Here is a 144,179-nt window from a genome sequence, read left to right on the forward strand (position 1 = left end):
ACATCTGTCCATGATATTTCTCATTAGAGGAGAATGGCACCAATGTGCCAGAATAAAGATACAACTTTGATGTAGAATGAATCCGTGATGAAATTATGAAAGGGCATCAAATCCCTAAGTAGTGAAATCCAAGGATGCTACAGCAATGTTGAAGGACTATATCATAGAAGAGCCAAAAATAAAAAGTCAGGACTCAAAGATATCCAAGCATGCTGGCAAAACATTTCAGTTGCAAAATAAAACATACCGGTAGAAATTTTGATGATTTCTTCATCACTGCTAATGTGCTCCCAAGGCAACCCGACCGCTGCATGAATAAACTCAGCAATCAAGTAGAGCAATAATTTGAAAAAGGACTCAAGATGGCACCAAAAATATTAGTCCTTATCAAACAGAATGAAAGAAGCACAAGTTGTGTTTTGAGTAAATAATAACATATCCTTGTCACTGCACAAGATATGACATTATTGATGATGTTAATGATACTGTAAGGATGTGCTTTATGACACTGAAGTATCTTGTCTACATGCCTGAGCCAAAACCCATCCAACAAGCCAATTGTGGTGAAGATAGTTCAGCCACTTGATACTTGCACCACTGCATGGCTCTATTTCCCCAAAAAAACAGGTATAAACGAAAAATGTTGAAACTGTAGTCTAGATTCAAAACTTGAGTCCATAATCAAAGTACTCCCAGCTCCAGGAATTGACAAATGACATAGAGTTTCATTCACTTCAAAATTGTCCTGATACGTTTGATTTATTATTCCATGTTTATGAGCTCTAGTAGGTGTAATCTCCATTCATTTAATTTACTATTCTAAGTTCGTGAGCACCTTTAATGTAGGTATAATCAGTGTCACTAGAAAGAAGCTCTTTGAAAATGCTTATCCACCGATGAAGCAACCCAACAGTTTCATGAAAATGTTCCAAAGAACCACTTTCGTAGCTAGAAAGATTAATTTGAATTCTACCGGTGACATTTTAAACATTCACAGACCTTTTTCAAAAGGAATTATACATAATAGAAAACTTAAAATTTCATAGCAATCAGCATACTATAAATCAAAATAAAGAGCATAAACAGAAAATATATTTCGTTAAAGAAAAATAAATAAAAGACGATGTATAGGAGCTGATGAACACCTTAACGCCTGCCCACCAATCAATAAGCCATACAAGCTCCACCCACAACAACTATATATATATATGATATTACCAAAAAAATAAACAAAACAATAAAAAAAACGATACTAATCAGCATATAGATAAACAAAAACTAAAGTACAGTAGAAAGAGTACAGTGAACTTGACATTTGTTAGGATTGATCACTAAATACAGAAACTAATAAAACTAAAACTATGCTATGACATTGACACATTTGACCGTAGTAGCACCAAATGAGATGCCGTCTCTTGCCGAGACTGATGATGAGATCAGTCAGTAGCGTCCTCGCCGAGATTGACCATGGCGAAACAAGGGTTTCCGTCCTTGTCTCTAAAAACCCACACTTGAACAATGTCGCCCACTTTGAGTCCATTTTTCTCAACGACACCGAACCAGTTTTTGTTAAACACATAGGAAAAGACAGACACATTCTTCGTCTTCTTATAGCACCACTTTCTCAGTATTAGTCTGTTTTCTTCCATGCTCGGCTCAATGAATCGAACATTCATTCCCTCTTGGTCGACCTTCTTTTTCTCAGCCTCACTCAAAAAACCATCAGAACTGATCTGATTCAAAGGCATCGAAATGCGATTCTGTTGCGCCTGAATATCAGCATGAAAGAGTTTCTTCTGGATAACCAGAAGTGGAAGGTGATGGTGATGGTGACCAGTACTACGAATGACATCGCTCATTGCTTGAGGAATAGGCGGTGGTGGATACGGTCCCCCAACTACACCGCCATTTGACCTCCTTCTCTTCATTTGGAATTCTTTCGATTCATCAGTGGTAACAATGGGAGTCCGAAGACGACCTCGTTTTCGTGTGTGCAATTTCAGGTTGCTCTTCCTCTCACCAAAATCCTGAACCACAATTGATACCATATGACCATAGTCCTTCATAAGAGCTTTGTAACACACCTGAGCAAGTGCTCTGATTCTTCTATGGCTATGATCCTCCTCATGCTTGCATGTAGTGGTCTTCTTCGATTGCAACTCCATTCTTGCTACGTAATGAAAAAAGAAAGTATTTCTTGGTACGTAAGGAAAAAAGAAAGTAACCTTTCAATGATCAAATTGATTGAACTGAAGCCTAGTTTCTTTAATTATATACAGCCAAGTTTCCTTATTTCTATTTTAACGTTAAATTTCCTAATCGTATTTCCTTGTTTCTGTTTTTTTAGATATTTTTTTATTGACTTTTAAAAATTAAACTCAAATACTTTATATTGAAATTTAAATATATGCTATCTTTGTTTATTATTTTTTAAAATTACATTCAAATAGAATATATTTAAATTTAAATATAGCTTATCGTATTATATAATCAAATAAAAATATCTAACAGAAATGTATTTAAATCATTTTCTAAATAACCGTAAAAAAAATCTAAATAAATTATTAAATTTAGAAAATTAAATCGAATATAGATGTACATTCCCAAATCACACCCATTGCTTCAGATTATTTGTTGGATTATTAATTTTAATTTAATAATTTGTTCTGCCACGTCGGTTATTAATGCGAAATCATTTATAGAATGTTCACTTTCCTTTAATTATGTCACGTTGGTGAGCAGCTATATTCCATCATGTTTCTTAATTAAAAGTGTGTAGAAACAATTTTGTTTTTAAATGTTATTTAATCTTAACATTAATAAAATATTCTTATATTTAATTGAATATTATTATATTTAACTAATTTATAAACATTACTTAAACTTAAATAAAATAAAATAAAATATAATATTTTAAAAATATTTTACAATGATAATTATTTAAAATTAATAAATAATTAAACAAATTAAAATAAGATATTTTAGAGATATTTTACAATAATAATTATTTAAAAATAATAAATAATTAAACAAATTAAAATATAATATTTTTTAGATATTTTACAATTATAATTATTTAAAAATAATAAAATCATATGTTTTATAACTTAAATAAAATTTAATTAAACTCAAACTCATTTATTATAATAATATCGTATTAAACATATAGTATAATCTACTGTCAATTAGTAACAAAATGTTTTTCTAAAAAAACTAGAAAAAAACTTAAAATTAAAATCTTCCTATAATATTTAATATTACATTAAACATATAATATATAATCTCTTGTTGTCACTCCCAAATTCAAAAACTAGAACAAACATAAACTTAAACGAAAATAAATAAATTATTTAATTAAAATAAGATATTTATTTGAAATTTATATGACATTAATATAAATTTAATAAAAATAATTAATAAATTCTATAAATAAAACTAAGAAAACGTGCACTACACGTTACTTGTATCTAGTATATATATGCATATATTAATATACCTTTAAATTGTATGTGTAAATAAATAAATGAAGTTATAAGTTCAAAGAACAAGGGTCGGGTTTGGCTAAGCAAAATCGAAGACTTTTAACTTCGGTTCTTAGCTAATAACCGAAATTAAAAGTAGCTTTTAACTTCGGTTATTAGCTTTAACTTCGATTATTAGCTATAAACCGAAGTTAAAAGTCCTCAATTTCGCTTAACCAAACGCAGCCCTTGACTACTTTTAACTTTGGTTTTAGCTAATAACCAAAGTTAAAAGTCTTTAATATAACCCTAACCCTTGACGCTTCAGGTCTCTTATCCACAATCACAACAGAGGCAAAATCGCAGAACCTCCAATTTCATAGTACGAGAGATGAGGGTTTTGCCATTTTCCACCATTTTTTCTTCTCTTTCATCATTTTCATCCATTTTTCTTATTAAAAAAACTGAAATAGATCATAGGAACTAGTTTATTTTTATTTTTGAGAGAAAAAAATGGAGTTTGGCCATGTGTTTGAAAGAGGGTCGCTCATGGGCGATTTTTCCATATTTGACTGGATTTTGAGCATTCAAAGGTGTTATTGAACTTCATAATAGGTATGGATCACTAAATTTTTGTTTTTTTTTTTATAATATTCCAAATTTATTTGTAATTTCTTTAATATATAATGAGTTTATTAACTATAGAATTTATGAGTTTCTAATCATGATTTTGAGTATTAAAAGAAGTTTGAATATTTTTATTTTATATATTATTATGAATTTATTTATAACTTGTTAATAATTTTCTCATTTATTTTATTCATTATAATAGTTTACAATATGTTATTATTTATAATAAGCTTTATCTTAAATCATGTGTGTTTGCCACTGTTACAAGTCAATTTTGTTGGTTAATTAAATTATATAAGTAAACATTGGTAAACTTTACTATAGAAATTTTGTTATGTATACTAAAAATTATATGTAATTATAATTTATAATATTTATATATGTAACTAAGTTTGATTGTTTTTTTAAATTTCGAGGAGGGTTGCTATTTTGGTGGTATTTTGCTTTTCAATTGGTGGTGAAGATCATAATTGGAGGTGAGTGAATTTGTTAATTTTATTTATTAATATTGCAACATTCACTTATAGAATTTGAGTTAAAATCGTTTAGTGTAAATTAGTTTTGAAGATTAGTGAAGTGAAAAATTACGTTATGCGGTGATGTAAGGATGAAATATTATGCATATTTGATTCTTGTGTTTGTATTGAATTTGTAGGTTATTTTGAAATTGGGATATTATGTTGTATATATATATAGAGAGAGACTGAGAGGAAACTCTGCTTAATTTTTTTTAGGGTTTATTAATTATGTTTTTTTATATATATAATATTGTTTTTTTGTTGATGGAGCCCTCAAAGATAAAGTAGGTTTATTTTTTTTATAGCTTATTTTGGTTTAAGATAAACTATAAAGTAATTATATTTATTATTAGACCTATTTTATTTATATGTAAATTTAGTTTTATAGCTACTTTATTTAGTTGAATGTATATATAAAAACTTTAGACTAGGAAACGTGCATGAATATATAAAATATTTAATTTTATAAGATTCGTAAACTTTATATATGTTTGATATATATTAAATGAAAATTAAACTTTATAAAATAAAATTATATATATTAAAAATGAGAAATTTGGATAAATAATAGGAAAATTTGGATTTTACAAGGGGACTTTTAACTTAGGTTATTTGGAAAAAATCGAAGTTAAATGTCCCCTTTTAACTTCAGTTATTTGGAAAAAAACTGAAGTTAAAAAAAGACATTTAACTTTTCTTCAAAAAAAAAAAAAAGACATTTAACTTCAGTTTTTTCCAAATAACTGAAGTTAAATGTCCCATTTCAACTTCGGTTTTTTCCAAATAACCGAAGTTAAAGGTCTTCTTTCAACTTCGGATTTTTGTGACTTTTAACTTTGCATGGATAGACTTCGGTTTTGATTTGTGTAAAAACCGAAGTCTATCAAACCTAAAAACCGAAGTTAAAGCCTCCGCCCCTAGTAGTGTCACTTTCACTCTCTTTCTTTCTATTGTAAACATATGGGCCAGTGACGGGGGCTTGGCATGGGTCGACAATGGGGGCTGGTATGGGCTGTCAGTAAGCTCCCTTTTTTCTTTTCTTGGTTCGCAACATTAAGGAAAATCCAAACTAGTACGATCTGGTTTGGAGTTTGGGGGACCAGGACAGGTTGATATAAATGCGGTTTAGGGGTTGGGGTTGGCTGATTTGGTATTAGATTTATTGAATTTTTTATATGATTTGGTATTTTTTTTGTTTAGTTAGATGCATTGAGATTTCTTATGAGAATTGGAGTTTTTAAATTAGGTATTGTATAATTTTTTAGATTTGCTCTATAATTTTGCATTTCTAAGTGGTGGTGGTGGTAGCGGGGTTGGGAGGCTCGGTTGGGGTTGGGGTCGTATTGCCAATTATTTTTTAAGAAATTGAGACTTATGCCATAATTTTGTGCCCATATCTGTTTTATTGCGTATACGCGTGGCACAATAACTCTGTTTGCGCCACGTAAAATGTGGCATAAAAAATATAGTTTTGTAGTAGTGGAAGAAGAGGGTGCCCTAAAACTTCATTGGCTTTGTTGATCATTCATACAAGTCTTGCTTGTATGGTTAATTGCTTTGAGTAGAATATTTTTGAAGGGTTTAATGGAAAGGTTGATGTAATGACCCAACTATTTCTAAGACCTCGGATCATTAGATCTACTAGACATAGCTACTATTTTGGGAAAGATACATAAGAAATAATATAACTTTATTTAATCTCGAAATATTGTATCAAATACATAATAATATAAAATATGGCATGAGTACCCATTGTTTAAAACATAAAACATAATTTTAAACTAAAGAAAATTGTTTACAAAACTAAATGCGGAAAAACATGATTTAAAAGACTAAAAATAAATAACTTCATCCTCGATCGGCACGCAGTCCACACATTCCATCCATCCTCAACACACAAGCCAAGCTACCAAGAATCATTCCGCCTTCCATATTCATTTTCCTGCATCACACTAAAAATAAAGGAATAAGCCTAATGCCCAGCAAGGAAAAACTACTAACACCATAAACATACACATAAAATCGTATCATAACATATGAAAAACACACATATAATAAACATATACTATAAGCATACCATAAACATATTTCATATAAGACTATACTAATAATGGCCATTATGACATGTGAGAAACCATCTACGTCCCCTGTCTAATATTTGAGGTAGGTTAGATCACATGTGGTGAGTGATAACCCATCTACGTCCCATGTCTAATATTTGAGGTAGGGTAAATCATAACATATTAAAACATAAACTTATCATAACATATTATACATAACATAACATATCATACAAACATACAAGGTCTAGCCTATTTTCCTTACCAACACCGGGATATTTGATAACAAAGACGGGATTTGGAACACTCCTAAAACCAGCAATACAAATGGTGAGTATTTCTAAAGAATAAAGAATGAAAAGACTAGAACTAAACCACCAAGAGAAAACTTACCGAAAAGACACCTTAAGTTCAAAGAACTTAAAAACCTAACGACAAAATCATAACAAAAATTAGAATCTGAATGAAAACTAAAGAAACTAAGGAATCAAACAGGATTGAACTTAAGAATAAGGGTACCTTTGTTGACCTTATAGATTGGTCTAACTCCAATACCGAAATACTCTAATCCTTACTTCCCAAGTGTTTGATAAAGCTTAAGAATGATAATTTTTTTCCTTTCCCACCCAAGTGTATCGCTCTTATGTTCTCCCTAACACCTTGGAGTATGATCACAGCTGAAGAGTAAGTGAAAGGGTTGGGTTCTAAGTCCTATTTATAGAATTCTAGGAATAAAGATATTTTTTTTGGCATTGAATAAAAAGAATGAATTTAATTGAAAATATTTGAATATTCTTCAGTCAAAGGCTTAGGACTTGGTCAAATTGTTCAGAGAGAGGTTTAAGAAGTCAAAGCTTGATTTTTAAAATTAAAAACAAAAATAATAAAAACAAATAGAATCCTAACTTCTAACTCCCTAAATCTCGTAACTCTAAACTCACCTGCAGTAAAATCAATATAATTGGAGCTGTAGAACTCTGATTTAGACCATCTTTATACTGTTAGAAAGCTAATTCAATTATCTACAACTTTCTGGAAATACTATTTTTCGAAATTCATAATATAACTAGGTCAAAAATAGATCGAAAGTTACAGTACCCTAAAGTTACGGAAAATCTATTTAATTATCTAAATAACAACCTAATCCACAAATAAATAAAATTGTGACAAATGTCATGCTCCTAACAGATTCTGGTGAATACTAAGTCTTATATTTCTCTTATTTTATCATTAAAATAATAATTCCTTAATAATCATGCATATGACAAGTGTCATAATCCTATTGGCTCTATCTAAACCTTAGGAATAACCATGCTCATGACAAGTGTCATATTCTTATTGGCTCTATATAAACCTTAGGTTATAATAATTATCATATTAATAACCAACAATATTAATCAAACCTTATGTTATAATTAATATTCTTAAACTATAGGTTAAACTTATAAAATCCATAACTATTGCTAGGAGTTTCCAACTAAGTCCCGACTTGAACCAAAATCTAAGGAATCTAACATACTACAAATTAATACTAGATATTGCTACTACTACTACTACTACTGCTGCTGCTGCTGCTGCTGCTGCTGCTGCTGCTGCTACTACTGCTACTACTACTACTACTACTATCTAACTAGCTAAGTCAAATTCTGGGACTCTACAATTCTCCCCTACTTAAAAGAATTTCGTCCCCAAAATTTATTTATCAAACAATTCCGGATATCGATCTAACATGTCTTCCTCCAACTCCCACATTGCCTCCTGTTCAGAACTATTTCTCCATAGGACTCTGACTATCGGAAAACTCTTAGACCGTAATTCTTTCATGCCTCTATCTAGGTTGCTAACCGGTCCTTCCTCGTAACTCAAGTCTTTCTAGAGTGCTATCGTATCGTACTTGAGGACGTGAGATGGGTCTGACACATATCTATGCAACATTGATATGTGAAATACATTATGACTATCTGCTAAAGCTGGCGGTAGGACTAATCTATAGGCAGCTGCTCCCACATTGTCCAATATCTCAAAAGGACCTATAAACCTGAGACTAAGTTTACCTTTCTTCCCGAACCGCTTCACACCTTTCATAGGAGATATTCTTAAGAAAACTTGATCTCCGACTTTGAATTCCACATCACGCCGCTTGGCATCCACATAACTTTTTTAACGGCTTTGAGTAGCGAGCATATGCTTTCTAATCAGCGCTACTACATCCTGAGCTCCTCTAACAGCTTCAGGTCCAAGTAGTTGCCTTTCTCCTACCTCGTCCTAATGCAACGGCGATCGACCCTTCTTCCATAAAGTAGCTTGTAGGGTGTCATCCCGATTGTTGACTGGTAGCTATTGTTGTAGGAGAATTCTATCAGCGGCAAATAATTACTCCAAGATCTCGATGTAAACACCGATCCTCTATCAAATACTATTGTCTTAGTGATTCTATGCAGTCGTACTATTCCTTGGACTTAAACGTTTGCGTATTGATCTGTTGGGTACGAAGTCTTAACATACAGGAAATGAACTGACTTTGTTAATCTATCTATTACTATCCAAGCCGAATCATGCTGCTTACTTGTTCGTGGAAAATCCGTCATGAAATCTATGACTATATCATCCCATTTCCATTTTGGAATGCTAAGTGGTTGCAATAAGCCTGCAGGCCACTGATGTTTTGCTTTCACTTGCTGGCATACCAAGTGTGGACGCCAAAAATCCACTAAAGAAAAACTCTCTAGTCCCTGGTCGGAACACAGGGATAAAGGTCGCTTAATCATGCTATCGGGCTTAAGCCTGTAGGACTTTCGAAAACGGGAGGTTGTCTTAGGGGAAGCAACACGTTATGAGTCATGGGGTTTGGCCCTGCTAAGCTAAGAGGCCAAAATAAACATTGCAAAAGGATAGGTGCATAAGGCCCTCACATATAATGAGGTCCGGGGTGTCAAGCGAGGTTGACATGCTCATAGGTCAAGATGTACTCACATACGCGAGAGTTGACAAAGGCACCTAAGGCTTGCGCCTACCAATGTGCAAGGGGCGCCAGAGTCATATCTGTTGAGGGCACTCGAGTCATACGCCTCGTGACACCACCAAGGACTCGCGTGCGCATGACCACGCGACACCACCTGGGCCCCGCACGCATGGCCTTGCGACACCACCAGGGACCCGCGCGCATGGCCTCGCGACACCACCTGGGGTCCGCGTGCATGGCCCTGCGACACCACCAGGGACCCGCGCGCATGGCCTCACGATACTATCTGTGATGATAGGACTACTTCACCCGAAGGCAACTATGTCACAAACCTAGTCCTACAAGGTTTGTCTAATTTCTCTATCATTCCTAACGAGATATACGAATATCTTGCTCCCAAATCAAGCGATACTAGAACATATACTATCGAGGATAGGAATCTGACCTGTAATTGCTTTGTTACTAGCATCAGCTTCTCCTTGGGTTAAGGCAAATACTCTGGCAGGAACCATCGTATTGTCCATTTTCTCCTCTTGCTTGAGCTGGGGACACTGCCTCCTTCGGTGACCTTCCTGACCACAGTTGAAGCATCCCTTGATGATTGCATGACATTCCCCAAGATGTTTCTTTTGGCACTTAGAGCATTGCAGGTGTTCTATATAACCCGACTTATTGCCTTCGTTGTTTATCCGTGCTCTTTTATCACCATTGGCCTGCTTATCATCTGGATGCCTTCTCTTCTGACCATTACTATACTATTGCTATGCTGACGGCTGTTGTTGGGGTTGTTCCGACCATTCTGAGGTTGACCCTGTTGTTTAGGCTCAGGCCTACTAGCCTTCTCCTTACTAACATTCGCCTAAAGCCTTTCTACTTCTATTGACGTTTCTAGAGCATTGGCATATGTAGTATTTCCCGAGTTTGCTAGCTTAACTCCTAGCTCAATCTTTGGTCTAAGTCCTCTAACGAACTTGGTCACCCTCATAAAGTCAGTTGTAACCAACTCTGGTGCAAACTTGGCTAATATGTTGAACTGCCGAGCATATTCTACTACCGTTAAGTTGCCCTGCTTCAAACAAGCGAACTCCTCGACCCTTGTAGCAATGACTGTCGAGTTGTAATACTTCTTGTGGAACAGCTCCACAAATCTTGTCCATATCGTGGTGGCGACATTGTTAGTCTGTTGAACTAAGTCCCACCATATTCTAGCATCCTTCTTAAGCAGAGACGAAACGCAGGATATGCGGTCCGCGTTGCCGAGATTCATATGCACTAGGATCGGCTCTACATTTCTGAGCTATTCTTCTGCCTCAAAGGGGTCTGTTGTCCCTTCAAAGTTTGGAGCGTGTTGCTTACAAAACCGCTCGTAGATTGGCTCCATGTGCTGAGCTGGGTATGGCGCATAGTTCGCCATTGGCCATGCCCCATAAGGACCTACTTGATGGGGTACTTAAGCCATCTACTGAGGTTGTGGTTGCGGCTGAGGTGGGAATAAGGAGAGAAAAAAATGAAGTGGGAATAAGGAGAGAGAAAGTGAGGTATAATTTATTTATACTTTTTTAACTAAATTTTTTTTGTTAATAATTACAATAAAAATTTAAATTGCATATTTGACTTATAATTGTTTTAAAAAACATGGAAGAGGAAAAAAAAAAGAGTGTGCATACCTTTAGAAAGTCTTATGTCTATGTTGAGTTTTGTAAATCATAAATATGATAGCTTTATAAAATTTTGAGACATATATAATATTTCTTTAAAAAAAAAATCTACTACATGATTTTTTAAAAAATATTACAAAAAATTATTTTAAAAAAATATTGCCAAAACAACATCCCATAACAAATGGTGAAAACCCCTTACAAATTAGGTGAAGACAGTTGTCTTTTGAAAACACCAAATGTTTTTTTTAAACAATAACATCTAGTGTTTATTAAGGAAAATAATTTGATTTTTATACATTTTTCATTCACTTTGTTTTGAAGGATGATATTTGCACTCTAACAACATACATAGGCACTTTAAAAATAAAGTATATTAAATTATTTTTTTTAACTTATTCTTAACATTTTTTTCTCAAATTTGTTGACATCTTTAATTTCTTTTTCAGTGTTAAATCATAATTTTTTTATCATTTCTTCTTATTTTTTATAAAAACTAGTAAAAGAGGCACGTGCAATGCAGATTGCACGTGTTAGTATATTTAAGGATTATTCATATATTAATATTGTATACCTAAAAATATTTTATAATCAAAATTTACTTTAATGAGTTTTTTTTTAATGAAACTTGGTATATTTTAAGATATCAAATCAATAGTCTCATATTTACTTTGTTATTGGAAAATAAAAATATAGAAAAAAAAATTTAAACAACTATAGGAAAAAAAATTCTTCGTAATACACCTGAGCAAGTGCTCTGATTCTTCTATGGCTATCATCCTCCTCATACTTGCATGTAATTGTCATCTTCGATTGCAACTCCATTCTTGCTAGGCAAGGAAAAAAGAAAGTAAATGTTTCAACGATCAAATTGATTCTTGCTACATAAGAAAGAAAGTCACATTCAATTAACGTTGAAGCCTTGTTTCTTTTTTCTATTTTGACGTTAAATCTCCTTATAAGTATTCTTATTTTTTTTATAGATATTGTTATCTACAGATATTTTTTTATTTACTTTAAAAAATTAAACTCAAATACTTTATACTGAAATTTGATTTTTATACATTTTTCATTCACTTTGTTTTGAAGGATGATATTTGCACTCTCACTACTACAAATATAGGCTTTCTCTGCGGGTTTTTTTCAACAATAAATAAAAAGCGCAGAGAAAATGTTTGAAAGAGTCAAAAAAATTATATTTAATGTCTGCGCCCTATTTTATTGCAGTTTTTAAAAAAAACGCAGTGAAAGGTTTGAATGACTCACTTTTCTCCGCAGTTTTGAGTTTAAAACCGCAGAGAAAAGTGTAGAACTTTTCACCACTTTTCTCCGCGGTTATATACCCAAAACCGCAGAGAAAAGTCCACTTTTCTCTGCGGTTTTGGGTATAGAACCGCGGAGAAAAGTGGTCTCCACCTACTTTAACACAATACCCTATTTTTCCCTCTCATTTGCACATGTTCTTCCCCTTCACAGAGGCACGGCCGAAGCTCTCCCACCACTGTCCCCAGCCACAGGTAAGCCCCACATTGTCCATTTTTTTTTTGTTTTTTTGCCATTTCCTTGCATATTAAAGCTTGAAATCATGTATATATACTTAATCTTGAGTTATTTTGAAGTTTTAGGGTAAAAATGAAGAAATAATTTGTGGGTTTAATGGTGGTTTCTATGTATGTTTATATGGTTATTTTTTTAAAAAAATTTGAAATTTTATATAGGATTGGAAGACATTTTCATTGTTTAAAACGTGTATTGATCACTAAAACTTAATTTCTTTAATGTATATTTCGGTTTTAGGGTATTTTTGCATTATTTTATTTATAATAATGTTGTTTACATAATTTTTTATATTAAAAATTAGTGCTTGCATAATTTTGTATATTATTTAGGTAATGATTTTTTTAAAGTATATTTTTGTTAATTATATTATTTTAGGATCAATTCAATTACTATATATTTACTAATGTTTAACTTTTTATTGTAGGAAATATTTGTTTGAGTGTGAGGTTGAAATTGTTGAATATTAATTTTGAAGGTAAGTAGTAATTACTACTTAATTTTTTATTTTTATTTTTATTTTTTATATTTACAAACTATTGTTAGAGGAGTTTGAATATATTAGATATTCATCCATAGTGAAGTAGGTTCTGAGATAAAATTGTGTGCTACGGAGATAACAAAAGGTTGAGAACATGTGTGTCTTAGTGAAGTAGGATCTGTGAATTTTCTGTGTGCTGGGGTGACTTATGGTTGAGAACATGCATGTTGTTTGTTATATGTTTTATTTGATGTGAATTTATTGGTAGATAACTTGGGATATGCTATAAATACAGAGGAAACTCTGCCCAATTTTTTTTTGATGATATTAGCTGAACATGTTTTATTAGTTCAATACGGGGGTAGCGAGCAGCGAAGAAGAGACAAGGATTTGCGAGACGTACTCAACGATCGCCACGAGCGACATGGCGAGAACATCCCCTAGCAACAGAGGCTACAGCGATTCCTGCCGCTGTACAGGCCCAGATAGATGCCCTCAACCAGGCAGTGCAACAGCTGGTCGGGGGAAGGACATCTTATATCGACCACGATAGGAGGAAAGGCACTCCTTTCGTACAGAGGATAGCTAATGCAGAAACTCCAAGAAAATTCAAAATGCCTACACTTCCAAACTTTGACGGGTACGGAGACCCAGTATCCCATGTCAATAAGTTTGAAATACAAATGGACATTCAGAAAGTGTCCGAAGACGCTCGGTGCACGATCTTCCCTGCAACACTTTCTGAAGCCGCGCAGGAGTAGTTTTTTAAGTTCCCTCCCGCAAGCATAGTTTTCTGGGAGATGTTCGTAAGGGAGTTCTATGGACAGTTCTATGCAGGTCGTGTGCATCCGACCGAAGCAAACCAGCTGGTTGAAATTCGCCAGCAGGATGGAGAATCAGTGGAGGACTACATCCAGCGCTTTATGCAAGCAGCAGCTGGAGCAAAAACGGTGGGGGACGAAGGCAAAATCATGGCCATAACCGCAGGGGTTAGGCGTCGCTCCCCCCTCTGGAAAAGCCTCCGAAAGGAAGGAGTGAGAACTACCCAGGAATTCTTGGATCGGGCTGATCGTTACATCAAGCTCGAAGACGCCATTGCCGACGATGGAAATCCTTCTAGCAAGGATAAGAAGGCTGTCGAGCTCGCCAAAGCCGCCAATGGGTCTAAACCTAATGGAAACGGCAAAGGCAACGGGAACGGCAACGGCAATGGCAAGAATGGTGGAAAACGGCCGCATAATGAGCCTCCCACCTCCGACAATAAATGAGCGAAGGGTAACCGTTATGAACCTCAGTTCACTAACTACACAGCCCTCATCAAGTCTCGGGGAGAGGTTTATCAGGCCACAAGTTCTAGTGTGCCATATAAGAAACCTGGCCCCATTCGAAAGGATATTTCGAAGAGAGACACTACCAAGTTCTGCCGTTACCATAAAGACTACGGACATGACACCAACGAATGCAACCAGCTAAAGGACGAAATCGAGTTCCTTATTACACAAGGACACTTGAGAAGATACGTACGGGCCTCAGGAAATTCCCAACGAGAAGCTCCGGGTAGCAACGAGCAGGCGCCCTCGCGCCAACGCTCGCCGCCCTTACAGCCTGCCCCCGTGACTAGCACATTATTGACCATTTTTGGAGGCCCGCACGTCGCAGGAAATAGCGGAAAGGCCAGGGAACGATATGCTCGGACCCTGCGCCACGACCAGGACATCGAGATGATGACTATTGAGGACCGTGCACCAAAAAAAGGCTCGGTCAGACGAAGGCGAAATAACCTTCTCTAATGGCGATGCCCAGCACGTCCGGTTCCCACATTCTGATCCACTGGTCGTGGATATCCAAATGGCCAACATGATGGTGAAAATAGTGCTGGTCGATACAAGAAGTTCGGTGAATATCCTGTATAAGTCTTCGCTGGAACGCATGAAGCTATCCGTTAAGGACCTGGAGCCCTGCAACCAAACGATATACGGCTTCTCTGGAGAAGGACTCGCCCCCGCCGGATTGATCAGGCTACCAGTGACGACAGGTACAGCGCCTGCTACAAGGACATTACTCGCCACTTTTGTAGTGGTCGATTGTCCTTCGGCGTACAATGTCGTCATTGGAAGGCCTATACTAGTTGATCTACGGGTCGTCATCTCTATGTGGCACTTAGCCATGAAGTTCCCAACGGACGCAGGAGTAGGACGCGCGTTGGGAAACCAGAGGGAAGCCAGAGAGTGCTATAACGCCTCAGTAACGAAGGCGAAAAAAGGAACGCCAAAGAGCCCTACCTCTGATAGGTTGCATATGGCAGTAGATACACAAGCCCAATCCAGTGATGAAGTCACCAAATAGGGTGTTGCCCAAAGTGAGGATAGAGACTTAGATCCTCGCTTTGGGGATTTTGAAGAAAATGTTGGACCCGTCGAGGACCTAGAAGAGGTCCAACTCGACGAAAAAGACCCGACCAGAGTTGTAAAGGTCGGGAAAAACCTGGAGCCCACCACGAAGCACGCACTGGTGGAATTTTTGCGGAAGAACCAGGAAATTTTTTCCTGGTCACACAAAGACATGGGCAGGATAGATCCTGTAGTTATAAGCCATGTCCTAAATATAGACAAGAATTTTCCACCCGTGCAACAAAAGAGAAGACTGCTCGATAAGGATAGATCGAGAGCCTTAAAGGAAGAAGTTGAAAGATTAAAGGAGAATGGGTTCATCATGGTGGCATTTTATCCATCGTGGGTCTCCAATCTAGTGCTAGTTCCCAAGCCTAACGGAAAATGGTGAACCTGCGTGGATTTTACAGACCTCAATAAAGCCTGCCCGAAGGATTGCTTCCCACTCCCAAGAATCGACCAGCTGTTCGATGCTACTGCAGGACATGAGATCCTCTCGTTCATGGATGCATATTCGGGCTACAACCAGATTAACATGCATCCCCCTGATGAGGATCACACCAGCTTTCGGACCGATACAGGCTTATACTGTTATAAAGTAATGCCCTTCGAACTGAAAAACGCAGGTGCGACTTACCAACGGCTAGTCAACCACATGTTTAAGGAGCTTATCGGAGTAAACATGGAGGTATACGTAGATGACATGCTTGTAAAGTCTAAGAAAGCAGAAGGACATGTGAAGGATTTACAAGAGTGCTTCGATGTATTGAATAAATACCAGATGAAGTTAAATCCCCTCAAATGTTCCTTCGGAGTCGGATCGGGGAAATTCTTGGGGTTCATTGTAAATTCAAGAGGAATCGAGGCCAACCCCAACAAGATAAAAGCCCTGATCGACATGAAGTCGCCAGAAAGGATCAAAGATGTACAAAGTTTAACCAGGAGGATCGCAGCCCTAAGTAGATTTATTTCGAAGTCAACAGACAAGTGCGTCCCTTTTTTCAATCTACTTAGGGGAAATAAGAAGTTTGAATGAGCAGGAGACTGCGAGCAAGCATTCCAGGCCTTGAAATCTCATATGGCACAGCCTCCCATCTTATCAAAGCCAATAGAAGGAGAAACTTTGTTTATTTACCTGGCAATTACAGAAGTTGTTTCAAGCGCGGTGCTAGTACGAGAAGAAGAAGGCGTACAGAAAGCGGTCTACTATGTAAGCAAAAGGCTGATCGGAGCAGAACTGAGATATCCACCAATCGAGAGGTTAGCATATTGCTTAATCCTGGCCTCTAAGAAGCTGCGCCCTTACTTCCAAGCCCATCCTATCACGGTTTTAACTGACCAGCCCCTGCGGCAAGTCCTCCAAAAACCAGAGGCGGCTGGGCGATTATTAAAATGGGCAGTCGAACTAGGGCAGTTCGATATGACTTATTCACCGCGAGCGACAGTAAAGGGACAAGTATTGGCTGATCTTATTGCAGAGTTCACAGAACTTCCAGACAACGAGCAATGTGAATCGCCTAGTGCGCCTGAGCCTCAAGAGAAAGCTCCTTCGTGGAAGTTATTCACGAATGGGTCATCCAACGAATCCCACGCAGGAGTGGGAGTGATATTGATAACGCCTGAAGGGCATCGATTTCACTGCACCATCAGGTTCGACTTCACCGCGTCAAATAATGAAGTCGAATACGAAGCGCTCCTCGCTGGATTGAGAATGGCGAAAGATATGAGCATAAAAGCGCTTGATATTTACAGTGACTCACAGCTGGTCGTGAACCAGGTTCTAGGAGAATATCAAGCGCGAGGCTTAAAAATGGTGGCTTACTTGAATAAAACAAAGGACCTACTAGCCCAGTTCACAGAGTACACCCTCCAACAAATACCGCGGGATCAGAATTCAAACGCAGACGCCTTAGCCAAACTGGCGAGCCCAAAAGATGCTGACACTTTGAACATTGTGCTAGTGGAAAGACTGAGTAAACCAAGCATACAAACGGCTGAGACCAATATGGAGATTCGAATGGAGGATACATGGATGGCACCTTACTTGGAATATCTGACGAACGGTATGCTACCGGCAGATAGAAACAAAGCCAGAACTCTACAAAGGCGAGCCGCTAGGTACATACTGGTCAATGGTGTTATGTACCGAAGAGGATATTCAATGCCACTACTCAGATGCGTTACACCAGAAAAAGCTAAGGAACTCATGAAAGAGGTGCATGAAGGCTTCTGCGGGGATCACGCTGGGGGGCAGAGTTTGGCAAAGAATATTCTAAGGCAAGGCTACTTCTGGCCAACTATGAACGAGGATTCGATGGAGTTTGTACGAAGATGCGATAAGTGTCAAAGGTTCTCCAAAATTCCACGAGCAGCTCCAAACGAGTTGAAACAAATGCAGAGTCCGTGGCCTTTTGCTGTTTGGGGCATAGATTTAATTGGATCTCTGCCAACGGGAAAAGGTGGAGTAAAGTACACAGTCATGGCAGTTGATTACTTCACTAAATGGGCCGAAGCTGAACCCCTCGCCACCATAACGACCAAGAAAGTTCTTGACTTTGTCATCAAGAACATTGTTTGCCACTATGGCTTGCCCAGGAAGATCGTTTCAGACAACGGAACCCAATTTGACAGCGACTTATTCACCGACTTCTGCGAAAGGCATGGAGTTATTAAAAGCTTTTCTTCAGTTGCGCATCCCCAAGCAAACGGACAGGTCGAAGCCGTGAATAAAACTCTTAAAGATACCCTGAAGAAGAGCTTGAAGATGCTAAAGGAGCATGGCTGGAGCAGCTGCCTGAAGTCCTCTGGTCGTATAGAACATCTCACCGAACAGCGACCGAACATACCCCATTTTCCCTAGCTTACAGATATGAGGCCATGTTACCTATCGAGTTAGATCCCCCCTCACATCGACGTATAATGTACGACCAGGACCAGAACAGCCAACTAATGATGGAGTCCCTAGACTCAATTGACGAGATACAGGAGAAGGCCCAGTTCCGAGTTGCTGCGTACCAGCAAAAAGTCGCCCGATACTTTAACTCCAAAGTTAAAGAAAGAAAATTCAACGTCGGTGACTTGGTGTTACGACGAGTTTTCTTAAATACTCGCGACCCCACTGCTGGAGTACTCGGACCTAATTGGGAAGGACCTTACCAGATTGAAGAATTCCTTCATCCGGGCACCTATAAACTTGCACGCCTGAACGGAGATCTCGTTCCACGATATTGGAATGGGGAACACATGCGCAAGTATTATCAGTGAACAATCCTTCTTAAAGGACTAGCTTGTATTAAAATTTACTTTTTACAAGTTTTGCAAAGAGAATTAGTCACGTTGTATGGCTAATCGCTCGTATATGTAAGATTCTATTTTAGAATCACTCGTAAAGACATGTTTAGTCCATTTTTAATACGAGATTATAAGGGACTGTGCGCAGCCAGTCATTCTTGCCAACCTTTGTGAATTTATATTTACAAGTATTTGTTCATTACGTGTGTTGTTTTGCTGTATTACAAGTATTACTTTTTCACCCGAGCAGAAATGCTCGAACAGGTCATGGTCAAGGCAAGTGACCAAGGACCTAAAGCTCCTCGATCACTTGGGGGGCATATAAGGCACATCGATAGCAAAGCGTACCATGAGGTATGTAAACACATGAACAAAATGAGTGAAAGCATGCTATGGTACTTAAAGTATTTTTCAAAATATATATTTTGTTAAATCAAGCCAAAGTACTATGCTAAGTTCGGTCATACGGACAAATGTTATAATAAATGAAAATGTTATAGCATCATGAAGCAATCTTTTACACCCCAAGCATCACTGCTTGGATGTAACTGTTCAAATAAAAGGAAAAGTTTGCTGCCCATGCAGCAAATTCAAAAAAAAAGATATTGTCTTTACATCACGACCCGTGGGTCGTGTAATCAAAAGAAAGAAAAAATAATAAAAAGAAAAAGCTCAAGAGGCATTAGGAGCAGGAGGGTCTTTATCAGCGTTCTGGTTGGCAGCATCCTCGGCAACTCCTTCCTCTGCACCGGCAATGCTTGGAGAAGCAGGGATCCTTGCTCTTGCCTCCTCTTCAGCCAATTGAGCAGTGCAGCGAGCCAGCTCAGCAGTCCTAACATCTTCTGAAAGATAGCCAAAGTTGGCGCCCTGATTGTTTTTCCAGAAGTTGTAAAAACACCGGAGCGTCGCGTTCTTATACCTTTCCAGATTCTTGGAGTTGTCAAGCTTCAGCTGCTCCACTTGGCTCTCAAGGGTGGCGATGGCCTCATCCTTGGACTTGAGCTCCTCTCCTAGTCTCTTGCATTCTCGAAATTGGACTCGGCTAGACTCTTGATACTCCTCCCTCTGCTTCCTTATAGCTGCCTTCGAAGCTTCAGCCTCCGATAGCTTCGTCACCACGGCATCCCTCTGCTGAACGATCGCCTCCAACTCCTTTGCGTGCCTGGCCTCTGCAGCCAAAATTTCTTCTGCTGCTTTCACCTGGTACCTCTCAATAGCCTTTGCCCGAGCCTGTTCGATGGTGGCTTGGGTACGGGTACGAGCAGCAGTTGCAGACAGCAAAGCCTGAGGACAGAAGATAAAGTTAGAACCTGTTGCAAAGAATAAAAAAATCTAAGGCCAAAGAGATAAGAAACACTTACGCTGGCTATTTCATTTAGGGTCTTGTTCAGAATCTGGTCGACCCCCATACTCTCTGCCTCAACCATTTCATCCTTGACACGGTCGTTCCTTACGATGTGCGCTAGGCGGTCTTTGGCTGCTCGTAAGGCGCAGCTCGAGAGTTTGGCCCCAAGAGTTTCTTCCCGCTTGTTTTGCTCCCTACTGGGTGCAGCCGGAGGGTTTTTCGGAGCAGGAGGAGTCGGGGCAGAAGGAGTCTCCTTCTCAGCAGGAGCTGGAGGATGAGCAGAAGTTTTCCCAGTTGGCACGTCCTTGGAAGCTTCTGTTCGACTCTTTTTGGCAGGTCCCTGGCTTGTTTCGTCGTTGTGTCTCCTTGACGACTTTTGCCGGAGCTGAGGAACTTCCTCTTCCTCCTCAGCCTGGTATAGGTCGAATACATTGGGAGTGGCCATATCTGCATACAAGTAAACACATGCAAAGGGTAAGATAAAGGCAGATGAAAACTCCTTATCAAACGGAAAAGAAGGTCACAAAGTTAATACCCGAGCTGCAACTACTGGTCACTATACTATTGACTCTATTAGTCATACACTCATTATCTGGCATGAAGAAGTCTGGCCCTAGATTTGGAGTATATGTAAAGTTTCCTTCCCCGTCAAACAAGTGACAGGGAATTGGTAAGCTATTTAAAAGCAAATTTACTATACCATTTTCATCGGAGGATTCCCCCAAGTCCACAATCGGCTCTTTGGCCTTTTGTTTCCCCTTTCCTTGGGGAGCAGAAGGCCCTTCTGCAGAAGGATTGCCCATGGGTTCCCTAATTGTAACCCCCGTCGGCCTCCTTCGTGGAGGAGATGCAGGGGGTTGCTGCTCGGGAACCCCCTCCGCAGTGGCATCGGCTACCACGGGTCCTCTTGTTTCATGGCGAGGAGCCAGGAGGCCAGCTAGCCTCAGATTATCATCAGTGACCAAGGACTTGATGCTTTTTTCTGCGTCCGACATCCTGGCCAGTGCATTGGACCTCAACACCATGTCTGGTGTTGGGGTCGAACGTAACCATGGGCCTGAAAGACAAAACACACCTTAAGAAAAATGAAGGGAAATTCGCTGATAAAAAGTACCGACCAGTAAAAGCAGCATTTACCTCCTCGAGCGAAGGCCAAGTTGTTGTTGGTTATGTCCGGAGTAAGGAAGTACTCCTTGTTGTACTGCCCCACGTTGGATATGTGCATGGTGGCACTCAGGAACGTCCAGTTTGTCTCCTGGTGACAAAGATGGAAGAAGCCCGTCCCATACTGTTGAGGGTTGGACTTGAGATCAAATAGATAATTGATCTCATGGGGGGTAGGTTCTGACCATTTTTTAAGTTTGTACAGGATATAGAGTGCGGCCAGCATTCTATATCCATTTGGAGTAATCTGGAAGGGGGCGACATCGGAATAATTAGCCACCCCCTGATAAAAAGGATGTAGCGGGAGCACAGCCCCCGCCTCTATGTGGTACCGAGACCAAGCACTGTATACACCTCCGGGGAGGTTAGCCCTTTGGTCTGCGGCAGGAATTTTGAGAGTGACCCCTGTGAGAGGATACTTCCTAAGGTAGTTGGCAAGCATCCTAGGAGTTACAAGGCTGGTCGGGGAGAAATACCACTCGACATCAGGCAGATTCTGATGGCGAGGGCGGGCTCTAGTTTGGATGTTAGGGTCAGGAGCAGGATTGTTTCGGCCACTAGTCGAAGGAACCCCAACCTGTGAATCAGGCTGGGCAGGAGGGTTTGGATTATCGTCGGATTCGGGTCTTTTCTTGCCTAAAGATTTGGAACGAGCCATTTGAGGAGGAGAAGGACGAGGTCTGGAGGAAGATCGTGAGAAGGGAATCTCGTAAATTCGGTCGGCCGGTTATTCTTCACCTTCGAGCAGTTGGGCGAGAAGATCGTCGTCGATGGGATGTTCACCTCCCCACAAATCTGGCATCAAAGTCTGCAAACAGAAGAATGGGGAGGTGAGGATAGAGAATTTTTAAAGGCTTTTTAGAATAGCGCTGGTCGAGTATAAAAGTCAAGCTTTTATACAACAACATTCTAACAAAAAGCTAAATCTTTCTACACGAACAGTTTGAGAAACGGATCAAAGGGTGAAAGTAAAAAAAAATTCAAAAAAGCTTTTTCAACTCCCCTTAGGGCGGGAAAAACCTATTTTCCAACTAGCCTAAAGATCGAATTTTTACTTCGATTTTACGTCCTAAAAGCATGATCCCAACTATTAAACTAACTCGTAACTCTTTTTACCCACAAGACATTCTACTCACAAGCATCTCAAACCAGAAGCAGATGAACTCAAACAGTCAACATACAGGAGCATGCATTATGAAAATTTGAAGCATAAGGATTCAAAAACTTACCAGAAAGATGGTCGTGGAGATTGGTAAAGAGTCTTCAGAAATCAAGGATCTCTCGGGCTGAGTCTTGAAAATGCAGAAGAACGGCCTCCGGGAGAAGATTGAAGCTCTGGTTTTTAGGGTTTCTTGAGAAGGCAATGGCGTGCGTAAAAAGAAAAAGGGAAGTTTGGAGATGTTATATAAGTTTGTCTGTGGCATAAAAAAGGTGTAATCATCAGTTTCCCTTTTTCGAAGTATGGGGAAGCGGAATAGTCGTCGAATTATTACTGGGGAACCGAAAAGTCATGATTAGACAGGAGTAGGTTGCTTTTTCCAAGAACAAACGAAGGGTTCTGACACGTATGGTGGGGTTACCGAAGAGTCGTTCGCTCCAAAGTTTATTTATTGCTCGTAATAAATAAACTTGGGGGGCAAATTTTATCCAAGAAATTGGCATTGATGACGTGGCAAGTGATCACAGGACACGTGGCTGACATCTGGAGGAACTCTGCTATTGTATCGACCAGAAGGTACATTATAAGCAGGAGGCGGCCCAGTCTCACCTACGACCAGTCTGGTCGATAGTTCCGCATGAAACGTAATATTACTATAAAGATCTTTGTAAATCTCGAATTTAACTCACACAATCTCCTGAGTATCTGATTATTCAGGAGAGAATATCTGTAACAATCTTGTGTAATCCCCCTTGAGCCTATAAATAGAGAAAGATAGCTCAAGGAAGGGACTTTTGGCTTTCGAGTTATTGGATGGTAGTGTAATTCTACTTGAAATATTGTATTGCTCTTCAGAGGTTAGTGAAACTCATTGAACCCTAGTTCTTTGATCACTCCTTTGATTCTCATATCAATAATAATCTAAGTGGACGTAGGTCATTACCAGATCTTGGGGCCGAACCACTATAAAATATCGTGTTCTTATTACCTTTGTCATTCTATTTTTTTCAACACATTCATTCACATCAAGCATATTCTGACTCCGTGTCAGTTGGCCAAAATCTGGGTCAACAATAATAATAATGTTTTTGTTTTTGTTGAAATTTTAAATACATATGAATTTTGGATATGTTATAGAAATAAATGAAACTCTGCCCATTTCATTTTATAATTTAATAATTGAACATAATTTTTTCAATTACTATACTAATTTTCTTTTCATTAAACACAACAATTTCAAGACGGATTCAACCAAATTTTAGAATTTTGCCAAATAAATTGTAGTGATCCGGAAAGAATTCATTGTCCATGTATAGATTGTGGTAATGGAACAAAAGGAAATATTACCATGATAAAAAAACATGTATTTTGTCGGGGATTTGATACAAGTTATCGTACATGGTATTGGCATGGGGAATCATTGAAAAATAATAATCCATATCCATTCGGGAGGCGAGGGGTTGATGATTTGGGTTATAGTGATTTTGACGATCATCCTATGGAATTGCTCGATGAAGCACAAGAAGAGTTTGTTGATGATCCTTCAAAATTTGATAAATTGGTTAGAGATGCAGATAAACCATTATTCAATGGTTGTCTGAAACAAAGATTACCAACGATGGTAAAATTTTACAACATAAAAGCAGAAAATGGAGTTAGTGATAAATGTTTTAGTCAATTTTTAGCTGCTTTTAAAGAGATTTTGCCGTCAGATAATTGCTTCCCCGAGTCTACGTATGAAGTGAAGAAAACTTTAAATTGCATAGGCTTGAAGTATGAGAAGATAAATTGCATAGGCTTGTAGGTTCACTGCGACCGTTTCCAAAATGTTTGGAAAAAAACATAAAACAATGACTGCAATAGAGGAGATTGCTCGACTAAAAGCTGAGATTGAAGAGCTAAAAAGACATAAATTTAGGACAGAAGAGGAATTAGCTCAAAATGAAGAATATAATGAGGAAAACGATGAGTGTGGATACTACGATGAAGGGCAATTTGATGAGGGACAAAATTATGAGAATACAAGTGATGAAGTCTATCGACCTGCCCCCAACGCAGATGATCATTTTCATCAAACCGAAGACTATCCTTTTGATGAAGATGATGGATCATCAATTTATGAGTCTCCGCCACCACCGAGCTATGAAGTCTATTTGTGTTCTGGTAATATTGACAATGTGGTGGCTAAGGGTGTAATCATTGTACCAAACATGGGTAGCCAAATTACCGTCCATGGAAATGTACTTGATGATTCAGTTGCGAGGGTTTGGCTTATAGATGTCTTACAAGAAGAAGATGAGATCCCTATTCCCTTTGGTAACGTACGATATGTTGGGGACGCACGAGACACATTCCTGCCTTGGCCAAAAAATTTAATTGTAACTTGTCAGGTATAAAATTATTTGCTTAAATATTTAAATTTTATTTTTAAATGAGTACACTATATTGATATGTTTAATGCTATTATGTAGGGTCCATCTTCATCTAAACACAAATCCCTATCACCAAGCCCACATTTATCATCAGTTGGATCTCACGTAGTCATCCCCGCTGAAATAACTCAACCAGAACCTTCAAATTGGTTAACAGATAACCAATGGGACAAAATTGATCTGAGTCTAAAATTTATAGTGAAGGAGTATTATTCCAATAAAGGAATAGATGGGGTTGTACAAGTTCCCGTTGACCCGGAGTTTATAGGAGAACGCGAGGCTCTCTTTATCACTTCGGAAGACGTTTATCAAGCAGCCTCCATGGATAATATTGGATCCTCAGCTATGCTGTTTGGTATGAGGTATGTATCAATCCGTTATTTCATTACAAACTATTAGAGGAGTTTGAATATATTAGATATTCATCCGTAGTGAAGTAAGTTCTGAGATGAAATTGTGTGCTGCGGAGATAACAGAAGGTTGAGAACATGTGTGTCTTAGTGAAGTAGGTTCTGCGAATTTTGTGTGCTGCGGTGGCTTATGGTTGAGAACATGCATGTTGTTTGTTGTATGTTTTGTCTGAATTGAATTTATAGGTTCTAATAATTTTGGATATGCTATAGAAACAGAGGAAACTCTGCCCAATTTTTTTTTTGACGATATTAATTTATTAATTGAAAATGTAATATGAATGATTGATTTTCTACAGATGCATTTGGGAAAGCATGCACCCAAATTCACGAGAATTATATAAATTTTTTGACACCGAACATCTTTCTATTGGCAATGATGAAAGTAAAAACTATACGGTGGATCTTATAGCCAAATGGATGATGACTATGGATAGACGAGGCTAAATATATTTCATTCCTTGGATTGTTGAGTAAGAAAGAACTACTTAAACATTATCACTACTATGGTTGAATTTTAATTTTATAATAATCATATTTTATTATTATTTTAGTCGACATTGGATGTTGGTGCTCGTGGTGATGCGGGGGATGACCATAATTTTGGACCCTTTAAAAAATCATAAATCTTCACCAATAATTACGGAGGTTATGAGAAAGTAAGTTCTTCAATTGTAATGTATGCATTATTAATTTTTAAAAGTTGAGAGCATAATATGTATTTAATTAATTTTAATTTTTGTAGAGCATACGCACAATGTTTGGAAAATGAATACATCGGCACATTTACAAAATTGCTGAGAGGTTCTTGTCCAAAACAACCTGAAAGTCATGAATGTGGTTATTATGTACTAAGATACATTTATGATCTTGTAAATGCACCGAATTCGGCAGAAGTTATCAAGAAGAAAGTATGTTATATTTTAAACTCTTTTTTGCTTAAGAAAAACTAGATATAGTATTTAATTATCTAATCTATATTAACTTTTCAATTTTGCAGTGGTTTGACAAAAAGCAATTCAATGTCAAAGAGGATCTACTACCACTACAAAGTGATTGGTTAGCTAGATTAATGCCATTTGTTTATGAAATCTAAATTTTTGTATGTATGTAAGATTAAAGTGCTAACTTATATTGGTTAGAATGATTAAAGTCTTTGATTCATTACTAGCCAATTATTTTGTATTAGATATGAAATGTATATATAACAATTTAATAAATTACGTTATACTATTGAAAATAATTATGTATAATTAAAATTGAAAATTAATTTTTTTTATTAAAAATGCTGGGTTATAATTCGAAATTGAATTTTTTTTTTTTTAATGAGAAGCTATTGGCTTACTACAGAGAAATGTCTCTTTTCTCCGCGGTTGGCTTACTACAACCACAGAGAAAAGTGTAGCTTTTCTCCGCGGTTTGCATAACACTTTTCTCTGCGGTCGAATACACTGCGCTTTTCAATACTCTCGAAAACCGCAGTGTATTGAGTAAAAAAACCGCAGAGAAAAGCCTTTTTTGTAGTAGTGTCTAACAACATACATAGGCACTTTAAAAATAAAGTATATTAAATTATTTTTTTTAACTTATTCTTAACACTTTTTTCTCAAATTTGTTGACATCTTTAATTTCTTTTTCAGTGTTAAATCATATATATTTTTTATCTTATCTTCTTAATTTTTATAAAAACTAGTAAAAGAGGCAAGTGCAATGCAGATTGCACATGTTAGTATATTTAAGGATTATTCATATATTAATATTGTATACCTAAAAATATTTTATAATCAAAATTTACTTTAATGAGTTTTTTTTAAATGAAACTTGGTATATTTTAAGATATCAAATCAATAGTCTCATATTTACTTTGTTATTGGAAAAAAAATTTAAACAACTATAGAAATCATACACTAAAAATATAAAATAATGAAAATAAATGTCACTTGAATTTATTATGAATTGACCAAATAGTTTTAAATGCATATTTTAATTTTTTTTAAGAGAGATACATTTTTTTAATTAGGCTATTAAATTTGTATAAAGTAGTAATTAGTTTACAAGTTGTTATTTTCATATTTAAATTATTTTATGGTATTTAATTTATTAATTTTCTAATTAGATTTTATATAATTAATAATGCTTTTGTGTCTTTCTTTCAGTTTTTCAATTTAATTTTTAATTTTTTTAATTAAATTAAGTAACTAATTTGTTTAATTGGGTTAAATGGTAAGAATATTGTTAAGGGGCATTTTATGGTCTCCAATATTATTTAATATGATATATTATTATTGGTGTAATTTAATATCAAATCTTACATATTTTAATTTAAATTAAAGTATATATGACTCTGTATTAATCTATACTAAATCATAACAATGTTGGGTACCACATGATTCCAAACAACAATGCTTTAATTTTAAAGACAAAAATATTAAAAATACAAAATTCATTTTATTCAGTATCTATTTAATTGCTTAATTGTATAATAAATATACTATTATGAATAAATAAATGAAAATGTAAAAAACGATTTTAGTATTTATAACACAGATCAATAATTCAATATATATAGAGCCATATATAAAAGGAAAGTATAGTAAAGAAAAAGGAAAAAAAGCGTACTACATGAAAACAAATTTAAAAAAAGTTAAAATTGAATCATAGAAACCCAATATAAATCTATCATTGTTTGAAGGGCACAAATGTGGCAATAGATCTAAATAGAAAAACAGTCCAAAAAAAAGATAGAATAATCCAAAAGGAAACTGCATAACATCATAAAAAGTAATATTATTAGAGAAATTTCAAGATATATGCTTAATAATATACTCTATTTCATCTATATGACAAATTTAATAGACATATATGTTTAATGCCCAAAATGTGACTACCACTAAGCGATAATTGTAGTAAAATTGGACAGTCGATCCACAAGGAGGTAACCTAAAACCAAAATATTAGTGGAAAATAACACAAAAATTTAGTAACATGAAATAAATGAAAATAGATTTGAGATTTTGGTATTGTTTTTTTTATGAAATGATAAAAATGAGATGAGTGAAATAAAAATAAGGTGTAATCAAGAGTTTGAGAAATAGAAAGGTTTTAAGAATCATTCATATGTTTGTTTGGTTCCTTAGTTACTTGATTTACAAAAATACACAAGTAAATAGTTCACATCCCAATATTTACTTGGAAAATCTAACATTAAAGTCCATATTCTTTTCTAACAAAAGTTCATTTGAGTTATAAAGTTCTTTGCTTTAAGAGCACAATGCTAATCTTATGAAAAATCTAAAAATGACAAAATATCCAAGGGCAATAATGCAATAGAAGATTTGACATAAAATCATGTTTTAATATTACTTTTACTAATTAGAAGCACATAGAAAGAGCATGACTAATCCTATATACTATTAGTGAAAGTAAATAAAGATAACAAAATAGAGATGATGATGAAAGCACATAAATAACTCAATTGCATTATATTAAGAACATAGTAAATCAAAGTAGCAAAATAACATCACTAGCATATGGAATCATCCCTAACCTTCCTAGGAAGATTATGCCATTATGCTCATGATTCTCACAAAATTCTAAGAAGAAAATATGAGAAGAAAGTGAGTAGAAATTTTGCTATAGTTTCTTTACTCTAAAAATTACATATCAAATGTGAAAGAAGAATCTCTATTTATAGAAGGAGAAAATGACAAAAAAGAAATTAAATTACAAAGGGGGTCTACAAAATAAATTTGAAATATTAATAATAAAATATGATTTTGAAAAATCAAATCTTATTATTAATATTAACCTAGCTATTTTAGTGAATAGTCATTTTGCCATTTTTTTAACACAACAAAATAAGAGCTTAAGAGCTCAAAATGAAAAGGTACAAGACTCAAAATCCACAAAAATTGGGTTGAAAGGTGGCTGAAAGTGTTGACCAAGTGTAACCAATAGATGCGTGCCACGTGTCCAAGTGGTGGCAAGCTTGGGCTTGAGCTTGTTTTGGCTCATTTTGGGCCTAATTTTCTTCAAAAATGCCACTTTTTCAACTCTTTTTTTCAGTTTTGATTCTTTCTTTTTCTTTATGCCAAAATGCAACTTTAATTCCTACAAAATAACAAAATTAAATCATATTCAAATATTTTTAATTATAAAATAATCATATTAATTCCATAAAAATATTAATTAAAACTTAATTTATTTTGACTATTAAAATCAATAAATGTGTATTTGTCACCACTAAGCAATCCCAAATATATGTCATTTTGTATAATTTTGACTATAATACCTCTTTCATTAAACCTCCCACTCTCTCTCACATTAATGTGCACCCATGATTAATTTGTGTGTTCTACATAAAAAATTTAAGGATTTAAATATGCTAAACATGTAAATCTTGAAAAAATACCCAGATTAAAAAAATTCAATTAAAACGAACATTTAAGCAAAAAGTTATGGCTCACCAAAATTTTTGTCAAATTTTAGCGCAAAGCATCGATGTACCATCGATTTTGCATTATTTTGGCCAAAAATCAAGTTTTCATGATTACATCGCAAGAGCATCGAAACACCATCGATTTTACATCGAAAAAACATCGTTTTGGCAAAAATAAACCAAGTTTTCAAGATTGTATCGATTTTGCATCAAATTTGCACAATTTCAGCCAAAAAATCTATTTTTGTGGATGCATCGCAATTGCATCGAAATATCATCGTTTTCATTATTATTATTTTGTACAAAAACGATGTTATTTCAATGTTTCTTCGATGCAATTGCGATGCATCCACAAAAATTGATTTTTTGGCCAAAACTGTGCAAATTCAATGCAAAATCGACGGAAAATTGATGCAATCTTGAAAACTTGTTTTTTTTCTTTCCAAAATGATGCTTTTTCGATGCTCTTGCGATGCAATCATGAAAACTTGATTTTTGGCCAAAATAATGCAAAATCGATAGTACATCGTTGCTATATCGATGCTCTGCGCTGAAATTTGACGAAAATTTTGGTGAGTCATAACTTTTTGCTTAAATGTTTGTTTTAGTTGATTTTTTTTAATCTAAGTATTTTTTTTTCGAGATCTATATGTTTATCATATTTAAAGCCTTAAATTTTGATGTGGAACGCAAAAATTAATCATGGGTGCACATTAATGGAATGAGCGTTTATGAAAGGGTATGGAAGGAGTGTTTAAGTTGGCATATTAAAAAAATTTCCTTTATGATGCATAAAACCTAAAATTTCCCTATTATTATTACTCATTAATCCTTCTAATATTGAGAATTCAATTTTGTATTGACACATTAATAGATTAAAAAATAAACAAAATAAGGATAAATATGGAAATGAAAATTGGTTGAGGAGCAGCTTTATTCATGCTGATTATCAGTATAGATAATGTACATATATATTCATTAACTTTTACTTAAACAAGTTTCATATGTATTTTTTTTTTTTTATGTCTAAATATTTAAAATATATTTTATTTAAACGTATTGTTTTAGAATATGAAAAAAATAGAGAAAAGATAGAAAAAGGTGAGCACAAGTTAAAGAAAAATATATTTTATGTTAATTTTTTTTTTAAATAAATAGGGTGTCTTAATAAAATTTTAGAATGTCAATACTCAATATGATGCGACTTTGTTTTTTCAGTTTTGTTTTAACCAGCTCTTAATTTTTAGGAATTATATATTTAGCTAGTTTTAGTGCTAAGGGTTGTAGATGAAAATAATAATAATAATAATAATAATAATAATAATAATAATAATAATAATAATAATAATAATGTGAGAGTACTATCTTAGTACAAAAAACTACACTAATATGAGTTTGTGATTGGACCTGATAAAAAACGCAAGATTAATTTGGAGAGTTTTTTTTTCTGTGAATGTGATGTAATACTAACACTAACGAGTATAAAAATTACATGCTCACGAAGAGAAAGTTTAAAAACATGAGGTAATAAGAGAAAAGACCTAACCAAATCTAGCAGTAAAAAAATATCAAAACATGCGTGGATTCTCTGGAAAGCCCTTGTAGATCGGCATGTACTTTTATTTGTTGAAGTACTTATTGATCAAAAGGAAGAACCATAAAATGTTTCTCTAACCAAATGGCTGCACAAGAATCAATATCCAAGGTAGCTTGGATCCCCAATATACTCCGCAACTCGTTCTAGGTGGACATTATGCAAAGCATGAGTGTCAGATCTCGAACAACACCAGTTTCTCGGTCCAAGTCCTGCTCCACAAGACTCCCATAAACTCCTTTATGTTTCCCAAACAATATGGGAAGTGCAGTCTCAAGAAGATCTCATTGCTCTCATCCATGGATATGTCACAGGTATTTGGAGTTACCACATCAACCACCTTTCCCTTCTTCAAATACAGCTGCCCTTCTTTCAAGTCTCTGCTAATGATCCTAACCTGGATATGGCTAGTAAGCCATGAGATTTGCCCCATGCTACTCGAATTTCTTCTTTGACTACTGAGGCTTTTACTATCTCTTCTTCCCTCCTTCAATGGCTTACTTGCCTTTATTTCCGACCTGTCTTGAGTCCTTGACTCTTCTGATCTCTTCAAGCCGCTTTTCTTTAATCTTCAATCCTTCAATCTCCTCAAGCATATTTCTTCTTCCTTAGAACCCAGCTCCGCAACATCCCCAACTTGCAGTTTCACCAACTCTTCGCTCATCGAAAGCCTCACAGCCAGTCTATCATGACCAAGTTTTTCAACTATCATGACCAAGTTTTTCAACAATCCTTCCTTTCAGACCTACATCCCTTCCCCCAACTATCCTCACGTCCTACTCTACAAAAGTTCTACCTTCCCTATCCCTCTGTTATGCCATTTTCTTTCTCTTTCTCTTTCTCCTTAACCTTCTATTTTTCTTTGTTGTTTGATTTTAGTGTAGAATTCCCATCACGAATGGGAACATCATTATTCAAAGACCCTAAACCCTTCTTGTCAGTCCTCTTGTGGTATTATACTACCTTGACATAGCCTCTACCTTTGATGGGTCTACTGCAACTCCATCCTTGGATATAATGTGCACGAGGAACGCCACTTGCGAAAGCCAAAACTCGCATTTCTTGAACTTGGCGTAGGGTTGGTGCTCCTTCAGTGTAGCAAGAATAACCTTAAATGTTTCTCATGCTCGACTTTATCCTTTGAGTACACCAAGATATGGTCAATGAATACTACGACGAATTTATCCAAATAATCCATAATGACCATATTCATTAAATCCATAAATGCGGCTGGAGCGTTGGTAAGACCAAAAGACATAACTAGAAACTCGTAATGTCCATATCGAGTTCTAAAAGACGTCTTGGGAATATCTTCTTCCCGTACCTTGAGCTGGTGATTCCCGGACCGTAGATCAATCTAAAAAAATGGTTGCCCCTCGGAGTTGATCAAACAAGTCGTTAATTTGGGGTAGCGGGTACTTATTCTTATTTGTCACCTTATTCAGCTTGCAATAATCTATACATATCTGCATGCTTCCATCCTTCTTCTTCACAAATAGTACCAGTGCTCCCCATAGCGAATGGCTCGGTGCCCGATACTAGTTCGATTGTGAAGTCTTTCTCCCGTGTCGGCGGCAATCCTGGCAAGTCATTAGGAAATACCTCTGGAAATTCCCTTACAATATGTACATCTCTGAACTTTAGTGGTGTTCCTTTTACCATAGGCGTAACGCTAGCTAAGAATGTGTGGCATCCTTTTTCTATCATCCTCTGAGCTTTGAGAGATGAAATAAGCAGCGTATGTAGTCCTAAAACTTTTCCCATATAGCATCGTTTCTGACCGTCAGGAGTCTCGAACATCACTTGCTTACGTCTGCTATCGATGGTTACGCCATGCCTAGCTAGCCCGTCCATGCCTAATATCATGTCGAAGTCTTTAATCTCCAGTTCTATCAGGTCTCCTTCTAGTTCTACGTCCTCAATTTTGATTGGTACGCCTCGTACTATTCGTGATGATAAGACTACTTCACCCGAGGGCAACTATGTCACAAACCTAGTTCTACAAGGTTTGTCTAATTTCTCTATCATTCCTAACGAGATATACGAATATATTGCTCCCAAATCAAGTGATACTAGAACATGTACTATCGAGGATGTAACGCCCTGGATAGCCAAGACCGCTACACTGTGTGTTTATAAAGTGCCAGACTCGCTAATCAAGTCATTAAAGTAAAAACGTGTTACTCAGATAGTAGAGGTACTAGGGTTAAAAGCATTTTTGACTCAAAAGACACATTTTCAATACTAAACATTGTTTATGTACATGGGATCCCAAAAATGACAGTTTAAAAGCCTTTTACAAAAGTTACAAAGTTTAAATACATTAACAGCCATGCTAAGGCAAAATGAGCGGTTAGGTGATCTCTGTCCTGACACACTCCTCGATCATGGTGATCGAACGGCTGGTTATGTACATTTCACCTCGGAGCTCTCCACCTCAGGCTTGGTCCAACTTGCCCTTGCCTTTACCTGCACCACGTAGCACCCGCGAGCCAAGGCCCAGCAAGAACATACATCAATAATAGAGCATGCACATTTAGCTGTCGGGTCAATCTCACATATGACATCTCATAAACTTCAAGCATAGCAACAGTCAAGTATTTCATATACAAAGCATATCATCTCATATAACACAATGCACAGATGATAACCAGGGCTAGCGCTCACAAGCTGCTCCCTCTGTTATCCTTTCATTTCTGGCTCCCAGTGGCCAAATCGCGTCCCATGCGCTAAATTCATGAACGGTACTCTTAGACCGCTTATACGTGTCCCTTGGCATAATACCAACGATGACACAAAACAATTCTCGGGAGCACTTAGTCCCATCACAATCATACATTCGGGTGCAGTGTTCTTACCTTTCAATTCACTAGTTTTCGATGTCACGACACCTTGAGCACGATCCCACTCGAGCCCTAGCGCTTACCTAAACACAATCATGGTCAAAGTCAACATCAATCCTCAAGTTCAAAACCTAGCCCCGGGGCTAATCCCGAGCCCCCGGGATGTCCTAGTTCCACCAAACAAGGTGGTGGAACCAAACCCCAAACCTTAGGTCAAAAACCCTTGCAAAATACCCCAAAATCCCCTTCAGAAGGCAGGGTAGCGCTACAGCGCTCTTGGAAGGGCGCTATAGCGCTACAGACAGAACCAAAACCCTTCCAGCATATGGGCCTAGCGCTACAGCGCCCAAAGGCTAGCGCTGTAGCGCTAGTCACAGGCAGCCCAACACCAGAATTTCCTTTGTGCGATTTCTCTCGAGCCAACCTCAACCAAACCTCTTCCAACTCTTACCCAAACCTAAAAACAACCTCATGACCACACTCCACTCATCCCAAGCACCCTAAACCTCCAAACTCCAAGCACATGCAATCACAAACTCAAAATTCACCATAGCCACCTCCAAACTTCAGAACCTAACATAAACCAGCTGAACATCAGAACTAGAGTTTAGAATTCATACCTTTGATAGAATTTCGCCCACAAGCTAACCCTAGGCTCCCTTGGCTTGCTGCTCCTCAGCCCTAAGCTTGAATTCCCTAAAGTTCCATTCAATTCAACTCAAGTACCACAGCTTTAAACAAACCAGAAACAGAGAATGGATGAACTCTAGATTCTTACCTCAAGTATTGGTGAAACCCTGTTAAACCTCTGTCAACTCCTTAGTCTTAGATCAAGGTTCTTGATGTTTGGTTATCCCAGCTCTCCTCTAGGCTTTACTCCAGAAATTCTCCAGAAATAGGTGAAGGAAAGTGTAAACCGACTCAAGAAACTCTCTCTGTTTTCCCTCCTTCTTTTCCCTTCTTTTTCAGACCCTTTTGATATTTTATAAATCCCACTATCTTAAAACCTCAGTAATACCCTTCCTTAAAAGTCAAATGACCTTTATGCCCTCACAGCTAACTCTAATCCTTTAGTCCTCTTAAGGGTATTTTAGTCATTTTGCCTAATTTCCGCTACTTCCTCGAATGTCTCTATTATTTCCCGCTTAGTTCCCAATACCTTACTAATCACCAATAGCCTTCCTCAATGTTACAATAATCTCCAGCTTATCCACTAAATTCCCATTTACACCCCTGAGCTCACCCCGAGCCGGGTATAAATCCCCGCTATGACTTTCACGCTACTTTGCTCACTAGGATCGTCTCGAGTCATAGATTACAGATATATCCACATAATAATGTGGTCTCAACAATTATCACATATATCAAAGCAGTTATGCCCATAATGGCTAAAATTACGATTATGCCCTTCTAACCTAATCTGGGCCTATATGCACACTAACACGCATAGTCATGCATCTCAAGTACTCAAGTAATCATATAACATGCTTAAGTCATAATAATCACACATAATTCCCATCATGCCCTCCTGGCACACTAATCAAGGCCCTTAAGCCTTATTAGTGAATTTGGGTCGTTATAGAGGATAGGAATCTAACATGTAACTGCTTGTTACTAGCATGGGCTCCTCCCTGGGTCAAGGCAAAGACTTTGGTCTGGAACCATCGTTTAATCTCTCTTCTCCTTCTGCTTGAGCTATGGACATTCCTTCTTTCGATGACTTTCCTAACCACAGTTGAAACATCCCTTGATGTTTCTTTTGGCCCTTAGAGCATTGCGGGTATTCTACATAACCCAACTTATTGCCTCCATCGTTTGTCCGTGCTTTTTTATCACCATTGGCCTACTTATCATCAAGATGCATTCTCTTCTGACCATTACTATTACTATTGCTATGCTGACGGCTGTTGTTGTGGTTGTTTCGACCATTCTGAGGTTGACCCTGCTGTTTAGGCTCAGGCTTACTAGCCTTCTCCTTACTAACATTCGCCTGAAGCCTTTCTACTTCTATTGTCGTTTCTAGAACATCGGCATAGGTAGTATTTCCCGGGTTTGCTAGCTTAACTCCTAATTCAATCTTTGGTCTAAGTCCTCTAACGAACTTGGTCACCCTCATAAAGTCAGTTGGAACCAACTCTGGTGCAAACTTGGCTAATCTGTCGAACTGCCGAGCATATTCTACTACCGTTAAGTTGCCCTGCTTCAAACTAGCGAACTCCTCGACCCTTGTAGCGATGACTGCCGAGTTGTAAAACTTCTTGTGGAACAGCTCCACAAATCTTGTCCATATCATGGTGGCGACATCGATAGTCTGTTGAACTAAGTCCCACCATATTCTAGCATCCTTCTTAAGCAGAGACGAAACGTAGGATATACGGTCCGCGTTGCCGAGATTCATATGCGCTAGGATCAGCTCTACATTTCTGAGCCATTCTTCTGCTTCAAAGGGGTCTGTTCTCCCTTCAAAGTTTGGAGCGTGTTGCTTACGAAACTGCTCGTAGATTATCTCCATGTGATAAGCTGGGTATGGCGCATAGTTTGCCATTGGCCATGCCCCATAAGGACCTACTTGATGGGGTACTTGAGCCATCTGCTGAGGCTGTGGTTGCGGCTGAGGTGGAGGCTGAGTCTGAGTCTGCTGTCGCTGTTGCTGTAGTAATTCCTCCACTTGCTGTCGTAGTCTTGCAATTTCTGCAGTGTTGTCAACCGACGGCGGCGGCGCTCTCTCTTTATAGCAGCATTGGTTGCATGCCTTCCCCTTCTGCAAACTGGAGGGGCTTCATAAGTTTCAGGAGCAACGCTTGAGGCATTGGCGTTGTTGCGAGCAGATCTTCTTAATGATATCTTCCGCAAAAGTTCTAACAGTCGAGAACATGTTAGAACTTACCCTATTAGGCTCTAAGGCAAAACTTAATCGAAGCAAACATAACTCAGACCTATTAATTATGACTTCTTATGAAAAAAAATGTGTGAGCCTTCTTTAAAATTAGGGTGTGTTTCTAAACTTTAAAAAAAAAAAAAAGCCATCTTTATTATTTTCTAAGTGTGTTTCTAATTATCCTATATGACTTAATTCTCAGGCTCGAAACTCGTCGTTGTTCCAAAGTTAACCATACTGAGGGAGGGTTGGGATCAGTAAAATCGTTCCCACTACTATGGCCCCCTAACTCTCAATATAGAAACTTGATTCATTGATTTGTATCCACCCTCACCGAACTTAGTCATTATTTATTTTATTTATTATTTATTATGATTGCAAAAGAAAAATCAAACTCATACATGATAACAAATAACCATGATATTAATTTGAAAAAAAAAATTCACTATGTACAATCATAAATGCAAAGATAATAAATAAAATAAATAACGAAAAAAATAAACTAATTTACCAATATTCTTAACTGAAAACATAAGGGCTATAAAACGTTAACTAAGCACATAATCATAACAACTACAACATAAACAACTTACATTGGCGGTTAGATTCGGAGCTTGAGCGTGTGTATCAAGGAGAACTTCATGCTAATGGACCGTTGCTCTGATACCAACTGTAATGACCCAACTATTTCTAAGACCTTGGACCATTAGATCTACTATACATAACTACTATTTTGGAAAAGATACATAAGAAATAATATAACTAACTTTATTAAATCTTGAAATATTGTATCAAATACATAATAATAGAAAATATGGCATGGGTACCCATTGTTTAAAACATAAAACATAATTTTAAACTAAAGAAAATTGTTTACAAAACTAAATGCGGAAAAAAAAACATGATTTAAAAGAGTAAAAATAAATAACTTCATCCTCGATCGACACGCAGTCCACACATTCCATCCATCCTCAACACACAAGCCAAGCTACCAAGAATCCTTCCGCCTTCCATATTCATTTTCCTGCATCACACTAAAAATAAAGGAATGAACCTACTAAAAACATACATCATATATCATAAGCATAAAACTACATCATATACTATAAAACATAATACTATCTAAAACATACATAATAAATCATAAGCATACACTAAAAACATATGAGTATAAAAACGTATATCATATAGGACCACAATATTAATGGTCATTAACTCATTAACATGGCATGTGATAAACCATCTAGGTCCCCTGTCTAATATCTGAGGTAGGTTAGATCACATGGTAGTATATGATAACCCTTCTAGGTCCCCTGTCTAATATCTGAGGTAGGGTAAACCATAACTCTAAACCATGAAAATGATAAAAAAAATCTTGGGGCTTGCTATCTAAGCAAGTCATATGCCCAAGCGACTAAAAACATAATCTTGGGGCTTGTTATCTAAACTAGTCATATGCCCAAGGACTACAAAACATAGCATACATATACTTATTATAGCATAAACATATCATAGCATAACATATCATACAAACATACAAGAGCTATCCTATTTTCCTTACCAAAATACCGGGATGATGAGAACAAAGTCGGGATTTTGGAACACTCCTAAAAACCATTAATAGAGAGGTGAGTTTTCTAAAAGAAAGAGATGAAGAGGAATGAACTAAACCATCGAGAAGATACTTACCAACAAGAAATCTCAATTTCGAAGAACTTAGATGCCTAACCAAGAATAGAGAAGATTAGGTTAGGAATTGAGTAGAGAAAAACTATAAGAACTAACAATACAGAAAAGGAACTAAGAATAGGAATACCTTTGAAATTGTTATGACCGAACTACACCTCGAAACCGAAATACACTCTATGAACCTTACTTCCCAAGTGTCTAATAAGCTTAGAATGACAAAGCTTATAACCCCAACCTAAGTGTTTATTGTTAGAATATTTTATATGGACTGACATAATTATACGTTGCTCACGTAGTGTCGTGATTAGCATGTAAGGATAACTATATAATCGGTATTGCATGTTATTACCATCGGGCCATAATGGGATGGACATAATATACTGACACGCTCGGGGCCCATGGACACACTCTCAATGTCTTTAGGCCAGCCCATTGGGCCAAGACAACTAATCCTCTCATTGGGTATCTAGGCCCAATAAACCCATTATGTTTTATAAAAGGGGTTACACCTTTATTATGTGAGTGTGGACAATGGGTGTTTAGAGGAAAATGAGAGAAAGAGAGTAGTGTTCATCTACACCCCAAGCACGCTTTTGATCTTTGATGTGTAGGTGGGTGAAATGTGATGAGCATAATCATGGAGAATAATGGTTCATAGACTTGATCACAAAGGTATGCAAAACTTCATTTTCTTATTATGTTTGATGCCTTAAATAAGATGATTTCATTGTGAAATGTTGAGCATGACTATGTTTAATCAATTCTTGATTATTGTTTGATGCTCAATTAATTTCAACAATTGGTATCAAGAGCCAGGTCATCTGATTTTAAGGCTTAAATCTATTTAATTTTATTTTTTTTCTATTTTTCTCCAAATTTTTCCATACCCACGGTTTTGTGAGAGACCCATATGCAAAAATTTTAATTTTGAATTTTTTCGGACATTTTTTGGGTCTATTATTCTTGGGTTGTTGAAACAAATTGGGTAAAAGTATTTTGTTGCATTATTACAAGCAAGAATGGGAGAAATCCAATTTTTTCAAGCATGAAAATGGCTTTTATATTTTGATCTGAAATATAATTCATTGGGCTTTTATTGGTTGTTTTGGAGCTTGGGAAACGTTGGTAATAGTTTGGACATGAAAACCCCTCAAACAACATCAAAATCGGAGCTCTAGTGGCTAAAATCCAACAGGGTCAGAATTTGGGTTCGAAACGGGTCGAACAGACCCGTTGTAGGTTGAAGACAACCTCAAAATGACGTGTCGTCGTTCTTCTGATTTAGTGTCATTTTTTGTTTTTTTTGTCATTTTCCGGAGTGATGTCGTTTTTTATGATTTATGTCGTTTTCTGACAAACTACATGTAGTTTTCTGAAAAACTACATGTCGTTTTGGGCATTTTTCAGCAAAAAAATTTTTTTAACTTTTTGGGCGCGTGGGGGCGCGTAATGATTCCATTTTGGACCAAATTTTCACCATTTTGCTCCTTTTAATTTTTCTCATTTGATTGTGTGATTATATTTTTGGGTTCGGTCAATTTAAATTGTTAATTGACGCATAATCACATAATTAATTTGAATTAATTTTTTTTTTCTCTCACAATTTTATTTTTTATTTATTTCATTGGATGAAGACATAATTATATTCATGCCATAAAAATTATTTGATAGATGATTGACATTTTTGATAATATAATTATGTTAGTGAATAATTAATTGAGTGCTTATGTACTCACCTATCGTGAGTCTAAGCATGTCAATTTTGTTATTCATAAAATTGTGAGAATTGTGATAAATTTATCGTTAATTAATTTAATCTCATACAAGGCCATTTTTTATTTGTTTATCATTCCATAATTTTGTTATATATATGCCTTTCGTGATTTTGATAATTTTTTGTGAATTTCATTGTTGTTATTATTATGAATTCTTTCGGGACATATACTATGGAAAATGTGTAATAAGATATTGGTCATGGTTTGTGCATTTATTATAAAAATTATTGTCAATATTTAAATTAATATTTTTGGTAATAAAATTTGCTAGAAATACAAAAATGCGCAATCGGCCTTATTAGATAATTATGAGATTAAATTTTTTCATTGAATGTGTTGTGCTTACCTGTCGTAAGTTTTCACATGTCAATTGTCGAAAATTGTGATTCATGTTAAATACTTTTCTCCCGTATCAATCACAATTAAAAACTAAGATCCATACATGCAATTTAGTCATCCTGTCGATGATTTTACTGTAAAGTATGATGCTTAGATGGTGAAGGAAACACATTAGATGTCATGAACCACACAATCTTTTCTACCCTATCGGTAGTGGATTAGATGAATTTGGTTATGATATTTAAAGTAGTTGTCCTTACCTGCGTAAGAGTCATATGTTTTGTTTGAACGACTCTAACATGACATGATCGTTTCCGTTGATAGATCATTGAGAAAGCTAAGAAAACGAGCAGATTGCATAATCCTTGTTTTCACATAGTGGCACTGCTCTAAGATATTTTTTTTTAGTATTAAGCAATCCTAAAACCTCTACCGCTTAGTTATCGGATAGGACTATAATATGTCTTGTCATATCGATCTCTCATTAGAAAATTGGACTAGGCCTCGAAATTGATAAATCTTGAAATCATTTGAATTCAAAGAAGCCAAGTTACTGCATGCTCAGTGGGAGTATTGCGATGGGTGTCAGTTGGTTTTAGTAAGGTATATATGTGTCGATTGATCCCTATTGACAAATTTTATGAGGGTGGAATCACTTAGGAATTTTTCTTGGGCATCTAAAGTGATATTCCTACGTTTGCTACACAATGATGAGTACAGGAGACTAGTACGTTGGTTTTGTGCCTTGAAATAGTTTCGGTGGAACTAATGAATCAATTATTACAATACTTTTATGCTTAAGGATCAAGATAAGGCATAGATCATAAGTTGACAAGTTTTGGATCAATATTACAATGGATGTATGATTGTCATTGTCTATTCCGAAGAGATGATTGTGTTAATTGTGAATGTCTGTAAATATAGTGAATTCAAGATAATGGGTTAATGCATATGTACTCGATATCATATCGTTGTTGCTAGTAAAATTGAGGATAGCTAAGATATATTTAGGCAACAATTTTGGATTGATTTAAGTCTGAACAAAGTTTTCAGTATAGTGACTTTGATAACTTAGTTACAATTTTGGATGAGAAATGGAAAGAATAGAGGATATAAGTTTTTTGACTTATTCAATCTCAGTACACATATTCATCGCTAATGACTATCATAATTATTGATAATAGTTTTACAACCCAATTGTCCACAATGATTAATCTATAATGCATACAAATTTTGCGAGATATCGAGTATTTATCACTCTTTTGTTAAGATCTCTCATGCATTATTATCTTGAGCACAGTCTTCTCAAAGTTTTGACTCATCAAAGTTTGAAATCTTTTATGTTTTAGAAAGCTTTATAGTGGAAAAAACCTAAGGGATTAAACCATGCATGCATAATGATATGCAGTCACTTTTTTATGTGTATTGTTTCTCGAAGTGACAAGGACACAACAAGACTGGTAGATAGTCTTAATTGTTGTACTCCATGCATCTTGGTTTGATGGTTGTTATTATATTTGAATGTCTCTCAGGCCAAATTATGTGTAGTATACATATCCTATCGATATGATATCATACATAATTTATTTGATTGCCTATTGCATGCTGGAGATTAATATGGTGTTTGTTGATTATATTGGTCCAAGTGGGAGAGATATTTGAATCTTGTATGGACTAATATAATCACAAACAATATTCCATATTCACAACCATGTTAGTTGTTTTTCGAAAGAGACAATGTGAGATAAGTCTTTCGTAGCAACACTCAAGATACTAAGACTCAATGGATCATATCGTTTTATTCTGAATAGCGTCATGAATGTTGTGATTGAATAAGAATTTACATCTAAGGCTATTTCAGAAGTTCTAATATTATGAGGCAATATAGGACATTGCATTTGACAATCTTGGATTTTAATCATATGAGAGAAGATGAGCATTTAAGTGTTTTATTGAGAATATCAAGTTTAATATGTATGACTCTTCTAGCTATTATTTTTTATAAGTATATAAGGTTATCTATGTTGGAGTTTTAAGCTGGCATTAGACAAGGGTTAAAATTTTATTTAGGGAATAATTGGATTTATCCCTTATTTTGTTGCTTCCGCTGTTATTATTGATGACCTACAATTGGCCAGATTATTGTAAGAAACTCCATATGCGGACAAATAAAGATAAAGGATCGAGACAGTTTGATAAACCTGTGATTCCATACACGAGATAAGTTTAATTACACATACCTCTAAATTTCTAATCGATAGTCATTGGTAGTTCTTAATCCTTATTTGCAGAATTGATATGGTTATTTCATGATTTCCAAGCTATGATCAAGCGTGAAAGTTTAGGCTTAATCCCATAATAATTGGGAGATTTTCTTGATGGTGATTCATTTTAAGAATAAGTTGTTTGATGGTTAAAGTAAGGTGAATTAAAGCCTATAGCTAGTCTCCACTATAACAATGAATTTGTTCATTACTATTATTGAGTTGTAAAGTGGTGACTATTTGGAAATCAATATATAAGGATGCAAGAACTAAATTCTTGTTTAAAAGACACCCGAGTTCAATGCATTAAATCCATTTGGAGGCAGGACATCAAGATAGTGATTACTGTAATTCTCAAAATAGTCAATTCGAAACATTATCGTTAGTCAACACTATATGAGAGATCAGTGGGAGCAATGATATGTTTATATTGTCACTTGATATAGTACATTTCTCATATCTTATGATTTTGATCTATTTTGGAGACAAATTAAGCCATTATTTGATAATATCTGTCAGATGAAGAATTCTTGATAAACCTTGTATGGTCTAAAAATTTAGATTCTTCGTGATGAGATCAACGGTAGACTGAATTGTCTCATAGTTTGCATTGACTAACTATTGTAGTGATTAATGTTTCGATTTCATTGAGAATCATTAAATAGTCTAAACTGTGATGTGTTATGAAAGGCCTAAAGTCCACGTGTATTGATAATGATGAGAGATCAATTTTGAGATTGTTCCATACATGCTTGTTGAAGGCAGCCTCGAGTGTTCTCATGTATACGCATTCCCTATTGTGATATTTGTCATGGGCATGCTGGATTGGTACTTGAGTAGTCATCCTTATGGTATCAAGGATGTCTTTGCAATCGACAAATCAACATTGTGACGCTCAATAGTTGGTTTTAGTGATATCGATTGAACAGGCTGCATGGATGTCAAAATCCTTTATAATGGTAGGAGGAGCTATTTTGTGATTAAGTGTCTAATCAAATAAACACCTACAATTTCCTCTCTCATACATGTAGGTATAATGGTAAAAGGAGTTATTTTGTAATTAGGTGTTAGGTGGACACTTACAGCATCCTCATTCATAGATGTAGAGTGAGTGACGTGTTATGAGGACATGGTTTATACAATACAACTGTGATATTTCATTTCAGTGTCAAGAGTAGTTTACTCTATTGTGAATTTACTGAACTTATGTGATAAATGTCGCAGTCATATCTTTCTCTCGGAACTTGCGGATTCTTGTTACTCCATTAATGAAGATGACGTTCCATTTGTAGTGAGAAAGTTGTGGAGTCCTTTATTTGCATCATGACACGCACTTATAGATAACATGTCAATAACTACACTGACAAGGCTTACCTGACCGTGTGTACTGAGAACATACTTCTTATGTGGATTGTTAGGTGCCAAAGATGTATTTAATCAGTGGGAGTTACCGTTTTCATATATGATAGACATGTTAAGGATTTCTATTTATCGTTGAATACATGCATATTGTGGATCACTCTTTGGCATTATGAGTGCACACTCGTTTGGTAATGATATAATGATGCGAGCCAATGGCTTAGTCTAGATATCATGTTTGAGTGGATCCATATTGGGAGTTATCGCCATGCTTTATGAATCTTCAATGTCTCGTTATGTATCATATTTGTATCCTATCGATATGATATGATGCATAATTGGTTTTATAGACATTTGTGGTTCTTGAGATTCTTGTGTATAGACATTATTGTTCAATAAGCACTTGTTGGTTTAATCATGTAGTCCAAGTGGGAGAATGTTAGAATATTTTATATGGACTGACATAATTATACGTTGCTCACGTAGTGTCGTGATTAGCATGTAAGGATAACTATATAATCGGTATTGCATGTTATTACCATCGGGCCATAATGGGATGGACATAATATACTGACACGCTCGGGGCCCATGGACACACTCTCAATGTCTTTATGCCAGCCCATTGGGCCAAGACAACTAATCCTCTCATTGGGTATCTAGGCCCAATAAACCCATTATGTTTTATAAAAGGGGTTACACATTTATTATGTGAGTGTGGACAATGGGTGTTTAGAGGAAAATGAGAGAAAGAGAGTAGTGTTCATCTACACCCCAAGCACACTTTTAATCTTTGATGTGTAGGCGGGTGAAATGTGATGAGCATAATCATGGAGAATGATGGTTCATAGACTTGATCACAAAGGTATGTAAAACTTCTTTTTCTTATTATGTTTGATGCCTTAAATAAGATGATTTCATTGTGCAATGTTGAGCATGACTATGTTTGATCAATTCTTGATTATTGTTTGATGCTCAATTAATTTCAACATTTATCACTCTATAGTCTCACTAGCACCTAGAAGGCTCTGATCAATGCTTGAAGAATGAATAAAAAAGCTTGGTGCTAGGTCCTATTTATAGAGTTCTAGGAATAAAAATCTTCTAATTATAATCCAAATTTAAATTTAAATTTAAAATAGAATCATAACTTCTAACTTTCTAAATCACGTAACTCTAAACTAACCTACAGTAAAATTAACATATCTGGAGCTGTAGGACTTAGATTTAGAATATCTTTATACCTTTAGAAAGATAATTAAATTATCTACAACTTTTTAGAAATACTATTTTTCGAAATTCATAACATAACTAGGTCAAAAATAGGTCGGAAGATACAGTACCCTAAAGTTACGAAAAATCTATGTAATTATCTAAATCACAAATAAATAAAATATCTAAATCACAAATAAATAAAATTGTAATAAATGTCAAGGTCCTAACAAATTCTGGTGAAGACTAAGTCTTATATTTCTCTTATTTTATCATTAAAATAATAATTTTTTAATAATCATACATATGGCAAGTGTCATATTCCTATTGGTTCTATCCAAACCTTAGGAATAACTATGCTCATGACAAGTGTCATATTCTTATTGGCTCTATCCAAACCTTAGGTTATAATAATTATCATATTAATAACCAGCAATATTAATCAAACCTTATGTTATAATTAATATTCTTAAACTATATGTTAAACTTATAAAATTCATAACTATCGCTAGGAGTTTCCAACTAAGTCCCGACTTGAACCAAAATCCACAGTAATGAACATATTATAACTAATACTAGTTATTACTACTACTACTACTACTACTACTATCTAGCTAGCTAAGTAAATTCTAGGACTCTACATGTACATTACCAAATCACACCCGTCGCTTCAAGTTATTTATTGGATTATTAATTTTAATTTAATAATTTGTTCTACCATGTCGGTTATTAATGCAAAATCACTTATAGAATTTTCACTTTCCTTTAATTATGTCACGTTGGTGAGCAGCTATATTCCATCATTTTCCTTAATTAAAAGTGTGTAGATAAAAAAAAAAATTGTTTGTTTTTAATTGTTATTTTATATTTACTAGGATGTTCTTATATTTAACTATAATTTGTAAACATAATTTAAACTTAAATAAAATAATTAAAATATGATATTTTAAAAATATTTTACAATGTAATTATTTAAAATTAATAAATATTAAAAAAATTAAAATAAGATATTTTTGAGATATTTTACAATAATAATTATTTAAAAATAATAAATAATTAAACAAATTAAAATATAATATTTTTTTAGATATTTTACAATTATAATAATTTTAAAATAATAAAATCATATGTTTTATAACTTAAATAAAATTTAATTAAACTCAAACTCATTTATTATAATAATATCAATTTAAACATATAGTATAATCTACTGTCAATTAGTAACAATATGTTTTTCTAAAAAAACTTAAATTTAAAATCTACCTATAATATTTAATATTACATTAAACATATAATATATAATCTCTTGTTGTCACTCCCAAATTCAAAAACTAGAACAAACATAAACTTAAACAAAAATAAATAAATTATTTAATTAAAATAAGATATTTATTTGAAATTTATATGACATTAATATAAATTTAATAAAAATAATTAATAAATTCTATAAATAAAACTAAGAAAACATGCACTGCACGTTACTTGTATCTAGTATATATATGCATATATTAATATACCTTTAAATTGTATGTGTAAATAGAGATGAAAAATTTTCTTATGGGAATGTGGCCCTACGATTACTCATCTAAAGGGTAATGGGGTGGCGACAATGCCATTTTTCTATCATAGAATATTAAATGAGGCGGGGATAGGAATAGCACTCCCTGCCCTAATGGGACCCCGTTTAATTTTTTATTTATTTATTTTACATGTTTCTTTATGTGATTTTCTAGCATATTAGTAGTTTTTTTTAAAGATTTTTAATTTTATTTTGGACAATATTAATACTTTGATATATTAATATAGTGTAACATATAGTAATTTTAGGTATTCTACATCTTTTAGTTTACTTTTTTTATTAAATGGGTACCCATAGGGATTTCCCGCCCAAACGGGGATTCCATGTTGCAAAAACTACATCTTGGCGCAATACTTGTCGGCTCGGCCTTAGTAAAACAAACTGTTTCACTTAAGCCCAAAGAAGTTTTTGGCACCACATTTTCCATGGTATAAAATGTGATTTGTTTTAGTGCCTAAACTTAAAATAGAAAAAAGCTCAAAACATTTTAATCTAACCCTACCCTTCATCACTTTCTCACTCCCTCTCTTTCCCAACCGCACACTACCCCCCTCTCAATCTCAATCTCTCTCTCTCTTTCCCTCACTCACAACAACGCTCTCCCTTTCCACTATCTTCCTCTTCGCCTCTTACTCTCTCCCTTTCTTTCTCTCACTCTGTCGGCGACGTCTTTCTCACACAACTAGAAGATGGGGCTTTAACTTTAGTTCATACACATAATAATCATTTGGAATAACAAAAAACTGAAGTTAAAGCCTTTACATGACTTTTTACTTCGGTTTTGGGTGTCCTCCTTCTAGGTAAATAAGCTACGATTTCAGTTTATATAAATAAATGAAGTCATAAGTTCAAAGAACAAGGGTTGGGTTTGGTTAAGCAAAATCGAAGACTTTTAACTTCGATTCTTAGCTAATAACCGAAATTAAAAGTAGCTTTTAACTTCGGTTATTAGCTTTAACTTCGGTTATTAGCTATAAACTGAAGTTAAAAGTCCTCAATTTTGCTTAACCAAACGCAGCCCTTGACTACTTTTAACTTCGGTTTTTAGCTAATAACCAAAGTTAAAAGTCTTTAATATAACCCTAACCCTTGACGCTTCAGGTCTCTTATCCACAATCACAACAGAGGCAAAATCGCATAACCTCCATTTTCACTGTACGAGAGATGAGGGTTTTGCCATTTTCCACCATTTTTTTTCTTCTCTTTCATAATTTTCATCCATTTTTCTTATTAAAAAAACTGAAATAGATCATAGGAACTAGTTTATTTTTATTTTTGAGAGAAAAAAATGGAGTTTGGCCATGTGTTTGAAAGAGGGTCGCTCATGGGCGATTTTTCCAGATTTGACTGGATTTTGAGCATTCAAAGGTGTTATTGAACTTCATAATAGGTATGGATCACTAAATTTTTGTTTATTTTTTTTTATAATATTCCGAATTTATTTGTAATATCTTTAATATATAATGAGTTTATTAACTATAGATTTTATGAGTTTCTAATCATGATTTTGAGCATTAAAAGAAGTTTGAATATTTTTATTTTATATATTATTATGAATTTATTTATAATTTGTTAATAATTTTCTCATTTATTTTATTCATTATATTAGTTTATCATATGTTATTATTTATAATAAGCTTTATCTTAAATCATGTGTGTTTGCCACTGTTACAAGTCAATTTTGTTGGTTAATTAAATTGTATAAGTAAACATTGGTAAAATTTCTTTTGGTTTAAATTTGATGCTTACTTTACTATAGAAATTTTGTTATGTATACTAAAAATTATATGTAATTATAATTTATAATATTTATATATGTAACTAAGTTTGATTGTTTTTTTGAAATTTCGAGGAGGGTTGCTATTTTGGTGGTATTTTGCTTTTCAATTGGTGGTGAAGATCATAATTGGAGGTGAGTGAATTTTTTAATTTTATTTATTAATATTGCAACATTCACTTATAGAATTTGAGTTAAAATCGTTTAGTGTAAATTAGTTTTGAAGATTAGTGAAGTGAAAAATTACGTTATGCGGTGACGTAAGGATGAAATATTATGCATATTTTATTGTTGTGTTTGTATTGAATTTGTAGGTTATTTTGAAATTGGGATATGTTGTATATATATATATATATAGAGAGAGAGAGAGAGAGAGAGAGAAAGAGAGAGAGGAAACTCTGCTTAATTTTTTTTAGGATTTATTAATTATGTATTTTTTATATATATAATATTGTTTTTTTTATTGATGGAGCCCTCAAAGATAAAGTAGGTTTATTTTTTTATATAGCTTATTTTGGTTTAAGATAAACTATAAAGTAATTATATTTATTATTAGACCTATTTTATTTATATGTAAATTTAGTTTTATAGCTACTTTACTTAGCTGAATATAAATATAAAAACTTTAGACTAGGAAACTTGCATGAATATATAAAATATTTAATTTTATAAGATTCGTAAACTTGATATATGTTTGATATATATTAAATGAAAAATAAACTTTATAAAATAAAATTATATATATTAAAATTGAGAAATTTGGATAACTAATAGGAAAATTTAGATTTTACAAGGGGACTTTTAACTTAGGTTATTTGGAAAAAATCAAAGTTAAATGTCCCCTTTTATCTTCGGTTATTTGGAAAAAAACTGAAGTTAAAAAAAGACATTTAACTTTTCTTCAAAAAAAAAAAGAGACATTTAACTTCAGTTTTTTCCAAATAACTGAAGTTAAATGTCCCATTTCAACTTCGGTTTTTTCCAAATAACCGAAGTTAAAGGTCTTCTTTCAACTTCAGATTTTTGTGACTTTTAACTTTGCATGGATAGACTTCGGTTTTGATTTGTGTAAAAACCGAAGTCTATCAAACCTAAAAACCGAAGTTAAAGGCTCCGCCCCTAGTAGTGTCACTTTCACTCTCTTTCTTTCTATTGTAAACATATGGGCCAGTGACGGGGGCATGGCATGGGTCGACAATGGGGGCTGGTATGGGCTGTCAGTAAGCTCCCTTTTTTCTTTTCTTGGTTCGCAAAATTAAGGAAAATCCCAACTAGGCTGTGATCTAGTTTGGAGTTTGGGGGACCAGGACAGGTTAATATAAATGCGGTTTAGGGGTTGGGGTTGGCTGATTTGGTATTAGATTTATTGGATTTGTTATATGATTTGGTATTTTTTTTTAGTTAGATGCATTGAGATTTCTTATGAGAATTGGAGTTTTTAAATTAGGTATTGTATAATTTTTTAGATTTGCTCTATAATTTTGCATTTCTAAGTGGTGGTGGTGGTAGCGGGGTTGGGAGGCTCGGTTGGGGTTGGGGTCGTATTGCCAATTATTTTTTAAGAAATTGAGACTTATGCCATAATTTTGCGCCCATATCTGTTGTATTGCATATACGCGTGGCACAATAACTCTGTTTGCACCACGTAAAATGTGGCATAAAAAATATATTTTTGTAGTAGTGGAAGAAGAGGGTGCCCTAAAACTTCATTGGCTTTGTTGATCATTCATACAAGTTTTGCTTGTATGGTTAATTGCTTTGAGTAGAATATTTTTGAAGGGTTTAATGGCAAGGTTGATGTAATGACCCAACTATTTCTAAGACCTCGGATCATTAGATCTACTATACATAGCTACTATTTTGGGAAAGATACATAAGAAATAATATAACTTTATTAAATCTCGAAATATTGTATCAAATACATAATAATGTAAAATATGGCATGAGTACCCATCGTTTAAAACATAAAACATAATTTTAAACTAAAGAAAATTGTTTACAAAACTAAATGCGGAAAAACATGATTTAAAAGACTAAAAATAAATAACTTCATCCTCGATCGACACGCAGTCCACACATTCCATCAATCCTCAACACACAAGCCAAGCTACCAAGAATCATTCCACCTTCCATATTCATTTTCCTGCATCACACTAAAAATAAAGGAATGAGCCTAATGCCCAGCAAGGAAAAACCACTAACACCATAAACATACACATAAAATCGTATCATAACATATGAAAAAACACATATCATAAACATATACTATAAGCATACCATAAACATATACTATAAACATATTCCATATAAGACTATACTAATAATGGCCATTATGACATGTGAGAAACCATCTACGTCCCCTGTCTAATATTTGAGGTAGGTTAGATCACATGTGGTGTGTGATAACCCATCTACGTCCCCTGTCTAATATTTGAGGTAGGGTAAATCATAACATATTAAAACATAAATTTATCATAACATATTATACATAACATAACATATCATACAAACATACAAGGTCTAGCCTATTTTCCTTACAAACACTGGGATATTTGATAACAAAGACAGGATTTGGAACACTCCTAAAACCAACAATACAAATGGTGAGTATTTCTAAAGAATAAAGAATGAAAAGACTAGAACTAAACCACCAAGAGAAAACTTACCGAAAAGACACCTTAAGTTCAAAGAACTTAAAAACCTAACGACAAAATCATAACAAAAGTTAGAACCTGAATGAAAACTAAAGAAACTAAGGAATCAAACAAGATTGAACTTAAGAATAAGGGTACCTTTGTTGACCTTATAGATTGGCCTAACTCCAATACCGAAATACTCTAATCCTTACTTCCCAAGTGTTTGATAAAGCATAAGAATGATAAGCTTTTTCCTTTCCCACCCAAGTATATCACTCTTATGTTCTCACTAACACCTTGGAGTATGATCACAGCTGAAGAGTAAGTGAAAGGGTTGGGTTCTAAGTCCTATTTATAGAGTTCTAGGAATAAAGATCTTCTTTTTGGCATTGAATAAAAATAATGAATTTAATTGAAAATATTTGAATATTCTTCAGTCAAAGGCTTAGGACTTGGTCAAATTGTTCAGAAAGAGGTTTAAGGAGTCAAAGCTTGATTTTTAAAATTAAAAACAAAAATAATAAAAAAAAATAGAACCCTAACTTCTAACTCCCTAAATCTCGTAACTCTAAACTCACCTACAGTAAAATCAATATAACAGGAGCTATAAAACTTCGATTTAGACCATCTTTATACTGTTAGAAAGCTAATTCAATTATCTACAATTTTCTAGAAATACTATTTTTCGAAATTAATAACATAACTAGGTCAAAAATAGATCGGAAGTTACAGTACCCTAAAGTTACGGAAAATCTATTTAATTATCTAAATAACAACCTAATCCACAAATAAATAAAATTGTGACAAATGTCATGCTCCTAACAGATTCTGGTGAAGACTAAGTCTTATATTTCTCTTATTTTATCATTAAAATAATAATTCCTTAATAATCATGCATATGACAAGTGTCATAATCCTATTGGCTCTATCTAAACCTTAGGAATAACCATGCTCATGACAAGTGTCATATTCTTATTGGCTCTATCTAAACCTTAGGTTATAATAATTATCATATTAATAACCAACAATATTAATCAAACCTTATGTTATAATTAATATTCTTAAACTATAGGTTAAACTTATAAAATCCATAACTATTGCTAGGAGTTTCCAACTAAGTCCCGACTTGAACCAAAATCTAAGGAATCTAACATACTACAAACTAATACTAGATATTGCTACTACTACTACTACTACTACTACTACTATCTAACTAGCTAAGTAAAATTATGGGACTCTACAATTCTCCCCTACTTGAAAGAATTTCGTCCCCGAAATTTATTTATCAAACAATTCCGATTATCGATCTAACATGTCTTCCTCCAACTCCCACATTGCCTCCTGTTCAGAACAATTTCTCCATAGGACTTTGACTATCGGAAAAATCTTAGATCATAATTCTTTCATCCCTCTATCTAGGTTGCTAACCGGTCGTTCCTCGTAACTCAAGTCTTTCTAGAGTGTTATCGTATCGTACTTGAGGACGTGAGATAGGTCTGACACATATCTATGCAGCATTGAGATGTGAAATACATTATGACTATCTGCTAAAGCTGGAGGTAGGGCTAATCTATATGCAGCTGCTCCCACATTGTCCAATATCTCAAAAGGACCTATAAACCTGAGACTAAGCTTGCCTTTCTTCCCGAACCGCTTCACACCTTTCATAGGAGATATTCTTAAGAAAACTTGATCTCCGACTTTGAATTCCACATCACGCCGCTTGGCATCCGCATAACTTTTCTAACGGCTTTGATCAGCGAGCATATGCTTTCTAATCAGCGCTACTACATCCTGAGTTCCTCTAACAGCTTCAGGTCCAAGTAGTTGCCTTTCTCCTACCTCGTCCTAATGCAACGGCGATCGACCCTTCTTCCATAAAGTAGCTTGTAGGGTGCCATCCTGATTGTTGACTGGTAGCTATTATTATAGGAGAATTCTATCAGCGGCAAATAATTACTCCAAGCTCTCGATGTAAACACCGATCCTCTATCGAATACTATTGTCTTAGTGATTCTATGTAGTCGTACTATTCCTTGGACTTAAACGTTTGCATATTGATCTGCTGCGTACGAAGTCTTAACATACAGGAAATGAACTAACTTGGTTAATCTATCTATTACTATCGAAGCCGAATCATGCTGCTTACTTGTTTGTGGCAAATCCGTCATGAAATCTATGGCTATATCATCCCATTTCCATTTTGGAATGCTAAGTGGTTACAATAAGTCTGCAGGCCACTGATGTTTTGCTTTCACTTGCTGGCATACCAAGAATTTAGACACATACTCCGCTATATCTTTCTTCATTCCTAGCCACCAATATAACACTTTAAGGTCGTGAGTCATCTTGGTCGACTCTGGGTGAACTAAGTATGGTGTATTGTGCGCTTCTTCTAAATCGTCATCTTAATCCCTTGATCGTTTGGCATGCATACCCGATCCTTATATCTTAATAACCCTTGACTTGATATTGAGAAATCTGTGGCCTTCCCTTTTCTAACTACATCCATATGTGTTACTAACGTGTCATCATGCACTTGCCCATTCTGTATATCTTCTAACAGGCTTGACTGGATGGACTAGTTCGTCAGGTTACCAATGACTACTTCTATTCCAGCATTGATCAGCTCCTGTTGTAGCAGCTTTTCTATTCCAGCTAATGATGCTAGAATTCCATAATTCTCCCGCGTTGGCGGCAATCCTGGCAAGTTGTCAGGAAATACCTCTGGAAATTCCCTTACAATATGTACATCTCTGACCTTTAGTGGTGTTCCCTTTACCACATGCGTAACGCTAGCTAAGAATGTGTGACATCCTTTTTCTATCATCCTCTGAGCTTTGAGAGATGAAATAAGTGGCGTATGTAGTCCTAAAACTTTTCCCATATAGCATCGTTTCTGGCCGTCATGAGTTTCGAACATCACTTGCTTACATCTGCTATCGATGGTTACACCATGCCTTGCTAGCCAGTCCATTCCTAATATCATGTCGAAATCTTTAATCTCTAGTTCTATCAGGTCTCCTTCTAGTTCAACGTCCTCAATTTTGATTGGTACGCCTCGTACTATTCGTGATTATAGGACTACTTCACCTAAAGGCAACTATGTCACAAACCTAGTCCTACAAGGTTTGTCTAATTTCTCTATCATTCCTAACGAGATATACGAATATCTTGCTCCCAAATCAAGCGATACTAGAACATATACTATCGAGGATAGGAATCTGACCTGTAATTGCTTTGTTACTAGCGTCAGCTTCTCCTTGGGTTAAGGCAAATACTCTGGCAGGAACCATCGTATTGTCCATTTTCTCCTCTTGCTTGAGTTGGGGACACTGCCTCCTTCGGTGACCTTCCTGACCACAGTTGAAGCATCCCTTGATGATTGCATGACATTCCCCAAGATGTTTCTTTTGGCACTTAGAGCATTGCGGGTGTTCTATATAACCCGACTTATTGCCTTCGTTGTTTATTCGTGCTCTTTTATCACCATTGGCCTGCTAATCATCTAAATGCCTTCTCTTCTTACCATTACTATACTATTGCTATGCTGACGGCTGTTGTTGGGGTTGTTCCGACCATTCTGAGGTTGACCCTGTTGTTTAGGCTCAGGCCTACTAGCCTTCTCCTTACTAACATTCGCCTGAAGCCTTTCTACTTCTATTGACGTTTCTAGAGCATTGGCATATGTAGTATTTCCCGGGTTCGCTAGCTTAACTCCTAGCTCAATCTTTGGTCTAAGTCCTCTAACGTACTTGGTCACCCTCATAAAGTCAGTTGGAACCAACTCTGGTGCAAACTTGGCTAATATGTTGAACTGCCGAGCATATTCTACTACCGTTAAGTTGCCCTGCTTCAAACAAGCGAACTCCTCGACCCTTGTAGCGATGACTGGCGAGTTGTAATACTTCTTGTGGAACAGCTCCACAAATCTTGTCTATATCATGACTGTGTTGAGGGTGTATTTGGTTTGTGATTAATGAAGTCTATCTTTCTTTATCAAAAAAAACATCCCATAACAAATGGTGAAAACCCTTACAAATTAGGTGAAGACAGTTGTCTTTTGAAAACACCAAATGTTTTTTTTAAACAATAACATCAAGTGTTTATTAAGGAAAATAATTTGATTTTTATACATTTTTCATTCACTTTGTTTTGAAGGATGATATTTGCACTCTAACAACATACATAGGCACTTTAAAAATAAAGTATATTAAATTATTTTTTTTAACTTATTCTTAACACTTTTTTCTCAAATTTGTTGACATCTTTAATTTCTTTTTCAGTGTTAAATCATAATTTTTTTATCTTATCTTCTTAATTTTTATAAAAACTAGTAAAAGAGGCACGTGCAATGCAGATTGCACGTGTTAGTATATTTAAGGATTATTCATATATTAATATTGTATACCTAAAAATATTTTATAATCAAAATTTACTTTAATGAGTTTTTTTTTAAATGAAACTTGGTATATTTTAAGATATCAAACCAATAGTCTCATATTTACTTTGTTATTGGAAAATAAAAATATAGGAAAAAAAATTTAAACAACTATAGAAATCATACACTAAAAATATAAAATAATGAAAATAAATGTCTCTTGAATTTATTATGAATTGACCAAATAGTTTTAAATGCATATTTTAATTTTTTTTTAAGAGAGATACATTTTTTTAATTAGGCTATTAAATTTGTATAAAGTTGTAATTTGTTTCCAAGTTGTTATTTTCATATTTAAATTATTTTATGGTATTTAATTTATTAATTTTCTAATTAGATTTTATATAATTAATAATTCTTTTGTGTCTTTCTTTCAGTTTTTCAATTTAATTTTTAATTTTTTTAATTAAATTAAGTAACTAATTTGTTTAATTGGGTTAAATGGTAAGAATATTGTTAAGGGGCATTTTATGGTCTCCAATATTATTTAATATGGTATATTATTATTGGTGTAATTTAATATCCAATCTTACATATTTTAATTTAAATTAAAATATATATGACTCTGTATTAATCTATACTAAATCATAACAGTGTTGGGTACCACGTGATTCCAAACAACAATGCTTTAATTTTAAAGACAAAAATATTAAAAATACAAAATTCATTTTATTCAGTGTCTATTTAATTGCTTAATTGTATAATAAATATACTATTATGAATAAATAAATGAAAATATAAAAAATGATTTTAGTATTTATAACACAGATCAATAATTCAATATGTATAGAGCCATATATAAAAGGAAAGTATAGTAATGAAAAAGGAAAAAAAGTGTACTACATGAAAACAAATTTAAGAAAAGTTAAAATTGAATCATAGAAACCCAATATAAATCTATCATTGTTTGAAGGGCACAAATGTGGCAATAGATCTAAATAGAAAAACAGTCCAAAAAAAAGATAGAATAATCCAAAAGGAAACTGCATAACATCATAAAAAGTAATATTATTAGAGAAATTTCAAAATATATGCTTAATAATATACTCTATTTCATCTATATGACAAATTTAATAGGCATATATGTTTAATGCCCAAAATGTGACTACCACTAAGCGATAATTGTAGTAAAATTGGACAGTCAATCCACAAGGTGGTAACCTAAAACCAAAATATTAGTAGAATATAACACAAAAAGTTAGTAATATGAAATAAATAAAAATAGAAATGAAAATAGATTAGAGATTTTGGTGTTGTTTTTTTGATGAAATGATAAAATGAAATGAGTGAAATAAAAATAAGGCGTAATCAAGAGTTTGAGAAATAGAAAGGTTTTAAGAATCATTCATATGTTTGTTTGGTTACTTAGTTACTTGATTTACAAAAATACACAAGTAAATAGTTCACATCCCAACATTTACTTGGAAAATCTAACATTAAAGTCCATATTCTTTTCTCACAAAAGTTCATTTGAGTTATAAAGTTCTTTGCTTTAAGAGCACAATGCTAATCTTATGAAAAATCTAAAAATGACAAAATACCCAAGGGCAATAATGCAATAGAAGATTTGACATAAAATCATGTTTTAATATTACTTTTACTAATTAGAAGCACATAAAAAGAGCATGACTAATCCTATATACTATAAGTGAAAGTAAATAAAGATAACAAAATAGAGATGATGATGAAAGCACATAAATAACTCAATTGCATTATATTAAGAACATAGTAAATCAAAGTAGCAAAATAACATCACTAGCATATGGAATCATCCCTAACTTTCCTAGGAAGATTATGCCATTATGCTCATGATTCTCACAAAATTCTAAGAAGAAAATATGAGAAGAAAGTGAGTAGAAATTTTGCTATAGTTTCTTTACTCTAAAAATTACATATCAAATGTGAAAGAAGAATCTCTATTTATAGAAGGAGAAAATGACAAAAAAGAAATTAAATTACAAAGGGGTCTACAAAATAAATTTGAAATATTAATAATAAAATATGATTTTGAAAAATCAAATCTTATTATTAATATGGGATATTTGCTGCATAAGTACCCAATGTTTGGGTTTTGTACGCGGCATAGTCCCAATGTTTATTTTTAGTGGCAAAAGTACCCAAAGTCAGTAAAACTGTAATTCCGCCAGCCTCCTCCGTTAGGTTACGTTTCGTGATGACTGGACCAACACGTGTCACTTCGTGATTGGTCCAACTCAATAATATATTAGGGATATTTGCAGCATAAGTACCCAATGTTTGGGTTTTGTACGCGGCATAAGTACCCAATGTTTAAAAATAATTATGATTTGGACCAATAAAAACATGACACGTGTCTGCATAACGGATTCTAACGGAGGAGACTGGCGGAATTACAGTTTTACTAACTTTGGGTACTTTTGCCACTAAAAATAAATATTGGGTCTATGCCGCGTACAAAACCCAAACATTGGGTACTTATGCCACAATTATCCCTATTAATATTAACCTAACTATTTTAGTGAATAGTCATTTTGCCCTTTTTTTAACACAACAAAATATGAGCTTAAGAGCTCAAAATGGAAAGGTACAAGACTCAAAACCCACAAAAATTGGGTTGAAAGGTGGCTGAAAGTGTTGACCAAGTGTAGCCAATAGATGTGCGCCACGTGTCCAAGTGGTGGCAAGCTTGGGCTTGAGCTTGTTTTGGCTCATTTTGGGCCTAATTTTCTTCAAAATGCCACTTTTTCAACTCTTTTTTTCAGTTTTGATTCTTTCTTTCTTCTTTCTTTTTCTTTATGCCAAAATGCAACTTTAATTCCTACAAAATAACAAAATTAAATCATATTCAAATATTTTTATTTATAAAATAATCATATTAATTCCATAAAAATATTAATTAAAACTTAATTTATTTTGACTATTAAAATCAATAAATGTGTATTTGTCACCACTAATCAATCCCAAATATATGTCATTTTGTATAATTTTGACTATAATACCTCTTTCATTAAACTTCCCACTCTCTCTCACATTAATGTGCACCCATGATTAATTTGTGTGTTCTACATAAAAAATTTAAGGATTTAAATATGCTAAACATGTAAATCTTGAAAAAATACCCAGATTAAAAAAATTCAATTAAAACGAACATTTAAGCAAAAAGTTATGGTTTACCGCAAAGCATCGATGTACCATCGAATTTCCATTATTTTGGCCAAAAATCAAGTTTTCATGATTGCATCGCAAGAGCATCGAAACACCATCGATTTTACATCGAAAAAACATCGTTTTGGCAAAAATAAACCAAGTTTTCAAGATTGTATCGATTTTGCATCAAATTTGCACAGTTTCGGCCAAAAAATCTATTTTTGTGGATGCATCGCAATTGCATCGAAATATCATTGTTTTCATTATTTTTTTTGTACAAAAACGATGTTATTTCAATGTTTCTTCGATGCAATTGCGATGCATCCACAAAAATTGATTTTTTGGCCAAAACTGTGCAAATTCAATGCAAAATCAACGGAAAATTGATGCAATCTTGAAAACTTGATTTTGTTTTTCCAAAACGATGCTTTTTCGATGCTCTTGCGATGCAATCATGAAAACTTAATTTTTGGCCAAAATGATGCAAAATCGATGGTACATCGTTGCTATATCGATGCTCTGCGCTGAAATTTGACGAATATTTTGGTGAGTCATAACTTGTTGCTTAAATGTTTGTTTTAGTTTATTTTTTTAATCTAAGTATTTTTTTTCGAGATCTACATGTTTATCATATTTAAAGCCTTAAATTTTTTATGTGGAACGCAAAAATTAATTATGGGTGCACATTAATGGAATGAGCGTTTATGAAAGGGTATGGAAGGAGTGTTTAAGTTGGCATATTAAAAAATTTTCCTTTATGATGCATAGAACCTAAAATTTCCCTATTATTATTACTCATTAATCCCTCTAATATTGAGAATTCAATTTTGTATTGACACATTAATAGATTAAAAAATAAACAAAATAAGGATAAATATGGAAATGAAAATTGGTTGAGGAGCAGCTTTATTCATGCTTATTATCAGTATAGATAATGTACATATATATTCATTAACTTTTACTTAAACAAGTTTCATATGTATTTTTTTTTAATTTTTTATGTCTAAATATTTAAAATATATTTTATTTAAACGTATTGTTTTAGAATATGAATAAAATAGAGAAAAGATAGAAAAAAGTGAGCACAAGTTAAAGAAAAATATATTTTATGTTAATTTTTTTAAAAATTTTAGAATGTCAATACTCAATATGATGCGACTTTGTTTTTTCAGTTTTTTTTTAACCAACTCTTAATTTTTAGGAATTGTATATTTATCTAGTTCTAGTGTTAAGGGTTGTAGATGAAAATAATAATAATAATAATAATAATAATAATAATAATAATAATAATAATAATAATAATAATGTGAGAGTACTATCTTAGTACAAAAAACTACACTAATATGAGTTTGTGATTGGACCTGATAAAAAACGCAAGATTAATTTGGAGAGTTTTTTTTTTTTCTGTGAATGTGATGTAATACTAACACTAACGAGTATAAAAATTACAAGCTCACGAAGAGAAAGTTTAAAAACATGAGGTAACAAGAGAAAAGACCTGACCAAATCTAGCAGTAAAAAAATATCAAAACATGCATGAATTCTCTGGAAAACCCTTGTAGATCGGCATGTACTATTATTTGTTGAAGTACTTATTGATCAAAAGGAAGAACCATAAAATGTTTCTCTAACCAAATGGCTGCACAAGAATCAATATCCAAGGTAGCTTGGATCCCCAATATACTCCGCAACTCGTTCTAGGTGGACATTATGCAAAGCATGAGTGTCAGATCTCGAACAACACCAGTTTCTCGATCCAAGTCCTGCTCCACAAGACTCCCATAAACTCCTTTATGTTTCCCAAACAATATGGGAAGTGCAGTCTCAAGAAGATCTCATTGCTCTCATCCATGGATATGTCACAGGTAATTGGAGTTACCACATCAACCACCTTTCCCTTCTTCAAATACAGTCGCCCTTCTTTCAAGTCGTTGTTAATGATCCTAACCCGGGTATGGCTAGTAAGCCATGAGATTTTCCCCATGCTACTCGAATTTCTACTTTGACTACTGAGGCTTTTACTATCTCTTCTTCCCTCCTTCAATGGCTTACTTGCCTTTATTTTCGACCTGTCTTGAGTCCTTAACTCTTCTGATCTCTTCAAGCCGCTTTTCTTTAATCTCCAATCCTTCAATCTCCTCAAGCATATTTCTTCTTCCTTAGAACCCAGCTTCGCAACATCCCCAACTTGCAATTTCACCAACTCTTCGCTCATCGAAAGCCTCACAGCCAGTCTATCATGACCGAGTTTTTCAACAATCCTTCCTTTCAGACCTGCATCCCTTCCCCCAACTATCCTCGCATCCTACTCTACAAAAGTTCTACCTTCCCTATCCCTCTCTTCTGCCATTTTCTTTCTCTTTCTCTTTCTCTTTCTCTTTCTCTTTCTCCTTAACCTTCTATTTTTCTTTGTTGTTTGACTTTAGTGTAGGATTCCCATCACGAATGGGAACATCATCATTCAAAGACCCTAAACCCTGCTTGTCAGTCCTCTTGTGGTACTCTACTACCTTGACAGTGTAGGATTCCCGTCACGAATGGGAACATCATTATTCAAAAACCCTAAACCCTGCTTTCCAGTCCTCTTGTGGTACTCTACTTCCTTGACATCCTCTTTCGCATTCTTCCCAATGCCTCTCCCTTCATACCATCCATACCCAGCAAGCAAAGCAGCATCAAATCCCTCCACTGGCACATCTGTAAACTCCTTCATACTTTGATCCTCAGGAAACTCTGTGGGTCATACTTTAATTTTTGATGCAAAACATCTTCTGAAGGAGCGAATTATGAGAGTTCCATTCCTGGATATTTAGTTTCTGAACCATTGACTTGATTATGACTATCAGTGTCATCACCCTTAGTAGACTTCCTCAAGTTGAGGCCATATGACATCTTTGAATCATTAGCCTCAGCAACAGCTGACAGTGATTCAACCTCAAAATGAAGACCACTAGAACCATCAGATTGCACGATTGGAAGTTCAAAAAATTTCATCCTTTTACAGGGTTCCCATTCATTTTGTATTGGAGGGATTACTAATTTATCTTGCTTGCCCTTGAAAGTTATAATTTCAGATGCGATAAATTTAGCAACATATTTTTTAGAATCATCGGCATTGCTACTGTTCTTGCTATCATCCCCAAAGTTATTCAATGGCTTTATGGGGCCTGGCTTTGAATTTATCTTAAATGATAGTTTCATGCTTTCTTCGTGCACAGCCTCTTTAAGAAATAATCTGCAGCCACCCTAATACATAAGAAAACAAAAAATAGATAAAAGTGATAAAACTTAATAACTGATAGTTTCAATTTCAAGTAAACAGAATCTTTATATCGCAAAACAACCTCTCACAAAATAGAATTTTCCAGGTTTCTTATGTTTACTATTATCAGCCATGAAAAGGGAAAAAAAACTTCAAATAAACATATTTTTCCATCCATTAACTGTCATATACAGTTGAAACAAATTTAGCTTTGGTATTCTTAGCAATTCATTTTAAACATCTGAGTTCTTCTTGCTAACTATTGTCATTTACAATCCCAACATTAGGTTATAGAAAGAAAAAGAATGGAAAAAAAAAAACCTAAACATAATTTCTCAATGACCCACAAGCGCAATTGATGATAAATAAAAATCTGAATAACTGATTACTCTAAACAAAATAATTGTCTTGACAAAATTATCAAAGTGAAAGCTATAGGGCCAATAAATCACAGAAATCTTATTCCTATATTTATAATGAGATCAATTTTGAAACACAAAGATTCATTCCAGAATACTTGCTCTGGTTTGTGTTTGGAAGAGGATTACCTATTGAAATTGTATGGATGCAATTAATGAGTATTGTTATGCACACAGAAATATGATCCACACAAAGATTTATCATCATATGTATTAAGAAGTAATGTTAGACACAAAATCAATCCTAAATTGATACTGATTTGAGAATATTGATTTGAGAGTGAGAGAAACTAAGCATGGAAGAATAATGTTCCCTAAAACCAATTTTGATACAAAAATGGCAGAAATTTCAGAAACTGTTAAATAAAAGCTAGAGAGAGAAAGGCATAGCCAACCTGATTCGCAATGGGCAGAGCTTAGCGGCGATGGCGATGAAAAATGCGGTTAGAACTCACCAATTCAAGAAACACATATATAATGGCATCCAAAAAAGGAACTACGTACCATACCAGAGAGAGTGATAGGCGACGGCCACACAGAGAGAGAGAAGGGTAGTTTCCGACAGAGTGAGGGTGGTGGAGAGAGAGAGAGAGAGAGAGGCTCGGAGAGTGAGGGTGTAGGAGGGGCAGGCGGGCAAGATTGTGCATACTAATAACATGCCCTCAGATATACCCAAGCTCTGGACTTTGAGGCACAGACTAATGAAGCAGGTAATTTGTTTTGGTGGTGCTCATTCTATAGTTTTTGCATGTGTTTTTGCCCCAGTTATAAACATGTCCGCCCTTAAATTGGAAAGTGGTACCTTATATCAAACAATCTAAACAGTCTTCCATCCTAAGAGCTACTTTTTATTTTTACTGCTTGAAGAATTGTTGTTCAAGGCAAGGAATATATATTGAATACTTCAAATCAAACATAGTGAAATTCTTGATGGTGTCTTTTCTCAGTCTGATCTCTGAGTTTTCTTCTTCTGATATGTCAAGTAGATACTTAAAATTTTCACTTTCCTAATTCTAATAGAACCAAATATGATCAAATATACAAGTTTATCTTTCAGCGAGTTGGCTTGTCTCTTTATTACTAATTATCATCCTTAGAACAGTTTTGGCTCATCGGCTCACTTTTATGTTTATTGATGTAGTGTTGGGTTACAATGAAATTCTCCGTTCTACTTGTGATTGTAAAACTGCTCTAAAACATATTTATGTTGTACTTATTAAAGTTAATAAATAGCACAAACGCACAAATGATATCACGAAATACGCCTCACACTGTAGAAACCCTGTCATGTTAATGTTCTTTATAATACTATATCTGCCATAAATCAGTAAGTACTAAAGTCTTACTTCACTCTTCCATCAAGTCTTTAATGACAAAAATTGAGTCTTATTTTGTGTACATGCACGCACCTTCTCCATATGCATATGTAAATATATGCTTGCACACAATATATAATATATATGTATGTATTTGTGCATTTTGTTTTAGGAAACAAGAACTATTTATAATCATAAATCATTATGAACAATATTCAGGGACAAGATGTCCCCAAATATAGGAAATAAAAATTAAAGGACAGAACTCCACTGTCGCACTGAATCTGAAAGCAGTAGATTTTAAAAACCTGTAGTATCATCAAGCCGTAAAGCCACTCATAATTTAATACTATTCCACCAAGAACCAATGTCTTCTTGTTTATCTACAAATATTCTCTTGTTCTATTATTTTCTATCCCTTGTATTATGTATATATTAATACAATTGATGTTTCATTCAAAAAACAAATATTTTATTGTTCTTTTCCAGTCACAAAGACCCAATAAACATCTAACCATGCTGAATTCCAAAGCTTGTTGCCTCTACCATTGCTGTTGTTACACCCAGATTTCGAGCCTTAAGAATTGTGATCTCGAAAGCTGGATTCTTCAGGTATGGGCTCGCAATATCTAGAAATACGTGTCCGTAACCTAGGCACCGAACCTATAAAGCAGGTGGCAACCTTGAAGATGGTAGCCTCGAAATCCTCACAAGCTCGAAGGACAGACATCGAAGTACGTCTATTCTCGGATGACCTCGGATCAGGGGTTCCGAGCCTGACACAAGTATGAGCTCGAAGCCACATGATCTCGGGGAAAATGCTACAACTCGAAAGTCATTAAGAGACCTGGGTTGGCACGGCACTGAGGATGTAGATTGATAACTTTGAATATCTTAATGAGTCATTTTGGAGAGACGCAGTCTACATTTATTGTTGTAACTTCCCTATAATAAAGGGGTATTTATTATTCAGTTATACGCCCCCTGGTCTTCAGGGGACGTTTCCTTGTATATAGGAGTTACAGGATTTTAAAGCCATTAAATTTATTTACATAAATAGTAACTTCCCAGAGACGTGTGGGAGAGTATTCTAAGACTTACTCTATAAATAGAGAAGTCATGTACCTTTGTAAAGGACCGAAAATTTTGTGATCTTGAGAAAAACTCTGGAGAATTCATTCTTGAAGAATTTCCAGAAATCATCTTAAGTTCTAATAACAAAGACTCGTGGACTAGGCAGAGTTAACAGCTGAACCACGTAAAAAATCCTATTTGTTTTATTGTATTTTTCTGGCCATAACTATTTATTGTTTTCGTGCTCTATATCAACTGTTGACGAAAAACGGCGTCAACACCTGTAAGGCCCATCCCTTTTGAAAGAGATATGCATATACAATTTTGAGGGAACACCTACCGGTCCTTGAATTCATCCAACAGTATGAACTATAGTTTTCTTGCGAAAGATCAATGTAGCATCAAATGCGCTAAAATCTCAATGTTCCTCTTATCTATATGCCCACCTGTATATATTTATATTGTATATGGTCTAATATTAAAGTAAACATGCTCTAAAGTATAGTGACCATTTTCCTCTTTGAAGGCATACAGCATCACTTGCTATGTACGTGCGAAAGGTACTGTTGTCCTTACAACATGAAAATGGAATCAGTGTTTGCAAACTTTATGGAGCTCCAGCATCAAAGGTTGGTTGGAAGAAATTAAATTTGACACACACACACACATATTCTAAAAGAACCTTTGCAAATCTAAAGGAAAATTAGCTATTAAGGTGCCTACCATTTTATAGTTAAATATCTAAAGAAACTTTGTAAATTGAGTAACATGATAGGATGTATACTCATAATTGACTTCTTAATGAGTGGAGTGATGGTAAAGCTATAATTTTTTAAAATATTGAATCTAATTCCTTGGTTATCATTATTATGTAAAAACTTCAGAATATGGATTATTTTCTTGGGCTCGAAAATTCTGGTCATTAATAATATAAAATACTTTGATTTTATTTCAAAAAAAGCATAATTGCTGCCATTATTGAACCTGCAGTAAGAACACTCTGAAGTTACTTGTCAGAATATTGAGTCCAAGTGTCCTAAGGATTTGTTCCACTTAGGATAAGATCTATGAAATTCAGAAGTTTTAAAAAAACTTTCCCTATTTTATGATAGACTTTGGTGACTCTGTGGACCTTGTTGGAACCTTTTGTTATGAATTATTAAAAATTGATACATTTGTGTGTGATATGGGAAAAGTCCCACATGGATTTGGAACACTTTTCATAGAGTGTATATATATTGCAAGTGCAATGACTTGGGGTGTGCCCCAAGGGGTACCCAGTTTTGTGCGAATGGGTGAGGACTCACACACTTGACCACCACGCGCGCGCGCGCCGCCGCCGCCGCCCGTCCGACCGAGCTGAGCTGAGCTGGCGGGTGGGTGGTGTGGTGTCGTATTAACGTTTTATTTTTTTAAACAAAGGTATCTAAACGTTTATATCATCTTATTAATTAAATTGATTTTAAAACGTTCATTTTAATAATACCAAAAAATTGTTTTATTTTTATTAATTGAAGATAAACGTTTTTTTTTAGCCGTTTTAATCCTTAATCCTCCTCTGATTTATTAAAGAAAAAACGTTTATGACCGTTTTGGGAATTTCTCTGTGTATAAATAAGATAGAACCATTTTGGAAAAAAGATAACAAAAACACAGAGTTCTTTCTTGGTTCTACGAAATTTCTTAGAGAGCAATTTTATAAAGGGTGTACAAGAATGATCCTCTCGGTGCAGGGGGGATTCGTACAGAGGCTGTTTTATCCTGGGGACGGCTTGGTTGATAGACTGTCGTGCACACTTGGGGTAGAGCCGCGAAACGTCTTAAAGAGAGCGACTTTGTCCGCGACTCAGCCAGAAAATTTTGTTCGGTAAATTCGTTCCATTTTATTTTTCTATTGTGGAAAATCAATTTTAAGACGATCTGTTCTGCTATGGCTGCGACCGATGAATTTTCTGGTTCTACCTCTGTTGATATTAACAAACCATTTCGCTTTGAGGGTTTGCAATTTAAGCGTTGGAAACAGAAGATGTTTTTTTATCTGACCATGAAGAAGGTGGCGTTTGTGCTCACTGCTCTGAAGCCGGTTGTCCCTGAAGCCTCGACCGACAAGGACAATCAGACTGAACGTGAGAAGCAACAGAAGGACTTGGACTCATGGGTGGAAAACGATTTCCTATGTAAGAATTTTATTCTTAACGGTTTATCTGATGATCTATATGACTATTATAACTCAGACAAGTCAGCAAAGGAGATTTGGGAGGCGCTGCAAAAGAAATACGATACAGAGGAGGCGGGGACTAAAAAATACGCTATTAGTCGCTACCTGAAGTATCAGATGGTTGATGACAAATCTGTGGAGGCCCAATCTCACGAAATTCAGAAAATTGCTCATGAGATTATCTCGGAAGGTATGGCCCTTGATGAACAGTTTCAAGTTGCTGTTTTAATTGACAAATTACCTCCTTCCTGGAAGGACTTTAAAAATGTTCTCAGGCATAAGACTAAGGAATTTTCCTTAGAAAGTTTGATCACCCGCCTTCGTATCGAGGAGGAAGCAAGGAAACAAGACCAGAAAGAAGAGGTGCTTGTTGTCTCTAACAGCATCCCTAAGAAGCCCACACCTGCGGTTCTGAAGCCAAATGGCAAAACTTTTAAGAATCAGAACCGCAACTCGAATTCAAATTCCAACCGCAACGCGAATTCAAATCCCAACCGCAACAACCAGCACAATCCTCGAAACAACAATCAGAATTGGAACCATAACAGGAACCAACATGGAAGGCAGCAGCCTCCACCTAAACAGAATGACTCTGGACAATTCCTTTGTTACGTTTGTAACAAGCCAGGTCATATGGCACGTAAGTGTAGGAACAAGCCAAGCACTGCTCCGCAGGCTAACTTGACTGAAGAAGCTTTTATAGCTATGATTTCTGAGATCAACCTTATTGGTGGATTAGATGGGTGGTGGGTAGACACTGGCGCTTCTCGCCATGTCTGCTATGATCGTGCTATGTTTAAAACATACACTGCTGCTGACGATAAGAAAGTGCTGTTGGGAGATTCCCACACCACTATTGTTGCTGGGATGGGAAATGTGGAGCTTAAGTTTACCTCAGGAAAGACTTTATTACTGAAAGATGTAATGCATACTCCTGAGATGAGAAAGAATCTGGTTTCTGGTTTTCTGCTTAATAAGGCTAGGTTTACTCAAACTATTGGGGCTGATTTGTACACCATCACTAAGAATGGTATTTTTGTTGGGAAGGGTTATGCTACTGATGGTATCTTTAAGTTAAATGTTGAATCCAATAAAGTTTCTCCTTCTGCTTATATGTTGTGTGATTTTAATGGTTGGCATGCTAGACTTTGTCATGTTAATAAGCGCATTATTAAGAACATGAGTAACATAGGACTGATTCCTAAAGTGTCAGAAAATGATTTTGAAAAATGTGATTTTTGTAGTCAAGCAAAAATAACTAAGACTCCTCATAAATCTGTTACTAGAGAATCTGAGCCACTAGATTTAATTCATTCAGATATTTGTGAACTTGACGGAACGTTAACTAGGAATGGTAAACGTTATTTTATCACTTTTATTGATGATTGTTCTGACTTTACTTATGTGTACTTGATGAAAAATAAAAGTGATGCGCTTGACATGTTCAAATTATTTGTGACTGAAATTGAGAATCAATTCAATAAGAAAATTAAAAGGTTTCGTAGTGATAGAGGAACTGAATATGATTCAAACATGTTTATTGAGTTTTATAATTCACATGGCATTGTACACGAAACCACTGCACCATATTCACCTAAAATGAACGGTAAAGCTGAAAGGAAGAATCGAACTTTTACTGAATCTGTTGTGGCTATTTTATTAAATTCTGGTGCTACATCTCATTGGTGGGGTGAAATTCTTTTGACTGTTTGTTATGTGCTGAATAGAGTTCCTAAGTCTAAAAGTAAAGTTTCACCTTATGAGATCTTGAAAAATAGGCAACCTAACCTGTCTTATTTTAGAACTTGGGGTTGTCTGGCTTATGTTCGTATTCCTGATCCTAAGAGAATTAAACTAGCAAGTAGAGCCTATGAATGTGTATTTATCGGATATGCAATTAATAGTAAAGCATATAGGTTCTATGATTTAAATGCGCATGTTATTGTGGAATCAAATGATGCTGATTTTTATGAACATAGATTCCCTTTTAAATTGAGAAATAGTGGGGGCGCATCTACTAGCAACATTCCTGTGATTAGGAATAATGAACATATTGAGGATAGAGAATCAGAACCTAGGAGAAGTAAGAGAACTAGAGTTGCTAAAGATTATGGTTCTGATTTCTGTGTCTATACATTAGAAGAGGATCCTGCTAACCTCCAAGAAGCCTTGTGCTCTCTAGATGCTGACCTCTGGCAAGAAGCAATAAATGATGAGATGGAGTCTCTTGAGTCTAACAAAACGTGGCACTTAGTTGATTTACCTCCTGGTTGTAAGCCTATAGGTAGTAAGTGGATCTTGAAAAAGAAATTGAAACCCGATGGTACTGTTGAAAAATACAAGGCTCGTTTGGTAGCCAAGGGTTTTAGGCAGAGAGAAAACATAGATTTCTTTGACACCTTTTCACCTGTTACGAGAATAACATCCATTAGAGTTTTGATTTCCCTAGCTGCAATTCACAATCTAGTTGTTCACCAAATGGATGTTAAGACTGCTTTTTTGAATGGTGAATTAGAAGAAGAAATCTATATGGATCAACCGGAAGGGTTTGTGATCCATGGCCAGGAACATAAGGTTTGCAAGTTAGATAAATCTCTGTATGGTCTTAAGCAGGCACCTAAGCAATGGCATGAGAAATTTGACAATTTAGTTATCTCACATGGATTTAAAGTAAATGAAAGTGACAAATGCATCTATTACAAATCTGATAATGACATTTGCACTATTGTATGTCTATATGTGGATGACTTGCTCATATTTGGTTCGAATATCCATGCTGTGAATATTGTGAAATCTCTTTTGTGTGCTAACTTTGATATGAAGGACCTCGGAGAAGCGAATGTAATCCTTGGTATTAAGATTACTAGGTCCGAAAAGGGAATTTCTTTGGATCAATCTCACTACATTGAGAAGATTCTAAAGAAATACAATTACTTTGATTGTAAACCTGCTTGCACACCATATGATCTAAGTGTAAAGTTATTTAAGAACACTGGTGACGGTGTAAGACAATCTGACTATGCGAGCATCATTGGCAGTCTTCGATATGCCACTGATTGTACTAGACCCGACATTGCCTATGTCGTGGGATTATTGTGCAGGTTTACTAGCAGACCTAGTATAGAGCATTGGCATGCTATTGAAAGGGTCATGAGATACCTAAAGAGAACCATGAACCTTGGATTACATTATCAGAAGTTTCCAGCTGTTCTCGAAGGTTATAGTGATGCAGACTGGAACTCTCTGTCTGATGACTCCAAAGCAACAAGTGGCTATATCTTTAGTATAGCTGGTGGAGCTGTTTCTTGGAAATCAAAGAAACAGACTATTTTGGCACAGTCCACCATGGAGTCAGAAATGATAGCACTAGCTACAGCTAGTGAAGAAGCAGGTTGGCTGAGAAGCCTGCTAGCTGAGATCCCTTTATGGGAAAAACCGTTACCAGCTGTGTTGATCCACTGCGATAGTACCGCGGCTATTGCAAAAATTCAGAACCGTTATTACAATGGTAAGAGACGACAGATACGTCGTAAGCATAGTACTGTTAGAGAGTTTCTCTCAACAGGAGCTATTAGAGTGGATCATGTACGCACTGATGATAACCTAGCAGATCCTTTGACGAAAGGATTAGCTAGAGAGAAAGTCCATAAAACATCGAAGGGAATGGGACTATTGCCCTTAGAATGATGAATCACTCATGATGGTAACCCAACCTAAAGACTGGAGATCCCAAGAACTAGGTTCAATGGGTAATAACAAGTTGTGAAGTGATATGAGTTGAATCATGCTATTTCCATTAAAGCAAATAGAAGCATGAATTCCTGAAGCGATGAGAGGATGAGTTAATAGAAACTCTTAATGAGATCTATACTCTATGTGGAGTGGAGTACCGAGCTACGTGAATGTGGAAGTGGGGCCGCTTCCTATGGAATTTGGGCAAAATTTCTAGAGCATTCACTATACTGGGATAGACGTGCATGGCCATTAACGCACGGGCTGTTTTGATTACACCCTTGAAAGGTTGGTGCGTGGTACGATGTTAGAAATAGAGTTTAAGACTACGTGTCACTCTAGTATAATCTAAATCGTATTCACTACGCAAATGTTCAAATCGAAAGATACATTTGTTTATGCACAATCTTATAGATTCTGAAATTGCTCAAGAAAATATTTTTTAAAATTCAAGTGGGGGATTGTTGGAACCTTTTGTTATGAATTATTAAAAATTGATACATTTGTGTGTGATATGGGAAAAGTCCCACATGGATTTCGAACACTTTTCATAGAGTGTATATATATTGCAAGTGCAATGACTTGGGGTGTGCCCCAAGGGGTACCCAGTTTTGTGCTAATGGGTGAGGACTAACACACTTGACCACCACACGCGCGCGCGCCGCCGCCGCCGTCCATCCGACCGAGCCGAGCTGAGCTGAGCTGGCGGGTGGGTGGTGTGGTGTCGTATTAACGTTTTATTTTTTTAAACAAAGGTATCTAAACGTTTATATCATCTTATTAATTAAATTGATTTTAAAACGTTCATTTTAATAATACCAAAAAACTGTTTTATTTTTATTAATTGAAGATAAACGTTTTTTTTTAGCCGTTTTAATCCTTAATCCTCCTCTGATTTATTAAAGAAAAAAATGTTTATGACCGTTTTGGGAATTTCTCTGTGTATAAATAAGATAGAACCATTTTGGAAAAAAGATAACAAAAACACAGAGTTCTTTCTTGGTTCTACGAAATTTCTTAGAGAGCAATTTTATAAAGGGTGTACAAGAACGATCCTCTCGGTGCAGGGGGGATTCGTACAGAGGCTGTTTTATCCTGGGGACGGCGTGGTTGATAGACTGCCGTGCACACTTGGGGCAGAGCCGCGAAACGTCTTAAAGAGAGCGACTTTGTCCGCGACTCAGCCAGAAAATTTTGTTCGGTAAATTCGTTCCATTTTATTTTTCTATTGTGGAATATCAGACCTTATGCAACAAAACTGCATTTTGTTTATGAAATCATTTTGTTTGCTAAAGCGAACATGGCAATTTATTATATATATATATTTGGATGTTTCTTCGTGCTCTTGTTTTGTCAGTCTTTCTGGTTTGTAAAGGAAACCAGTCTCACTCAAATATGAACCTTATCCTATTAGGTTTTACGTCATGAACTTGGCCCTATTATCTCATTCAACTTGAAAAGGCCAGACGGTTCTTGGTATGGATACTGTGAAGTTGAAAAACAAGCATCTTTGTCAGGAATTCAGTTACGGGTAAGAGTCGGAAATTCTTGCTTGCTTTCTTCTATAGTTCATCAATTCTTAAATTCATATATAATGTATTTCTTTTTTTTTTCCTTTCCTCTTGCATTTGCATACAAAATTTATTTTCACGGAGTGCTCCATTTAGACCAATGGAAAGGGCCTTTGCAAGTAACAATTTATAGGTGTGTGCACTCTGAGATTGTACAGCTGACATGGCTGCCAAATTATATGAATTATGTTTTGTTACATAATTTCCTTGCGGTAGTTATTACTATTAAAGTGCTTTTGTTGTTTGTCATTGGCTTAAATTTTCAGGGTTGGGTCTTGCTTTCTGGCAACACTACTTTTGTATTGTCATATTGACGATGCAAATGTATCACCCTTTTGTTTTATGCTGTTTTATTCTCACTTTTTCAACAAAAGGTTCTGTATGCAATCACCTTTGTTGCTATAAGAATCAGTAATATGACTGCATTTGTGGAATGATAGTGGTGGTACGCTTATCCGGCTCTTCTAAATAGACAAGATGTTTTTACAACCCTGGTGCATGTGCAAAATATCTTAGATTGTCTCACAATGATCTTCTCTCAAATATTGAGGTAATTCAATGTCTAATTCATCAATAACTTTCATTATTGCTGTATTTTGTGTATGTTTTTAAGGCTTACGTTAGTTCCTAATGGGATACATTGTTAATTAATAATTGTACCATTTTTTAGGCTGGCCATGTTTGTTGGGACGATTATGACATAGTTCATGGGAAGCCTAATGGAGCTGTGAGAGTATCCTTTGGCTACATGTCAACATACAAAGATGCCAAGGTTAACTACTGCATTTCAATTTCATATATTAAACTTTAGTTGTGAATTCCAAGTGAATGTATAAACATATTAGAAACTGTGATTTCAATTTTAGTAGGCTACTAGCTCATTCTGCTCTTGTAGGGTGCAACGAGCTAACAATTTAAAATACATATAATAAAAAGTTCTGAAACATGTTAGCTCTTCTAGTATATATATATATATATATATGATATTACCAAAAGAATAAACAAAAAAACAAAAAAATGATACTAATCAACATATAGATAAACAAAAACTAAAGTATAGTAGAAAGAGCACAATGAACTTGACATTTGTTAGGATTGATCACTAAATATAGAAACTAATAAAACTAAAATTATGTTATGACATTGACACATTTGACCGTAGTAGCACCAAATGAGATGTCGTCTCTTGCCAAGACTGATGATGAGATCAGTCAGTAGCGTCCTCGCCGAGATTGACCATGGCGAAACAAGGGTTTCCGTCCTTGTCTCTAAAAACCCACACTTGAACAATGTCGCCCACTTTGAGTCCATTTTTCTCCACGACACCGAACCAGTTTTTGTTAAACACATAGGAAAAGACAGACATATTCTTCGTCTTCTTATAGCACCATTTTCTCAGTATTAGTCTGTTTTCTTCCATGCTCGGCTCAATGAATCGAACATTCATTCCCTCTTGGTCGACCTTCTTTTTCTCAGCCTCACTCAAAAAACCATCAGAACTGATCTAATTCAAAGGCATCGAAATGAGATTTTGTTGCGCCTGAATATCAGCATGAAAGAGTTTCTTCTGGATAACCAGAAGTGGAAGGTGATGGTGATGGTGACCAGTACTATGAATGACATCGCTCATTGCTTGAGGAATAGGCGGTGGTTGATACGGTCCCCCAACTACACCGCCATTTGACTTCTTCTCTTGATTTGGACTTCTTTCGATTGATCAGTAGTAACAATGCGAGTCGGAAGACGACCTCGTTTTCGTTTGTGCAATTTCAGGTTGCTCTTCCTCTCACGAAAATCCTCAACCACATTTGATACCATATGACCATAGTCATTGATAAGAGCTTCGTAACACACCTGAGCAAGTGCTGTGATTCTTCTATGGCTATGATCCTCCTCATACTTGCATGTAATTGTCTTCTTCGATTGCAATTCCATTCTTGCTCCGTAAGGAAAAAAGAAAGTAACAAGTAAATGTTTCAATGATCAAATTGATTCAATGAAGACTGAAGCCTAGTTTCTTTAATTATATACACTAGCACATTCAATTAATGCCGAAGCCTAGTTTCCTTATTTCTATTTTGACGTTAAATTTCCTTATTAGTAATTGTATTTCCTTGTTTCTGTTTTTTTTTTATAGATATTGTTATCTTCAGATATTTTTTTATTAACTTTTAAAAATTAAACTCAAATAATTTATATTGAAATTTAAATATATGCTATCTTTGTTTATTATTTTTTAAAATTACATTCAAATAGTGTATATTTAAATTTAAATATAGCTTATCGTATTATATAATCAAATAAAAATATCGGACAGAAATGTATTTAAATCATTTTCTAAATAACCGTAAAAAAAATTATAAATAAATTATTAAATTTAGAAAATTAAATCGAATATAGATGTACATTCCCAAATCACACTCGTCGCTTCAGGTTATTTGTTGGATTATTAATTTTAATTTAATAATTTGTTCTGCCACGTCGATTATTAATGCGAAATCACTTATAGAATTTTCACTTTCCTTTAATTATGTCACGTTGGTGAGCAGCTATATTCCATCATTTTCCTTAATTAAAAGTGTGTAGAAACAATTTTTTTTTAACTGTTATTTTATATTTAACAGAATGTTCTTATATTTAACTATAATTTGTAAACATAATTTAAACTTAAATAAAATAAAATAAAATAATTAAAATATGATATTTTAAAAATATTTTACAATGATAATTATTTAAAATTAATAAATATTAAAAAAATAAGATATTTTTGAGATATTTTACAATAATAATTATTTAAAAATAATAAATAATTAAACAAATTAAAATATAATCTTTTTTAGATATTTTACAATTATAATTATTTAAAAATAATAAAATCATATTTTTATAACTTAAATAAAATTTAATTAAACTCAAACTCATTTATTATAATAATATCATATTAAACATATAGTATAATCTACTGTCAATTAGTAACAAAATGTTTTTCTAAAAAAACTAGCAAAAAACTTAAATTTAAAATCTACCTATAATATTTAATATTACATTAAACATATAATATATAATCTCTTGTTGTCACTCCCAAATTCAAAAACTAGAACAAACATAATCTTAAACAAAAATAAATAAATTATTTAATTAAAATAATATATTTATTTGAAATTTATATGACATTAATATAAATTTAATAAAAATAATTAATAAATTCTATAAATAAAACTAAGAAAATGTGCATTGCACGTTACTTGTATCTAGTATATATATATATTAATATACCTTTAAATTGTGTGTGTAAATAGAGATGAAATTTTCCTTATGGGAATGTGGCCCCGCGATTACTCGTCTAAAGGGTAATGGGGTGGCGACGGGGTCATTTTTCGGATGCCATGGGGTCAATTCCTTCTCCACCCCTTTAGGATATAATAATAATAATAATAATAATAATAATAATAATAAAATTCCATTTCAAATAAGAGCACCATATTCATTAGACAAAACTTGATGCAGTTTAAAGTCTCCAAGGACTTGAGTTTTGGCATAGTAAATTCAAGGTTATCTATTGTGAATGCCAAAAATTGACCAGAGCCATAGTCAACAGTTTCCCTCAATTAGCCTCGAGCAACCAAAGCAGCCTAATATCTTGTCCGACACGAGACCCATGTCTCACAGGAGCCCTTAGCGAAAGTGCCCTCGGTCCCATGGCCTCGCCCCCATGCCCTCGGCCCCGTGGCCTCACCCCCATGGTCTCGGCCCCATGGCCTCGCGCCCCATGGTCTCGGCCCCATGGCCTCGCGCCCCATGGTCTCGGCCCCATGGCCTCGCGCCCCATGGCCTCGCCCCCATGGTCTAGGCTCCATGGCCTTGCGCCCATGCCCTCGGCCCCGTGGCCTCGCCCCCATGGTCTCGGCCCCATGGCCTCGCGCCCATGGTCTCGGCCTCATGGCCTCGCGCCCCATGGCCTCGCCCCCATGGTCTAGGCCCCATGGCCTTGTGCCCATGCCCTCGGCCCCATGGCCTCGCCCCCATGGTCTCGGCCCCATGGCCTTGCACCCATGCCCTCGGCCCCGTGGCCTCGCCCCCATGGTCTCAGCCCCATGGCCTTGCGCCCATGCCCTCGGCCCCGTGGCCTCGCCCCCATGGTCTCGGCCCCATGGCCTCGCGCCCCATGGCCTCGCCCCCATGGTCTAGGCCCCATGGCCTTGCGCCCATGCCCTCGGCCCCGTGGCCTCCCCCCCATGGTCTCGGCCCCATGGCCTCGCCCCCATGGTCTAGGCCCCATGGCCTTGTGCCCATGCCCTCGGCCCCATGGCCTCACCCCCATGGCCTCATGCCCCATGGCCTCATGCCCATGGCCTCGTGCCCATGGCCTTGCACCCATGGCCTCGACCCCATGGCCTCGACCCCATGGCCTTGCGCCCATGGCCTCACGCTCCATGGCATCGCGCCCATGGCCTCGGCCCCATGGTCCCGTGCCCATGGCCTTGGAGGTGAGAATACTCACAAGTGGCAAGGTACACGCATGAATATGGAATGTACCTACAAACCTAAAGAAGTCAAAGTACGGATATGGTACCCCTACCAGACATGTAGTGGGAACGCCAGGAGTGGGTATGCAAGGATAGGAGTTATGGCCCGTACGTCTATGGCCAGGAGTCAGAGTCGACACCACTACCACCTGCACCACTACGTCTGCCACCACTCCTCTGGCATGAGTACGGACAAGTAGTGGAGACATCCTCCTGACACCTGCTCCTGTACTGGATGTACGACCACAACCTCTGAAGCCACTCCCCTGACATAGTACTTATGTACCCCTTGGTCTCCTGGACCACCATGTACCAAGGGCCATTAGAGCCTACTATAAAAGGAACTCTAACACCACCTGAAAGGGGGTTGGAAATTTTACTGTAGCAAGGGCTTGAGAGTGAATGAAAGATTGATTTCTCCATTATTGTTCTATCATTGTTCTTGAGTTATTTTTTAAGTTTCTACAGCTTTTCCATTAGTGATCTTGACTTGATAATTTTTTCCAACTCAACTTAGTTGACGAGTTCTCACCGTCAACATCTATAGTGTTGAGTTGAACTGTACGGTTAAGCTTTTGATTTGTTTGTTGATATTATTTTTTAATCTAATAACAATGACCCAAGATGAGTTTGGGTAAAAGGGTAAGGAGGTAATGGGTGGAGGTGGGTGGTGAGGAGGCTGAAGGAAGTGGTTAGTGGAGGTGCAGACAGGGCTGGTCCTGCTTTAAGGCGGGCTAGATCCATGCCTAGGACCCCTTAGCCCAAAGGATCATTTTTTTTAAATTCTTTTAAAAAATACTATAAACGTTTAGAAACTTTATATAAAAAAAATTCTTAATTTTTAATATTTCTTAGGATCCAATCCTATTTTATTTAGGGCTGACCTTGTGTGCAGAAACACTGGTAAGAGAATGAGATATAACAAGAATGGTGGGTGGTATGTCACAATGAAGATGTAATGGTGTATGAGGAGTATGAGATAGAGCTGAAATGCAGTGACTGAGTTTCTATTGTGGAATGAGTTTTTAAGAGTGGTCGAGAAAAAATAGGGTGATTGAGGCAGGCAGGAAGAAAAGCCTGAGAAAGAAGATGATGTGATGATAACGGAAACTGACATGGGACACCAATTGGATAGTGTTACAAGAGAAGGACGATCTTGATCAGTTTGTGTTGTAACAAAATGAAAAATAGATTCAACAAATTTAAAAAGCGTAAATATGAGAGGAAGAAGAGTATAATCATATACACCAAGTAGATGAGTAACCTAAGAAGATACAGAATGGAACAAAGCGCAAGTTTGTGAGAGAACTATAGTGAAAGCTAAGAATAACAAAGGCAACTAAAACTACAAAGTCTGGAATAATTGGACAAGAATCCAAATAGTTTAGAATATAGGGAGACCGTAGACGAGGCTATATTGAAGAAAATAGCTATATTGTCTTTCATGAATCTCTATTCCATTACGAATATGCTTGAATTATAAACATATTTTATTGGTAGAAATTCCTTTCCTTCCTTTATTTATTATAGTCATTGTACTTTATATCAATCAAGAGAGTTGGTCTTTACCACAAAAAGTAAATAAATATATCGACAAATGTCATTAGAAAAATAAATAAAAACATCACTAAGGAATTTCCATTTTTATTCTTGAATAAATGACAGTTAAAGAGAGTAGTATTAACTCAAGTCACAGATATAATTCATGGAGAAGGCATGCTTTCTCTAATTATATAATAAGGTTATCGTTTGTTGATATATTAATCTCTTACACAAAAAACCTTTCGGGAAGGCAACAACAAGCTAATTTTTTTTTTCTTTATAAATAAATAGTTATAAAAAGGCAAGTTAAACTACTTTCCCAAATAAAACTACTGTAATACAAATAACACTACCAAAATGGGGAGTAAAACAAAGGGAAAGAAAAACTGAAACTGATCATAGGAAAGTGATCAATCTGCAAAGAAAAAGTAGAAGTAATCCACTTTTCACCTATTACACCTTTCAACCTAAAATGGAAATACAAAAGGAACTGCACGTGTGGCTTTTCCAGCCCTAAATTGCTAATTCAGTAATAATTCTACAATCCTCTTTAAAGAGTACAACATTTATCCTAATCAACTAGAGCAAAGAAACGAACCAATATGCATACCCACTATGTTGTACAAAAAGGGGATAAAAAAAAGCATAATATTTAAAAATGAGATCACACTAAGGTAAGAAGGCCTTTTAACAAACATACATGAGAAGGTTACATGCTATACCAAGTTTCATATCATGACCTTAGAATTTGAAGCCAATGTTGGGCGATTGAAGCAGTAATTTAGTTCTGTTTATCTTGTCTTGCAGATTGCGCACGCTCTCCGTCGTTCCTGTTCTTTGCCGGAGCCACCTTGGCAGGAGTTGAACGTTCTGACTGAGAGAAGAGAATCAAGAATTGCATAAGGATGGTAACTATCCCCAAAAAGAAGGATGAGAGTGCAATGCCCTTCCATGATGATAAGAGTGAAGACCATCGGAAGAACTTCAAAGCCCCGAATGCAAGGAGACATGCCCAAGATACAACCACCTGTGCAAAGAACAAAGTGTACTTCTAAAACACACCCTAACAAAAGTAAAACGGAGAAGAGAAAAAAATTAATTGAAAAGAATCAAATTGCAGGTTGGCTGGTAAAACCAGAAAAAGTTTCCCACCACAAGAGATTTTTTCGGACGACCCGTGTCTTGCAATTCGTGATCACCAAAGGTGTCCTCAGCTTTATGTTTATCCAATAAAGAATCCTAGCATTCAACAAAGCAACAGGACTGATGATCAATTTTTGTCTCTTGTTGTTTTAAAATACTGTAAAGTACAACATATAAATTAGTACATACAGAAAAATTAAGAGAAGATTGAGACATAGACTAGGAAACGTGTATGTATTCAAAATTCAAATTTTATATAGTGTCTACAGAATGAAAAAACATCCACTTTTTATTGATTTAAAAGTTATCCACCTTGGCAATGAATACGTCTTTGCACCATTGTGCAACAGCATCATCACTTTCAGGCAAATCCTTCATCACATGCCGCTTGATGTGCACATGTACCTGCAGGAGAGTAGTGTAAAGGAATTGGAGAATGTTAATTTATGTATGCAGACTAATATTGACTAACGTGTGGGTGGGTGAAAGGGCGCAAAAATTAGCATGTTTTACTAAGGAGGACAGGATGCCTTCAAGTTTGTCACATAGTATCTCAGAAATCTAATTGTTTTCAACTAACTGGAAGACAGGCTTTGGTGGGAAGGGACCATTTCTTGTAAAGCTCAAAATGACCTCTAATGTCATTTAAAATAAGTAGGCACTCATCCAGACAAGCAACAAGCACACTGGTACAACAACTGAAAATATTTATGTCAACAGTACTATTCTATAGTCCTAAATTTCTTTCAAGTGCCTAATAACATGAACTCCAAGTTCAATGCAATCTACTCGGTATGCATAATATATGTTGACTGCTGATGCATCTTTTTTAAGAAATCTTCAGTAAAGCAGTAGCATACCACAGATGGTTGCCCCTTGAAGAGTCTTAACATTGTAGGTGGAGGAGATGTTTTGGGAATGGCAACTGTTACATCATAAACAGCTGGAACAAATGAACGCATGTGACTTACAGCAGAAACAAAGCCCTGAAAGAAACAAAATATTAAATTTAAAATGAAAGCATCCTATACACTTACTAGTAGGAAAGGAAAGAGGCCATCAGATATATAATAAAAATTTTCCCACCCTTCAGTAGGATGTAAGCTAAAAATAACTCCTCCGTCTCCTGGAATTGTGTGACTAGCACAACATGAACAGAGAAAAAGTCTAATGCAGTATGACAAAGCTTTAGTCCCATAATTAAAATCACAAAACAAATAGATTTTTTGCCATGGTCCTTTCTCAAGCCTAGCTTGATGTCCGTAAGGTCTAACATTGAATAAAAAGCACAAATCATGTGCTCTCCCAAATGCTACAACCCCTCAGTTCTCAGTATGCTATCAACCCCAAGAATCACATTAGAAATACCAATTCCAAGAACAGATAATAATGTTTCTTTCACTCCTCCCATGCATATCTTTACTTTATAGATAAAGAAATAAGCAGATTAAGAAAGTTGGAATGAAAATTTGACCTTGGTACGAGGAATCAGAACATTTCTAGGAACAGGCAGACCTGTCGAGATTGCATATTCCTGGGCCGCTAAAAGTTTTGCCTGTGTGAAGCGTGTCCCCTCAACAAAAAGAGCCAGCCAGAAGGGCAAGGGATAGTCCTTTAGCCGTCGAATTCCTGACTGAAAATACACTCAAAAGGTTCAATGAGATTAATGAGACTAGTCAAAAGTAAACACAAACATGCACTAAGCATCAAAGAGAGAAGACAAAATATATAAACTCAACACGTATATATAAAAGCAATACCTACCTTTAATGTGCCTTCATCCTTTGCCCAGCTTCTTTCCAGAAAAAGGTATTCAGAGAACCACATTGACCAACCTATCACCTGAACATATGAAATAGAATTTACCCTAAAAGAACATGCAGGTAAAACTAAACTTAGAAATAAGGCATAGAAATTTTAAAAGATGATGAAATTCCATAAAATTAACAGATGTTGGTAGGTAGCTAAGTATCATTAAAAATTGATTTGAAATCTAAACATCTACTCTTGTTAGTACTGGGAAGAAAACTTTTCGATATTTTAGCATGTGGAAATCAGCTCAGGGTTATAAGGCAGAGGTTGGACAAAGCTGGCAGACCCCCATTACTGGTACTCTTATGTATCGTTTGGTGGGAAAACTGAAGAGGCTGAAGAGTGTTTTTCGAGCTATTAACAAGGAGGGATTCAATGAGATACACAAGGTGGTTATTCAAGCCAAGCAAGAGATGTTAGATATTCAAGTAGAACTGAATATGGACCCACGAAATACTATTTTAATGGAACAAGAACAAAGGGCCAGAGATAAATACTCTTATTACCAAAGAGCTCATAACTCTTTTTTAGCTCAAAAGGCTAAAATCGATTGGGTTCAAAATAGTGATGAGAATACGGCCATTTTCCATGCTTTTTTGAAGGCTCGGAGAGTTCATAATAGAAATAACTGCATTCAGAATGAGAGGGGTATTTGGATGGATAAACCAGGGGATATTCAACAAGCATTTCTGAGCTATTACCAGAACTTGTTAGGGACTTCAATGAGGAACAGAAGGAAGGTTTTTCATTCAATAGTGGCTGCTGGTCCATTACTTTCAGAGGAGCATATTCAGCTTATTCAGAAATCTTTTTCCATTCAAGAGGTTCGAGCTGCCATTTTTGATATTCCAGGGAGGAAGGCACCTGGGCCGGATGGGTATGGGAGCTCTTTTTATCAAGACAACTGGGATCTGGTGGGTCAAGAGGTAGGTGCTGCTGTGACTAACTTTCTAAACATTGGTTTGCTTCTTAAAGAGATAAATGCAACAACCATTACACTCATTCCTAAAGTCAAATGCCCGAATAGTGTCCAGGATTTTAGGCCTATCTCTTGTTGTAACGTGATATATAAGGCAGCCACAAAGATTATTTGCTCTCGCTTAAGGCAAATTCTTCCTGATATAATAGCTGAAAACCAAGGTGGGTTTGTTCATGGGAGATATATAGCCTATAATATTATAGTTTGTCAAGATATTGTTAGGCATTATGGAAGAAAGAATTGCAAACCAAGTTGTATAATTAAAATTGATTTGAGGAAAGCTTATGACACTATTGAATGGGGTTTTATTGAAGAAATGCTGATTGCTTTCCATTTTCCCCAAAAGTTCATTGATCTCATTATGGTGTGTATCACAACCCCTAAGTTTTCACTTTTACTTAATGGTGAAATGCATGGTTTTTTTGAATCCAAGAGGGGTTTAAGACAAGGAGATCCTTTGTCCCCTCTCCTTTTTTTGCTTGGCATGGAATATTTGTCTAGGATATTGACAGATGTGGGGGCTCGGCCAGGTTTTAAGTATCATGACAGATGTGCCTTGTTAAAGTTGAATCATTTGTGTTTTGCGGATGATTTGCTACTTTTTTGTCATGGAGACTTTCCATCGATCCTTCTGTTATTGCAGGGTCTTAAACTCTTCTCAATGACTTCTGGTTTACTGCCTAATAATGAAAAGTCAGCTGTGTATTGTAGTGGCATGCAGGAGGCAGAGGTGGCCCGAGTGCTTGAGATGTCTGGTTTTAATAGAGCTCATCTCCCTATATCTTGGCATTCCTGTTTGTTCCAAAAAAAATTCAGCAGCTGAGTGTAATGCTATCCTTGAGAAAATGGTTGCTAGAATCAGAGTGTGGAGCACGAGACACTTGTCTTACATGGGAAGAGTCACTCTAATCAATTCTATTTTGATTACTTTGCACTCTTATTGGGCCCAAATAATGGTTCTTCCTAAAAGGTTATTAAAGGGTGTTGAAGCTATCTGCAGGGCGTTTCTCTGGAAAGGTTTGGCTGATAGTACTAGTCCGGGGTTAGTAGCTTGGCATCAAGTTTGTTTGCCTAAGACAGCTGGTGGTTTAGGTTTTAGGAAGGTTTTTTATTGGAATTTGGCTGCAATGGGTAAGTACGTTTGGGCAATAGCCAATAAAAAGGATAATCTGTTTGCGAAGTGGATTAATAGTGTTTATCTGATGGATAGAAACTGGTGGGAGTACCAGGTGCCTGTTGATTGCAGCTGGTACTGGAAGCGGTTGGTTGCTGTCAAAGATGCCTTCAAAGTTAAGATTGAGCTGTCTAAATTTGCAGGGATGAGATATAGTATTAAAGCTGGTCATGAACTGCTGTTTGAGCATCCTGTTGCAGTTAAATGGAGCAAAGTTGTTTGGGATAGGCTGAGCATTCCGAAGCATAGATTTATGCTTTGGCTGGTCATGATGCAGAGGCTTCGTACTAGAGAGCAATTGCACAAGTTTCAGCCGTTAATAGACCAATCTTGTCTGCTTTGTGGAGGTGATATTGAGAGTATTGGACATCTCTTTTTTCACTGTCAATATAGCAGTTCCTGTTTGCAGAAGATCAAGCAAAGTTTGGGTTGGAATTCAGTTTCCTTAAATCTGGAGCAACTTTTCTGTTGGACTCACAAAGCTAAGAGATTGAGTGTTGTTCGGAAGAGCATCCTTTACTCTGTTCTTACAGCTCTCGTGTATCATATATGGAGAGTGAGAAATGATGCTTTTTGGAACAATAAAGTTTGGCATGTAGATAATACTGTACAAAGAGTTGTTAAAAAGATTCAGTTTAGACTTTCCCTTGTAATGCCTAAAAAGGCTAAAGCTATAGATAGGGAATGGGTCACTAAGTTCAGTATGAGCTAGTTTCCTGTTGGTTGGTTTTGTTTGATCTGTATTTGGTTTTGTAGCTGGTTGGTAGGCTTGTAACTAGCTGAATTGTACCCTTTGGCTGTTGAGTAATACACTGAAGCTTATTCACCAAAAAAAAAAACATCTACTCTAAAATCCTAATAAGAAAACAAAGCACAAGATGACATCTGTCAGTGATATTTCTCATTAGAGGAGAATGGCACCAATGTGCCAGAATAAAGATACAACTTTGATGTAGAATGAATCCGTGATGAAATTATGAAACGGCATTAAAACCCTAAGTAGTAAAATCCAAGGATGCTACAGCAATGTTGAAGAACTATATCAAAGAAGAGCCAAAAATAAAAAGTCAGGACTCAAAGATATCTAAGCATGCTGGCAAAACATTTCAGTTTCAAAATGAAACATACCGGTAGAAATTTTGATGATTTCTTCATCACTGCTAATGTGCTCCCAAGGCAACCCGACCGCTGCAGAATAAACTCAGCAATCAACTAGAGCAATAATTTGAAAAAGGACTCAAGATGGCACCAAAAATATTAGTCCTTATCAAACAGAATGAAAGAAGCACAAGTTATGTTTTGAATAAATAATAACATATGCTTGTCACTGCACAAGATATGACATTATTGATGATGTTAATGATAGTGTAAGGATGTGCTTTATGACCCTGAAGTATCTTGTCTACATACCTGAGCCAAAACCCATCCAACCAGCCAATCAATATCACTTCTGTGATTGCATATTACAAGAGCATGTTCTTTACCTGAAAAATCCAAAAACATGAGTAGATAAATTATTATAAATAAAAAACACACTCTGTGCCTTGTCAAATGAATTTATGCCTCACCCATTGACTGAAAAGTTTCACGATCTGTGTATACTTGGATCTGCAGCAATAAGGAATGAACTGATTAGTTAAAATTTGATATCAACAGCGCAAACTCTCACAGTTGTGGATATAAAAGAAAATGATAAAGCAAACAGTATAGGAGGCATCTTCGTTAAAAAAATTGTTAGAGATCTCCTCACTGCATAACAGTGGGATAGCAAAGACATAAAAATGTAAATAAGATGCAGACAAACTTTGAAAGATTCTACAACAAGAACTTTTCAAAACAAAAATTGCAACTCATGATCTAAAAGCTCTCAGCTTGCACTTATAAATACTTGCACCACTGCATGCATCTAATTCCCCAAAAAAACAGGTATAAACCAAAAATGTTGAAACTGTAGTCTAGATTCAAAACTTGAGTCCATAATCAAAGTACTCCCAGCTCCAGGAATTGACAAATGACATAGAGTTTCATTCACTTCAAAATTGTCTTGATACGCTTGATTTATTATTCTATGTTTATGAGCTTCAGTAGGTGTAATCTCCATTCATTTAATTTATTATTCTAAGTTCGTGAGCACCTTTAATGTAGGCATAATCAGTGTCACTAGAAAGAAGTTCTTTGAAAATGCTTATCCACCGATAAGGCAACCTAACAGTTTCATGATAATGTTCCAAAGAACCACTTTCGTAGCTAGAAAGATTAGAATTCTACCAGTGACATTTTAAACATTCACAGACCTTTTTCAAAAGGAATTACACATAATAGAAAACATAAATTTCATAGTAATCATAATAGAAAGCATACTATAAGTCAAAATAAAGAACATAAACAGAAAATATATTTCGTTAAAGATAAATAAATAAAAGACGATGTATAGGAGCTGATGAACACCTTAACGCCTGCCCACCAATCAATAAGCCATACAAGCTCCAGCCACAACAACTCTGCTACCACTCTATTGATCCGTCTGTATGTATTCTTGAACAAAGGCCGGATGAGGACAAAGCAAATTGCCTGAAATTAAGGGTCAGATATGTATAGATTTAGGAAGTGTTTAACTTTAAACTGTTTATTCGTGTGAAAACATATTAACAAAAATAAAATTATACATCCAAATTACAACCTTCACATAATAATGACTACTCTCAGAAAAATTCTTTTCCTTTTACATTAACTGAACCCAAGAAGTTGAATCAACCCACTAAAAGATAGTCAAAACTATAAGACTGGATAGATGATCCAGGATTCATTCTTTAACCCCAGAACTTAATTAAGCAACAAGATAAAGCATGACAGAAGGGACTGCTCATAAATTAAAAAGGAAAAAAAAACCCTAGATTCACATGCAGGCTTATAGATTAAGTAGTTCACTCAGAATAGCCACTTAAGAAAACGTAAGTTGAAGCGATTCTAGTCTAGTTTGTAGCAAATCACAGCAACAAAAGAAAAAAACCCATTACGCTATAGCCATAACCGTGAACCACAAGCTACATTACATTGAATCTCCAACCAAAATACGACGAAGAATAAAAAAAAAAAAATCAAAACCCCAGAATTGAACAAATCTGAAGCAGAGTAAAAACCAAATCCACCCAATAGAAGAACATAAACCAAAGCCAACAAGTACCTGAATGACATTGACGATAAGGCCAGAGACGAGAAAGAGCAATCCCAATGGCACGATGACGGCTGCGGCAGCAATCGCCATGGCCGCCCAGTGATGCTAGAAAGAAACAACAAATGAGATTATCCCAGAAAAGAAGCCGAGCGATATATATATATATAAATGAATTGATTTGGGTTAAGAAACCAAGGCGAAATGAATAGTGGTAGAGAAGGATTGAGGTTTCAGAGTGAGAAAAGGGGTGAACTGCGTGTGGATTTGACAGCGAGAGAAGAGTTGGACAAATTGTAAGAGAGAGAAAGCAAAGGGTGAGAGAAGAGGAAGTATGTCAGTAGAGAGAGAGAGAACTTCGTCTCTGTTTGGGCTCTGAATCTCTCCAGATTTAAACCCCGCTTTAAAGGATGTTTCGCTTTTCAAAGAAATTGAGGAAAATTGAAAATCTACGCAAAACAACACAGATATGTTTTTTTTTTTAGCGTAAAAAAAATATAGGTTACTATGGTAACCAACACCAAATTATTACCGGAAAATTTAGAGCAAAATTGAAAAATAGTCTAAGAAATTACCCATAAACTATAAAATAGTTTTTTTTTTTTTTTGGCAAAATCAGAAAATAGTCTAAAAATTATACTTAAGCCAGTAAGTAATTTTTTTGGGACAAAAATCAATAAGCAGTTTCAAATATTACACTTAAATTATTAAATAATTTTTTTAATTGTAAAAATTATATTTTATAATAATTTTGTCTTAATTTTAATTAATTAATAAAAAATAAAAAATATATAAAAATAATTTGAAAGTTTCAATACGGAAAAATGATTTAATATAAATTAAACTAAGTTTTAATATAATTAAAGTTGTATAATTTTTAAATTTTATTGTAAATTAGAATATATATGAATTTTGAATCGCACATATTTTATTTAAAATATAATAAAATAAATATATGAGACCTATAATTAAATTGTACCAATCAATACATAAATGTCCTACACTAATCTTCTATAACTTTATAGAAAATATAAGTTTACTTCCTCAACAAGTATCCGTATGGAATTATTATTTACTCGTAGAATTAAAAATTTGATGATATTTCTAAATAATAAATTATTTTCTAAAATAATTTTGGATAAATATTTTGTTTTATGTTGAACTTTCAAAATAATAATATACATTTTTTTATAATTTTTTGGAGGTGTTCCTTTTAATATGAGACTCAAATTTTTTATAATTTATTATAATATTATGTTTATTTTTATTTATAAGTGCCTTAATTATACTCATTTTTAAACTGTAGGAAAATTATCCAATATAAAATCATACTTTATCAAAATTTTAGTATTACTAAATAAATGAGTATATAATACTATTAAGAGAATAGTGTATAAACTTAGCAACATATGTTTTTTTTTTTTTAAATAATAATATGCAATGATGTATATATAATCTTACAATTTAAAAAAATAAATATTAATTATGTATCAAATTATATTATTATATATAAAATTATAGTGTAAAAATATAGAAGCCCAAGTAAGAGCTATATTTACACCCATAAATTAATCTATATACATCCAAATTAAATACACCCCATTACATAAATTATAAAATATATTAATCTATAATTATATCATATATATATATATATATTTCCACTCTTTTACAAGATAATAATATAATAAAATTATGTATATCATTTATTAAAATTTAAGAACTAAAGTTTTTTAAATATTAAATTTAAAATTTTCTTAAGAAAACAAATAATAAATAAAAAATCATTAATAACTGATACAATCTTAAATATAAATTTATGAAAAAATAATGCAAACTAATTTTTCATAATATATTATATTTTCAACTAGAAAAGTATATTGCTGTGTTGTTATAATAATGAACATAATTTTAAAACATTAAGACTCAATTTAAAAGAAAAAAATTATAATTTAATTAGAATTATAATTCTTGCTAAGCATAAAATCTATCTATATATATAAAGGAGAGCTTCAAAGAGATGATGTGGCACTCTAAAATTACTCTAAATTATTTTTTCTATTTCCTCCTCAAAACTAATTTTTTTTATTCATTTTTATTAATAAGGAGATGATGTGTCATTCTAAAATTACTCCAAACTATTTTTACTATTTTCTTCTTTAATCTAATTTTTTTATTTATTTTTATTAATAATTTTTTAAACTTTATTTTTTTAGATATTTAAATAAGATATTTTTTTAATTAAATACCTAATAAACTAACAAAAAATAAAATAAAACAAAAACTACATTAAACATTATTTTTTTTAGATATTTAAATAAGATATTTTTTGAATTAAATACCTAATGAACTAATAAAATAATAAAAAAAACTACAAATATATACTACATAATATACTAATAAAATAACATCTTTGAAGCGCTATATAAAAGATTATCCAAACGAGTAATCAATATTTTGATAAAACACAAGGTCCAGGAGTTAATTTTAAAAAATAAAGGGTCCAAATGGGTAATCGGCTAAAATATAAAGTCCAAAATGGTGTGTATATATAGTTTACTTTCTATAAAGAATTTTTAACACTATGAATAAATACATAGTTCAAATGTTAATTTTTAAAAATAAAGAGTAATGGTGTGTATATATAGTTTACTTTCTATAAAGAATTTTTAACACTTTGAATAAATACATAGTCCAAAGGTTAATTTTTAAAAATAAAGAGTCAAAACAAGTAATCGGCCAAAGTATAGTGTTCAGATAACCAATCTATCTATTCCTATTTTTAACATCTTGACAAAACTTGAGGTCCACAAGTTAATTTTTAAAAATAAAGACCCCAATGAGCAATCGGCTAAAATACAATGTTCAAAATGATGTGAATCCTTACAAAAAAACATAAATTATATATAATTTAATTTTTATAAAGAATTTTTAACCTTTTGAATAAATATATGGTCCAAATGTTAATTAATAAAAATAAATGGTCAAAACGGGTAATCGGCCAAAATACAATGTTCAAATAATCGATCTATCCAATCTTATATTTAACCTTTTGACAAAACACGAAATCTAAAAGTTAATTTTTAAAATTAAAAGGTTCAAACGGGTAATCGCCCAAAATAAGTCTTACACAAAACATAAATTTCCATATACATAATTTAGACTTTTTATAAAAAAAAATCATGCAAAGCGTATAATAATGATAATAATAATAAAAAATAAATGCACACGTACAACAAATTTTTTGAACATTGTTTTCAGTACTTTAATTATTCATAATTTTTCAAAAACCTACAAGAGATTTTATATACAATGGACACCATTATGAAGAAGAAAAAAATTGTATTCAATACGCTCTCACGTGTCCATATAAGAAACATGTTGTACGAGTAGGGTGAAAAAGAATCCATGTCGTAGCATTCTCCTAAAAGTATTTTAAAATATGTATATTTTTTAATAATTACAAAATAATGCGCGAAGCGCGGTTATATTTTCTAGTTTTATAAATAAGATTAAAATTTTTAAATAATATATTTTAATCATTTTACTTGAAAATAAAGATCTAATAACAAATATTTTAAAAATAAAACATCTTCATATTATTTTGCTAATTTGATTTATATAAAATTTTCAAAATCTACCCAATAATCATAAGTTGTATTTGGTGGGTGGGTAGTGGGTAGGTAATAATTGTTGTGTTTTGGATCCAATTTATTTTCTCCAATGGTTAATGGCCCCACACTTCATCCAATCCAAAAATATAAAATAAAAAGAAGAAAACAATTAAGTAATAAGGTTGCACTTTTTCCAACAAATTTGATCACCAAGCTTCCAAGACTCAATTATCCTATCTTTAGAAAAAAATATATATTGATAAATAATAGGAAAACATAAGATAATTTATAGTCAAAGAATAATAATCACATAACTCAAATCTCAATCAATCTTTCCCAAACTATCACCTAAGCCATGGTTCTTTTTATCATGTAAATTATTCTCTCTTTTTTCTTTTGTTGGTCGTCTTAGTCATCTTGTTATCTCTTTTTATGAAATTTTAACAAATATGCCTCTAAATTTGTTATCTTGTACAAAAAAGTAGTAGTGATAATCTTTTTGGCAGTGTAGTATGTTTTTTTATAAAAAAAGTGTTAATGAAGGTGGTAGAATAGTTATAATAGTATATGATTAAATAAGGCATACAACTAAACATTATATGGTATGTTACGTGGCATACTATGGTTGGTCAATATAAAATGATAACATTTGAAAGATTGATTGTTGGGGTTGGGGGTTTTAACGTGTAGGTATGGAAGACATTGTTGGCTCATAGTGAGGACGACAAAGCATTGTCCGCCTTGAGTTGTAGGAGTGACTCACTCATAGTGACTCGACTACTCTCACACTCACAATACAATAGACATTGAGTATGTGACACCACTGCCACGTGTCATTATCCATTTTCTTTTCTTTTTTATACTAAAAATAATATCTCATGTTGAGTTGGCATAAAATAATTGACTGACTAATTGAGTTAGATTGAATATCTATTAATTTTCTTTTACAAAATTAATTATAATTTTACAACTATGTTGGGTGTCCTCGGAACGGGCAACACTGCTTTTAGAGATACTCGAGCCAAAGTTCTACTAATAGCTTCTAAAGGGCGGAAATCCTTGCCATTACAGAAAAAACTATGTTGGCATGTGATTTTGGCTTCAATAACGATTATTGCTATCAGTCATTCTAAAATACCCAATATATTAGAACATATTATATTATATTATATTGTTATTGGTATAATTTGGTATAGGTTTTGTATATTTTCATTTAAAATAAAATATGGGAACTCTATATATATTTGCATCAATAATAATACAGACTATTAGGTATTCTAGAGTGCTCTTTAATATTTTTCTTCAATAACATCTCCATTTTTTCTAAATGTGTACTTGGTTAGTGTTCAAAAATATCATTTTATTAGTTTTAATTTTAATTTAATTTGTGGTTAATTTTTAAGAATTAGAAAGCATTTGAGCATAAATAAAAAAAAGAAAGAAAGAAAGAATTGAAATGAAGAAAATGACATTTTTGAAAGAATGCAGTCCAAGGCCCAAGTGTTCACCCCAAGCCTGCTGCCTTCTCCCTCTCTCCCAGCGCGCCACGTGGCCAGTCCTCCTCCTGCCCTGTGTGCGACCCAAACCCAGCTGCCTGCTGCCCCGCGAGCACCGTCCGGCCCAACTCCGACCTGACCCACCCCTCCAACCCTCCCTGCGCCTAATAGCTACGCCAAATGACGCCTTGCAACTGACCAGCCGCCTACAGTTGTAGTTGTATGCTCCTCGGTCTAGGTGCGAGCCATTTGCAGCTCCAAACTCGACGCTGTGTACCTGCATGCATGAATAACAATCATAACAATAAAACTAATATTAATAATAATAAATTTGATTTTTAAATCATATTTTATTATTAATATTTTAGTTTTATTTTGTAAACCTCAAACCTCGGTAAATTGTATTTTAACCCCTTTTGAGACTCTATAAATAGGAGCTCATTTTAGCTATTCGAGAGGTAATTTTTTTGATAGAGAAATTATAGCTAAATTTCCTCTCACTTTCATTCTCATATTTCTTTATAAATTTTTTGTGAAAATGATGTGTATAATGGCCTAATCTGGGCTTCTTGGCAAAATGGCCTATTTTTTTAAGTCATTTTGCACTCTAGCCTAGTTTTAATAATTCTTTGCAAAATGACCTCTCATAATTTAGACAGGTAGTCGAAAATTTAGACAGATGGTCGAAAAATTTAGACAGGTGGTCGAAAATTTTGACAGCTGGTCGAAAAATTTAGACAACTGGTCGAAAAATTTTGACAACTGGTTGAATTTTAGACAGAGGCCATTTTGCAAAAAATTATCAAACGTAGGCCAGAGTGCAAAATCACTTAAAAAAGAGACTATTTTCACCAATTTCCCAAATAATATTGATACTTAGTTTTATGTTCAATCTTTTATTGCATTATGGCCAAATGGTATAGTGTCATTCTTAGATTTTTTATATGATTAATATATTGCTTCCAAAGTAAGAACATATGTCATCAAATATATTTTTGAAACATGCATGCACTTTAATGTTAAATCCTCCAAATAAATAGTTGGGATGTGAACTATTTGTTTTTGTGATATTGTGAATCAAAATTCTAAATAACTAAACAATGCATATGAGTGACTCTTGATACCTTTCTATTATCTAATATTGGATTACATCTTATTTTACCATCAAATTTTCAAACAAAAAATCATAAATCTATTTATGTTCCATTACCTTTCACTAACTTTTTGTGTTTATTTTTCACTATGCTCTTAGTTACCAACTTATGGAATCGACCGCCCGATCTTTATTATAATCTAATTACTTAGTGAATAAACGTTTTGGGCGTTAATCAGCACCCATTAGCTATTAATTAATCTAATTAAGGCAAGTTGTAAATGGTAGAATGATGTGGGCACTTTGGTTGTGGAATTAAAACTCATGTTAGTTCTTTAAATGCTTCTTCATTTTCTTATAATGTTAGGACTTTTCACATTGCTCATGAGATTGCTAAGTTTGATTATTTAATTAAATGTTATTGTGCTTATCTTTAAAACATCTATTCCTAGTATGCATCAAGCTATATTATTAGCTGGTCCATTGGCTTTCTATAGTCATTGGTTTGGTCCCTGTATAACAGCTACATTTTACAGAATAATATCAATGAATTATGCATTATTAAATTGCAAATAATTAGAATAAAAGTAAATTACACTTAAAATACTTAATATTTTCAAAATATTGCACTTTTATACCCAATCATTTTTTCGGCAGTAAATATACTAAATGTCTTCAAAATGTTATATTTTTATACCAAAACTTTTTTTTTGCGGTAAATATATTCAATATTTTTAAAATATTGCACTTTTATACTTATTTTTTTTATTATTTTGAGAAGTGATAAGAAAATTAAGGAAAAATATAAGTTTTTAATTATTTTTTAAATTTTAAATTATTTTCTCTTTCTTATTATTCCTCAAAATAACTATTTTAAATTAAAAGTTAATAAATATTTATTAAAATTAATAAAAAATGATTTAAAATAATTTAAAAATATTTTTCCTTGAATTTAAAATATAAGTTTTTTTTAAAAGTGAAGGAAAATATAAGTTTTAATTATTTTGATTAATTTTTAATTTAAATGATTTTATTTATTAATTGAGAAAGAATAAGGAATTGAAAATAATTTAAATTTTAAAATATAATTAAAACCTTATATTTTTCTTTCACTTTTCTATTATTTCTCAAAATAATTTTAAAAAAATAGGTATAAAAGTGCAGCATTTTAAAAATTTTAAGAATATGTACTGCAAAAAAAAAAAGTTTGGATATAAAAGTGCAATATTTTGAAGACATTTAGTATATTTATCCCTGAAAAAAAAAATTGGGTATAAAAGTGTAACGTTTTGAAAACATTATGTATTTTAGTCGTAACTTACTCTTATAATAATTGATAAAATATATATTTTTTAATAATCTGATGCAAATAATAATTTTTTTGAAATGGAGCAAATAATATTATTAATTTGCACTAAATTCAATAAGCAAGCATGCCAATTTATATAAGAAAATAATATGTTGATCTTCTAGATTGTAATTAAAAGCTAAACTACAAAATTTCAAGGATAATCTTGTATTTTACAAACACTAACAAAATTAATTATCTTTCTAATTCTGGTCCTTTTTTAAAAAAAAAAAAAATACTCTTTTACTATTTTTATTACAATCAATATATTTTTAAATGTTGTTCAAAAAAATTAAATGATTTATTATTATTTTCTAAAATAAAAAAACATGAGAATTAAAAAAAATGTTGGAGAAACAAATGCCATATTAATAGTATTTATTTTAAAAAATTTAGTTTGAAAAAATAAAAAAATAATAATAAATCAATTAAAATTATATTGTTTTAATAAAAAGAAAGGTACGAATGTTTTAATAAATAAAGTTTGGCCAAAATAAGATAGAATATTAATTATGGTAAGTTTTGTAAAATAAATTATTATCAATTTAAAAAAAAAAAAAAGAGACAGAACCATGCATGATATTAATTTTTTTTTTTTTAAATACCAAAACTACATTATAAGAGCCCGAGGTAAGAAAATATTTTTTCATATAACTACATTTATATAAGTGTTTACATAGAGTTAACCAAACACACAATCAATAACACATTGTTTGTATCTAGTATACAAGAGTACTTGTAATTTATTATTTTTTAAGAAAAAAAAATTAGCTTTGCCCTCACGTCTCGAGCATTTCGCCAAGAGCTACTTTAATCTAAAGACAGTAGGCTCACATAATAATAATTTTAACCTCAGTGTAGTAGGTGGAAATCAAATTCTAGATGGTTCTAAAGTAAAGAAAGTTGGTAGGTCATCTTTTATCACTATGCCACCATCGATAATTATAAATTAAGGGTGTTAATCGTCAATTAAGTAAGATTTTTCAATTGAAATTAATTATGCATGCTTCTCAACTTTAGTTAGTAAGCATTTTCTCAGATTTTCTCAAAAATATCAAGCTCCAAGCTTTTCATTTCCCATTTTATAAAAAAAAATTATATCTACCCTAAGCAACTTACATCAATCAATCTGATATATATTGACTAGTATAGTGGAAAGTGGTCACTACTAAGAACAAAGCAAACCAATGTTGTAATAATAATGCAAAGTGATTTGGTTCTTCTACATTGGATCTATTATATAATCTTATCAAAAATGTATTAGTTGTGGATCATATTATATGTGGGACCTTTATAATACCATAATTATAGCCACAAGGGTGTCCTTATGAATAAGAATATAGATCATAGGTGGCCACCTTAAATAAAAAAAAATGTTTTTGACTCTTTTCTCTTTTAGGAAATTCTAACAAGTGATGCCCATAATCTATGTTGATGCATCATATCGTTTCCTTTGTTCTATACTTATTTATTATAAATCTATGTCACTTATTATATTTTTAGTTATATATTCCCCTTTTTTCATATATTATTTTCTGTAACGTCCTGAATAGTCAGAATCGTGATACCGTGTGTTAAAAATAATGCTTAACTCGTTAAGCAAGTCATTTGAACTTAAAAATATAATTAGGGTTAGACGACAATTAAATATCAACAATTTTGGTCAAACTTTGGACTTCTCATTTAAAAGGTTAATTAATTACAAGGGGTCCCAAAAGTTTCTAATAAAATACAAGTTTATCAAAAATACAGACTTAGCCGACCTAAGCGGCAAATTTTCAACTAAAGATTCATGTTTCTCAAAATATATCGACCGTGGCAGGCGAGCAGGCTGGTTGAGCTTCCCTTTCCCCTTACCTGCACCATGAAGTACCTGTGAGCCAAGGCCCGACTAGAAAACCCATACAAATCATACAAATTTCTTGATAAACATTAACATATATTGCATACTCTGTAATCACAATCGGTTCACAGATTTTCCAAACAACATACGACTCATGCCGAGTAGATGGACATTCCATCTTTATAATGGCCCCGCCACTGTGGAAGATAACGTATCTGCGTTATGACCTCGCCACTACGTCATACATTACACATGTAATGCCGTTAACGGTCTCCAAACTAAGCAATCAATTCCAACAAGTATATCAGCATAAATTCAAACACAACAGACATACAACTATAAATAGTTTCATGACACAACTATTCACGTGCCCTATCATTGGGGTGCACGCCCTACACTTGGTGCAAGAGACAGTTTTCTTACCTTGAATCTTCAGCAAATGGCGTATGGCGATCCCGAGTGCAATCCTTACTCCCAAACCTTAACGCTATAACCTAGTCACAACGTAATAACAGGTAATCATCAAGATCTAAACTAATTAAAAGCTTCAAAATTACTTACTAGCCTCCGGGACCTCGAATTCTACTAAACCGTGTAGTAAAATCATTCTCGAGCCTTTAGGTTTGAGTTCCTGAGCTTAAAAACCCCATTTGGCCAAAATGCCCAATTTGAGTCGCGGGGCCCCACACAAGTGCTGCGACCCTCTACAAGTCAGAGAGCAAATCCCCTTAATTCTCTATGCGACGCGGCGCTAAGGCGCCTCAGAGAACCACCCCAAGCCGTTGAGTTCATGCGGGCCGCGACGCTCCAAGATCAGTGCTGCGGCACAACCCCGTGAACCCATAAATTTTAGCGATTTCGGAAATCGCAATCTCCTCCAAAACCCCTCCAAACTCAGTTTTTACCCCAAATTAATCACCTAAACTATTACAGCAATTCAGATACACAATAAATAACGACCCATAGCCTCTAAAACCTCCCCAAACACCAAAATTCAAGGACTCCCCAAGAACCTAAAAAGGAAAGCTCAAAACTTACAAAAATTGACAATGGAGAGCTCACCTCAACCACAACGAAACTTCCAGCTGACTTCCCACACTACTCCAAGCATTGCTTCAGCTCCTTAGATTCCTACAGTTCTCCAAAAATTTCAAATGCTTGCCAAGTGCCCAAGAGAGAGAGAGAGAGAGAGAGAGAGAGAGAGAGAGAGATGAACGAGAGAGAGGGGATGGATGGAAGCTGAGTGTTCTCCTTAGTTCTTTCTGAAGGCTTCTAGACCTAACTAAGTTCAACCAAGGCTAGGAAAAGACCATAATTCCCCTCATCCAAGAGTTTCCCCTTTAATGCCATCAAGGGCGAAACGGTCATTTGCCACATTTCCCACTAGTCCTCAAATAACACTATAAATTCCCAATTAATCCCGACATGCCCAAATAATCACCTAATAACTACCCATCACCCGATAAATCCCGACTACGCACTAAATTACTAAAATACCCCTAGGCTCACCCTAAGCTGGGTATTTGACCCCGTTATGACTAAACCGCTAACTTGCTCCCCAGGATCGCCTCGTGTCGAATATCCCAAATATATCTACATAATAATGTGGTCTCAATCACAAAAACACACACTCATTCAAATATGCACTTGGCGGGACAAAATTACAAAAAAGGCCTTCTAATAAGAAACGGGCCCACATGCATGCTTAATACACCTAAACATGCCAACATAGTCATATTATAATATAACTCACATAATTCATATAATCATGCATATAGTATTCAATTATTGCACTTCTGGCCCCTAATCAAGGTATTAAGCCTCATTAGGGAAATTTGGACGTTACATTTTCCCTCCACAAATATTTTTTTTTTCTTTCTAACTCAATTATTGATATGTTGACTACAGGCGATTAAATATAATGTAAACTACTAACTAATTATGGTTGTTCAATACCACTTAACTAAATTTATGGTTTTGATAAAAGAAAAAAAAAACTAAATTTATAATTTTTTTAAAGAATAAATAGCATTTTTGCCCCCCAAACTATGACTATTGTATGATCGTGCTCCTTGAATGATTCGCGATGTTAAAAATTTCCATCGAACTATGCACGTTACTAAAATATGAGACTTCTGTTAGATTTCATCCTATTTGGCTAACAGATTGATGGTGTGGCAGTGTCATGTATAGAATAATTATCAATTTTGTCCCCCGAACTTTGACCACTACCAAATTATACCCCTTTTATAAAATATATATGTTTTTTTTAAATAATAATTAAATCCTTAATAAATAAATAAAAATTAATTATCAACAAATAACTCTTTTTTACTTTTTCTTTTACAATATTAATTAAAACTATTTTAGAATGAACATTTAAAGTAAATACTAAAACAAAGAAAAAACTTTTAATTAAAGAGGTGGATGAAAGACTTAAATAAATAAATAAATATTTTAATTTAAGAGGAGGACAAAAGGGAAAAACTTTGTTTTAGAATTTATTTTTTAATTTTTATATTAAAATATATTTATTTTATATTGTAAAAGAAAAGAAAAAGTAAAACAAAATTATTTTCTATTAATTAGATTTTTATTTTTTGAGTATTTGAATTTTATTTAATTAATTGAAACTTTTAGTGTTGATTATTTTCTTAATCTTTTAATTTTTTTTTTAATTTTTAAGGATTTAGTTATCAGTTTTTAAAAAAAAATTAAATTAGTCTTAATAAAAAGGGCACAATTTGGTAGTGATCAAAGTTCGGGGGGTAAAATTTCTAATTATTCTACATATGGCACTGCCACATCAAGAGACAAAATGCTACATCATCAATCTGGTAGCTATCTAGGACAAAATCTAACAGAAGTCTCATATTTCAGTAACATGCATAGTTCGGTAACATCGCAAATCATTCGAGGGGCACAATCATACAGTGGTCATCGATCGGGGGATAAAAATGCTATTTATTATTTTTTAAAATATTTGCATCAATAATAGTAATTTTATTTTAAATATCACTAATACTAAATCTTTGTAATAATTTCACATGAGTACCAATTGAATTTTTTTGATGATAATATATCAAATATTTGCTAAAAATTGCATTCAAGTACCAATTTTTTTTTTTAATTTTAAAATTTCTTTTTTTTAATGTTATTATTTTTTTTAATTTAATATTGAGTTTATATATTTTTTAAATTATTTAATGAATATCTGCATTAATATCAACAGATGAAACTAGTATAAAATTTTAATATTATTGTCATAAAAATAATAAATTAGTACTTAAATATAATTATTAACAAAAATTTGATTTCATTAGCATCAAAAGTAGAATCCATACTAACACACTTATTGTCAAATATTTTGTGTTATGGCTGCAATTTTTTTCTCTAAAGGTAGGCCTATAATTGCGAAATTCTTTCTCTTTTTTTTCTTCTGATAGAAAGGCTTAGCTTTAGGTTATTCACTCAATTTGGTTGGCCAGCTATAATTAATAGTAATAGATGTGGTTTGCCTAATTTAGCAGCTATGACATTAGTAGAGAAAGTTTATGTTAGTCAATAAATGACTGTCAACTACTCCAACGGTTTGTATTCATGCATGAATGACACCTACCATACTTGTAGGATCCACATCTCCATCGTGCGGCCAATATTTATTCACAGTTCAAAAATCCATGAGAAGGAAAAGACACATATAAAGAGAGATAATTAATTACATCAACTTGTACAAAAGTAGTACAGAATAATACAAGGTTTTATGGCACCAAATATCAATAGCAATATTTTTTAAAAGATAATAGTAACTTTTGAAGGAATGATGTTGTAATTTCATAAAAAAAAAAAAAAAAAAAAGAAGGAATGATGCTGAGAAATGAGTTGAGGCTGCCTAAGTTTGTTATTGAGTCGGATTGTGTCCGGAGTCGTGCCTTGGTATAGGTCGGTTAGGCCTATGCTTAGGGCCCCACCCTAAAGGCTTCTAAATTTTAGCACAATATTAATTTTTATATATAAAAAAGTTCTCAAAATTTAGAAAAATATCATTTAATGTGTAAAAATTGGAAAAGTAACATTTTTTCTTTATTTGTTTTGGGCCTCACCCATCTCAAGCACTCCCTAAATGTGCCACTGCTATTTCATAGTTTTGAGTAATGCTAGCTATTGTAGTGATCTTGATGATATTTATTTATGCTAGCTATTGTAGTAGTGCCACTGGCTTAACTCATTGTATAGCCAAGTGTGGCCAAGTGTGGCGTGCTGCCCCTTTGGCACACCCACATGGGGCCATTTTGTAATGAGCATGCCTTGGTGCTTGATCATTAGTCAAGTCTTGCACCAAGCAACCTCATGGGATAGGGTAGTGGCAGTTTTGTAATATTGCATATGTCTCCCAGACAAAAATCATATATGTTCCTGGGAAGACTTTATTTCCCTAGAAGGCTCCTTAGGGGGAGGTGACCTGGTGACTTAGGGAAGCACCATGGCCATCAGCAGATAGGGGCCAAAGCTGTATACTCCCTTGCCCTATCAAGGCTATATATTAATGAAATAACATTTATCCATACTTGCCCCTGTGTACTTCCTTGTTGCTTATGTGTTACTTGTTTGTTACCTTCGTTGGGCCTTTGTGTGCCACTTGCCTTGTTGTGTGCTTTGTGTTGTGTGGACGTTCCTAGGAATGACTTGCTTTGTGCTTGCTCATACTTCGTTATTGCCCGTTGCATGTCCGAGATGTGTATGTGGCTAACCGCTGAGTTTGTTTGCCTGTAGGTGTGTGTTGTAGGCTGACTTGCTAGCTTGAAGAGTCTGCAAGTGCCGCACGTTCCGTCTAGTTGGAATCCCCAAATAGCCGGCCCGTGACACCAAGTATACTCTTGAGAATGGAGTTAGTGCTAGTTGGAATAAGGATTTACCCTCTATTGCTCGTGCTGTTATTGTTGCAGACTTGCCTTTTATGTTGTAGTTCTTTCCTCTTTTAATTCTATTTAAACAAAAAAAGTTAATAGTAACTTGAATTTATTTAAATTTCCCAAATACAATCCAAATTGAAGTCTAAACATGGGTAAAAGGGAATTCTAAAAAGTATATATATTTATAGAAACTAATCATCATAAACATATTTATTATTAACACTACCCCCAATCTATTTTAGATGAGGTGGCGGTGCGTCAGACATTAAACTCAATGTTGGGGTTTTTGAACATCTATGCACATTTAAGAGCATCTCCAATGTCATATAAAAAAAGTGTTCTATTGTTATATTTAGCATATTTTAACAACAGTATCACTCTAATGATATTTTAAAAAGTGTGCCAAATTTGACACATACTAAAAGTTGTGCCAAATTTGACACAAAATATAGCATGGGCCAAATTTAGCCTAACAATAAATATTATTGTTATCCAAAAAACAGGCACGGATGACGTGGCAGGCGATTTCTGAACACGTGGCTGACACCTGGCAGAGTTCTGTTAGAGTATCGACCAGTAAGACATTACAGGCGCGGTGGTTGAGTTTTTCTTATGACCAGCATGGTCGTACATTCCGCATATTTCAATTTGATCTTGGGTGAATCAAAGTCAATCCCGAGATTATCTCCTATGAATCCTGATTATCCGATTAATTAGGAGAGAATATCTGTAACAAATTCATGTAATCCTCCTTGAGCCTATAAATAGAGAAAGATAGCTAAAGGGAGGGACTTTTGACTTTTGTTTAATTAAAATTACATACTTACGAGAGAATTAGAGCTATTTTATTACGATTGTACTGTTTATCTCTCTGAAGTTTGTGAAACTCGAAGAACCCTAGTTCTTTGATCACCCCTTTGAGATCTCATATCAATAATAGCTTAAGTGGACGTAGGTCATTACCAGTTTATGGGGCCGAACCACTATAATTTCTTGTGTCTTTTACTGTTTTTGTCATTATATTCATTCCAAAACATCCATCCACATCAAGTGTTTTGACTCCGTGTCAGTTGAATAAAATCAGGGTCAACATTCTGGTGCTTTCATTGAGAGCTTGATACGATATAGTTAAAGCATAAATGACGAAAACAACAAAGAAGACTGGGCAGGCGACTGGCGTTGCACCATCTCAACCGCCTCCTCCTCCAAACGTGACTGATGATGAGCCACATTTGGAATTTGATGAGGAAGAACTGGATTCCGAGACGCTGAGGAATACCCTGGGGGTATTGCAGGATGAACGGGCCAATCTGAGGGCCAGCCAAGAAAGTGCTGCTGAGATTATGGCGCGACAACAACAAGAGATTGAGCGACAACACTAGGAATTGAGTGAAAGACAGGCGGAGATGGACCGACGTCAGAGGGAGGCCATGGCAGCCCTCGAAGTAGCCCTACAGTTGGCTAGGAATCAGGCTGCACCTGCCTCACAGCCTGATCAATCTTCAAATGGGCCACCCCAAAGGGGTCCCAATCCTAGCCCGCCGATCCAACCCTCAAGCCCCCAAAGGCCCGAGCAGCCACCAATGCCTCAGGAGGATGTCCCACCAAAGGATCCTGAAGCGCAACCTCCATCCAAGGCTGGTCGAGACATTCCCCCACAACCAAGGCAGAATAGGGCCGGGCAGCGGCCCCGTAGTCCTAGACGCCATAGGGGCGAAGAGCCAAACCCCCCGAGCAGAGGGTAACGTCCTTTTGGCAACAGAAGGAACTCAGAGATAAGCTCTGCGGTCTGGGGCCCCCCACGGCATGATAATGCACGAGGACCTACCGACCAACGCAGGCCACCCTCTAACGCTCGAGAAGTTTCAGCCTGAGGAGGCAACCGAGGGGACAGTCGATCCCACCATAGCCAGTCGAGGTTCAGAGATGGACATGGTTACAATGAGGCTGACTCAGGCAGAGGAAATGCCGGTCGGAGAAATGGAGAGAGAGGTGGGGGCAGGAGCCCACCACCCAGGGAAGACCAACCCGAGAGACGCGACGCTGGGGGGCAGCCCAGGCAAAATAACGTCTTTAACTGGCTCGGAGCTAGGGCTGGCAATTTTCGATACGACACGATGATACGACTCGAAAATGACACGAAATAAATGGGTTTGGGTGACACATTTAATTTTCATGTCATAATCGTGTCGACACGTTTAACACGTTTATTAAACGTGTCATTTTCGGGTCAACCCGCTTAACCCAAAAATGACACGCTTAAGACACGTTTAAGATTATATAAACATTTTAATTTATTTATATTATGTTAATCGTGTCAATTTCGTGTCGTGTCATTACACGTTTAATTGTGTATTAATCGTGTCAGTTTTAGATTTGTGTCAAATGAAAAATTTATTAAACGTGTTATCGTGTCGACACGTGTGACCCGCTAAGATAATTGTGTCGTGTACGAGTTTGGATTTCTGACACGAATAATAATCGTGTCGTGTACGGGTTTACTCTAATCGTGTCGTGTCATAATCGTGTCGACATGATTATGACACGATAACACGAATTGCCACCCCTATTCGGAGCAAGCGAGCAGCGGCGAAGAGACGAGGATTTAAGAGATGTACTCAATGATCGCTGGGAACGGCATGAAGAGTACATTCCCCCAGCACCAGAGGCCCTGGCGATTCGCGACGCCGTGCAAGCCCAAATAGATGCCCTGAACCAGGCAATATAACAGCTGGTCGGGGGACGGACGTCACATATCGAGTACGACAGGAGAAGAGGCACTCCTTTCGTTCAAAGGATAACTATGGCAGAAACTCCTAGTAAGTTTAAGATGCCCACGCTTCCAAACTTTGACGGGTATGGTGACCCGGTATCTCATGTCAACAAATTTGAGATACAGATGGATAGTCAGAAAGTGTCCAAAGACGCTCGGTGCAGGATCTTTCCTGCAACACTTTCTGATGCTGCATAGGAGTGGTTTTTCAAATTCCCTCCTGCAAGTATTGTTTCTTGGGAGATGTTCATAAAAGAATTTTACGAAAAATTCTATACGGGTCGTGTGCACCCAACTGAGGCGAATCAGCTGGTGGAGATACGCCAGCAAGAAGGAGAGCCACTGAAGGATTATGTCCAACGCTTCATGCGAGCAGCGGCTGGAGCTAAGATAGTGGGAGATGACGGCAAGATGATGGCCCTAACTGTGGGAGTTAGGCGTCGTACGCCTTTGTGGAGTAGCCTCAGAAAGCATGGAGTTAAGACTACTCAAGAATTTTTGGATAGAGCTAATCGGTACATCAAGCTCGAAGATGCCATCGCCAGCGAAGGAAAACCCCCAGACAAGGATAAGGGGACTGCCGATCCCGCCAAAGCCGCCAATGGGTCAAAACCCAACGGCAAGGACAAAGGCAATGGCGAGAATGGGGGGAAACGGCCGCATAATGAGCCTTCCACCTCTGAAAATAAACGCGCCAAGGGCAATCGTTATGAACCGCGATTCACTAACTACACTGCCCTTATTGAGTCTCGGGGAGAGGTGTATCAGGGCACGAATTCTAGTGTGCCTTACAAAAGACCCGCTCCCATTCGGAAGGATATTTCGAAGAGAGATACAATCAAGTTCTGTCGTTATCATAACGACTACGGACACGATACAAACGAATGCAACCAGTTAAAGGATGAAATCGAGTTCCTTATCAGACAAGGACACTTGAGAAGATGCGTACGGGCCTCAGGAAATTCCCAATGAGAGGCTCCAGGTGGCAACGAGCAGACGCCTGCACGTCAGCGCTCGCCGCCTTTGCAGCCTGATCCCATAGCTGGCACTTTACTCACCATCTGTGGACGCCCGCACCTCGCGAGAAGCAGTGGAAAGGTGAGGGAACGATATGCTCGGACCCTACGCCACGACCAGGACATCGAGATGATGACTGTGGAGGACAGGGCATCAAAGAAGGCTCGATCAGAGGATGGTGAAATAACCTTCTCTGATAGCGACGCCCAGCATGTCCGGTTCCCACATTCCGATTCGCTGGTCGTGGACGTTCAAATCGCCAACATGATGGTGAAGAGAGTACTGGTCGATATAGGAAGTTTAGTAAACATCCTGTACAAATCTTCGCTGGAACGCATGAAGTTGTTCGTCAAGGACTTGGAGCCCTGCAACCAAACAATTTACGGCTTCTCTGGTGAGGGACTAACCCCAACGGGGTCAATCAGACTTCCGGTAACAGTGGGTACAATGCCTGCTACCAGGACATTACTCGCTACTTTCATAGTAGTCGATTGTCCTTCGGCGTACAATGCTGTAATTGGAAGGCCCATATTGGTTGACCTTCGGGTCGTTACCTCAATATGGCATCTGGCCATTAAATTCCCAATAGACACAGGGGTAGGACGCGTGTTGGGAAATCAGAGAGAAGCAAGAGAGTGCTACAATGCCTCGATCACGAAGGCAAAGAAAAGAACGGTGAAGAGCACTCCCCCAGAAAGGTTGCAGATGGCCATTGATACACAAGCCCAATCCGGTGATGGAGTCACCAAATAGGGTGTTGCCCAAAGTGAGGATAGAAATTTAGATCCTCGCTTTGGGGATTTTGAAGAAGATGTTGGACCCGTCGAGGACCTTGAAGAGGTCCAACTTGACGAAAAAGACCCGACCAGAGTTGTAAAGGTCGGGAAAAATTTAGAAGCAATAACGAAGCATGCACTGGTGGAATTTTTTTAGAAAGAACCAGGAAGTTTTTGCCAGGTCACACAAAGACATGGCTGGGATAGATCCTGCAATTATCAGCCATGTCCTGAACGTTGACAAGAGTTTTCCACCCATGCAACAGAAAATAAGGCTGCTCGATAAGGATAGATTGAAAGCCTTAAAAGAGGAAGTTGAAAGACTGAAGGAGAATGGGTTCATCAGGGTGGCTTTTTATCCATCGTGGGTCTCTAATCCAGTATTGGTTCCCAAGCCTAATGACAAATGGCGAACCTGTGTGGATTTCACAGACCTTAATAAAGCTTGCCCAAAAGATTGCTTCCCACTCCCAAGGATCGACCAGCTGGTCGATGCAACTGCAGGACATGAGATCCTCTCTTTCATGGATGCATACTCAGGATACAATCAAATCAGTATGCATTCCCCTGACGAGGATCACACTAGCTTTCAGAACGATACATGGTTATACTGTTATAAAGTAGTGCCATTCGGACTGAAAAACGCTGGTGCGATTTACCAGCGATTGGTTAACCACATGTTTAAGGAGTTGATTGGAGTAAACATGGAGGTGTACGTGGAAGACATGCTGGTAAAGTCAAAAAAGGCAGAAGGACATGTAAAGGATTTACAAGAGTGTTTCAATGTTCTGAACAAATATCAGATGAAGTTAAATCCTCTCAAATGTTCCTTCGGAGTAGGATCAGGGAAATTTTTGGGGTTCATTGTTAATTCAAGAGGAATCAAGGCCAACCCCGAAAAGATCAAAGCCCTGATCGACATGAAATCACTGGTGAAAATCAAGGATGTGCAAAGTTTAACTGGAAGGATTTCCGCACTAAGTAGATTCATTTCCAAGTCGACGGATAAATGCGTCCCTTTCTTTAATCTACTTAAAGGCAACCAGAATTTCGAATGGACCGGAGATTGCGAACAGGCTTTCCTAGCCTTAAAAGCCCACATGGCACAGCCTCCTGTTTTATCAAAACCCATAGATGGAGAAACTTTGTTCATTTACTTGGCGATCACCGAATTTACTGCTAGTGCGGTACTAGTACGAGAAGAAGAAGGCGTACAAAAGGCGGTTTACTATGTAAGCAAGAGGTTAATCGGGGCCGAATTGAGGTATCCTCCCATCGAAAGATTAGCCTATTGCTTAATTTTGGCCTCAAGGAAGTTACGTCCTTACTTCCAAGCCCATCCCATCACAGTCTTAACTGACCAGCCCCTTCGGCAAGTTCTACAAAAGCCAGAGGCGGCTGGGCGCTTATTGAAATGGGCAGTTGAACTCGGGCAGTTCGATATCACATATTCACCGCGAGCAGCAGTAAAAGGACAAGTCTTGGCTAATCTTATCGCTAAATTCACTGAGCTCCCAGATGACGAGCAGTGCGAAAAACCTAGTACGCCTGAGCCCCAAATTGAAGCTCCTTCGTGGAAGTTATTCACGGACGGATCGTCCAACGAATCTCACGCCGGAGCAAGAGTGATATTGATAACGCCAGAAGGGCATCGATTTCACTGCGCTATTAGGTTCGATTTCACCGCATCAAACAATGAGGCCGAATATGAAGCACTACTCGCTGGACTAAGATTGGCTAAAGACATGAGTATAAAAGTGCTTGATATTTACAGTGATTCACAGTTGGTAGTGAATCAGGTCTTAGGGGAGTATCAAGCACGGGGCCTGAAGATGATGGCCTATCTTAATAAAACCAAAGATCTGTTGGCGCAATTCGAGAAGTACACCCTCCAGCAAATACCTCGGGATCAAAATTTAAACATAGATGCCTTAGCCAAACTCGCAAGTGCAAAAGACGCTGACACTTTAAATATAGTGCCAGTGGAGAGATTATGCGAGCCGAGCATACGAGCGGATGAAACCAATATGGAAATTCGGATAGAAGATACATGGATGGCACCGTACTTGGAGTATCTCACGAATGGTGTACTACCACCAGATAGAAACAAAGCCAGGACTCTTCAGAGACAGACTGCTAGGTATATACTGGTTGATGGTGTTCTTTACCGAAGAGGATACTCCATGCCACTGCTCAGATGTATTACACCGGAAAAGGCTAAAGAGCTGATGAGGGAAGTACATGAAGGTTTATGTGGGGATCACGCTGGGGGGCAGAGCTTGTCGAAAAAGATTATGAGGCAGGGTTATTTCTGGCCGACTATGAACGAAGACTCAATGGAGTTTGTGCGAAAATGCGATAAATGCCAGAGATTTTCCAAGATCCCACTCGCAGCTCCCAACGAGTTAAAGCAGATGCAAAGTCCGTGGCCCTTCGCAGTGTGGGGTATCGATTTAATTGGATCCTTGCCAACGGGAAAGGGTGGAGTAAAATACGCAGTTGTAGCACTCGACTACTTCACCAAATGGGCCGAAGCTGAGCCGCTTTCTACCATAACGACAAAGAAAGTTCTTGACTTTGTCATCAAGAACATTGTTTGCCGATATGGTTTGCCTCAAAAAATTGTCTCAGACAACGGCACCCAGTTTGACAATGACTTATTCACAGACTTCTGCGAAAGGCATGCAATCGTCAAAAGCTTTTCTTCACTTGCGCATCCACAAGCAAATGGGCAAGTCAAAACATTGAATAAAACACTTAAAGATACCCTGAAGAAAAGGCTCGAAGACGCTAAAGGAGCATGGTCAGAACAGCTGCCTGAAGTACTCCGGTTGTATAGAACTTTTCATCGAACAGCGACAGGTCATACCCCGTTTTCCTTAGCATACGGGTATGAAGCTATGTTTCCAGTCGAGTTAAATCCGCCCTCACATCGAAGAATCACATACGACCAGGACCAAAATAGCCAACTGTTGATGGAGTCCCTAGACTCGCTTGAGGAGAAACGAGAAAAAGCCCAACTCCGAGTAGCTGTGTACCAGCAAAAAGTCGCCCAGTATTTTAACTCAAAAGTGAAAGAAAGAAAGTTAAAAGTCGGAGACTAGTACTTCGACGAGTTTTCTTAAACACCCGCGACCCAACTGCTGGAGTACTCGGACCAAACTGGGAAGGACCTTACCAAATTGAAGAAGTCCTTCATCCAGGCACATGCAAACTTGCACGCTTAAATGGAGATCTCGTTCCACGCTATTGGAACGGAGAACACCTGTGCAAGTATTATAAATAAACAATCCTTTTTAAAGGACTGGCTTGTATTAATTTTTACTTTTTACAAGTTTTGAAAGTGGGTTAGTCATGTTATATGGCTAATCGCTTATAAGTGTAAGATCTTTTTAAGATCACTCGTAAAGACATGTTTAGTCCATTTTAATACGAGAATTATAAGGGACTGTGCGCAGCCAGTCATTCTTGCCAACCTTTGTAAAAAAAAATTTACAAGTATTTGTTCATTACGCGTGTTGTTTTGCGATATTATAAGTGTTGCATTTCCTACCGAGCAGTAATGTTCGTACAGGTCGTGGTCAAGGCAAGTGACCAAGGACCTAAAGCTCCTCAGTCACTTGGGGGGCATATAAGGTACATCGATAGCAAAGCATACCAAGAGGTATGTAAACACGTGAACAAAATTAGTGAAAGCATGCTACGGTACTTAGAGTATTTTTCAAAATTTATATTTTGTTAAATCAAGCCAAAGTACTATGCTAAGTTCGGTCATGCAAACAAATGTTATAATAAGCAGAAATATTATAATATCAAAAAGAATTATTTTACACCGCAAGCAGTACTGCTTGGATGTAATTGTTCAAAGTAAAAGGAAAATATGCTACCCATGCAGCAAAATTATAAAGAAAAAATTTTAGTCTTTACATCACGACCCGTAGGTCGTGTGATTAAAGAGAAATAAAAGAACAAAAAAAACCTAAGGAGCCTCAAGAGCAGGAGGATTCTCTAGAGCACTCTGGTCGACCACGTCCCCTCCGGTTTCTCCTCCCTCCACTTCGGCGGCTGGCTGAATGCTTGGGGAGGCAGGGACCCTAGCTCTTTCTTTGGCAGCTAACCGAGCAGTAGAGCGGGCTAGCTCAGCCTTCCTAGCATCTTCTGGGAGGTAACTGAAGTCGGCACCTTGGTTGTGTTTCCAAAAATCGTAGAAACACCGAAGTGTCGCGTTCTTATACCTCTCCAGGTCCTTGGCATTAGTGAGCTTGAGCTGTTCCACCTGGCTTTTGAGAACAGCAATGGTTGCGTCCTTAGCAAGATGCTCCTCCCTAAGTTTCTTGACTTCACACCAGTGGATTCGGCTGGACTCCAGGTAGTCATCCCTCTGCTTCCTCAGAGTTTCCTAAGAAGCTTGCTTCTTTGCCAGTTCTGCCACCGCAACATCCTTCTGCTGGGTAACCACCTCCAACTCCCCAACATGCCTGGCCTCCGCGGCCTTAAGCTCCTCAACAACCTTCGCCCAGGACTGCTCGATGCTAACGATAGTGCGAGTACGAGCATCGGTCATTGTCAGCATGTCCTGCAGTCAAAGAATAAAAGTTAGGCTATATTACAAGAAGGAAAGATAAAAGCCAAGAGAAAGAGTACTTACACCAGCCACTTCGTTAAGAGCCTTGTTAAGGATCTGATCAACCCCCATGTTCTCAACCTCAGCCATTGCTTCCCTGCAACGGTCATGCTTCAGGATGTGAGCAAGGCGATCTTTAGCTGATCGCAAGGAATGACTCGAGAGTCTGGTCCCAGGAAGTTCGACTTGTTGGGCCTGTTCTTTTTGAGCCGCAGGCGGAAGTGTAACACCCCAAGTTGCTAATAAGGTTTAGGACCTTGATTAGCGTGCCTGGAGGGCAATAAGTGAATTAATATGATAATATATGAATTTAAATGAGTATGTGATTAGAATGCATGTTTAGGTGGTATAAATATGCATGTGGGCCATGTTTGCATGATAGGGGTAAATTGGTAATTTTAGCCCGTCGAGGGCATAAATGTGATAATTATATTATGCGGTTTATACCAAGTGGGTGTGGTGATATTAATGTGATGCACGTGCCGAGACGGTCCTAGAGAGCTAGATAACTCAAAAGTCACAATGGGGTTTTATACCCGGCTCGGGAGGAGCCTAGGGATACTTTGGGGAATTTTGTGAGTTGAGTTGAGAATTTGTGGTTATTGGTGATTGAGTAACCTGGGTAACCATTAGTAACTGCTAAGAGTAACAAGTTGTAATGAAAAGTGGTAGAATAGTAATAGAAATGAAATGACAAAAAAGGGCCTTGAGGTTTAGTTAGGAAGGGATATTTGAGGAAGGGTGGAATGGTCATTTGACAAGATAGATAACCTTCAGCAGAAGGAAAAGGGAATTTACGTATTATACTTGGTGATAGTTGGTTTATGCTAAACTTTGAGACCTAGAGATAGAACAAAAGAGGAGTTGAAGAAGGGAGCTGAATTTGAGTCCCAGGAGGAGAATTAAGAGGTTTGAAGTAACCAAGATCAAGCTTAGGCCAAAATTGTTCAGAGGTAAGAATTTGTGTTTTGTCTTTGTTGAAATTAAGCTTGAGTTTACAGAGATTAAGTGTGGGAACCTAAAAGAAATGTGGCTGGTTTTACTTGAAATTCAGTAGGATAATCAAAAGAAAAGGGGGCTTGAAGCTGGAATTGAGAAGAATTCAAGCTGAGTTTTGATTGAGGTAAGAGTTCTAACATGTTTACATTCTGTTTCTGATGTGGTTTAAGATTTTAGAGGCAAGGTGCATATTTTTCAAGCTATGGTTTAAGTCTTAGAAGTTATAGTTTAGGTTTCTAAAATTTGAGACCCAAGAGTGGATTTTTGGGTGTGATTGTGTGATTGAGTTTGTTTATGATGGTTATAGGTTGTTAAGGGTTCATTTGGGGTTTTGAATTGGTTTTGGGGCTTAGGTACTTGTTTGGGATGATTTGGAGTGGTTTTAGCTTGGGAAAAACGCAGGGGAAAACCCAGATTTTTGGGTTCGCGAAGGAGTGCCGCGGCCCTGTTCTTGGGCGCCGCGGCGCGAGGCTGTTTCTGGGAAGGGGAAGTGTTCACTGACTTGCTGGGCGCCGCGACCCTCTAGGGCAGCGCCGCGGCGCTAGGCTATTTTCAGAACATGGGATTTTGCAATTTTGAGCTTTTGCTCCGGGGGTTCGGGGGATGTTTCCAACGTATTGTTTTAGGAATTTGGAGATTCCGAGAGTGTGGGATTGGTCCCGAGAAGTGGTTTTGGATTGATTAGCATTAAAGGATGTTTTGTATGTGTTGTGACTAGGTCGTTGGAGAGGCTCGGGTTAGAGGACCGTGCTCGCGACCTTAGTGCATCAGAAAGCTCGGGATACAGGTAAGAAAACCGTAACACCAGTAGAGCAGGGCTTGGGCCCATAGTTTTGTTGCAGGGCACGACCCTAGATTGTATTATTGCTAGAATGTAGCATTACATGAATGATTATATATTTGATTGTTATTTGAGAATGCTAAATGTGGAAATAGCATATTGAACGGCGAAGGGCCGGGAACGATGAAGGGCCGAGAACGGCAGTGGGGCCGGGAATACCACTTAGCACATGGAGTGCTCGTGGTTAGGGTGAGATCCCAATGGATACATGGGATATCCTTACGGTGTAGACCGAGATCCCAGGCTTTGGTAACGCTTCTGGGACGGCATGGCCGTATATGTGTTAGATTTTATGGACTGCCGGACTAGATATGAGCTATCTGCTGTAATGACTGTATACTATGCATATGTTATGTACTGTTTGAGTTTTCTTGCTGGGCTTCGGCTCACGGGTGCTCTGTGTTGCAGGTAAGGGCAAAGAGAAAGTCAACCAGCCATGAGTACGGAGAGCGTGGGGGCGGCGCGTACATGTTTGGCCTGCCCGACTGCTTTGGTTAGGGATAAACTTGTTTTGAATTGTAAATATTTTATAAACCGAGTTCTGGGATCCCGAATGTTAAACTCTTGAACTTTTAATGAAATAGAGTACTTTTTAAAGATTACAGCCTAGACTTCTGTTTAATCACACTTTTGTTTTGAAAACCTCGTTTAACGAGTTGATTGCACATTTTAACCTCACTTAGTAACGACTCTAAGGTAGTAGGGCGTTACAGGAGGGTTGGTGGCGGTAGGTGGGGCCTCCTTCTCAGTAGAGGCAAGTGTTTGAGCAGAAGGTTGGCTAGAGGGCCCATCCTTGGGAGGATTAGCTGCTCGACCCTTCTTGGCCGAGGGTGCTTGGCTAGATTCGCCATTGTGTCTCCTGGCCGATTTCTTCTGTCGGACCAGGGGGACCTCCTCTTCCTCTTGAGTCTGGTATAAGTCGAAAACATTGGGAGAAACCATCTCTACCGAAAAAGATAAGCATGCAGACAGTAAGACAAAAATAGATAAAAAATCATGGCATATCAGAAAAGAGGTAAAGGAAATCACAAAGTTCAATACCCAAGCTACAACTACTTGTCGCTACACTACTAACTCTATTAGTCATACACTCACTCTCTGGCACGAAGAAGTCTGGCCCTAGATTTGGAGTATACGTAAAATTTTCGTCCCCGTCAAACAAGTGACAGGGAATTGGCAAGCTATTTAAAAGCAAAATAACAGTGCCGTTTTCGTCTGAAGACTCATCCAAGTCTATGACAGACTCTGTTTCCTTTTGTTTCCTCTTCCCTTGGGGCGCAGAAGGCCTCTCTGCTGAAGGGACGCCAGTGGATTCCCTGATCGTAACCCCCGTTGGCCTCCTTCGAGGAGGGGACGCTGGGGGTTGCTGCTCGGGATGCCCCTCGGCAGTGGCGTCTGCCACCACGGGTTCCCTCGTTTCTTGACGAGGAGCCAGGAGGCCAAACAGCCTTAGGTTTTCATCAGTGACCAGGGACTTAACGCTTTTTTCAGCGTCAGCCATCCTGGCCAGTGTGTTAGACCTCAACACCATGTCTAGTGGTTGGTTGGGGCGTAACCATAGTCCTGAAAGGCACAAGATACTTTAGAGAAGTGCAAAAGAATTTGTTAAGAAAAATAGCGACCAGTGGAAAAGGACATTTACCTCCTCGAGCGAAGGCCAAGTTATTCGTAGTCATGTCTGGCGTGAGGAAATACTCCTGATTATATTTCCCCACGTTGGAGATATGAGTAGTATCACTCAGGAACATGCGGTTTGTTTCCTGGTGACAAAGGTGAAAAAAGCTCATCCCATACTGTTGGGGGTTGGACTTAAGGTCAAAAAGGAAGTTGACCTCATGGGGAGTGGGCTCTGGCCATTTTTTGAGTTTGTAAAGAATATAGAGTGCAGTGAGCATTCTATATCCGTTTGGGGTAATTTGAAAGGGGGCAACACTGAAGTAGTTTGCCACCCCCTGATAGAACGGATGTAGAGGAAGGGTAGCCCCCGCCTTTATGTGGTACCTTGACCAAGCGCTGTAGACGCCCTGTAACGACCTCCTTTCTTAACATACATATATAGTGTAAAAACAAATTTTAACCTAAATACGACAATACTGAAATTCTGAATTTACAAAAACTTTATTAAACAATACATAAATAATGTTTATAACCTTAAACCACACAATACTCACAACTAAATAAAAACTTTATCTTACATTCAAATCTTAATACTTTTATAAATCATTTTCGTGGCGTTACTACACCTTAACGTAGAAATGAAAATGTATCCAACTGATAAATTGAAAAGCTTTATGTAAATTACAAAGTTCATGAAATACTTTTAAAGCTTTAAGTAAATGATAAAGTTCACAAAATACTTTTAATGAAATATAATAAAACCAAGTTTCTTGTTTATTTATAAAATAGCATAGCAGAACTCCACTCCCTTCAGGTCAGCCCCATATGTACAGTCATGTTGGCTCCACGTATACTCATCAACGATTTATATTTGGGGCCTCTTACCTACAATACAAAACATTAACTGATGATCTAAGGCTCAGTAAGCAGAATAACTACCTCATATGCATTAAAATAAACGTGCAACATGCTATGTAATCTCTTTCTTTCTTTCACTTTCCTTTCTTTTGGGCCCTAGAGGATGCTGCTGCCGGCATTACATAGGGGATCACATTCCCACCTGAACATAAACATGATAATAGGGAATTTCCCTCATAAACGTTCATCATATAGGGACGTACATCTCCCTCCTTACATTTTTGGGACTTAGGTCTCCCAAGCAGCAACTCTACTTTAACGTTTTCAATAACTTGTCTGTGAACATTAAGCGTGCTTATGCATAATATAACATTCTTGAAAATAACTTATGCATAAGAACAATATGACAGATTAACATATAAAGCATATAAATGCACATAAGACACATAAAATACTTGTATTGTAGATGAGGATTCTACTTACCTTGCGTCTTGATAAAACAACTGAAATTGTTAGCTTCCTGGTAAAAACACAAACTATTAACTTACATAAAATCTACATGATGTAATTTTAGTTTATAATTGTTGTTATTCTATTTTTCTTATATTCTTATTTTATTGTTTATTTTATGTCCAGGCATATGGTTATACTATAATTGTCCATGGCAAGATCCTGGTCTAAAAGTCGTGGTCATGGTCATACGGAAATGTCCAGGTCATAGTATCAGTCCATAATAATAGGGAATAAGGTCATATAATAAAAGTCCAAATAGTCCAAAGTGTGACCATAGCCTATATAAGTTTAGTATTATAAAGATACATACAAAAAATAGTTTATATTTCAATTTTGGCATTTGTAAAATATGACGACATGGTAAAATAATCCATATATAAATTTTAGCATTTTAATGGCATAGTAAAGTAATCTATATAAATTTTGGCATTATAATGGCATGGTAACATAATCCATATATAAATTTGGCATTATAGTAAAATAATCTATATATAATTTTTTTTTGTATTATAACGGCATAGTAAAATAATCTATATATAACTTTTGGCATTATAACGTCATAGTAAAATAATCTATATATAAATTTTGGCATTATAACGGCATAGTAAAATAATCTATATATAAATTTTGGCATTATAACGGCATAGTAAATTAATCTATATATAAATTTTTGCATTATAACGGCATAGTTTTTGTCCTATAAATACTTGTTCCTTCAACCATTTATTTGCACAACTTCTTCACCTCTTAACCTTCTATAAAAAATTCATCATCAAATCATGAATTTCTCTTTATTTTTCATAACTTTAGTGATTGTTTGCTTGTATTTAGCATCATTCTATGGGTATTATACTAATGAAATGCCCATGAATGTTATAGTTGCATATTCATTAGTTATTCTTCCACTTTACTTAATAGCTCTAGCCTTCGGTTAGCATTGTAATGCACTTAAAAGTATGAATAAAAACATCTTCTCTTATCTTTCATAATTGTTATAATTTGTAAAAAGAAATGGGAGTTACACGCCCCTAGGCAGATTAGCTCTCTGGTCAGCAGCAGGGATCTTAAGATTGACCACAGTAAGAGGATACTTCCTAAGTTAATTGGCAAGCATCCGGGGAGTCACCTGGCTGGTGGGAGAAAGATACCACTCGACATCGGGAAGGTTTGAATGCCGAGGGCGAGCCCTGACCTGAATGCGAGGGTTAGGGGTAATGTTTTCTCGACCACTGGTCGAGGGAACCCTAGCCTACGAATCAGGCTGGGCAGGTGGATTTGGATTGTTTTCAGGGTTTGGTTTCTTCTTGCCTGGAGATTTAGAGCAGACCATTTGAGGTGGTGATGGTTGAGGTCTAGAAGAAGAAACTCTGGAAAATGGAATCTCGTGAACGCGATAGGCCGACTGTTCTTCACCTTCAAGCAGTTGTGCAAGAAGATCGTCGTCGATTGGCCGCTCACCTCCCCATAAATCTGGCATTAAAATCTGCGAACAGAAGAATGGGGAGGTGAGGATGAAGAATCTAGAAAGTTTTTTAGAATAGCGTTGGTCGTGTATAAAAGTCAAACTTTTATACAACAACATTCTAACAAAAAACTAATTTTTTCACACGAACAGTTTGAAAAGCAGATCAAAAAGTGAAAGTAAAAAGTTTTTTGAAAAAGCTTTTTCAACTCCTTTAAGGGCGGGAAAAACTCAGTTTTTCAGCTAGCATAAAAATCGAATTTTCACTTCGGTTTTACGTCCTAAATTCATGATCTCGACTATCAAACTAATTCGTAACTTCTAAATGGCAAAGAAATATCATCCTATCTACTATCATCCAATAAATCCCCTACCTTCATGCATCTCAACCCAGAAACACAGACAACACAAGGACTTAACAGTTAACCCACAGAGGCATGCACGACAAAGATAAAAAAGCATAAAGGTTCTGAAACTTACCAGAAGCAAAGGTCGTGGAGATTTGGAAGAGCTTCAAGCGAAGACGAACGGACGGCTGGTTCTTGAAACGCTGAAAGATGGTCTTCGGAGAGATTGAAGGTTCTGGTTTTAGGGTTTCTTGAAGGAGAAATAACTTGCGTAAAAAGGAAAAGAAGACTATGAGAAGGCTATATATATTTTTTGTCCGTGGCATGAAAAAGGAAGTAATCATCAGTTTCCTCTTTTCGAAGCGTGGGGAAGGGTGATAGCCGTCAATAGGTTACTTGGGAACCGAAAATTCGTGATTGGACAGGGGTAGGTTACTTTTCCCAAGGATCCACGAACTCCTCTGACAGATCTGATGGGGTAATCGAAGGGTCGCTTCCTTGAAGTTTATTTATTGTTGGTCGTAATAAATAAAATTGGGGGGCAAATGTTATCCAAAAAACAGGCACGGATGATGTGGCAGGCGATTTCTGAACACGTGGTTGACGCCTGGCAGAGTTCTGTTAGAGTATCGACCAGTAAGACATTACAGGCGCGGCGGTTGAGTTTTTCTTACGACCAGCATGGTCGTACATTTCGCATATTTCAATATGATCTTGGGTGAATCAAAGTCAATCCCGAGATTATCTCCTATGATTCCTGATTATCCGATTAATTAGGAGATAATATCTGTAACAAATTCATGCAATCCTCCTTGAGCCTATAAATAGAGAAAGATAGCTCAAGGGAGGGACTTTTGGCTTTTGCTTAATTAAAATTACATACTTACTAGAGAATTAGAACTATTTTATTACGATTGTACTGTTTATCTCTCTGAGGTTTGTGAAACTCGAAGAACCCTAGTTCTTTGATCACCCATTTGAGATCTCATATCAATAATAGCTTAAGTGGACGTAGGTCAGTACTAGTTTCTGGGGCCGAACCACTATAATTTCTTGTGTCCTTTACTGTTTTAGTCATTATATTCATTCCAACACATCCATCCACATCAAGCATTTTGACTCCGTGTCAGTTGACTAAAATCAAGGTCAACAATTATTTTTTTATTTAACATATTGTCACTAATTTATTAGTTTACAATTAATGACTAACCATATTTTTTTTATTCGCTTATTTTACAATAAAAAATAAAAAATAAAATAATTTTTGTATATTATTAATAAATATTAAATGAAATGTTGACTTTTTTTTTTTGTTAATTTGCATCTTGTGCATTGTAACATAATTACAAATATTGGGTCAAATATAGCAATGACTCATTTTTTGTGCCAAATTTGACATAAAGTTTACATCTTCCATTGGGTATGGTCTAAGTATATATATATAAATGGTTGGGTAATGATTATTTTTAATCACTATTTATAAGTAATTTAAGTATTTTCGGTACATTAATAAGTTATAACTCTATTTTTTTACATGATGATAAATAATGTAGTTACAGTGAACCTCCCACAAATTTTTAAGAAATTCCAAATAATATACATTTATATATATAAATATGTATATTATCTCCCATAGACAATATTAGTTTGTCCCCTGAGTTGGTGGTGGGGGTAGCTACTCTTGTCCTCCCCCTCATTATGAAGAGATTCAACATTCTCTCATTCCAAAATTATACCAAGGATGCGCTATCAGCCCTAAAAATCTCGTTCAAACTCACAAAGAAAGTTGTATAGGCACCAAAAATATTATTATTAGAAGGATGATTCATTTATATGTTTTGGGCTATCACGTGTATACAACATGAATTTTAACTTGTAATAAATTAAAAAAAAACATATTTATTGTTATATTATTTCGAATGAATGATATAAATATATTATCAAATTTAATAAAAATGAACAAATATCATAGTTGGCATAACATTTATAATATTTTAAGTTGAAAATTAGTATAAAAATATTATCTTTAGTGATCATTTAATTATATAAATTAACAAATCTTCTTTTAAAGACAATTAATAATGAACAAATGTTCTATTTGACACATTCTCTATTCTGTGTCAAAATTTATTACAACTTGTAAATCATAAAGAAGCTTATTTTTTAAAAATACCAAAATAATGCATCACAAATTAATATTTAACACTCTATTAGAGATACTGCTACTATCATTCTCAATATAAATATCAATGTGAATGTCAAATTTAGCACATAAAAAAAAAGTAATATTATATTTGAAATAACATTTAACATGAGAAACTACAATAGAACATTTTTAATAGAGGGTCAAATTATTGATGCGGTGCTAAAATATAATACACTCTACAAGAAAATTACTTATATTATGTGCCAAAAGTTATGTCAAATTCAACACATGCTAATAGTTGTATCAAATTTGACACAAAATATAACATTATGTGAATTTGGAGCATCATTAATTAATTACTTTTTTATTTACTTTTATGTCATTTATAATATTTTATTATTACTTTTAGTATAGGATTAAATGTAAATGAAGACTTTTTATATAATTAGATTTTTAAATAATAATAAATTAAAAAGGAAAATTATTATTTTTGTATATTTTCAATAAATATTGAAGAAGCATTAAAAAATTGGTAAATACTCATTTGGTACCCATTATTTGATCAAAATACATAATTGGTACCTTATATTTTCAATAATACTCATCTGGTACCCTACAATTTGAAATCGTACATATTTGATACTCTAGACTCAAATTTTATTAATATGACCAAACTATCCTCACAATATATAAGTTTCAAATTCAAATTTAATTATTTAATTGCATATAATTGAAGGCAGTTTGGTCATAATGATAAAATTTTATTGTTCAAACTTAAGTTCAGGGTACCAAATATGTACAATTTCAAATTATAGGGTACGAGATAAGCATTATTGAAAAATATAAGGTACCAAGTCAGTATTTCGATAAAACACATGGTACCAAATTGTTATATTCTCAAAAAAGATTTATATTTGCATCAACGTTTACAATTGTGTATTAGAGCATAATTGTAAAAATTGTGTCAAATATATCACTTATTGACTTTTAATGTCAAATATAACACAATATGCCTAGTACATCCAATATGCTTAATAATATCCATTACTAAATATGTGACCCATTTAATTTTTGAGAAATTTACATAAATATAGTAAACTTAAATTTAGCTTTTATATTTACGGACAAAAAAATTATCCCACAAAGTATGGGTAGTTAACCAAAAAAAAGTTTGAAATATGAAAGTTCAATCAAATATATTATCATACACAAATTCACAAATTTCATTAAAAGAGGTAACTAGCTTTTTCCATTTTCTCTAAAATCTAAAAAAATATCATTCTCCAATCATCTTCTCCGATGTCAACATCTTCTTCGACGTCATTCTCCGAAAATCTTCTCTAGCATCATCACCTACACGATCGTTGTTGTCTTCTCTTCGGCAATGATCTAGATTCCTCTTCTTCCTCTCAACGGTTGTACATCCACATACTACCCTGTAAAGCCGATTAAGCCTAGTACATCTAATATATGCTCCATAATGTCCATTACTAAATATATGACCCATTTAATTTTAAGAACTTTACATAAATATAGTAAATTTAAATTTAGTTTTTATATTTATGGGCAAAAAACTTATGCCACAAAGTATGAGTAGTTAACAAAAAAAGTTTGAAATATGAAAGTTCAATAAAATATATTACCATAGACAAGTTCGTAAATTTCATTAAAAAGGTAACTAGCTTTTTCCATTTTCTCTAAAATCTAAAAAAAAAAATCATTCACGATCATTCTCCGATCATCTTCTCCGACATCATTCTCCAAAAATCTTCTCTAGAATTATCACCTACAAGATCACTATATTCTTCTCCGGCAATGATCTAGATTTCCTCTTCTTCATCTTTTGCAGTGGTTGTTTTCATATTTGTAGGTTAAGTAACCTATTTTTTATTTGGGTTTCAACTCTGATTGTTATTATTGTAATAAGTTATTTTGATTAGGTTAAGTGGTTACCACCACATCACTAAATTTTTTTCCTAGACCTTACTAAGTAACCAACTACCATCATCATCTGAAACATATATATTTCAGTTCTATTTTTTGTTTTTAATTCAAGTTTAGGTTAATGTTGACCCTTGATTTGGCCAACGACATGGAGTCAAATTAACGACAAAGAAACAAAAAGAAATCAATAATGGAATCAAATGGTAAAGAGGTGACACAAATGATTTATAGTGGTTCGGCCCCAAATATGTGGTAATAACCTACGTCCACTCAGTGTTCTTATTGGTGTTGAATCCCAATGCCGTGATCAAAGAACTAGGGTTCTTGAGTTTCACAAGACTTAGGAGAATTACAACTTTTCGGTGGATAATCACACTATGCTCTTTCTGTGAGTATTCAAGCTCAAGGTTAAAAAGTCCCTTCCTTGAGCCTTCTCATTCATATTTATAGGCTTAAGGGGGTTACATGGGCCAATGGGCCTTAATTATCCTTAATATCAGCGTATTAAGGCAATAAAAAGAAAATATAATAAATGTAGTTATTACAAGATTACATATCTTTAAAGGAAATAAATTGAAGCATGCGACCAGACTGGTCGCATCTAATCGCGAGATTTGATAAGGCAACAGACACCTGGTCGATAGGCGAACAACATCCCTTCACTTTAACGTTACCACGTGCCAACCACGTGTAATAAATTTTTGCCACGTCATCAGGAGACATTTTTAGGTAAAAATTTTCCCCCAAGTTTATTTTACTGCGACCAGCATAAAGTAAACTTAAGAGACTGACCCTTCGCGTACCCCACCAAATTTGTCAGAGCCGCCCATGCTTTCTCGAAAAAGGCAACCAATCATGTCTTTTCAGTTTCCCAAAAGTTGTCTGACGGCTATTGCGTTTCCCCATGCCTTGAAAAGTTAATCTCATTATTACCTCTTATGATTACCTAGGTAATTGCCCCTCGATCAATATAAATAATCCCTCAGGATCATTTTTCACTTTTTACTTTTCACTTTCTCCTCAAGAACATTGAAGAACAAGGCGTAGAAAACTCAGAAACCTAGACGATCCACGGAGTTTCTGCCCAGCTAACCGACTTAGTGTCTCAGAAACTTGCTCCAATCATTGAAATGCCATACAATATCTATTTTATATCTGTTTCATATCCTGAGTTCTTGAAAGAAATTGTTTTGGGGTAAATGGGCATATTGATTTGCACTAAGTTTGGTAGGAAAATAAAATTTTGTTGGGATGATGAATTAGTTGGGTAGTTAGGATTATAACTTTAGGGCATGAAATCGAAGTAAAAATTCGATTTCTAAGCTTGTAGAAAAAACTGGATTTTTCCCGCCCTTTCAGAGTCTAAAAGTTTTTTCTGAAAAACTTTTCACATCTGTATTTTAATCAATTTTCCAAACTGTTCGCTTGAAATGTAGTGTTTTTTGTCAGATTGCTACTGGTCGTATAAAAGCTTAACTTTTATACACGAGCAACGTTATTCCAACTTTTAAACATCTTGATCCTTTTGGCCATTAGATTCTCATCTCCCATTTTCTGTTCGCAGATTTTCATGCAAGATCCGTGGGGAGGTGAGAGGCCAATTGACGATGATCTGCTGGCCCAACTGCTCGAGGACGAAGAACAATCGTCGTTGCTAATCCCGGAGATCCCTTTTTCTCGAAACACCCCAAATAATCCTTTGCCCTCTCCTCAAAACATGGGTCGAGTAAAGTCTACAACCCAGAAAAAGAAATCATCCAATCCTCCTTCAAATCAGCCTGCTCCTTGCGCTGAAATTCCTTTGACCAGTGGTTGAGATGAAAATACCCCTGATCCAGAAATCCAAAATCAAACCCAACTCCAAAACATCCTTCGATCAAATGTCGAATGGTACGTTGCTCCTCCTAGCAAAATCTCAATTATGATGATAGCCGATTATATCAGGAAGTACGGACTTCCTGGGGCAACCTTAGTCCAACCCACTAGAGACCAGCGGGCAAACCTGCCTGGAGGCGCCTTCAGCGCCTGGTCGAGGTATCATATTGAGGCAGGAGCGATCCTGCCTCTCCATCCTTTCTTCGAAGGAGTGGCCAATTATTTTGGGGTTGCTCATTTCCAAATAACCCCAAATGGGTATAGAATGCTCTCCGCACTTTATATCCTTTACAGTCATAAAAAGTGGCCTGTTCCTACGCCACACGAGGTCAATTATCTGTTCGACCTCAAATCCAACCCCAACCAAGAAAATACAGGGTTTTTTCATCTTTGCCACCAGGAAACGACCCACACTTTCCCGAGTGAGACCACCTTCAAATCCAATGTGGGGAAGTACCATCTAGAGTACTTTTTGACTATCGACATGGTCGCCAACAACCTAGCCTTCACCCAAGGAGGTAACTTCTTCATTTTTCTGGTCGTTTATTTTCCTTATATTTTATTCGCATTCCCCTTAGAGGATTAACATATTTAAGGTCCATGGCTGCGACCGAATCCTACTCTAGAAATGGAGGTCCAAGCAGCACTACTGGCCAGCATGACTGACGTAGAGAAGAGCGTCAAACAGCTGGTCACTGAAGCCAACCTAAGATTGGTCGGGCTTCTGGCACCTCACCAAGACGTGAGGGAGTCAACGGCGGGGAGTCCCACCGGCGAGGAAATTCCCGAGCAGCACCCAGATGTGTCACAATCTCAAAGGAGGAGACCAACTGGAGTGACAATCAGGTAACCCTCCAGTACTCCGCGAGCGACCGCGCCCCCTGCCCCTTCGGAAAAGGGAAAAAAGAAAGCTTCCGAATCCTTTGCACCTATTGACGAGTCTTCGGATGAGAACGGTACTGATCTCTCGCTTTTAGATAGTTTGCCTATTCCCTGTCACTTATTTGACGGGGGCGACAACTTTAAGTACACTCCCACTTTAGATTCAGACTTCTTCATGCCAAAGAGTGAGTGTAACACTAGTAAAGTATATAATGTAGCGACCATTAATTATAGCTCGCGTATTTTACTTACAATTGCCTTTGTTTCCTTTTTTTTTGACATAGCACACTTATTTATTTATACTTGTTTAACTGTTCGTATATTTGCCTTCTTGCAGACATGCCATCCGAAGAGATGTTCGACCTCTATAGTGCGCCTGATGCTCCTGTGAGCAAGAAGAAGGCGAGCAGACGACATCGCGGGGAGTGCAGCAAAGAGCCTCCGGCCAAGAAAACCTGCACTGAGGACCCTCCAGTAGCTGTGTAATGCCCTGGCTACCCCAGAACAGTTACGGTGAACGGTGGACCGGAAATTTGACTCGCTACCCGAGTCCTTTGGTTAAAACGTGCTCTAAGTGTAATTAACAGGTTAAGGTATAAAAACAATAAAAAGGAAATGGAGATTTTCATTACAAACTGCTCTGCAGAGCTAAACAAAACATTTACAAGTGGTTCTCAGTACAAAATGGTCAATACTATTTTAAATTTACAAACCCGCCGACCTAAGCGGCAAAAATAGGATAAACCCCCTAGTTCCTCTGAGAACTCCTTGGCCGTGGTGGTCAAGCGGCCGCATATGTACACATCACCACATCAGCTCTCCACTCAAGGCTAGGTGAGCTTTTCTTTTCCTTTACCTGCACCACATAGCACCCATGAGCCAAAGCCCAGCAAGAAAACATAATACTTTTCATAAACATTATCAAATGATTATCATTATAATCACACTGAACATTAAGCTTTCAAACAAGCGAGTGAACATCACATGATTCTAGCGGGGGAGAGTGGCTGCTAGGTAAGCCACTAGCCTCCAAGTGCTTATTTCATTCATCGACCCTCGGGGTCGGTCTGGCATTAATGCTCTTTGAGCCATTCAATGCTAATGGTCTATTAGATCTAATCTCTGTTGGCTTGCGTGAACCACGCTTAGACCATTCTGACTAATAAGTCAGCACCAAGTGACCAGTGTCCAGTATCACTGCTGAACTCGACTAATAAGTCACAGCTTCACAGCTGATGCTAACATCTTTGCTAATTTTGACTGACCAGTTAGTGCAACGTGACTAGTGCCCAGTACCACTGCCGAACCTGGCTAATGAGTCATAGCTTCACAGTTGATACTAGCACCTTTGCCAAACCTGACTAATAAGTCAGTGCTATGCATGAGTGAGAAACTTATGCTAAGTATTCCATGTTCAATCCATGTCCATATTACACAACCAACATGCCTCACAAATATCCACACATGTCACACTTGGGGTGCAGTTTTCTTACCTCTGGTTCGAGCTAGAATGAATAAAAGAACAACCCTGAGAACGATCACCCTTTTGGTCCTTTAGCGGTTACCTGGTCATAACCAATTATGGGATTCCATCAATAAAATGAACAATAAAAGGTTCCCAAACCAAAACCTAACCTCCGGGACATCAAACACTACTCAACCGGGAAGTAGGTTCAATCCCGAGGCCTTAAGCTTGCATCCCTGAGCCAAAAAGCAAATTCTGGCCAAAAAGCCACTAAGGGCCGTAGCCCTCCTTGGCCATGCCGCGGCCCGCCCCTCAAACAGAGGCGCCCAAACTCAGTTTTCCCCAAGGGCCGCGGCTCACCTTGGCCATGCGACGGCGCAACCACCAGTTCAGCCAAAACCCCTGTTTTTCTTCCCTTGCGTTTTCTCTTGGAACCTACCCTTCAAACCCAGTTTAAACACCACCCAAACCTCCAATAAAATCCCTAAACTTGTTCCATATCACACCCTTAGCAAAACCCAAGACAAACCCCAATCAAACTTCCATCAATTCCAACAATTCACCATAAAAACATAAGCTGAAATCTAATACTAAAACAGGGCAAAACCAGAAAAATAATGGATAAAACTTACCTCAAATTCGAAACCAAACCCTCTTCAATGGCTAAAATAAGTCTACAACCTTAGCCCCTTGATCTCCTAGCTTAATTCCACCCTTTGAGCTCAAAATTCCAAAGAAGAAAATGAGAGAGATGAATGTACGAGAAGGAAGTTCTTGCTCTGTTTTTTTCTGTTCTGTTTACTCTACAGCCTTCCAAACTTCATATATATCCAAGCCAAAAGACTAAAATACTCCTAGGTCTTTTAAAGCTTCTATAACCACTTCAAGGGTAATTTTGGCACTTTCCACTAATCCCATTAATCATAATTAACGCTTCCCAATTCCCGCTAATCTCAATATCCTCAAACACCAATAATTCACCTCCCGTTACCCTTTAATGCCCGGTAACACTCTAACCATTAAAACACCCTGAGACTCACCCCGAGCCCCGAGCTTAAGCCTGTTACGACCAAACCGATAATTTACATTCCTTGATCGTCTCATGCCAAATGGCTCGAACAAACCCACATCATAATGTGGTCTCAAATTATATCACCAACATGCGTGCAAATAAACAATTTACCCTCAACGGGCCAAATTACCATCACACCCCTGTAATAAGAAATATGGACTCGCATGCACGCATTTAACATCATATCATAATATAATCAACATATACATGCATTTTATCAATTAATAGCATAATTAAGCAAGTATGGCCTTCCCGGCCTACTATTCATGCCGTTAAACACATCGGGGAATTCGGGGCATTACAAGCTGGTCCTTCAAAAAATACAACACCACCTCCATCTCCCCTTGAGCAGCAAACTCCACCTGCACTGATCGAGTCGACCCCTTCTCCACCAGCTCCTGTCGATCAAACACAGCCAGCAACCCCTGTTCAAACAGGGGATGACTTATCAAGCCGCACTCTAAGATCGGCCAAGGATAGGATGACAAGGATCCTGAGGCACGAGCGCAGCCGAGAAGCCATGGCTGGGACAGAGTCGATGGATGTCGACCAAATCTTGAACCGCGCATTAAACGAGCCTGCCAGTGTAAGTTGTCTCTTCCTGTTGAGACTCAATCTTTTTATCTATTATAGTGATTTTAACTTTTGTTCTGATCACAGGCAATGCTGACCATGACTGCCCGCTAGCTTCGCTCGGGGGTCATCACCGAGCAATCCAAGGTGTCCGAGCAACGACACACTGAGGAGCTTAAGGCCGTTGAAGCGAAATATGCAGAGCATCTTGAGGGGGCTCAGAAGGAAAATGCGACATTGCTCGCAAAGAAAAATAAACTAGCTGAGGAGATGAAGGAAAACCAGGCTGCCCTGGACAAAGCCCTCGAAGCAAAGGAGAAGTACAAAGAGTCCCACATAAATTTTCGCAAAGCCAAAAAACTCGAGGCGGACCTGATCGAGACCAGGCAAGAGGCTGATAAGTTGGAGGCTCGCATCAACGATCTCGAAAAAACCAATGCCAACAATCTGGAGAGGTACAAAGGCGCCACGTCCAAGTGCTTCTATGATTTCTGGAAACACAATCAAGGGGCCGATTTCAGCTATCTCCCTGAGCGCATGAGGCAAACTGAAATAGCCCGGTGCGTTGTTCGCTTGGAGGAAGAAGAAAGAGTGAAGATCCCACCCTCGCCCGAAATCTCTTTGGCCACTGGCGTTGAAGGCGTGGATAATGAAGCCGAAGCTGCAGTTGACCAGGAAAATCCACAAGACCCTCCTGCCTCATGATTATAATATTTTTATATATATATTTTTTCCTATACTTCAAGACAATTATATTTATTACTACATGGGCAACTTTAACTTTTAATCAGACAATTACATTTGAGCAGTAACTGCTCGCGGTGTAAAAGGTTTCCTTTTTGATATTATAATACTTGCATTTATTATAACATCTGTTCGCATGACCGAACTTAGCATAGTACTTTGGTTTGATTTAACAAAATACAAAATTTTGAAAAATACTCTAAGTACCATAGCTTGCTTTTCACTTATTTTGCACGTGTGTTTACATACGTGTCGATGTGCTTTGCTTACTAGTGCCTTATATGCCCCCCAAGTGATTGAGGAGCTTTAGGTCCTCGGTCACTTGCCTTGACCAAAACCTGTTCGAACATTTTTGTTCGCAGTAGAGAATCTAAAACGATAATATAGCAAAACAACACACGTAATGAGAAAATACTTGTAATAAATGCAATAATTGGCAAGAATGACTGGCTGCGCACAATCCCTTTTATTTCTCGTAATAAATGGACAGAACATGTCTGTACGAGTGATCAGTCACACAAAATGATCTTACACTTATAAGCGATCAGTCACATAAAATGATCAACCCTTTTTAATAACTTGTAAAAAGTAAAATTAATACAAGCAAATTATTTAAAAAGAATTATTTATTGATAGTACTTGCGCAGGTGTTCTCCATTCCAATAGCGAGGAATATGACCTCCTTTTAAGCGAGCAAGTTTGTAAGTGCCTGGAGGGAGGACTTCTTCAATTTGGTACTGTCCTTCCTAATTAGGTCCGAGTACTCCAGCAGCCTGGTCGCGGGTGTTGAGGAAAACCCTTCGAAGTACTAGATCTCTGATATTGAATTTCCTTTCGCGTACTTTAGAATTGAAATATCAGGCGACCTTTTGCTGGTAAGCTGCTACTCAGAGTTGGGCTTGCTTTCGCTTTTCATCGACCAAATCTAGAGATTCCATCAATAGCTGGCTATTAGAGCCTTGATCGTACGTTATTCTTCAATGTGATGGCAGATCTAACTTAACAGGCAACATAGCCTCATATCCATAAGCTAAGGAAAATGGGGTATGGTCTGTTGTTGTGCAATGGAACGTTATGTATGACCAAAGGACTTTAGGTAATTGCTCTGGCCATGCCCCTTTTGCTTCTTCAAGTCTTTTCTTCAGAGTATCTTTTAGCATTTTATTGACTGCCTCGACTTGTCCGTTTGCTTAAGGGTGAGCTAAAAAAGAAAAGCTCTTGATAATTCCATGTCGCTCGCAAAAATCTGTGAACAAATCACTAGTCTGAGAAAATCTTTCTTGGCAATCCATAGCGACACACAATGTTTTTGACTACGAAATCCAGCACTTTCTTGGTCGTTATAGTTGCAAGTGGTTCAGCTTCAGCCTATTTAGTGAAGTAATTGACGGCCACTACGACGTACTTGACGCCGCCCTATCCTATGGGCAGAGATCCGATTAGATCTATACCCCAGACTGCGAACGGCCACAGACTTTGCATCTGTTTTAGCTCATTAGGGGCTGCTCGTGGAATTTTTCAGAACCTCTGGCATTTGTCACACCTTCGCACAAATTCCATCGAGTCTTCATTCATTGTTGGCCAGAAGTATCCTTGCCTTAGGATCTTTTTTGATAAACTCTACCCTCAGCATGGTCCCCACAAAAGCCTTTATGGATCTCTCTCATCAATTCTTTGGCCTTCTTTTTCGAAATACACCCGAGGAGTGGCATTGAGTATCCCCTTTGGTACAAGATTCCATCGACCAGGATATACCTTGTAGCCTGCCGCTGAAGGGTCCTGGCTTTGTTTTTGTCCGTTGGCAACACACCCTTCGTTAGGTACTCTATGTAAGGTGTCATCCATGTATCTGCCGCTTGAATCACCGAAGAGGCCCATTCTGCTTGGATGCTTAGTGTAGATAGTCATTCAACAAGCACTATGTTTAGGGTGTCAGCATCCTTGGCACTTGCTAACTTGGCCAAAGCATCAACGTTTGAATTTTGGTCGCGAGGTACTTGCTGGAGAGTGTGATTATCAAACTGCGCCAATAGATCCTTCGCTTTATTCAAGTAAGCGACCATTTTTAAACCTCGGGCCTGGTATTCTCCAATGATTTGATTGACCACTAGCTGAGAGTCACTGTAGATATCTAGTAACTTTATGTCCATGCTCCTGGCTAATCGTAATCATGCGAGCAGTGCTTCATACTCAGTTTCGTTGTTAGAAGCAGTGAAGTCAAATCTGATTGCGTAGTGAAATCGATGCTCCTCAGGCGTTATCAAAATCACTTCTGCTCCTGTGTGGTTCTCATTAGAAGAACTATCTGTAATCAACTTCCAAGAAGGAGTTTGGCTTTGAGACTCAGGTTCTTTAGGCCCTTCTGGCTGCTCACTATCTGGAAGCCTAGTGAGTTCTATGACGAAATCGGCCAGAGCTTGTCCTTTTATCGTTGCTCGTGGCAAGTAAGAGATATCAAACTGCCCAAGTTCGACCGCCCATTTCAATAATCGCCCTGCGGCTTTTGGTTTCTGCAAAACTTGCCGTAGATGTTGGTCGGTCAAAACTGTGATTGGGTGAGCTTGGAAGTATGGCTGCAATTTTTTGGAGGCCAAGATCAGGCAATAAGCTAATTTTTCAATAGGTGGATACCGCAGCTCCGCTCCTATTAGCCTCTTGCTTACATAATAAACAACCTTTTTGTACGCCTTCCTCATCTCTTACTAGGACAACATTAGCAGCGTATTCTATGATCGCCAAGTAGATGAACAAAGTTTCTTTATCAATCGGCTTTGATAGAATCGGTGGTTGCGACATGTGAGTCTTTAAGGCTTGAAAAGCCTGTTCGCACTCCTCCGTCCATTCGAATTTCTTGTTGCCTCTGAGTAGATTAAAAAATGGGACGCGTTTGTCTGTTGATTTGGAAATAAATCTACTGAGAGCAGCAATTCTTCCCGTCAGGCTTTGAACATCTTTGATTTTTGTTGGCGATTTCATATCGACTAGGGCTTTGATCTTCTCGGGATTGGCTTTAATTCCTCGTGAGTTTACTATAAATCCCAAGATTTTCCTCTTCCAACTCCGAAGGAGCACTTGAGGGGATTCAACTTCATCTGATATTTGTTCAAGACGTTGAAGCACTCTTACAAATCCCTTATGTGTCCTTCTACCTTCTTCGACTTAACCAGCATGTCGTCGACGTAAACCTCCATGTTTGTTCTGATCAGCTCCTTGAACATGTGATTGACTAGTCGCTGGTAAGTCACACCATCGTTTTTCAAACCGAATGGCATTACCTTGTAACAGTAAAGCCCTGTATCTGTCCGAAAGCTAGTGTGATCCTCGTCAGGGGGATGCATACTAATATGATTATATCCGGAGTATGCATCCATGAATGAGAGAATCTCGTGCCCTACAGTGGCACCGACCAGTTGATCGATTCTAGGGAGTGGGAAACAATCTTTAGGGCAGGCTTTATTAAGGTCTGTGAAATCCACGCATGTTCGCCACTTGCCATTCGGCTTGGGAACAAGCACGGGATTAGAGACCCATGATGGATAAAACGCTACCCTGATGAATCCATTCTCCTTTAGCTTCTCGACTTCTTCTTTTAGAGCCTTCGATCTATCTTTGTAGAGCAACCTCCTTTTCTGTTGTACTGGTGGAAAACTCTTGTCTATGTTTAGGACATGGCTAATAATCTTAGGGTCTATTCCAACCATGTCTTTATGTGACCAGGAAAAGACTTCCTGGTTTTTCCTAAAAAATTCCACTAGTGCTTGCTTCGTTGTTGTCTCTAAGTTTTTACCGACTTTCACAACCCTGGTCAGATCTTCTTCATCGAGTTGGACCTCCTCAAGGTCCTCGATGGGTCCTATCTCTTCATCAAAATCCCCAAAGCGAGGATCCAAATCCCTGTCCTCACTTTGGGCAACACCCTATTTGGTGACACAATCACCTGATTGGGCTTGTACATCAATAGCCGTTTGCAACTCTTTTCCGGCAACTTCCCTCGATACACCTTTCTTCGCCTTAGATATCGAGGTGTTGTAGCACTCCCTCGCTTCCCACTGATTTCCCAACATGCATCCTACCCCTGCGTCGGTTGGGAATTTCATGGCAAGGTGCCATATCGAGGTAACGACTCGCAGGTCGACCAAAATTGGCCTTCCAATTACAACATTATACGCTGAAGGACAATCAACTACTATGAAAGTAGTGAGTAATGTCCTGTTTGCAGGTGCAGTTCCTGCTGTAACTGGGAGCCTAATCAACTCAGTTGGGGCGAGCCCTTCACCAGAAAAACCATAAATGGTTTGGTTGCATGGCTCCAGGTCCTTGACGGACAATTTCATTCTTTCTAGCGAAGACTTGTATAAGATGTTGACTGAGCTTCTTGTGTCAACCAACACCCTCTTAACCATCATGTTGGCGATTTGAACGTCATCGACCAGCGGATCGGAGTGTGGGAATCGTACGTGCTGGGCATCATCCTCAGAGAAGGTTATCAATTCCTCCTCTGTTCGAGCCTTCTTTGGTGCTCGATCCTCCACACTCATCATCTCGATGTCCTGGTCGTGGTGTAAGGTTTGAGTGTATCACTCCCTTGCCTTCCCACTATCCCCTGCAAGGTGTGGGCCACCACAGATGGTGAGTAATGTACCTGCCACAGGAGCTGGCTGTAAAGGTGGCGAGCGTTGGCGTGCTGGCGCCTGCTCGTTGCCACCTTGAGCCTCTCGTTGAGACCCTCCTATGGCTCGCACGTATCTCCTTAGATGTCCCTGCATGATCAGGAACTCAATCTCGTCCTTCAACTGGTTGCACTCATTGGTGTCATGTCCGTAGTCGTTGTGAAAATGATAGAATTTTGTGGTATCCCTCTTGGAGATATCCTTCCTTATAGGCGCTGGTCACTTATAAGGGACATTGGCATTGGTCGCCTGGTAGACCTCTGCTCGAATTTCGACAAGGGTCATTTAGTTGGTGAATCTCGGCTCATATCTATTGCCTTTGGGGAGTTTATTGTCAGATGTTGACGGCTCATTACCTGCCCTTTTTCCACCATTCCTACCATTTCCGTTCTCGTTGCCTTTACCGTTGCCATTGGGTTTATCCGACCCGTTGGCGGCCTTGACGGGTTCTTCTTCCGGTCCCTTATCTTTCTTAGGAGATTTCCCCTCGTTGGCAATCGCATCCTCGAGCTTGATGTATCGATCAGCTCGATCCAAAAACTCCTGGGTACTCTTTACCCCATTCTTTCTTAGGATGTTCCAGAGGGGAGAATGGCGTCTGACCCCGATAGTTAGGGCCATCATCTTTCCCTCGCCGCCTACTGTTTTGGCTCCAGCTGCTGCTCGGATAAAGCGCTGGACATACTTCTTTAAGGGCTCTCCCTTCTTTTGGCGTATCTCTACCAGCTGGTTGGCCTCAGTGGGGTATACGCGACCCGCATAGAATTGTCCGTAAAATTCCTTCACGAACATTTCCCAGGATACTATACTAGCAGAAGGGAATTTAAAGAACCACTCCTGGGCGGTGTCAGATAGTGTGGCAGGGAAGATCCTGCAGCGGGCATCGTCTGACACCTTCTGAATATCCATTTGTATCTCAAATTTGTTGACATGAGATACTGGGTCTCTGTACCCATTAAAGTTTGGCAATACTGGCATTTTGAATTTGCTGGGGGTTTCTGCCACATCAATCCTCTGCACAAACGTAGTGCCTCTCCTCCAGTCGTACTCTATGTGGGATGTTCGAATCCATACTAGCTGCTGTACTGCCTGGTTCAGAGCATCAATTTGGGCCTGAACCGCGTCTGGGATTGCTGGGGCGGCCGGTGCCTGAGGAGCATACTCATCGTGCCTTTCACGTCGGTCGTTGAGTACATCCCTCAAGTCATCATCCCTACGCCTTTGCTCGCTGGCGCCCAGTCGATCAAAGACGTTGTGTTGTCAGGGTTGCACCCCAGCGTTATGGCTCACAGGCCTATTTTCTCTAGGTGAGGGGTTTCTGTCTCCACCTCTTTCTTCATTCCCCCGACCAGCATTCCTCCTGCCAAAATCGACCTCATTATAGTCATGGTTGTCTCTAAACTATTGCCGACTATGGCGCGACTGGCTGGTCACGCTGTTTCCTCCTCGGGCTGGCATCTCCCGAGGGTCAGGGGGAGGCCTGCACTGGTCGTTGGGTCCCCATGCATTATTATGTCGTGGGGGGCCCCTGACCGCAGAGCCTGACTCGTTATGTCTTATGTTGGCAGGAGGACGTTGCCCCTTGCTCGGTGGATTTGGCTCTTCGTCCCCTGGGCGTCTAGGGCTGCGGGGCGGCTGCCCGGCCCTATTCTGCCTCTTGTGCTGGGGATTGTTGCGACCAACTTGAGATGGTGGCTGCTGCTCAGGATCCCGAATTGGGACATCATCCTGAGCCACAGGTGGCTGCTCCGACCTTTGAGGGCTTGCTGGCTGGAGCGGAGGACTTGGATTGGGAGCCCGCTGTGGTGGCGCACTCGGAGGCTGATCCGGTTGAGAGGCCGGCACAACCTGTCCTCGAGCCCATTGAATGGCTGCTTCAAGAGCAGCCGTGGCATCCCTCTGCCGATGATCCATGTTCGCCTGCTGCTCATTCAGCTCCTGGTGCTGATGCTCAATCTCCCTTTGCTGCAGCACCAAGGTCTCTGCTGCATTCTCTTGATTGGCCAACTCATCCTGCAACACCCTCAGTGTTTCCCTCAGCATTTCCGAATCCAATTCCTCCTTTTCAAGATCTAAATGTGGTTCATTCTCAGCCACATTTAGAGGAGGAGGTTGAGATGACGCAGCGCCAGCAGCCTGCCCAGCTCTCTTGGATGTCTTTGCCATTTGATTTTCTTAAAGCTTCTTGATCAACCTCTCAACGAGAGAACCAGAATGTTGACCCTTGATTTGGCCAACGACACGGAGTCAAATTAATGGCAAAGAAACAAAAAAAAATCAAGAATGGAATCAAATGTTAAAGAGGTGACACAAATGATTTATAGTGGTTCGGCCCCAATTATGTGTTAATAACCTACGTCCACTTAGTGTTCTTATTGGTGTTGAATCCCAATGCCGTGATCAAAGAACTAGGGTTCTTGAGTTTCACAAGCCTTAGGAGAATTACAACTTTTCGGTGGATAATCGAATTATGCTCTTTCTGTGAGTATTCAAGCTCAATGTTCAAAATTCCCTTCCTTGAGCCTTCTCATTCATATTTATAGGCCCAAGGGGGTTACATGGGCCAATGGACTTTAATTATCCTTAATATCAACGTATTAAGGTAATAAAGAGAAAATATAATAAATGTAGTTATTACAAGATTACAAATCTTTAAAGGAAATAAACCGAAGCATGCGACTAGACTGGTCGCATCTAATCGCGAGATTTGATAAGGCAATAGACACTTGGTCGATAGGCGAACAACATCCCTTCACTTTAACGTTACCACGTGCCAACCACATGTAATAAATTCTTGCCACGTCATCAGGAGCCATTTTTAGGTAAATAGTTAAGTATCCTATTTTTTATTCAAGTTTCAAATAGTGTAACAAGTTATTTTGATAGGGGTAATTGGTTACCACCACATCGCTTTAAAAAATTAAAATTATTTTGATAGTGGTAACAAGTTATAATCATATCACAAAAAAATATATATTTCAATAGTGGTAACTGGTTACCACCACATACATCACTAAAAACATAAAAACTAATTTTATAGTGGTAATCGGATACCACCACATCACTAAAAAACTAAAAAAAATAATCAATAGTGGTAACTGATTACTAATACATCACCAACAAATAAAATAAAAACTATTTTGATGATGGTAACAGGTTACTACTATAACAAATTTTAAAATAACTAATTGGACATTGTTGACTGGTTATGGTAAACAAAAGTAATATTAACAAAATATGGAAAGAATGTAAACAAACATCAAAATCCATAAAAAAAAAATGCACAAAATAAGAGGTCCTAAAGGATTTACGAGACTATTTTGAACCCTTTTACAAAATACGAGGTCCTAAAGTAAACTTTTCAAAATAGAAGGTGAAGCGGGTAATCAAGAAAAATATTGGGACAAAATTGTACAAACTCAACTTTTTTTCTTTGCATTAATGGTTGACAAAATTCTGAGTCAACAACTTAAATACCAGACAATCCTATTCCACTTGACCGGAGCACTACTAGCACATGTCCATGCGTTGATTGGGCTATAGCTGAGAGGTCTCTTGTTTCTTGCAGGCGGGTTTCGGGTGGCTATGGTGCTCAAGAGTGCAACAAGTTTGGCTTCCTTACTTCGATAGTGGCGACATTTTTTTGGGATGGTAGTCAGGCTTCCATTTTTCTGTCAGCTCGTGGAGTTTGGAGCTCGATATCCATAGATTCTGACAAATCTCTTGTTCTTTCTGATGGATATCTAAGGGTGGTTTGAGTTGGTTTTTTGTCACTCTTGCAAATTTTATTGGTAGGTTTGAGGTTTTTGGAGTTCAGTCTCCTTGCTGCTCTTTTGGCAATATCAGACTCCCCTCAATGGGTCTGGTTGGGGTTATTTTAGTCAATTGGCAGGTGGTTAAAATGGTATCTTTGTATTTTGTCCAATGCTTTGGATACTTAGCCTCCGGGTATGTGTTGTTTTATTCTTTGTTATTGTTTGATCTTTTTTCCCCAAGGGTTAGTTTAATTTAAGTTCAATAATAGTATCTATTACCCTCGTCTTTCCTAAATGTCATTTCGCTTTCTGCCTTAATTTTAGTTCCATTATATATCTCTTCTTTATGATTTGTTAAGGTTCTCTGACCTTATTAAAGCGGGTTTGTCGATTCACCATAATATCTTATCAACATAATGTAAGCTAATTATTTCACCATCTATGTCTATTTGCTGTGATTTTAACTAACTTATCATTTTGGTTATTTTACCACTATATTGTTTGGTTAGCCATTGTGAGTCATCTACTTTTGAGGTTTCTAATTGCTAGTTGTGCTTTTTTTTTTTTTGACATGTATGAAATTTTGCTTTGCTTAATCACATAATGGATTTCTTATTCTTTCTAAAAACAATAACATTAACATTGTATATTATAAACATTTTTTTTTTTTAGTAATTTCAATTGTAAAATTGAACAAATGAGTGTCTTCAACAACTACGAATCTTTGCATTGAGAATAAAATATATGACTGGAAAGAGTAGTATCTCAGAGATGACAATTACAATTATCATTACTACAGGTTACTGCTCGTCGTCGACCCTTCAATTCCATATTTGCATATCACAAACATCATCCGGTCCTTCGTCCTCTGACCGTCTCCATCGTGTTCTCCGACTGTCCATCTCGTTGCTGAACATGGGGTGGTTGTGAAAGTTGGAGCGAATCTAATGAAGAAGAAGAAAAAGAAAAGGAGGAGGTTGAGAAGAAGAAAGACGAAGGAGGAAAAACTAAATTTTATGATTTATTTTTTATTTTCATTTTAAAATAGATTTATTTTATATTGGAAAAGAAAAGAAAAGGTTTTTTAAAAAATATTTATTTTTTATTAATAAGATTTTTAATTTGTTCATATTTGAAAATTTATTTAATTAATTTGAAAATTTTAGTATTTTTTATTTTCTTAATTTTGTAAATGATTTTAAAGGTTTTAATTATTTTTTCAAGAAAAAATTAGATTTTTTTTTTAATAAAATGAGTATAATTTGGCATTGATCAAAGTTCGGAGGCAAAATTGTTTATTATTTTACACACGGTATTGACACATCAATAAACAAAATGCCACATCATCATTACATTAGCCTCCAATGACAAAATTTAACCGAAGTTACGTGTATAATTCAGGGAGAATTTTTAACATTACAAATCATTTAAGGGCACTTTGAATCAATCATAGTTTTTTTTTTTGGGGAGGCAAAAATGATATTTATAATGAATATGTCACATATATCAATTTATTTTTTATAGGCGTCATACATTTTTCGACTTTGTATTTTGTTTTATTACCTGATTGAAACTTGTATTTTGACAAATTAATTTTTGGATCTTATGTTTTGTAAAATAGTTCAAATAGACTCATAGACCCAATTTTGATGAAAAAAAATTGAATATAACAACACAATTGTTAGACATAATGATTGAATTTTTTCTTTCTAAGTTATTAATTTGATGAATTATTTATAATTTTAGTTCAAAAAAATTTCATCAAAATCGAATTCAGCCGTCTATTAGAATAATTGTAAGAAACACATCATTTAAAAAGTTATAAACCATTTTTTATATGTAAAATATGTATTCATGCATAAGTTTTTTTAGTTTTAAATTTATGGAGGGCACGTGTCCCAATGGACCTTAATTGGCTCCATCCTTTACAAATAATTTGGCTCCCCCCACTTTACATAATAAATCTGTGTTCTATTTGTACTAACCAGCATTGAAGTTGGAAAATAATAATAATAATAAGAAAATTAGGGTATAGAAAGACTCATCAAGTCCCAACGGTCGAAAATGCTTTTAAAAGAATAAGCACTTAAGGCAGCTAAGATTGACGTTACTTTTTTGGAAAAAAACCTATGCATATTATTTCTTCTTCAGAGCTCCATTTTCAGATTCTCAAAAGCTCTGTCCAAATCTCAATCATCATAATACTTATCATTATCGATAACCCAATTCAGAATTACATTGTTATTGTTTTTTTTCTTTTTCTTTAATTCCTATTGATTTTTCTCTTTCATTTTTTTTGCAGATTGGTTTAGAAATGGACCCAGAAAACATCGATTGGAATAGCATCGAATCCGTGTTCGTTGAAGATGGTACGTACGAGAACATCAAAGCTCCCAAATGGGTTGACTTGTCTGCTCCAGATGAGCTTGTGGAAGATGATGAAGCTTGGTTCTGCAATTCGAGTAAGACCCTGTTTGGTTGTTGAGAAACTTACTAAGAAAATCTAATATATGTTTTTAACTTTATTGTTTTGGTTCTCTCTCTTACAGATTGTAAGCATCCCAAGACTGTTGAAGATTTTTCTAAACAAACACAAAATTCCAAGGTTTATATTTTTATCTTATTGTCAGCCAATTTCATTTTTTTCATAAATCTATTGATAAATTTCAATTTTATTTTTCAGGTCAAGTTTTTAAGGTCTCTATCGGTTTCTGAAGCTCTTCCATTTAGGGCTAGAAATCAAAGGTACGAAGGAGTAGAAGAAAAGAATCAAACGTTTCTTTTTCTTTTTGATTATTATTATTGTTGTTGAGCTTAATTTTCACTATTTTTCCTTGCGTGGTTCAGAGATGTTATGAAAACAAAGTCCCAGAAAACAAAAGGTTTCAATTTTCCCGGAAAGTTCGAAGAAAACAGTGAGAACAGTAATCCAAACATTTCGCATCCACTGCCATTTGGGAAATGGAATGTGAAGAAGAACAAGCAAGAGGAAAATTTGCCAGAAAACTCATCAAAAGCGAAAGGAACTCCTGGGCTAAAGAGTACATTTTCGGCGCGTGATTTGTTTGGAGGGCGGGATTTAATGAATCAGATCACAGAGTTGTGCTCGGAGATCAAGAAGTTTGCGAGAAAAGGTTCGAAGAAAGGTGGAGTTTTGGATGAACTGAAACAGAGGGTTAGGGACAGAGAGAGGAAGCCTTTGATTGTTAAAGAAAAGTAATGGAACAAAAAGCAAAACCATGAACATAGGATAATAATAATAATAATGATGGTGATTTAATTTCGTAGTAATGGGCATCAATCAAATTTTGAGACTTGAAAGATTATAATAATGATGATTTTTTTATATGTATCGACTGTAAATTACTCCACACGTTACAGTTTTGGGGATATTTGTGTATGTGTATAAATAAATTTGAAATGTGAAAGAAAATTTCTTTGAACTTGAGATCTTTGGACAATCATTGGTGCTAAATTTCTACATATATTTTAACACAAATTAAGTCTAGTACAAATAATGACCATAAAAATAGGAGAATTGCTAAGGGCACAAGAGGACTGGTGCCCAATAATACAAGGAGGTGACGTATTGCTATTGGTGCAATTTCATATCGGATCACTCATATTTGAATTTAATAAGTATTATATAGTATCGATAATCAATTATGATATGACACTTTGTGTGTTGTTTGACATCTTAATGTGCAAAATAGCAACACTCTAAAACTAGCGACGTACAAGTCAAAGCCCTAGTCGTTAATAGAAATCAAAGTATCAATAATAATAGTATGTATATACAGAGAAAAAAAATCAATAACAATTACTACTAAGTTCCACACAAGGAAAAATCTAAATTAGAAACAAACAAATAAACAAAATGAACAGTAATAATCTAAAGAGAACGAAATCTAAGAAACAACCAGAATAAGCCATGAAGCATCATGTTTCTACACTAAGATCACCAGAGTAGAATAAGAGTTGTCAAACATGGTAGCTATTAACTTCTGTGTCTCTTCCTTTTGGAAATGCCGATATTGATATGACTTAACTAAAAAATGTTTATGGCAAGGCTATAGAGGAATCTTATGATCACATAAGTCATTTGAAGGAGTAGAAGTTGTGGATGAGAGATGTGCTGGACAGAGTGCACCATTTTGGCAGCGATCATTTATAACCAAACCTCATTCTCCTTAACTACTTGTCACAGAATATGGCTATATGTTTCCTTACACCCAATAAACCTTGTATTAGCTGTAAAAAAAGTGAAGAGAGTATCGGAAGAAAAGAGAGAAAAAATTGGCTTTTTATTTCTGATTTCTGAAATAAGCTACAACAAGAAGTATTTAAAGCAACAACAATACAACTAAGTATTGTATTCGGTTACAACAGACAAACTAATACAAAACAAACCTTAGTTTCCTATTGTAATTAACTAACAATATGATGTTAATACGACTACATATGTTCATCAAATCCATCTTGCCAATTAAATGACCAAACTGACTTGGAAAGAGTGCCTTAGTTAATACATCTGCAATTTGGTCCAGTGTTGACACATGAAATATAATTATGCTCCCTGACTGAACTCTTTCTCTAATGATGTGACAATCAATTTCAATATGTTTGGTTCTCTCGTGGAAGACTGGATTTGTAGCAATGTGAAGTGCTGCTTGATTGTCACAGTACATAACAACTGGTTTATCATGCTCAACTTTTAGCTACTTCAGTAATGACAGCAACCATGTCAACTCACAGCTGGTATTCGCCATAGCCCTGTATTCAGCCTCAGCTGAAGACCTTGATACAATATGTTGCTTCTTAGACTTCCCTGAAATTAAGGACTCTCCCAAGAATACACAAAAGCCAGTTGTAGAACCTCTTGTGTCTTGACAAGTACCTCAATCCAAATCCGTGAAAGCTCTTAATCTAATTTCAAATTTGGATGAGTAAAACAAACCTTGGCTGGGAGCAGACTTTAGGTATTGTAAAACCCTTTGTGCAGCTCTAAGATGAGGTTGACGAGGCTTAGCTGAAAATTAACTAAGTCTATTTACTGAATAGCACAAGTCACGCCTTGTTATAGTCAAATAGAGTAACCTTCCAATAAGCCTCCTATACACACCTGGATCCTCCAAGAGATCTCCTTCATTTTCACTTTACTTCAAAGTAGGTTCCATAGGAGTACTAACATGTTTAGTACCTAAACAGTCAGCTTCTTCGAGAATCTGTAAAGCATAAGGCCTTTGATAAATGAAAATCTCCTTTTCTATTTGAGCTACTTCTAAACCAAGGAAATATCTCAAGTCTCCCAAGTCTTTAAGCTTGAATTTCTTGTCAAGATCTTGTTTCAGTTACTCAATAGCTTCTAAATTGTTCCCAACAATGATAACATCATCCACATATACTAATAAGGCTATAAAAACAAAAGCTTCATGTTTGAAAAACAAAGAGGGATCCATGGTTGATTGTTTGAACTATTTTTATAGCAAAATACATGAAAACTTTGCATACCATTGCCTTGAAGTTTGTTTTAAACCATAGAGAGACTTATTAAGTTTGCACATCGGGTTCTGAAGCATAATAATCTCCCCCTTAGGAACAGATTGACCAATGGGTAAAGAAATAGAGGCAATATGAGTAGAAGAAATAGTGTGAAACAGAGATAAATCACTACAAACATGATGAGTAGCACCCGTGTCAATAATCCAAGTATGAGAGGAAATGATAGAAGTCATACCAGTGAAGTTAGAAACAATAGGTTGATCCTCTGAGATATGATTTGAAGATTGAAGTTGAGTAGAAAGTAGTTGAATAAATCTTGTATTAGCTGTAAGAAAGTGAAGAAAGTATCATAAAAAAAATAGAGAGAAAAAATTGGTTTTTTTTTATTTCTGATTAGTGAAATAAGCTACAAGAATAAGTATTTAAAGCTACAACAATAGAACTAATAATTGTATTCGGTTACAACAGACAAACTAATACAAAACAAACTTTAGTTTCCTATTGTAACTAACTAATGATATGATGTACCTTGCAAGATAATCTATTTTCTATGTAATTTAAATTTCATAAATATTTGTATAAAAAATCTCACTCAATAAGCCCGAGTATGCTTAATCATTGAGTACCAAGAATACCATCATATCTTTTGAGTTGCAATAAGAAAAAATCTAGAAAGAACTTGTTGTGTGATATAAAAATACACTTATAATATGCCTTGGTTAACACATGTGGCCAATAAATATGTGACAAGAAAGTGAATGAGTTAGCAGATATCTTCAATAATATCATTTAGAGGTGCTAACATCCAATTTTTTTTCTTCAGTTTTTTCCAATTTGAGCGGTTCTAACACCCCAAGTAACTCCTAAATCTTCATTTTAATTTCATAAACATCAAATTAAACATTGGTAACGGCCATGAGAGTTGGTAGAATTTGAAATTCAAAGGGCTTCTCAAACTCTATAAATAGGAGCCTAATGCTCACTTGTAAGACACACTATTTCTATCCACCAGAGCACTTGGCTAGAAATACCCAATATTGAGAGAATCCCTTAGTGCTTGAGATAAGGGAAATAAGCTTTTGGACTAAGGTTGTAAACCTTTTTTAAGTTGGTGATCCCCAATGCTCTTCACTTTGGTTGTGTAAGTGAGAAGAATTTATTTCATTGTTCTTATTGTTTATTATTTCTTCTATTGTTCATCTTACCATCCTTCTTCTATTTCCTCTTGTTGTAAGAGTTGTATCCTCTTCTACCTATGTTGCTTTACTATTTCTAGTTTATTTGTAACTTTTTTCATAGAGTTGTGATTTCTTCTATTTCATCTTCTTATTTCTATATTTACTTGTATTTTTGCAATAAAGTTGTAAACTTATTTAATCATCATCTTGTTTTTTGTATTCTCTTGCTTATAGTTATAATAGTCTTACTATTTTCCATTGAGACTATTTTATTATCTCTAACAATCAATGGAAGGAGAAACCATAGAAATCTTGTGAAAAGATGGTAAGACAAGGTAATGTTGGGTAGTTTTAGAGTGTTTTTTAGTCTTAGTTTCGAGTCAAATTGTGGGTTTTGTGCGGTATTATACTTGTGTTTGTTTTGTTTCCAGGTTTTTGCTATGAATTTGAGAATGGAGAGGAAATGAGCAGATTTAGTGATGAAATTGGGTATTTTGGGGAGCTTTTGGCCATTTTGTGTGAGTTCGGGAGAGTCGGGAACATTTAGGATGAATCTGGTGCTAAACGAAGGTTGAAAAGGCTATGAAAGGACAAAGGATCCCATAAGTCGCAACTTGGACACTTGGGTCGCAGCACGGATGGAGGCAGAGGAGAATCAACAAAGGGGACCAAAAAGACATGGGTCGTGACTTGGTCTATCAAGTCGCGACGCCTGAACTTCTAGAGACGGAGTGAAGTTGCACGAAAATGCACGGGCCGCGACTTGGTCTATCAAGTCACTGCCCGCCTCACCAAAAGGGAAAACGTGTTTTGCTTAAGTGCAAATTTTAGGTC

The 144,179-nt window shown here is 36.1% G+C and overlaps 3 protein-coding genes, 1 long non-coding RNA gene and 1 pseudogene across 4 annotated transcripts; 1 reads left to right on the forward strand and 4 right to left on the reverse strand.

The window, feature by feature from the left end:
• Positions 1-1,436: 1,436 nt before the first annotated feature.
• On the reverse strand, positions 1,437-2,165 carry LOC133833058 (B3 domain-containing protein At2g31420-like). Its single transcript, XM_062263317.1, has one exon. It carries the CDS (start codon positions 2,163-2,165, stop codon positions 1,437-1,439), a length of 729 nt encoding a protein of 242 aa, XP_062119301.1.
• A 58,950-nt stretch (positions 2,166-61,115) lies between these two features.
• LOC133833059 (protein MOS2-like) lies at positions 61,116-62,861 on the reverse strand (annotated as a pseudogene).
• A 16,629-nt stretch (positions 62,862-79,490) lies between these two features.
• On the reverse strand, positions 79,491-87,818 carry LOC133831394 (1-acyl-sn-glycerol-3-phosphate acyltransferase 2). The gene is made up of 11 exons (XM_062261665.1): positions 87,418-87,818; positions 86,682-86,804; positions 85,802-85,841; positions 85,644-85,717; positions 85,362-85,421; positions 82,033-82,110; positions 81,743-81,901; positions 81,129-81,254; positions 80,581-80,673; positions 80,278-80,364; positions 79,491-80,152 (listed from the first exon to the last, which is right to left on the reverse strand). The coding sequence occupies exons 1-11, from the start codon at positions 87,496-87,498 to the stop codon at positions 79,907-79,909; spliced, it is 1,167 nt and encodes a 388-aa protein (XP_062117649.1). The 5' UTR covers positions 87,499-87,818; the 3' UTR covers positions 79,491-79,906.
• Positions 87,819-96,624: 8,806 nt separating this feature from the next.
• Positions 96,625-98,019, reverse strand: LOC133829470 (uncharacterized). Its single transcript, XR_009891798.1, has 4 exons — positions 97,862-98,019; positions 97,223-97,293; positions 96,907-97,077; positions 96,625-96,813 (listed from the first exon to the last, which is right to left on the reverse strand). It is a non-coding gene; the product is annotated as an uncharacterized LOC133829470 (long non-coding RNA).
• Positions 98,020-138,692: 40,673 nt separating this feature from the next.
• LOC133829471 (uncharacterized) lies at positions 138,693-140,108 on the forward strand. The gene is made up of 4 exons (XM_062259194.1): positions 138,693-139,127; positions 139,215-139,270; positions 139,349-139,410; positions 139,513-140,108. Exons 1-4 carry the CDS (start codon positions 138,980-138,982, stop codon positions 139,883-139,885), a joined length of 639 nt encoding a protein of 212 aa, XP_062115178.1. The 5' UTR covers positions 138,693-138,979; the 3' UTR covers positions 139,886-140,108.
• Positions 140,109-144,179: the final 4,071 nt, after the last annotated feature.

The sequence above is a fragment of the Humulus lupulus genome, chromosome 4 (genome assembly GCF_963169125.1).
Source record: "Humulus lupulus chromosome 4, drHumLupu1.1, whole genome shotgun sequence".
Taxonomy (NCBI): domain Eukaryota; kingdom Viridiplantae; phylum Streptophyta; class Magnoliopsida; order Rosales; family Cannabaceae; genus Humulus; species Humulus lupulus.

Coding starts and splice junctions, on each gene's coding strand:
- LOC133831394 (XM_062261665.1), bottom strand. CDS start 87,498: ATGGCGATTGCTGCCGCAGCCGTCATCGTGCCATTGGGATTGCTCTTT. Junction 80,674..81,128: donor TCAAGGGGCAACCATCTGTG/GTATGCTACTGC, acceptor ACTCTCCTGCAG/GTACATGTGCACATCAAGCG. Junction 80,365..80,580: donor AAGACGTATTCATTGCCAAG/GTGGATAACTTT, acceptor GTTGAATGCTAG/GATTCTTTATTGGATAAACA.
- LOC133829471 (XM_062259194.1), top strand. CDS start 138,980: ATGGACCCAGAAAACATCGATTGGAATAGCATCGAATCCGTGTTCGTT. Junction 139,128..139,214: donor AGCTTGGTTCTGCAATTCGA/GTAAGACCCTGT, acceptor TCTCTCTTACAG/ATTGTAAGCATCCCAAGACT. Junction 139,271..139,348: donor AACAAACACAAAATTCCAAG/GTTTATATTTTT, acceptor TTTATTTTTCAG/GTCAAGTTTTTAAGGTCTCT.
- LOC133833058 (XM_062263317.1), bottom strand. CDS start 2,165: ATGGAGTTGCAATCGAAGAAGACCACTACATGCAAGCATGAGGAGGAT.